At 43.6% G+C, this 144,179-nt stretch overlaps 1 protein-coding gene across 1 annotated transcript; it reads right to left on the bottom strand.

Moving 5' to 3' along the window:
* Positions 1–51,124: 51,124 nt before the first annotated feature.
* Positions 51,125–115,204, bottom strand: nmbr (neuromedin B receptor). The gene is made up of 5 exons (XM_048536922.2): positions 114,801–115,204; positions 82,885–83,233; positions 63,290–63,663; positions 54,183–54,284; positions 51,125–51,308 (listed from the first exon to the last, which is right to left on the bottom strand). Exons 1-5 carry the CDS (start codon positions 115,202–115,204, stop codon positions 51,125–51,127), a joined length of 1,413 nt encoding a protein of 470 aa, XP_048392879.2.
* Positions 115,205–144,179: the final 28,975 nt, after the last annotated feature.

The following is a 144,179-nucleotide window of genomic DNA, read 5'->3' on the forward strand; positions in this document are numbered from 1 at the left end:
AAATAGTCGACGCTCATGTCCTTTTTAAACTTTGTCTTCTCACGTTAAAAATAGGGTGAATGGCCTCCTTCTGTGCTGGAACAATTATGTGATTCTGAGCTTCAACACTACACCAATTGTACACAAGATAATAAAATGTGAGGCTGGATGAACACAGCAGACCAAGCAGCATCTCAGGAGCACAAAAGCTGACGTTTCGGGCCTAGACGCTTCATCAGAGAGGGGGATGGGGTGAGGGTTCTGGAATAAATAGGGAGAGAGGGAGAGGCGGCCCAAAGATGGGGAGAGGAGAGTATGGGTGGAGAGGTAGGGAGGGGATAGGTCAGTCCGGGGAGGACGGACAGGTCAAGGAGGTGGGATGAGGTCAGTAGGTAGATGGGGGTGCGGCTTGGGGTGGGAGGAAGGGATGGGTGAGAGGAAGAACAGGTTAGGGAGGCAGAGACAGGTTGGACTGGTTTTGGGATGCAATGGGTGGAGGGGAAGAGCTGGGCTGGTTGTGTGGTGCAGTGGGGGGAGGGGACGAACTGGGCTGGTTTTGGGATGCGGTGGGGGAAGGGGAGATTTTGAAACTGGTGAAGTCCACATTGATACCATTGGGCTGCAGGGTTCCCAAGTGGAATATGAGTTGCTGTTCCTGCAACCTTCAGGTGGCATCATTGTGGCACTGCAGGAGGCCCAGGATGGACATGTCATCTAAAGAATGGGAGGGGGAGTGGAAATGGTTTGCGACTGGGAGGTGCAGTTGTTTGTTGCGAACTGAGCGGAGGTGTTCTGCAAAACAGTCTCCAAGCCTCTGCTTGTTTTTCCGAATGTAGAGGAAGCCACACCGGGTACAGTGGATGCAGTATACCACATTGGCAGATGTGCAGGTGAACCTCTGCTTAATGTGGAATGTCATCTTGGGGCCTGGGATAGGGGTGAGGGAGGAGGTGTGGGGGCAAGTGTAACAACACCTCCGCTCAGTTCGCAACAAACAACTGCACCTCCCAGTCGCAAACCATTTCCACTCTCCCTCCCATTCTTTAGATGACATGTCCATCATGGGCCTCCTGCAGTGCCACAATGATGCCACCCCTAGGTTGCAGGAACAGCAACTCATATTCCGCCTGGGAACCCTGCAGCCCAATGGTATCAATGTGGACTTCACCAGCTTCAAAATCTCCCCCTCCCCCTACTGCATCCCAAAACCAGCCCAGTTCATCCCCTCCCCCCACTGCATCACACAATCAGCCCAGCTCTTCCCCTCCACCCACTGCATCCCAAAACCAGTCCAGTTTGTCTCTGCCTCCCTAACCTGTTCTTCCTCTCACCCATCCCTTCCTCCCACCCCAAGCCACACCCCCATCTACCTACTAACCTCATCCCACCTCCTTGACCTGTCCGTCTTCCCTGGACTGACCTATCCCCTCCCTACCTCCCCACCTATACTCTCTCCATCTATCTTCTTTACTCTCCATCTTCGGTCCGCCTCCCCCTCTCTCCCTATTTATTCCAGTTCCCTCCCCCCATCCCCCTCTCTGGTGAAGGGTCTAGGCCCGAAACATCAGCTTTTGTGCTCCTGAGATGCTGCTTGGCCTGCTGTGTTCATCCAGCCTCACATTTTATTATCTTGGATTCTCCAGCATCTGCAGTTCCCATTATCTCTGATACCAATCGTACACAATGCTGCTTCTTACAGAAAGCATGGTTCACAACAGAGGTCTCTGCAAGTCAACAGAAGTAACAATGTGCAAAGCAGTTGCGGTCACCATATTCCTGTACTGCAGTGATACCTGGACTCTGTATCGGTGACACATGACACACACTAGAGAAATTCCACCAGCCTTGATCACATCTTCTGGCTTCAATAGGTGATCCACTGAACACCAGAAACATTAAGCAAAACCCCATCAAAATCAAACTCAGTGGACTGTACACTGAGCCATAGAGTCATAGAGATGTACAGCACGACAACACGCTCTTCAGTCCGTGCCGACCAGATATCCTAAATTAATCTAGTTCCATTTGCTAGCATTTGGCTCCTACCATTTTAAATCCTTCCTATTCATATATCTATCCAGATACCTTCTAAATAGTGTAATTGTCCCAGCTTCCACCACTTCCTCTGGCAGCTTGTTCCAGACATGCACCACCCTCTGCATGAAAAAGTTAAACTTTAGATCCTTTTTAAATCTTTCTCCTCTCATCATAAACCTATGCCCTTTAGGTTTGGACTCCCCTACCCTGGGGAAAGGACCTTAGCTATTCACCGTATTCATGCTCCTCATGATTTTGTAAGTCTCTACAAGTTCACACCTCGGCCACCAGCACAGAGAGAATAGCGTCAGCCTATTCAACCACTTCCTACAGCTCAAACCGTCCAATCCTGGCAACATCACTTTCAATCTTTTCTGAACTCTTGCAAGTTTCCCAGCATCCTTTCTACAGCAGGGCTATAGCACTGTTTCTGTCTTTCCCAACGGGGCCTTGTTTTCTCAATCATAATTGACAAGCGTTCCAACAGTGCGGGACAATGTTATCGCGAGCCTCTGAAATTTTCTTTGAAACTTTTTGACTGCATTGACATTGATGATTGGGAAGATTTTGTTTCGAAGCGTCCAAACCGTGACACCTTGTTCAACAAACTGCATCATGCTTTAAGGACAAACATTTTCAAAATGAAGAAGAGTGGCAACAGAGAAGGAGAGAAAAGGAAGCCAATCCTGTTGTCCAGTTATACAACAGAGATGGCCCTGTACCAACCGGACCTGGTAATTCAGAGTGACAGCATCAGGCTCAATAAATCTATTAACACCACACTCTCCAATGCCACTCCCCTGTGTGGCATCCTGCTCTCGGTCTCCAAAAATCTGCTGTTCGAGAATTGGCCTGTTCAGTCTCATGAAGGCCCATGGTGGAAAGGCATGACCTGAGTGAACATCCCCAAATCAAAGACCGGACAACGACATACATCCTCACTAGCCAGAGAAGATCATGTTGACCTACTTTGGAGAGGAGCAGAGAAGTTCTCTCATTATATTTACCCCTCAACTGCAGTAGATTATAATTGCTGTTAGTGGGATCTTGATGTGCGCATATTTGACTGGCATGTTTCTGGCATTACTACAGCGACATCATTGGCACAGAATACCTTGAAGATAAATTATGAAATGTGTGACATAAATGAAATTTTTTGGCACTTGGTACATCTCATTCAAATTGCGGACAATGGGAATTGATTTTAGTGTACTCACTATTCAGATGATAATACATAAAATGCAGTTTCCTCTCCACAGTTTTATTAATACCTTTCCATTGCTGTCACTTTAAATAGTTCACTCTGTGCTGCTCTATGGAGACGGTGGTTACTGATGTTTCTGGCAGAGATTGAGGGTCAGAGCCACTGGTGCTGGCTGTGAAGGAGTAGAACAATGATGTGTTGTGACACAGTTATAGAGCAGAGATGACCCTGTATCAACAGGACCTGGTAATTCAGAGTGACAGCTTCAGGCACAATAAGTCGATTAACACCAGACTCTCCAATGTCACTTCTGATCTCCCTGCAAATAAAACATTCCCCAGCCTCAGCAAAATGAATCAATCAGAATTCTCCATAACAGCGTCGATGAGAGAAAAGATGTCCCCTGCATAGTAAAAACTTCAAATGACTCTTTACTTCAAAAGATTTCTTGATGATGTAAAGGATTTTATTTTGTGAATCTCTCCTTTGAAACCGGGGATGTTTTGGCCGACAGGAGAGCACCTTTCACCAGGTTGATAGTTCTCCAGGAGAAGCTGATGTTTGTCTCAATTGGCTGTCCATGGCAAGGGCTCTTTCACATGACTCCTTGGGATGAACCTCATCGAAAGCTGTTGTATCTCTCTCTAGATATTCTTTGCAATGTTATTCACAGTGTGCTCTACAGCACAGAAAGGGCACTTCCGCCCATGGTGTTATTGTACTATTGTAGTGCCATTTTCTAACACTTGGCTCAGAGCCTTGTAGTACTTGGCATACATTTTACAAGAAGGTGGATCATAGCCCCTTTCCCATCACAGTCACCTCGAGGTGAAAAGAACAAAGACTCTGGGGGTGCAGGATGAAAGAGAAACCTTCATCACCGTCAGCCAAGCTCAATCTTGGTGCTTGTCTGTAAGTTCTCATCTTCCAGCGCAGGGCCTTGTCCTCGACTGGATGCTGGAGATTAGTAAATTCCAAGAGCCAGGACTGCACGCCAAGGGATGCACTAAAGCTTGGACAGCTATTGCAACCTCACTGCCCAAGGCCTTTTAGCCATAGTACACTGAGTGGTTGGAAACTGTTAATACCCCTCAGAGTGTGTGCCTTAAATGGACGTACGTTATAAACCAGAGAATTGAAAACATATTGAGGCACATCAGAACGAAACACGCAAGGAGCATGATACAGATTGATATTTACTGCACTTCTTGTAACTTTCAACTCGAAATAATTTGCCCTCAGGCTGTATACCTAACAAGGAATGTCCTTAGTAATAATTAAAACTGTTACAATTAAACCGAGTGAACATGTTAACTCTTCTTGCAATTCCTAACGTATTCAGTGAGGTGGTGGTGGCCATGTGGTATTATTGCAGGACTGTTAACCCAGAAATCCAGGTAACTTTCTGGGGACCCAAGATGAATCCTGTCATGGCAGATGGTGGAATTTGAATTCAATAAAAAAAATCTGGAATTAAGAATCTAATTTGACCATGAATCCATCATCAATTGTCAGGAAAAACTCATCTGTTTCACTCATGTCCGTTAGGGAAGGAAAGTGCCATCCTTACCCGGTCTGGCCTACTTGTGACACCCACAGCAATGTGGTTGACTCTGGGCAATTAGGGATGGGTAATAAATGCTGCCTAGCCAGTGGCACCCTCATCCTGTCAATGGATAAAAAAATGAGTATTTTTGTATTGAGATAGTAGGAACTGCAGATGCTGGAGAATCTGAGATAACAAGGTGTGGAGCTGGATGAACACAAGAAGGCCAAGCAGCATCAGAGGAGCAGGAAAGCTGATGTTTCGGGTCAAGACCTTTCTTCAGAAAAAAGGTCTCAGAAGAAAGGTATTGACCTAAAATGTCAGCTTCTCTGCTCCCCTGATGCTGATTGGCCTGCTGTGTTCATCCAGCTCTATACCTTGTGTCTCAGTATGTTTGTATTGCTTTTGTTTACAAATTTTATAAGCGCCATAGTTGGAGAAATAAACAGGGTAAAGTTGGTTTTGGGCAATACAGTAAAAAGACCAATTCCAAATCGATGGCACGTTATACATTTTCCAACTTGCTCGGCACGCCTATTGGCTTCATTCAAAGTTAATATCGGGAGTGATCTTTTTAAAAAGCCGCATACATTTAAACAGGACCTTTCACAACCTTTAACATCGCTAATTGCTTTATAGCCAAGGAAGTGATTTAGAGGTTTAGCTACTGTTGTAGCCTTGGGGATGAGGCCACACTGGTCCCAGGGAGCAATGTCATATTTTTCAGAAATCTATTTCATCTATTTCTATTGCAGAAGTCAGAATCATGAAGTGAGTCCTACATCTTGCACTGAAATACTTATGAGACAATGTCCTTCAAATTATCCTCAGTCCAAAGACAGATGCACACAAACCTCACCAACCAATCTCCGCAATAGCATATAATCATGATATTTTATTATGTATTTGTCCAGTTGAGGATGTGAAAAAATGATCAATGTTTGGAACACATCTTTCCATCATTCCAACTTTCCACCTCTTTTAACCTAAACTCTGTTATGAAATTAGACCATAATCCTGGAATACTTACGGACATATTCAACATTGAATTTTTTTATTTAAAAAATATACTTTATTCGTAGACAATACGAAAATATAAATATATTTACACACCTACCCGGTCATGATGGCCGCTCTGGGTTACCCTGGAGGTACGTACACCAACTAAAAGATAAAAGCAAAAGCAAAAGAAAAACCCCGGCAGTCGTCTCCCCGCACAGTCCCCGTTGGCCCCCTGGCCAGTTGGCGAAGGCGGCAGCTGGTTCCAGTTACCGAATAGGGCCCCTGTTACGTTCCAGCCGAGGGGTTTCATACCGTGGTCTTTCCCCACTGCTGTGGCTGCCCCAAGCTTTAGCGCATCCCTCAGAACGTAGTCCTGGACCTTGGAGTGCGCCAGTCTGCAACACTCGGTCAGGGTTAGTTCTTTCAGCTGGAAGACCAGCAAGTTGCTGGCGGACCAAAGAGCGTCTTTCACCGCATTGATGGTCCTCCAGGTGCAGTTGATGTTGGTCTCGGTGTGCGTCCCGGGAAACAGCCCTAGATCAGACATATTCAACATTTAATTATAACGTGTTTCATAAAATAGGACGATAAAGTGAGACAAAGTTGCCAAAATCCAAGAGCACGGTAGGGCTGCTCCCTCATTAGAGGGAAGTGAATAGTAATGGTTTAACCTAAGGGTCACCACCTCTGATGAGGGGAGAGCTTCAGAAGGAAACTCCTGTATCATAACCTCAGCTAGTGCATGAATTGAACCTACGCTGTTGGCCTCACTGTAACAGAACTATCGCTGTTATATTTTGACTCCAATCAGCCATACCTTGATTTTAAAACATTCTGTTTTAAATTTACATTCTTCCATTCCTTCACCTCATGCCTCCCGACTGTTGCAAGTGCCAATGACCCTACAATCATACCAGATCTCTGAACTCTTCCAATTCTGACTTCTTTCATATCTGTGATTGATATCACTTCACTATTGATAGAGAAATGATTGGTGGCATTGTGAGCTGAATTATATCCATGATGACCTTTACAAAGTTACCCAGCATTAGTCACCTCTTTCAAAAGGGAATGGAATAAGATGCAGGAGCATAATTAGGCCATTCAACCCATCAGTCTACTCTGCCTTCAATATGTTCAAGACTGATCTGACAACAGAATAGAATAGAAACAATCCTTCCAGAGCTGGCAGAGATTCACCTGCACCTCATCCAATGTGATTTATTGCATCCATTGTGGTGTCCTCAGTATTAGGGATGCAAATTGCAGACTAAGGGGTCGGTTCACGGAGCATCTGTACTGTTCACAAACCAAACAACCTGACCTTCCAGTTGCCATCAATTTTAATTCTCCTCCCCTCTGGCCTGGTGGTATTATTGCTGGACTGTTAATTCTGAGACCCAGCTAATGTTCTGGGAACCTGGGTTCCAATCCCGCCACGGCAGATGGTAGAATTAAGAGTCAAATGATGACCATGAATCCGTTGCCAATTTTTGGAAAAAACCATCAGGTTCACTAATGTCCTTTAGGGAAGGAAACTGCCATTCTTACCTGGTTAGGCCTACATGTGACTCCAGACCCACAGCAATGTGGTTGACTCTTAAATGCCCTCTGGGTAATTAGGGATCGGTGATATATGCTGGCCTAGCTAGCGACACCCTCATCCCATGAATGAATTAAAAAGGACTCCTCTGGTGACATGTCCAACCTTGGCCCTGTCCACTGTCTGAGTGAGGCCATAAGTAAACTGTAGGTACCTCATTTGATATTTCACCTCAGACGCTTACAGACCAAAGACCTGAATGTTGATTTCACCAGCTTCAAAATCCCTCCATCCCTAGCCTTATCCCAACTCCTTGACCTATCCTAACCTGCCCATCTTTCGACTCACCCCTACCCGTTCCACCCTTCCCACTATCCAATCACTATTACCCTGACCTGCATTCATTTATCACTAAATACAAATGAAAAGAACTGCAGATGCTATAAATCAGGAACAAAAACAAAGTTTCAGGAAAAGCTCAGCAGGTCTGGCATCTTCTAAGGAGGAGAAAACAGAGTTAACGTTTCGGGTCCAGTGACCCTTCCACAGAACTGACGGTGGCTGGGAAAACGTCAGTTTCTCTGCAGAAAATGGAGAGGTGGGTGGGGTAGAGAGTAAGTGATAGGATAGAGCCCAAAGAGAGAGAAAGACAGTTGGACAGACAAAGGAGTTGCTAATGATCAGGCTGGGAGGGCGAGTAGTTATTAAAGGGGACTGTTAGTGACTAACAACAGGGGGTGTGTAGTGGCCAGCTATGTGGTAACAAGGCCTGGTGTGTGGGGTGGGGGGTGCTGGGACATGGGGAAGTTTAGGCCCTAAAATTATTGAATTCAACATTGAGTCCGGAGGGCAGTAGGGTCCGCAAGTGGAAAATGAGGTGTTGTTCCTCCAGCTTGCGTTGGTCTTCACTGAAACACTGTAGCAAACATGAGACAGATAGGGTGACCTGGGAGCAGTGTGGTGCATTGAAGTGGCAGGTAACAGGTAGTTCAGAGTCTTTTTTGCAGGTAGAACGTAGATGTTCTGTGAAGCGGTCGCCAAGTCTACACTTTGTTTCCCCACTGTAGAGGAGACCACATTGTGAGCAGCGAATGCAGTAGACTAGATTCTTGGAAGTGCAGGTGAAGTGTTGCCTCACCTGAAAGGTATGTTTGGGTACTTGGGTACTGAGGAAGTTTGGACCAAGGTGTTCTGGAGGGAACATTTTCCCCTCCCCTCCCTTGTCCGCCTTTCACAAGGATCATTCCCTCGGGAACACCCTGGTCCAAAGTTCCTCAGTATCCAAGGGCTCAAACATACCTCCGACACTTCCGCCATTTACAATCCGACCCCACCACCCAAGACATTTTTCCATCCCCTCCCCTGTCTGCTTTCCGGAGAGACCACTCTCTCCGTGACTCCCTTGTTCGCTCCACACTGCCCTCCAACCCCACCACACCCGGCACCTTCCCCTGCAACCGCAGGAAATGCTACACTTGTCCCCACACCTCCTCCCTCACCCCTATCCCAGGCCCCAAGATGACATTCCACATTAAGCAGAGGTTCACCTGCACATCTGCCAATGTGGTATACTGCATCCACTGTACCCGGTGCGGCTTCCTCTACATTGGGGAAACCAAGCGGAGGCTTGGGGACCGCTTTGCAGAACACCTCCGCTCAGTTCGCAACAAACAACTGCACCTCCCAGTCGCAAACCATTTCCACTCCCCCTCCCATTCTCTTGATGACATGTCCATCATGGGCCTCCTGCACTGCCACAATGATGCCACCCGAAGGTTGCAGGAACAGCAACTCATATTCCGCCTGGGAACTCTGCAGCCTAATGGTATCAATGTGGACTTCACCAGTTTCAAAATCTCCCCTTCCCCCACTGCATCCCTAAACCAGCCCAGTTCATCCCCTCCCCACACTGCACCACACAACCAGCCCAGCTCTTCCCCCCCACCCACTGCATCCCAAAACCAGTCCAACCTGTCTCTGCCTCCCTAACCGGTTCTTCCTCTCACCCATCCCTTCCTCCCACCCCAAGCCGCACCCCCAGCTACCTACTAACCTCATCCCACCTCCTTGACCTGTCCGTCTTCCCTGGACTGACCTATCCCCTCCCTACCTCCCCACCTACACCCTCTCCACCTATCTTCTTTACTCTCCATCTTCGGTCCGCCTCCCCCTCTCTCCCTATTTATTCCAGTTCCCTCCCCCCATCCCCCTCTCTGATGAAGGGTCTAGGCCCGAAACGTCAGCTTTTGTGCTCCTGAGATGCTGCTTGGCCTGCTGTGTTCATCCAGCCTCACATTTTATTAGCTCAAACATACCTTCCAGGTGAAGCAACACTTCACCTCCACTTCCCAGAATCTAGTCTACTGCATTTGCTGCTCACAATGTGGTCTCCTCTACATTGGGGAAACGAAGCGTAGACTTGGCAACCGCTTCGCAGAACCTCTACGTTCTGCTCGCAAAAAAGACCCTGAACTACCTGTTGCCTGCCACTTCAATGCACCACCTTGCCCCCAGGCCAACATCTCAGTCTCCAGTTTGCTACAGCATTCCAGTGAAGCCCAATGCAAGCTGGAGGAGTTACACTTCATTTTCCTCTTGGGGACCCTACTGCCGTCCGGACTCAATATTGAGTTCAATAATTTTAGGGCCTAAACTTTCCCATGTCCCAGCCCCCCAACCCCACACTCCAGGCCTTATTACCACATAGCCTGCCACTACACACCCCTTGTTGTTAGTCACTAACAGTCCCCATTAACAAATATTACCCTCCCAACCTGATCGTTAGCAACTCCTTTGTCTGTCCAATGGTCTTTCTCTCTCTTTGGGGTCTATCCTATCATTTACTCCCTACCCCACCCACCTCCCTATTTTCTGCATAGAAACTGACGTTTTCCCATCCACCATCAGTTCTGAGGAAGGGCCACCGGCCCGAAACGTTAACTCTGTTTTCTCCTCCACAGATGCTGCCAGACCTGCTGAGCTTTTCCAGCAACTTTGTTTTTGTTCCACTTCTCACCATCGCACTTACCTTTCCCTAGTCCTACCTCCTCCATCTATTTATTTCAGGTTTCCCTTCCCCTCCCTAGTCCTGACGAAGGGTTTCAGCCTGACATGTTGACTTCCCTGCTCCTCTGATGCTGTCTGATCTGCAGTATTTGTCCAGCTCCACATTTATTGACTCTGGCTCCCAGCATCTGCAGTCCTTCCTGTTTCCTAGGATAGAAGCCATACAGTGCAGAAGGGGCCATTCGGCCCATCGAGTCCACAATGATCCTCCATAGAGCATCGCACTCAGGCCCAGCTCCACACCGCCCCCCCGGCAATCCCTATAACCCTGCATTCCCCATGGCTAAAACACCTAGCCTGCACATTCCTGGATGCTATGGGCAATTTATCACGGCCAGCCCATCTAATCTACACATCTTCAGACTGTGAGAGGAAACTGGAGCATCTAGGAAACTCTCACAGACACTGGAAGCATGTACAAATTCTACACAGGCTGGAATCAAACCTGGGTCGCTTGGCACTATGAACCACTGGGCCACCCCCTCAACTTCACATTTTTTTTGCCTTTTCCCAATGATCCTTGATCGACTGATTAAATGATCTCAGCCTGGAGAGCCCCCTGCAGTAAATAATTCCACAGATTCATTACCGTCCGAGAGAAGAAATTTCTAATCATCTGTTTTAAATAACATGACACCTTATTCTGAGATTATACCTTTTTGTCCGAGACTAAGGCATAATTTAAACAAAAGCAAATGAAAGACTATTAGACACCAGAAACAGATATAGACTGAAAATCATCTTACTGATGTTTGGTAATGATGACATGACAATTGATAGGATACAGACAAAGCTTAATAATAAGTGAGCTGAATCTCAACTGATTGTCTCAAAGTATCAGCCAACTGAATGAAGTATATTACCACTTTAAAAGTGTTGAAATTGCCTTTGTTGGTGGAGTTTAGTGTCACGTAGCAATAAGAACAGTTCATTGAGGTACACAATGCTTTCCTGTTACTGGATGTAATGCAATTAAATCTTTCGCTTGAAAGCTGCCGAGACTGAATACACACAGACTTCCCAAGAGATTGCAACAGCATACTTAATAGGACTTTATGTCAACTCCAAGTGGTTAGGGATCAACGTTATGCTCCACTACCGCACCTTACATGTGGAACAATTTAGATAGAGACCAAAAAATAAATTACATGGCTCTTACGAGCTGGAGTGTACTGGACAAGGTAATGAACTAAATTTGACGTAGAAAATTAAAAAAAAGTCATTGATCAAAGGAGATTGATTGTGTGGATGATATTATCATGGTAATTATGAGCAAGCTACTACAAAATCAATTTATTTTCTTTACCACATTATATGCCTTCCGGCAAGAGAGCTTTGCAATTTTCAAGGTTTCATACATTGACAAATGCTGATCACTAGATCAAGCCATGCAAAGAAGAACGATTTCATGTTGGGAGGGACAATGGTTTAACGTGTGCACTTGTCAAGCTGAGGGATGTCAGCAACCGTTTACACGTGGGTGTGGGGATGCCTTTGGACACGAGCTGCCGGAGGATAAAATCTTATTGGGAATTAGGCAATGGAAGACCTTGAGGGAGAATTGGTGTGAGGAGTGAAGGGTGCCCTGTGCTAACACTCAGTCTCTGAAGGCTGGATACATCTTAACCATATGAACCGGGTCAAACACATGTTCCAAAAGTTCACCATTTTAACCCACATGTACCGTTCTCAAACTGAAGTAAATTTACCAACAGGCCCAAGATGCTATGCTAGGGCTTGCTAAAGTGACCTGATAGTGGACCACCAAAGATTGATGCCTCTGACTTTGTGCAGCAGATCACAATGTTGGTGACAACAATTTAGTTTGACAACTTTTTTGTCGAACAACTCTGTGAAATTTAATCTCAGTTGAGTCGATGGCATGAGCACAAGGTTCTGTGTTCAAATCCTAGGCTTAAGCATAAAAATCAAGGTTGATACTCCAGTGCAGTGCTGATGAAGTGCTGCACTGTCAAAGGTGCCGCCTTTCAGATGCAAGTTTCCCGCAAGGCCTCATCTGCTCGATCAAATGGTTGTAAAGTTCATACACTTGCATTTCCTACCATGGCATCCAATGGAAACTGAAGTCAATGAACTAATATGGAAACACAACATGCTCATAGTAATGCTGGGCATTGAACCATGTTTCAATTGTTGTAAAAAAATGTATGTATCATTATGCTAATGACCCAGCTGATCATAAATGCAGGACATGTGTATTTCAGAGTGAAACCTGGCTTGTTAGGCCTTTAGTTTTATTTCTGTGATGTTGCCTTTCTGTGGCGTTCAGTCACTGAACATATTCACGAAAGGCTGCCAATGTTCTTTTAACAAATAAAATAAATAAATTTTATTGCACATAAAGGAGAAGAAGAGCACATTGGTTTTAACAATGCAATCGCTATTCAATGTGGTTATATTCAAAATAACAGAAATAAGGATTCAACACCTTCACACTCTGTAACATTCTTGCAGATGCTCATACTTCGGTGATGGGTCACTGTCCCTCCAATGCAAACTTTATTTTGTTCAGATAGCACAGCTGTAATCCGTTTCAAGAGATTTCTTTTTACTGACTTCTAAATACATTCAGAGCAAATGTGGGTTTTTCATGCCTTCAGCTTCCAGCAGCTTTCCATTTTTGTAGTTTCCATCCACGTCACTCAGCGCATTTTCTCCAACCCCAACTCTCTAGAGACTGCTAAACATGTAAACAAATCCTCAGAAAACCCAGCACCACTCACTGAACTCAAAAATGAAACCAAAACTCTGTCTGTTCCTTCTTAACACACTTAACATGGAAAGACAATCAAACTGAAAGTGACACACAATTTCTCTACTTTAGAATCAAAATTCCCAATGGATAATGATATATTATGATTCTTCATCACAAAGGAAAATCTGCCTTCCTTACCCAGTCTGACCTACAGGTGATTCCAAACTCACAGTAATGTATGGAACTCTTAACTTCCCTGTGAAATGGACTGGAAAGCCATTCAGTTTAAGGACAGTTAGGGATAGGTAACAAGTGCTCGTCTCAGGTAGCATTGTCTGTGTCACATGAAAGGTATTTTGCAGAATTTATCCCTCAACCAATATCATTACACACTATATCAGGTCATTATCACATTTTAGCTTTTAGGAGTCTATTTAGTGCAAATTCACAACTACATTTCCTACATTACAGCAGTGGCTGCACTTCAAAACATGTCTGTAAAGAACATTAAGGTGCCAGTAGTTGTAAATGCAAATATTTTATAAATGCAAATCTTTCGATTTTCAGTATTCTATTTTCAAACATTTGTGCTGTCCTTCCAATCCCCATACAGCAGCTGCAAAGTCATTGGCTTTGGAAGTCCTATATATTTATATGAAATAGTTTATTTATTCTTCAATTGCATTCAGTCACTATATTACCTACTGTGATAATGGGAACTGCAGATGCTGGAGAACCCAAGATAATAAAATGTGAGGCTGGATGAACACAGCAGGCCCAGCAGCATCTCAGGAGCACAAAAGCTGACGTTTCGGGCCTAGACCCTTCATCAGAGGCAGAGGCTCCGATGAAGGGTCTAGGCCCAAAACGTCAGCTTTTGTGCTCCCGAGATGCTGCTGGGCCTGCTGTGTTCATCCAGCCTCACATTTCATTATCTTACTATATTACCTCCTCTTGTTTCTACTTTGGACATTTTTTTCAAAAAAATAAAATCCCTACAGTCCAGAGGCCAGCCAATAAGCCCACATGAACCCTCCAGACAGCATCTCACCCAGCTCCATCCCTGCACCGTCCATGGTTAATCCATGGAACCAGAACATCTTTGGATTGTGGGAGAAAATCCATGCAGACACAAGGTGAATGTATAAACTCCATACAGACTGTCACCTGAGGTTGGAATCAAACCCAAGATCCTGGTGTTGTAATGCAGCCGTGCTAACTATTGAGCCACCAGTCCTTGCCTTGAGCAGAGCTACAAAGACATCTGATCGTACACCGCCTGGCATTCATATCTGCATGGCACCACATACAAGGATTATCTGCCTGTGTACATGCATTATCTCGCAATACCACTGAAATAAACATGAATAATGAAATTAGGTTAAAAGAATAATGGACCCTTCTGTAATTAGCAAGATGGGTTGATATTATTTCAAACAAGTTCGTTTAATCATTGTCTCTGGTATGATTGAGTCACAACAATAAAAACAATTTAATATTCCTTATGAGACAGCAAAAACTGCAAATGCTGGAGTCAGATACAACACAGTGTGGAGGTGGAGGAACACAGCAGGCCAGGCAGCATCAGAGGAACAGGAAAGCTGATGTTTTGGGTCGGGACGCCTCTTCAAAAATATTCCTCATCTTTTTTATGGTTATGAGAAATGCGTAGAATATCCATTCTAGTCTGACGCCAACCATTCCATCATCGCCACTGAGCCAAAATGTTGGTGCTCTCTTCCTAACAGCATATTGTGGTGCAAAAACATCAAATGGATTGCAGCAGCTTAAAGAAAATTATCAGCAGGCACTGTAATTCCGTAGATGCAGCGGGTGCTTCATGTTGCAATTTCCCTCAGTCCCATCAGAAATTAAACTCGGCTTGATGTGATCATCCGCATTTGGAATTGTGCCAAAATCAAGAGTGGTTAGAACAACGGGAGCACCCAAGTGGCATCACTGAGGTCGCCCTGCACCTTTTGTAATATGATCTGCTCAGCAGAGCCGACATGATGGGCCAAATGGCCTCCATCTGCATTGTAAAAATTCTGAGTTGAAGCTTTGAGTTACCAGTGATGTCATGCCTGAAGGTTGGTGAGGACAGAACTCATTTCAACATGCATACGTACATATGCAACAAACTGGGACCACCATGAACCAAAGACTGAAGCCTTCAGCTCAGAACTGTATAGGAGTTAGATGTCCTGCAGCCACAGAGATTAGATATGATCATCTTGCATCTCTGCAAACTAGCTTCCTATTGACACCTAACAGCTCGCCATTAGATGACCTGGCCTAGGCCACAAATTGGGTATAGCGCCTTTGCCAATGTTAAACACATACCAAGAATAATGAAGAGAGGATTTCTTTTGTCACAAGGACATGAGTAACAGTGAAATAATTTTTTTTATTGCCAACATTTGTGTTCCCCTCTTAACATCTCACAAACTTTCAGGCTGGTCAAATCGAATTTCTTGCCTTCACAGTCCCGTTTATGTGAATTCAAGAGAAATATTTCCTATTATTCTATAGATGTAATTTCAAGGATTGTGAAATATAAGAAGCAAGGTGAAAGACAGTTTGTAGCAGACAAAATTGAATAGAGAAATAGGAAGCATGCAGTGAGTCAACATAAAGACTGCAATTGTAAAGGAAGATGAACAGAGGGACCTGTGGGTATATGTGCATATCTTGTTGAAGATGACATAATAGATTGGGAGTGCAGTTAATAGCGCATTTGGCATTCTGATCTTTAACATAGAACATAGAACATAGAACATAGAACAGTACAGCACAGAACAGGCCCTTCAGCCCACAATGTTGTGCCGACCATTGATCCTCATGTATGCACCCTCAAATTTCTGTGACCATATACATGTCCAGCAGTCTCTTAAATGACCCCAATGACCTTGCTTCCACAACTGCTGCTGGCAACGCATTCCATGCTCTCACAACTCTCTGCGTAAAGAACCTGCCTCTGACATCCCCTCTATACTTTCCACCAACCAGCTTAAAACTATGACCCCTCGTGCTAGCCATTTCTGCCCTGGGAAATAGTCTCTGGCTATCAACTCTATCTATGCCTCTCATTATCTTGTATACCTCAATTAGGTCCCCTCTCCTCCTCCTTTTCTCCAATGAAAAGAGACCGAGCTCAGTCAACCTCTCTTCATAAGATAAGCCCTCCAGTCCAGGCAGCATCCTGGTAAACCTCCTCTGAACCCTCTCCAAAGCATCCACATCTTTCCTATAATAGGGCGCCCAGAACTGGACGCAGTATTCCAAGTGCGGTCTAACCAAAGTTTTATAGAGCTGCAACAAGATCTCATGACTCTTAAACTCAATCCCCCTGTTAATGAAAGCCAAAACACCATATGCTTTCTTAACAACCCTGTCCACTTGGGTGGCCATTTTAAGGGATCTATGTATCTGCACACCAAGATCCCTCTGTTCCTCCACGCTGCCAAGAATCCTATCCTTAATCCTGTACTCAGCTTTCAAATTCGACCTTCCAAAATGCATCAGGGGCACAGACCATAAAAGCAAGTAAGTTATGTTGAACCCAAATAAGTACTGGCTCAATCTCAACTGAAATACTACACCCAGTTCAGGGCATCATGCTTCGGGAAGTAAGTTAAACCTTTAAGTAGGATGCAGGAGAGTTTCACAAGAGTGGCTTCAGGAATGAGGAACTTCCAAAATGGTTGAGAAGCCGGGACTGTTCTCTTTAGAGCAGAGGAAATTTGGTCAAGGTGTTCAAAATCATGAGCAGACTGGACAGACTTGATAGGGACAATCTCTTCCCATTAGTGGATGGATCAAAAACCAGAAGACGCGCATTCAAGATGATTAGAGCCATGATCAAACACTTTTCTCACAGTGAGTGGTTAGGATGTGGAATGCACTACCTGAAAGTGTGGTGGAGGCAGGTTCAGTCATGGTTTGCAACACGGCCAAATGGCCTACTTCTCTGCTAATGCCCATTCTGAGTCTCTACAACAGTGAAAACCAGGAGAGCACTGGAGTGTTAAAGAAACAATGAAAGAAGAATTGGAACAATGCTCCCCATCTAATCCGATAGGACACAACATGGAGTCATTGAATCATGTAGCATGGAAACAGAACCTTTGATCCAACCAGTTCATAGTGACCATAATCTCAGACTAAACTAGCTCCACCTGCCTGCCTTGGCCCTTATGCCTCCAAACATTTCTTATTCATATAATTAGCAATTTCAGTCAAAGAAACTCATCTGTTTTCACCAAAGAACATTGCAGTTAAGCACTTGAGAGAGAAATTCCTTTCAATCAGTTCACTCAGTTTCCTTGACAACTAATACCAGCTTACTGTTCTTTATGGTACATTTTTGTGAATGATTATAGAACTACATTTGTCTGAATGTGCGGTTCTTTCATGAAGTTGACACTGAATCTGCTTTCCATGCAGCTTTTCAGGAGATGAAAGGTTTTAATGCTTTAACTCACGAACCTACATCAATGCATGTGCTTATAAATTCATAGCTTGACGTAAGCAGTTCAGTCCTTTTTTTTTGAGCATTAAGTTCTGGCAAACAAGCTGCAAATCTTTCCGCCTCTCTTTTTCACTTTCAAGAAGGTCCTTAAAATGTATCTTTTCCACCAACCTGTTTGTCTGCTATCCTTGACATCTCCGTAGGTAGCTGGGTGTCAAATATTATTTGATGTTGCTCCTTTGAAGTCTCACAGACATTTTGCTCCCTTAAAGATACTACATCAATGCATGCTCTTGTGGTAATGTTCCTTCCAACACATGATAGTGGATTTCCATCACAGCACTGTGGTATCTGGAAGTCTTTCCACACCAATTACACTGGATGTCAAGTGGAAATTTCCTACGTACTGTTAGACAGATTTGATTTTAAAGGTGATGGAACCAATTGTAGGGTATTTATACGTCAAACATGATACAATTAAATACAATTAATAGGCACTATAGATTGAATGATCTCCTGATTTTAGAGAGCAGTGATCCTCCTTATAGATCCGCACAATGGCCCTTCACTGCGCTGTAAAATTTAGTAGCCAGAAAAAGAGTTAAAAGATCAGCTCATCACTTTCTGATTGGTAGTGATTCAATTTTTTATTAGTCTGGCAAAGAACTGGCACAGACATAAATTCTGAAAACCTCTGTGGCTTTCTTTGCCTTCACGCAGACACACATATACAGGCTGAATGAAGCAGTACTCAACATATATTAATCCTTATAACATACTGTGCCTTTCACCGAATACTGGAATATCTTAACCTTTGATTTCATATGAATGTCAGCAACATCTCACTGGGAGACCTGCAATCTTTCTGCGAGAGAAAAAAAACTCCTATCCCACACTTCCGTAATGTGAAGAGAGGAACTAATCTCAAAACAGAGATTAATTATTTGAGAACGTTTTTTGCTGTCCATTGTAAGATTCAAACTTTTACCCTCTGTGATAAATTGTAATTTAAAAGAAGCTCAGATCTAACTCTTAAATTGCAGGCAGGTCCGGAAAGCTTCTAATCTCCATGACTTTATTTTGCCCTTGTTTGATCTTATCCACTGACACTGGCTGAGATATTAATGCCATTGAAGTGCAGGCTTTGGAACATCAGAAACAACTGTGTTTCTAAACAAAACAAGAACAACTGCAGATGCTGGAGATCGAAAACAGAAACAGAAATTGCTGGGAAAACTCAGCGGGTTTGGCAACATCTGTGGAGGGAAAGCCGAGTTTCGGGTCCAGTGACTCTTCTTCATAACTCTGTGTCCGTAATTTTAGACCAACATTGATACATTCACATCTATCTAATATTTATAGAGCTTTGTTTTGCTTCTTTCATTAGTCATAACTTTTTCTCTATGTCTACTACCTTTGTTATTTTAAAAACCTTCCATTAAGTCACCTCTCATCTTTTCCAACGAAAAAAAGACCCTGGCTGTTTCAGTTCCCAAATAACTACACCCTCGTCATAAATTTCGTTTTGCAACTGCTTCAAATGTTTTGACTTTTGACTTGCGTCAATAAAACCCAAAGACTGGTACTTCTTTAGCACTGAAAAATTAAGATAGATTATTTTTAATGTCATTGTTTTGTAATGCTTTGCCCGCAGTTACTTTAGATTTTGGTATATTTAGCTGCTGTCAGGACTACGTTTAGTTTTGTGGCTGATGGTGTCGTAGAAACATATAGCACAGAAACATACACTTCAGTCTAACTAGCACAGACCAACTAGTTCCCAAACTGAACTAGTTCCACCTGCGTATTTTTTTCTCTTTCTCTTAGAGTCATAAAGTTTTTACAGCACCCTTTGGTCCATCGTGTCTGTACTGGCCATCAAACAGTGAACTTTCTAAGATAATAAAATGTGAGGCTGGAAGAACAAAACAACAGGCCAAGCAGCATCTCAGGAGCACAAAAGCTGACGTTTCAGGCCTAGACCCTTCATCAGAGAGGGGGATGGGGAGTGGGAACTGGAATAAATAGGGAGAGAGGGGGAGGCGGACTGAAGATGGAGAAAAGAAGATAGGTGGAGAGGAGAGTATAGGTGGGGAGGTAGGGAGGGGATAGGTCAGTCCAGGGAAGACGGACAGGTCAAGGAGGTGGGATGAGGTTAGTAGGTAGCTGGGGGTGCGGCTTGGGGTGGGAGGAAGGGATGGGTGAGAGGAATAAGTTTGGAGATGACACCAAAATTGGAGGTAGAGTGCACAGTATCTCCAAACTTATTCCTCTCACCCATCCCTTCCTCCCACTCCAAGCCGCACCCCCAGCTACCTACTAACCTCATCCCACCTCCTTGACCTGTCCATCTTCCCTGGACTGACCTATCCCCTCCCTACCTCCCCACCTACACTCTCTCCACCTATCTTCTTTACTCTCCATCTTCGGTCCACCTCCCCCTCTCTCCCTATTTATTCCAGTTCCCTCCCCCCATCCCCCTCTCTGATGAAGGGTCTAGGCCCGAAACGTCAGCTTTTGTGCTCCTGAGATGCTGCTTGGCCTGCTGTGTTCATCCAGCCTCACATTTTATTATCTTGGAATCTCCAGCATCTGCAGTTCCCATTATCAGTGAACTTTCTAATCCCGTTTTCCAGCAGTTAGCCCATGACATTATATGCTATGGCGTTTCAAGTTCTCATCTAAATCCTGTCTAAAAGAAATTCTGGAATAAATGCCAAAAGTCTTATGTCATTGCTTTTGCTTACTTAAAAAAAATCCAAATTAAACAGGATTCTACAAGGGCATTAAGGACAAAGGGGTAACCATGGAGAGAATTGGGCCGCTTAAAGATCAGCAAGACTGTCTATGTGTGGAACCGCAGGAGATGGGGAGAAAACTAGATCAGTATTTTGTATTTTCTGAAGAAGGGTCTGGGCCCGAAATGTCAGCTTTCCTGCTCCTCTCATGCTGCTTGGCCTGCTGTGTTCATCCAGCCCTACACCTTGTTATCTCAGATTCTCCAGCATCTGCAGTTGCTACTATCTCTGAGTATTTTGTATGATGGTTTAGTGTGGAAAAGGATATGGAAGATAGAGAACTTAAATGTCCACATTATGGAGAAGGAGTAGCTGGACGTCTTAAAATGCATAAAGGTGGATAAATCCCAGGGACCTGATCAGGTGTACCGAGAACTCTGTGGGAACCTCGGGAAGTGATTGCTGGGCCCCTTGCTGAGATAGTTGTACCATCAAAAGCAACAGGTGAGGTGCTGGAAAACTGAAGGTTGGCTAAAATGGTGCCACTATTTAAGATACATGTTAAAGAAAACCTAGGGAACTACAGACCATTGACCTTATATCGGTGGTGGGCAGATTGTTGGAGGAAATCCAGAGGGACAAGATTTACATGTATTTGGAAAGGAAAGGACTGATTGGGGATAATCAACATGGCTTTGTGCGATGGACATGTTGCATTAAAGGGCCTGTTTCCGTGCTGTACATCTCTATGACTCTAAGTGGAAATGGGTTTCTTGAAATGAGTTTAGAAAGTGAGAGTCTGTTTAGGGCCAGGGACGAAGTCTCAGCCATTTAAAACTGAGAGGAGGAGGAATTTCTTCAGCCAGATGGCAATGAAGCTGTGGAATTCGTTGTCACAGAAAGCTTTGGAGGTCACTTTATTGAGTGTGTTTAAGACAGAGATAGATATGTTCTTGATTTGAAAGAGGATCAAGGATTACAGGCAGAAGGCAAGAGAATGGGAGCATGAAATGTTTCAACCATTAACAATTGGAGGTATAGTTTTGATGGGCTGAATGTCTAATTGTGCTCCTCTATCTTATTGTCTTGAGGTTGGATCACCTACCTCAAGACCACTTTCCTGTGCTATCCCTTAAAGTCAGTAGTCCTGACCATTTCACTGATGGAGGAACCCACAGCTCTCTGGGGTAAAAAATTCCAAAGCTTCACCAGCCACTGAAAAGTGAAGAAATTCCCCTTCATCTCACTCTGAAATAGTTTGCTCCTTACCCTGAGACTACGTCTCTAGTCCGAAGCAGAAATTCATCCTCAATTATTTTCAAGCAACCCTTCTCTCTCAGGCTATGCCCTTGGGTTCTAGCCTCTCCTACTCATGGAAACATCTTCTCCATGTCCAATCTATCCAGTCATCTCCGTGTTCTTTAAGTTTCAATAAGATCTCCCCTCATCCTTCCAAACTTCATTGAGTACAGACCCCCAGTCCTCAACCCCACTCCTATGACAAACTATTCAACTCTGGGATCATTCTTGTAAACTTCCTCTGGACCCTGTACAATGCCAGCCCATCCTTTCTTAGACACAGCGTCCAGAACTGCTTACAATATTCCTAAGCCAGTCTAACCAAGCCTTATACAGCCTCAGCTGTACATCTCTGTTCTTGTTTTCTAGCCCTTTTGAAATGAATGCTACTATTCAAATGCATGCAATTCTGGTCTCCCTGCTATGGGAAAAATATTATTCAACATGTTTGGGTGCAGAAAAGATTCACAAGGGTGTTGCTGGTTGGAGGTTTTGAGATGTAGGGAAAGTCGGAATAGGCTGGGGATATTTTCCCTGGAGTGTTGGAGGCTGAGGGGGTGACCTTATAGAAAGGTTTATAAATCATGATGGGCATGGATAGGGTGAATAGCCAAGGTCTTTTTCCCAGGGTAGGTGAGTCCAAAACTTGAGGGCACAAGTTTAAAGTGAGAGGGGAAAGATTAAAAGGGACCTAAGGATTACCTTTTTTACACAGAGGATGGTGCGTGTATGGAATGAATAGAAAAGGTTTAGAGGGGCATGAGCCAAATGCTGGCAAATGGGACCAGATCACTATAAGATATCTGGTCAGCATGGCCATGTTGGATTAAAGCATCTGTTTCCATGCTGTACAATTCTATGACTCTATGGTTCCATGACTCTGTGTAACTCACAACACTGATTTACAGCTAATAATGACTTACATGCGTTAAAAAAAAACAGATATTGGCTGCGATCCTACGTAGCTCTGAAATCAGTGAAGCTCCTTTCTAATCTTTAGATGTTTTAACAATGCTCATACATGGTCCTAAGACTCACCTCACCTTGAACATCAGCACCAAATGTCACTTCAGAATCCAGTCCCAAGCATCAGCCTATCACTGATTCCATGTCACCACAATCCGATTTCAAGCTCCAGTTGGATTCAAGCTGCTTAATGAGTAGCCTAAAACTGAAAGCCTTACGTTTGTATTAAGTGAGCTTTGTAACTAACTAATGACTAATTAGAACAGTAATTAATCGGCGAAAGTATGTCAAGCGACATACAGATGAGTATTATATTGGATATGATTTGTAGGATTGTCAAAAGCATTCTAAGGGATAATTATTTGATTGATTGATTGATTTATTGGCTTATTTATTGTCACATGTACAAAAGTACAGCCAAAAGCTTTGTCTACAAGCAGTGCAGGCAGATCATAGTAAGCAAGGACGTACAGATAAAAAAGACTTAGGCAGAGACACACAGGTTACATTGCAGAGGGCATACGCTAGGCGAGATCAAGGTTAGCAAGATCAACATTAATTAGGCTCGAGTCCATTCATCAGTCTAATAATGGCCAGGAAGAAACTGTTCCTGGACCTGCTGGTGTGTGTGTGTGTTCTGCCTGCCAGAAGAGGTTACACGCTTGAATGAGTTAAACAGGATAAAATATAAGTTTTAAAAAGCTATCAATTAAAATTTGAGATAACAAAGTGTGGAGCTGGATGAACACAGCAGGCCAAGCAGCGTCTCAGGAGCACAAAAGCTGACATTTCGGGCCTAGACCCTCTCTGATGAAGGGTCTAGGCCCGAAACGTCAGCTTTTGTGCTCCTGAGATGCTGCTTGGCCTGCTGTGTTCATCCAGCTTCACACTTTGTTATCTTGGATTCTCCAGCATCTGCAATTCCCATTATCACTGATACAATTAAAGTTTGAGGTTGCCATGTAACAGAAATATGCTGTTATTTTCTTCTCTACTTTTCAATTTTGGTTCTTGCCTCAATGATTTTCTGAGGTGAGTATGAGGCCCAAGTACAATAAAACAAATTTCATTCTGACTGAAATGAGTATTCAACATGCAGTAATGAATTGCCAGGTGAATGAGCTTTCAACTATGTCGAAATGCTTATAAATTAAGAAGCAAAATGTGACATAGATTTTGTAATACATTGTTATTCCTTGGGAGCTTAGATGTGAAAGTAAAGGAAAAATAGATTTTAGTTTCAGCTCTGAGAAGATTACTTGTTCTTTATAACAGGTCAAAGAGTCATTATTGAACAGTTAGTTCAGGCAGCCTTTGGAAGTCGTCATGTGGATCAAGTTAAATGACTACCTGGAGAATTAATTGGTTGAAGTATTTACTAAGTTGAACTGTTTTGGCATACAGAAAGATGGACCAGGGGCTTCAATCAGACTTGTTCAGAGGAGACGTCATACTAGCAGATGGGCAGTATTTGTTTCAGTTTTTTAATAAGTCTCCAGACTATGTCAGTTTAGATTGTAGAAGTCTCCAGGCCATGAGAGCTGGTAAAAATCTCTAAGCTGTCAGAAATGGAAATGTGTCCACACAGCCAGCACTAAACAGAAGTGTTAAGCGCTTTCAGCAGTCCGAGCAGGAGAGCAAGAGGTAAAATAAATATAACATTTTACTGGAATTGAATTCTTACAGAACATTGCTGGGGAAAGGATTAAATTTTTCTTGCTGTTTACGTTAAGATCCTTCAAAATTCTCTCTTTTATGCAGATTTGATTTTTTTTTCTTGTTGTTTAATAAACTTGCGTCCTTCTGTTGAAAGTACATTGGCAGCCTCACATGAACATGCTCAGCGTCTGACCACCACGATTAACAAACTGTAAGAATAAAACTTACGATCTTTCAAGCCAGGTTTCACTTTGGGATCTAACTAGTCAGTATTACCATTAGCTGGAATCATTAAAAAGAAAGCACAAGGGGAAATAACAGTGAGGAACTGGATGAGTGAAGAACAAAACGCATAATGGATGAGAATAGTAATCATGGTAATGTGTTGACGAGTTGAAAAGTGGAGACAATGTGTACTGTATCTGATCTCAATTCAAACAGAAAATATCATAACATTAGGCCTTTTATTTTTGGGTGAGATGATTTATTTATATTCTAAATAAATTCACTGAAGCAACAAACAGAGGTGAAACTTTATAGACTGAGCATAGTGAACCGCTGAATTCATGTCAACTGAGCTGACAGTTTCAGAAGTCTTCCTAGGGCAACAATTTCTTTCAATTCCTCTTGCTGAGCCCTTGAAAAGGAACCTGATGATGTAAGTGTAATCTCTGACTATAGATTCCTTTACAGCTGAATAGCAAAGATGCAGGAAACAAATGAAGGAAGATCTCCAAGCTTCAGAGATAATGGGAACTGCAGATGCTGGAGAATTCCAAGATAATAAAATGTGAGGCTGGATGAACACAGCAGGCCAAGCAGCATCTCAGGAGCACAAAAGCTGACGTTTCGGGCCTAGACCCTTCATCAGAGAGCTACCACATTGGCAGATGTGCAGGTGAACCTCTGCTTAATGTGGAAAGTCATCTTGGGGCCTGGGATAGGGGTGAGGGAGGAGGTGTGGGGACAAGTGTAGCACTTCCTGCGGTTGCAGGGGAAGGTGCCGGGTGTGGTGGGGTTGGAGGGCAGTGTGGAGCGAACAAGGGAGTCACGGAGAGAGTGGTCTCTCCGGAAAACAGACGGGGGTGGGGATGGAAAAATGTCTTGGGTGGTGGGGTCAGATTGTAGATGGTGGAAGTGTCGGAGGATGATGCGTTGTATCCGGAGGTTGGTGGGGTGGTGTGTGAGAACGAGGGGGATCCTCTTTGGGCAGTTGTGGCAGGGGCGGGGTGTCAGGGATGTGTCGCGGGAAATGCGGGAGACGCGGATCTCCAAGCTTGATGTGTTATCTTCCTTTCAGTTCGTGTAACTAAAATGCCAGTTGTCTTCCCACTTGGCACACCATGAGATCATGATTTGCAATTCTACACCGAAACAGCCTGCATGTTTCAATGTCACACAGGGAGATCGGACAGCCCAATTCTCTCAGTAAGCTCCTGCAGGCCAGAGATGGTCTTACAATCGCAGAATCATCACATCTCTATAGTGTGGAAGGAAGCCGTTTCGGCCGATCCTCCAAAGAGCACCCCATCCAGACACGTACTTACCCTGCACATTCCTGGAACCTATGAGCAATTTAGCATGGCCAATCCACCTAACCTGCACATCTTTGGACGTGGTTTTGTGATGCCACCTGAGGTAAAAACATCAGTCAGATCACCAGGCGAAGGTAATTCATAAGGTATCTGGGATGCTTGTCTTTATAAACCATTGCATACAAGAACAGGGAGGTTAGCTGGAGCTGAATAAAAAACTGGTTAGGCCACAAATGTAGTGCTGTGTGCAGTTCTAGCCACCACATTATAGAAAAAATGTGATTTCACTAGAGGCAGTGCAGAGGAAATTTACCAGGATGCTGTCTCAGTTGGAGAGTCTGAGCTGTGAGGGTAGACTGGTGTTATTTACTTTGAAGCAGCAAAAATTGAGGAGGTAGTAGGAATTGCAGATGCTGGAGAATCTGAGATAACAAGATGTAGAGCTGGGTGAACACAGCAGCCCAAGCAACATCAGAGGAGCAGGAAAGCTGACATTTCGGGCCTTGACCCTTCTTCAGAAAAACATTTTTTTTCTGAAGAAGGCTCTAGGCCCAAAATGTCAGCCTTCCTGCTCCTCTGATGCTGCTTGGCCTGCTGTGTTCATCCAGCTCTACACCTTGTTATCAAAGATTGAGGGGGACCCTGATAGACGTGTACAAGATTAAGATGTGCTTAAATTAGGTGGGTAAGAGGTAACTAATCCATGGGTAAAATGATCAATAATTAAAGATACATAGATTTAGGCAAGGAGGTAGAAAACTAAGAGAAGAGTTGAGGAGAAATTAAATCAGAAATTAGGCATTTTAGCTTATCAGTGCTTAGGAAGTGACAGTCATTGGATTTTCTTGATTTAGGATGGAAGTCAGACATGATCTGATGGACCCAAAAATTTCTGTGCAAGGAATGGTGGCTCAGTGGTCAACACTGCTACCCCACAGCATCAGGGATGTGGGTTTGATTCCAGCCTTGGTTAACTATCTGTGTGGAGTTTGTACATTCTCCCCGTGAATGTGTGGGTTTCCTCCCGATGCTCTGGTTTCCTCCCACAGTCCAAAGATGTGTGAGTTAGGTGGGTTGACCTTGCTAAATCGCCCATAGCGACCAGGGGTTTATAGGCTAGGTGGATTAACCATGGGAAATGTGGCAATAGAGTACTGGGATTGGGGGGACTGCTTTTCGGAAAGTTGGTGCAGGCTTCTGAGACTGAATGACCTCTCCCCGTGCTGTGGGCATTCTATGATTTATATTCGGGCAAGACGCCCAAAACCTTTTCCTATTTTGAGATTTGAGACTCATGTAGTGGTGCACGGGAGTCGGGGTGTCCGGGAAAGTTAATGGACAGTGTTGGTGGGATGGGTGGTAGTGGCTGAATGAGTGGGTTGTGGGGGGAGAGGTAGAAAGTGCATGAGAGTGGAAACTCAGAGCTCAATGGCAACCATTGTTGCTTCAGAGTTCCAGCACTGAAATTTCAAGTTTCAAACCTGCCCATGTCTCAACCCTCATTTTCGGAAGATCCTTCCTAGTGCTGAATTTCCCTGAAAAGTCTACTGTTCTGGTAGGACATCTCTGGTGGGAGTCTTATAGAGCAGAAGAGACCTCCTACTGTAACGAGGATGCGGCCCAGTCCAAGGTGAGTGTGGTGAGGGCCAGGCCTTGCTTTTCCCTGGATTGTATGGAATCTTACTTGGGAACTAGAGGACGATGACTTCCAGGACAGTTAACAAAGAAGCCTGACCTCACTACAGAAAGATAGCCTTTTATTGTTATGTTTTCATGGACTGCTTTTTTTCATATATTGATGCAAAGCCTTCAATGAATATAGTCCCTTTCTTGAGAGACGAGATCCCTGTGCCTCTATGTCTTCCACAGGGGGCAGGTGGCTTTGTGGTTCAACAACTAATCTGGAAGATCTGGCTCTGACAGGGGAACATTCCCTTACCCCTGCACCCATACGTCAACCTGGGTCAGGTGCCAAGATCCCCAGGAATATGACCTGAAAACAAACCTGCCTGATCCAGAGACGAGAGTTCTATCTACTGACCCACAATTGACACCAGAAGATGGTGAGGTCTCAGTCTGCACCCTGGTTTTGTTTCTCGCGTGCCCATTCAAAATGTGATATGTGTGATTTACAAGGTCTTTGTGGCATGGGGACTATAGTTTACCATTATTTTTGTTGTTCTGTGAGTGCACGTCAGGGTCAAAGTTGATAGCTAACAGCTCCAATTAGTCTGTGACTGATGATGCCACCACAGAACATTGTTGTCTGTGATAGAAGATTACTGAAATCCAATCTGTTACAGACCTCAGGGCTTTAGCACAGATATCTGCTTTGTATATAAATAGATGGTAAAAACATTAGTAAGGTGCATTATCACAGAATCGTTTAAATTGCCAACTTTAAACTGCCTTGGGGGACCAGTGAAGGTGAGGATTTACAACAACCTGGCAGACATGTCAAAATATATAGTTATTGATGGAATTTATTGCTATTCTAAGGAGTATATTGCAGATTGTAATCCACAGCATGATAAAATTGGATGCATCGGCTCAACATTGCTAAGCTAGAAGGCCAAAGAGACTTTACAAGAGAGCCAATCACGTGTCAATATCAATGGCCCGGTAGGATGTTTCGATCCAGTGTTACCCTAAAAGATCTGTTAACCATCAGATTGGGAGTCTGAAACACACTTGACTGAGATCCAATGTTTAAATGTTTACTGCTCCTTATCTGAAAGATTTGGAAGATGTATTAACTCTGCTTCTGAGAAGGGAAAGGATGACGGATGCCGAAATATAAAATTGTAAAATGATAGTATTATCAGGAATGTAGCCTTGAAAGCAGATTTTTTAAAAAATATTCATTTGCACAATGTGGGTTTCACTAGTTGGCCAACAATTGTTGCCCTTCCCTAGTTGCCCTTGAGAAGGTGGTGGAGAGCTGCCACAAGTTAGGGGCGGATATGATCCAGTGAATGAGGAGGATATTGACAGCTAGATAGCAACATAAGTAGATAGGAGTGATCTGTAGGTGAATGTAAATAGATATAAGGATAGAGAGTGCAAAGTACAGATAGGTAATTATGGACAGTGGTAAAAATGTAGATAAGTTGATAGACAGATGGATGGTTAACTGGTTGGATGAATGGATAGATGGACAGACAGACAGACAGAGATAGCCATCCAGAACTTTAGATTGGAACATAGAGGTAAAAAGTAGTTAGAGGGAAATAGAGACAGAGACTTAACTTGATAGATTGACAGACAAGCAGTAATATTATTCTTTCATATGTACTCAGCCTGAAGGCTCATGGTGTGTTAATGCTTCATCGTGAGCTATTTCCTTTGCAGCTTGTCATTGCATTCTACTCCCAAAGACATGAGGGCAAAGAACAGGTCCCAAGTCTACCTCAATTAGATTGGGAATTGAGCCAGTGTTGTTGATGTTGTCCTAAGCCACACGTGAGCCAACCGAGCAAAGTGGCTCTTCACCGGTCACCTTCACCCACCACCCATCCCCACAAGCCCCACCTACCAAGCTCTAAGAAGGTCACATTACCAGAGAAACTGTCACGATATTATTATGGAGTCAGAATGATCTGTGCGAAGGGGAAGCTGGACATGTGCCAGAGTACGTCAAGGTCCAGAAAGAGGTTTCCACTCCAAGCACAAGGGGGACACGATAGGTTGCATTTTCCCAGCGACTGAACACCTCGGGCATTACTGAGAAGGGACATTACTGAGAAAGGGCATTTCTGAGAAGGGACATTACTGAGAAAGGGCATTTCTAAGAAAGGGCATTTCTGAGAAGAGAGAATGACTAAGAAGGGGTCATTACTGAGAAGAGGGCCTGAGTGAGAAAGCGCATTGGTGAAAAGGGGCATTGCTGAAAAGAAGGATTAACTGAGAACGGGGCATAACTGAGAAGGGACATTACTGAGAAAAGACATTACTTAGAAGGGACATTAATGAGAAGGGGCATTACTGAGAAGGGGGCAATAGTGAGAAGGTTTGGGGTATCACAGGAGGCCAGCAATGAGGACATTCTCGATGTCAAGATAAAGTGTCCCATTTTCCAACAAGTGCTGAATGACGAGAGGTTTCCTGGTTATAAGCAGTGGGAGACCTATTTGTATGCAGTAGCGTGCATTAATATCACATTATTATATAATCCTGCCTCACTGGGACGCATTTCCGAAACACACAGACACCAGAGAGGAACGAGATGGCTACAGTTCTTGGCATGGAAGTCAGAACAGGCACCTGGCAACTCCAAGATAATAAAATGTGAGGCTGGATGAACACAGCAGGCCAAGCAGCATCTCAGGAGCACAAATGCTGACGTTTCGGGCCTAGGCCGTTCATCAGAGAGGGGGATGGGGAGAGGGAACTGGAATAAATAGGGAGAGAGGGGGAGGCGGACCGAAGATGGAGAGTAAAGAAGATAGGTGGAGAGAGTATTGGTGGGGAGGTAGGGAGGGGATAGGTCAGTCCAGGGAAGACGGACAGGTCAAGGAGGTGGGATGAGGTTAGTAGGTAGATGGGGGTGCGGCTTGGGGTGGGAGGAAGGGATGGGTGAGAGGAAGAACCGGTTAGGGAGGCAGAGACAGGTTGGACTGGTTTTGGGATGCAGTGGGTGGAGGGGAAGAGCTGGGCTGGTTGTGTGGTGCAGTGGGGGGAGGGGACGAACTGGGCTGGTTTAGGGATGCAGTAGGGGGAGGGGAGATGTTGAAACTGGTGAAGTCCACATTGATACCATTAGGCTGCAGGGTTCCCAGGCGGAATATGAGTTGCTGTTCCTGCAACCTTCAGGTGGCATCATTGTGGCAGTGCAGGAGGCCCATGATGGACATGTCATCTAGAGAATGGGAGGGGGAGTGGAAATGGTTTGCGACTGGGAGGTGCAGTTGTTTGTTGCGAACTGAGCGGAGGTGTTCTGCAAAGTGGTCCCCAAGCCTCCGCTTGGTTTCCCCAATATAGAGGAAGCCACACCGGGTACAGTGGATGCAGTATACCACATTGGCAGATGTGCAGGTGAACCTCTGCTTAATGTGGAAAGTCATCTTGGGGCCTGGGATAGGGGTGAGGGAGGAGGTGTGGGGGCAAGTGTAGCATTTCCTGCGGTTGCAGGGGAAGGTGCCGGGTGTGGTGGGGTTGGAGGGCAGTGTGGAGCGAACAAGGGAGTCACGGAGAGAGTGGTCTCTCCGGAAAGCAGACAAGGGTGGGGATGGAAAAATGTCTTGAGTGGTGGGGTCGGATTGTAAATGGCGAAAGTGTCGGAGGATGATGCGTTGTATCCGGAGGTTGGTAGGGTGGTGTGTGAGAACGAGGGGGATCCTCTTAGGGCGGTTGTGGCGGGGGCGGGGTGTGAGGGATGTGTTGCGGGAAATACGGGAGACGCGGTCAAGGGCGTTCTCGATCACTGTGGGGGGAAAGTTGCGGTCCTTGAAGAACTTGGACATCTGGGATGTGCGGGAGTGGAATGCCTTGTCGTGGGAGCAGATGCGGCGGAGGCGGAGGAATTGGGAATAGGGGATGGAATTTTTGCAGGAGGGTGGGTGGGAGGAGGTGTATTCTAGGTAGCTGTGGGAGTCGGTGGGCTTGAAATGGACATCAGTTACAAGCTGGTTGCCTGAGATGGAGACTGAGAGGTCCAGGAAGGTGAGGGATGTGCTGGAGATGGCCCAGGTGAACTGACGGTTGGGGTGGAAGGTGTTGGTGAAGTGGATGAACTGTTCGAGCTCCTCTGGGGAGCAAGAGGCGGCGCCGATATAGTCATCAATGTACCTGGCAACTCCAGCTCACTCCACGCTCCTCCAGACCACCACCCTGAAAGCCAGGTGTGAACATCTCAGGACATGCTCCATGGGCAGTGACCACACACACACCTACCATTCACAAAGACCTCCAGGTCCCTGTTGAGCAAGTGAGTAATGCTTATTGGTCTCAATACATGAATTGAACAATTGACAGGAACTGCGCTGGGCAGCAGTGGGCAGCCTGTGCTGGACCTAGAGAACCATTGGGATTCAATGATGGTGCTGTGGACAGGAATCCTGGGAGATCATGGCAGTGCCCAGTACAAACTCTGGGGAAAATGGGAGAATATGACAAGTGGCATGCCATAGGTATATGGTGCCTTGTCAATGAGTCGAGTTTGGGATGGTGCGGGGAAGAGCATGCAAGAGAAACCTTCCACGAAACTCACCAGAAATCACACATAGCCAATTTCTGGTAACGTCCAGCCTAAACTGTAGAATCAGTAGCTACACTTTCACTTCAATTGGCCCATGAGGAAATCTCAATCAGAAACAAATTAAGACTTAATTGCTTGGCTGTCATCCTGTTCATGTAAATCCTGGCAAGTATGGCCTCAAATCATTGAAGCTCTATCTTCAGTCTTAAATGGGATCCTATTAGCTTGGACCCAGCTCCCATGACATATGCAGAGGTAAGCTGCCCAGACAGACTACTATGGGTAGGGGAGATTTAAAATTGAGGCCATGTATTGACAGTCAATGGGCCGGTAGAAACAGTGACAGGAAGCAATGCTCATGGGGGAGCCATGTGTTCAAATCCCACCAGGGGGACGAGATGACAGCATGGTGGTATTATTATTAGAAACCAAACAAACGTTCTGAGGACCTGGGTTCAAATCCCGCCATGGCAAATGGTGGAATTTGGATTCAATAAAATAATCTAGAATTTTGAATCTATTGATGACCATTGTTGATTATGGGAAAACAGCAATCTGGTTTACTAATGCCCTTCAGGAAAGGAAATCAGCTCTCCTCACCTGGTTTGGCCTATATGTGACTCCAGACCTACAACAATATGATTGGCCTTTGACTGCCTTCTGGGCAATTAAGGATGGGCAATAAATGTTGGCTGAACCAGCGCTGCCCTTGCCTAATGAATTACTACAGAAAAAAGGTGTGATTTGAATTCAATAAAGGTCTGGAATTGAGAGTCAAATGATGGCCACAAAGCTACTGTTTGTTGTCCAAATCCTGTCTGGTTCACTATTTCCTTTACTGAAGAAAACTGCGGCCCTTACCTATTCTGGTCTTTCTGTGACTCCAGATTCGTAGCATTGTGTCTGGCTCTAACTCTTAATTAGAGATGGACAATAAATACTGGGCTGGCCACGTTCTGTGAACTTCTTTTATTCACTTGTGGGATGTTGGCATCGCTGGCTGGGCCCAGATTTTATTGCCTGTCCCTAGCTGCCCTTGAGAAGGTGGTGGGTGAGCTGCCTTCTTGAACTCTGCAGTCCACAGGAATTCTGGGATTTTGACCAGTGACGCTGAAGGAACGGTGACATATTTCTCAGTCAACGTGATGAGTGCTAGGCGGGGAACTTGCAGGGTGGTGGTGTTTCCATGTATCTGATGCCCCTGTCCTTCCAGATAGAAGTGGTTGTGGGTTTGGAAGGTGCTGTCTGAGGAGTTTTTGTGAATTTCTGCAGTGCATCTTGTAGATAGTACACACTGCTGTTACTGAGTGCCCAGGGTAGAGGAAGTGGATGCTTGTCAATGTGGTGTCAATCAAGCAGGCGACATTGCCCTAAATGGTATTAAGCTTCTTGACTGTTGTTGGATCTCCACCCATCTATGCAACTAGGGAGTATTCCATTACACTCTTGAATTGTGCCTTGTAAATGGTAGACAGCATTTGAGGATTCAGCAATAGATGCTTGCTGCAGTATTCCTAGCCTCTGATCAGCCCTTGTAACTATTGTGTGTATGTGGTAAATCCAGTTGAGTTTCTGGTCAATAGATAATAGACAATAGACAATAGGTGCTGGAGTAGGCCATTCGACCCTTCGAGCCAGCACCATCATTCATTATGATCATGGCTGATCATCCACAATCAGTATCCTGTTCCTGCCTTATCCCCATAACCCTTGATTCCACTATCTTTAACAGCTCTGTCTATCTCTTTCTTGAAAGTATCCAGAGACTTGGCCTCCACTGCCTTCTGGGGCAGAGCATTCCATACATCCACCACTCTCTGGGCGAAGAAGTTTTTCCTCAACTCTGTTCTAAATGGCCTACCCCTTATTTTTAAATGGTGTCCTCTGGTTCTGGACTCACCCATCAGCGGAAACATGCTTCCTGTCTTCACAGTGTCTAATCTCTTAATAATCTTACATGTCTCAATCAGATCCCCTCTCATCCTTCTAAACTCAAGAGTATATAAGCCCAGTTGCTCCAACCTTTCAACATATGATAGTCCCGTCATTCTGGGAATTGACCTTGTGAACCTACGCTGCACTCCCTCAATAGCAAGAATGTCCTTCCTAAAATTGGGAGACCAAAACTGCACATAATACTCCAGGTGCGGTCTCACCAGGGTCCTGTACAGCTGCAGAAGGACCTCTTTGCTCCTATACTCAATTCCTCTTGTTATGAAGGCCAGCATGCTATTAGCTTTCTTCACTACCTGCTGTACCTGCATGCTTGCTTTCATTGATTGATGTACACGAACACCTAGATCTCATTGTGCTTCCCCGTTACAAAACTTGACTCCACTGAGATAGTAATCAGCCTTCCTGTTCTTGCCACCAAAGTGTATAACCACACATTTATCCACATTAAACTGCATCTGCCATGCATCTGTCCACTCACCTAGCCTGTCCAAGTCACCCTGTATTCTAATAACATCCTCCTCACATTTCACACTGCCACCCAACTTTGTGTCATCAGCAAATTTGCTAATATTACTTATAACGCCTTCGTCTATATCATTCATATATATCATAAACAGCTGCGGACCCAGCACCGAACCTTGTGGTACACCACTGGTCACTGCCTGCCATTCCAAAAGGGACCCGTTTATCACTACTCTTTGCTTCCTGTCAGCCAGCCAATTTTCAATCCAACTCAGTTTTTTGCCCCCAATACCATGTGCCCTAATTTTGTTCACCAATCTCCTATGCGGGACTTTATCAAAGGCTTTCTGAAAGTCCAGGTACACTACATCCACTGGCTCTCCCTTATCCATCTTCATAGATACATCCTCAAAAAATTCCAGAAGATTAGTCAAGCACGATTTCCCCTTCGTAAATCCATGCTGACTCTGACCTATTCTGTTGCTGCTATCCAAATAAGTCGTAATTTCATCTTTTATAATTGACTCCAGCATCTTTCCCACCACTGATATCAGGCTAACCGGTCTGTAATTTCCTGTTTTCTCTCTCCCTCCTTTCTTGAAAAGTGGGACAACATTTGCCACCCTCCAATCCGCAGGAACTGATCCTGAATCTATAGAACCTTGGAAAATAATTACCAACGCGTCCACAATTTCTAGAGCCACCTCCTTAAGTACCCTGGGATGCAGACCATCAGATCCTGGGGACTTATCAGCCTTCAGACCTAACAGTCTATCCAACACCATTTCCTGCCTAATATAAATACCCTTCAGTTTGTCCATTACCCTCGGTCCTTCAGCCACTACTGCATCTGGGAGATTGCTTGTGTCTTCCCTCGTGAAGACAGATCCAAAGTACCTATTCAACTCATCTGCCATTTCCTTGTTCCCCATAATAAATTCACCCGTTTCTGACTTCAAGGGCCCGATTATAGTCATAACCATTTTTTTTCTTTTCACATACCTAAAAAAGCTTTTACTATCCTCCTTTATATTTTTGGCCGGTTTTCCTTCATAGCTCATTTTTTCTCTGTGTATTGCCTTTTCAGTTATCCGCTGTTGCTCTTTAAAAGCTTCCCAGTCCTCTGGCTTCCCACTTATCTTTGCGATGTTATACTGCTTCTGTTTTATTTTTATACAGTCCTTAACTTCCCTCATCAGCCACGGCCGTCCCTGCCTCCCCTTAGGATCTTTCTTCCTCTTTGGTTATGAACTGATCCTGCACCTTCTGCATTATATCCAGAAATACCTGCCATTGTTGTTCCACTGCCATCCCTTCTAGGGTCCTGTACCACTGAACTTTGGCTAGCTCCTCCCTCATAGCTCCGTAGTTCCCTTTATTCAACTGACACTTCCGATTCTCCCTTCTCCTTCTCAAACTGCAGATTAAAACTTATCATATTATGGTCACTACCTCCTAATGGCTCCTTTACTTTGAGGTCCCTGATCAAATCCGGTTCATTGCACAACACCAGATCCAGAACTGCCTCCTTCCTGGTAGGCTCCAGTACAAGCTGTTCTAAGAATCCATCTCGGAGGCACTCTACAAACTCCCTTTCTTGGGGTCCAGTACCATCCTGATTCTTCCAGTCTACTTGCATGTTGAAATCTCCCATAACTGTAGTGATACCTTTGTGACAAGCCAATTTCAACTCTTGATTCAACTTGCACCCTACCTCCTGACTACTGTTTGGGGGCCTGTAGATAACTCCCATTAGGGTCTTTCTACCCTTAGAATTTCTCAGCTCTATCCATGCTGACTCTACATCTCCTGATTCTATGTTCCCTCTCGCAAGGGACCGAATATCATTCCTCACCAACAGGGCTACCCCACCCCCTCTGCCCACCAGTCTGTCCTTTCGATAGCACGTATAGCATTGAATATTCATTTCCCAGGCCCTGTCCACTTGTCAATGGCAACTTATAGCATGTTGATAGTGAGGGATTCATGGATGGTGACACCATTAAATGTTAGGGTTTGTTGGGGAGTGTTGGTGTTGCAGGAGCTGGTGGTGGTGAGAGTTAACTTAAAAATGGGAAGATACACTGGGTAGTTTGTTGGGGTGAGGACTGGGTGTGCAGTGGTAATGTCTTTGCCTCCGAACCAGGAGACTTGAGTTCAAGTCCCACTTACTCCAACAATGTGTCATAACATCTCTGACAGGGATGACTGAAATGTCTGGTTGCACAGATGGACCCAAAACCCTGAAATGCAGTCGACATCAGTGCAGTCAGGGTAAAGGAATGGTCGACAATACTTGGTTTTAGAGCAAGATATTTCTCATGTTAATATTTCTTATAGAAGCCACACACCTAGAGTGTCATATCTCAGGTCTGCATCTGTTAGGGGAATCAGCAGCAATGGGGGTCCCAGAAAGATGGATTGATAGACACTCACAATCATAGACCTACAGGAATGTAGTTAGCATTGCTATACAGGCAACAATGACAGAAAGCATGGCCACCCATCATTAGGCGATTAAAACCAGGAAGTCTCAAAAACACAGACTTGAAGGAGAACAGGTTTCTGACAAGGCTGGAGAAAGGAGGAACAAGAGGAGGCCCTTCGGTCCTTTGAGAACCTGGTCTGCCACTCAATAAGACCATGACTGATCTGAATTTAAGCTTGACTCTGCATTCCTGAATAGATGGAAGAACTGGAGGAGATTGCAGAAATGGATGGCTATGGTGGGTGAGAGGGAGGTTGCAGAGATGGGGGTGCTGTGGGGATTGGGATTAGGGAGTGAGGCAGCTTGGAGCAATGAGCACTTTAGCCTCATGGAGGCATTTGAAAATAAGGATGAGAATTTTGCAATGGCAATGTTGCAGGCCATCGCAGGACTCAGGCACAGAAGGTGGAGGGTGACTGGAACTTTGTACAACTGAGGCCACAGGCAAAGAATTGTGAGTGGGCTCAAGCTCACAGCAAGTGAATGTGGAAGGCCAATCAGGAGAACATGGTGGTATTGCCTGAGGGATACACATCGATGAAGAAATGTCTTCACATTTTCCAAAAATATGCAATGGGATATCATCCATCCTCCTGAAATGGAGGACAGGGGCTTATGCTCAGTCAGGCCTCTTGGCCTGGAGTATGTGCTCCATGTTCATGATGGGAAACTCATTAACAGCATCAAGGCACAAAACCTCGAGTTAAGAAAGCAGCTGATTCTGAAGTGCCATATTCAACATGTTTAATGTTATCAAGGATTATGTTGAAGTCAATTTGGGCAAGTTCCTCATAAAGACAATGGGCTGATGTGTAAAAGGGAGCACATTGTATAATAGGCAGCAGAATTATTAGGCTGAAGGTGTTAAAGCTGTGGAGACAACAATTGAACTGATCTGCATATCGGACTTGAACTGTAAAGCAGGTGTGTTTTGGGGCAGGGTGGGCAGGATTTTTTTTAAAAATATATCTTTGTTCTTGCTTGTAAACATCTTTGCAAAGGCGTGCTTTGATCACTCATTCCTGATTTGGTTTGAGAATATGGTAGTGAGCCACTACAATCATTGTGCTATAGGAGCACCCCACAGTCTTTGTTACTGCTCTAGTTTCACACGACTCTTCACACTCATTTCAGAGAGAAGGCAGAGACAAACATATTGCTGTGGATCCAGGATGTCATGCAGAACTGGATAAGGACTGCACAAGTCCACTTCTGAAGACCATTAGAAAGACAGACAGGGCTAACAACAATTTCACAAACATATATTTCATGTGTGGTCAAGCGGACATTCTAAATTGATCCTCCGCCAAATTATTCATTGCTTTTTCAAAAGCCTAGTCAGATTGTTTATTTTTATCTAATATTTGTAAGTTCTTTTGGGCTACTATTATTAGAGCAAGAACACTTTAGCCCAATGGCGCTCTTACCTCTAAACCAGGAGGCTTGATTTGGCAAGCCTCAATCTAGTTTCTAGCCCAAAATCGAAGTGGATAATTCAATGCACTACTCAAGCCATGCTACACTGATGGATCATCATCTTTTGGATAAAGTGTTGAACCTTCTCTGTGCTTCTGGGTAGATGCAAGAAATCCTAGGGAATTATTCCCAAGAAGAACAGGAAAGTTATTTCTGGTATCTTTGTCAACATTTACCCAAGATTGACATCACAAAAAGATTGTTCATTGGGGTACATGGTACATGGGAGTTTGCTGTGCACAATTGTGCACCCATATCTCCTATTTTACAACACTTGACAAACATGTCACTGGCTGTATCATATCTCCAACTTAGTTGCATTGAGCTTTTAAGTGCAATTTTTTTAAAGAAAGGATGTTCCAGACAAAGGATGGCTGAAAATGTAGAGGTAATGGCTGTTTATGGAAATTTTTGATCGTATTACATTGAGTCCAGACAGGAACATCACACATGAAGAGTGTTAAGGGAACACCAAGGGATTTCAAAATGCTGGACATTGAATTCTTATCTCCTTGGTTACAGATAATTGCCACCAATCAGGAGTAATCCAACTCCTGTGGGTGTGGTCTCAAACTTCAGATATGCCATAAATTGAAAGAGGGGCAGTTCTGGGATGTTGTTCATGTTTTGGTCATTTCAATAGGTTTATGTCAGTGAGGGTCTGGTCAGTGAGGCAGACAAAGGGATGCAGAATTCAGGTTGCTGTTCAACTCAATTTAATTAACAAGGCATTGCTTATTAAAAACACCATGTGAGCACTTGCCAAATTCCCACAATATTTGCTCTCTAGCTAGTTCTGTTTCAGAAAGGGTATATACCACTATGATCTACATGTTTGATCTGGGCTGTTGGATTTTTCTGTCTCTCCGATGTAGGGATTGCTCTCTTCCATGAAGGTGGGTCTCACAGGTCAGGGCAGATCTTTATCTCACTGTCTCTCCAATCTTCACTGAGTCTTCACTGAGGGGCTATCTACCGGGTATCACTCTCACACTGGGCTTTGCAAAAGGTTCTGTGTTCTTTAAGCAGGAGGGTCATTAGTGTGGTTCAAATCATCCAATTGATCATGCCAACACCCTTCACTGTTGCATGCTGGGAGGTGTAAAGTGCACATCCTCAGGCAATCAAGATGTCAGAATGTCTGGTTGATACAAATCCCTCAGGCTGGTTGTAACTGGCTTCTTTTGAACCTTTGGAATGGTTTTGGACTTGGTTTCCACTATTCTCTACAGCTGATAGCTGGTGGCTGCCATTTAATTTAGTTTCACCAATTATCTATCAGATCTGATCTCTTTGGTGTGGATCAATTTTGAATGTCTGCTTGACCACATGCACAAAATACATGTTTGTGTTTCATCCTTCTAAGAGCACACATGGAAGAATTTGAAAACTCACAGAATTAACCATGAATAATTAACATTTCTGTTTTGGAAGACAGAGTGTATTTATCCCAACATGCCCGCATTGTGATTCCAGCAGAATTTTGTGGGGACAATCTAAAATAAATAACTTCCCTCAAAGAGTAAGTAGAACAAAAGGCACACCAATGCCCATTAGATTCTGTTTGTATATTTCTGAGAACAGACAGCTAAGAACAAAATGTTAAGAAGACTGAGAAAGAAAATTGAGTGAAAAATTAGATCAGTATTTTTGATGGATCAGGAAAGGGCACACAAGATAGAACTCAGTTATGTTCCAAGTATTTTATCTGATTTGATTTATTATTGTTACATGCACGAAGATGAAGTGAAAGTTACTGTTTTGCATGCTAACCAGACATGGTTTCTTTGCCTTTAAACTTATTTGCTAATGTGATAGCATGGGGCTCAAGTTTCACTTGTGGTAAATAATGTTGTGTAAAATGATGCATCTGAGAACTTGCACTGGACACCTCTATGTATGCAGGCAGCAAGAGATAAAACCACTCTCTCCTTCTCTCTGATTGCTGGAAAAAAATCATTAGCAAAGCAACTGTTGATGGATACTGGGAAAACTCCTTTTGACTACTCCGAATCTCCAAACAACTACTCAACTGCTTAAGTCCATGATCTCAGGATCACCCTCATTGACAACTGTAGCATTTCATAATCTGCTCATTACAGACGCGTCAAAGACTTATTCATATACCTTGTTTTACCTTGAAGATCTATCTCTCATTCCTAACCAATGTGTTTTATTATCTTTTCCTGGGTTTTAGTGACTAACGTGTTCGGTCTTGCCTTCACAAGGAAGCCTGGTTGAATCAGATCCTTTTAAAGAATAAATACATTTGGAATGGGTAAAGATACTCACAGGGGAAGGGATCTTTTCTAAATGGATCTTGTTGCAATAGATCAAGAGATGGATTTTGGGAAAGTAGGGCAGACAGATCACCCCTCCTCACCGAGTATAATCATTTGAGTGTGATCCCATCCAGAATTGTAATGAATTGGAGACCCCAACCAGGGAGCTGTTGTAACGTCATGTGACATCATGTGCTTTGTGACATCATGGGGTTGTGAAAGGCAGCACATAAATGCACCCATAAATGCACCAATGCAAGGAATCAAGGGCTACGGGGAGAGTACAGGGAAGTGGAGTTGAAATGCCCATCAGCCATGATTAAATGGTGGAGTGGACTCGATGGGCCGAATGGCCTTACGTCCACTCCTATGTCTTATGGTCTTATTTCACCTCTCTTCTCATTTTGACATCATTGGAAAATATCCTGAGATTGAAAATAAAAGCAGTGAGGCATTCAAAAATTATCCTCTGGTGTTTGATTTTTAACTTGACAGTTCCCATAATAACCGATACTGATCTTTATATAATGCAATCGAGGTATTTATAAAGATCTTTATATCAGCTGAGTTGCTCTTCTTGAGAAGGCTTAGAGATTACAAATCCAGAATAACAGAGGGTCATTAAGAGGCTTGAATAAATATAACGGCTTTGATAATACAGGGAAAGCTGCTGATACAATCCTACGGCCTTGAGCCCCCATCTTCTGAATTTTGCAATACTGCAGACTAATTAGCATAGTGGCTCCGTGGTTAGCACTGCAGCCTCACAGCACCAGGGACCTGGGTTTGATTCCAGCCTCGGACGACTGTCTGTGTGGAGTTTACACATTCTCCCCGTGTCTGTGTGGGTTTCCTCCGGGTGCTCCAGTTTCCTCCTACAATCCAAAGATGTGTAGGTTAGGTGGGTTAGCCAGGGGAAATACAGAGTTGCTGGGATGGGTTGTGGAGGGATGCTCTTTGGATGGTCAGACTGGATTTGGTAGATTGAATGGCTTTTCCCCAATTCCACCTTTCCCCTGGCACACACTTCAATTTTGTGGCTCCTGTGCTGACATCATTCTGATTGTGATGCCATTGACCATAGAGCAAAAAGATGTGACCAATTGACTATGGAAATTCTAATTGAGTTGTCTACAACATGGGCTGATAGAGTGTGGGGACAAGAGGACGAGAATGAGACCGATTGGAAACTTTATTTCAAGGATCCTGTACAGATATAATAATCTGAATGGCTTCTTTTTTTCTACATTGAGTGCTGTGATTCAAGCTGTGAAAATACGTTTGTTTAAGTAGCACCAACAAAAATGGTACAAACATGTTAACAGGGTTGTGAAAACACAGACAACAATAAACTGTGTTGAGCTAAAGATAGTGTGTGAGGCGAATGAAAAGGTGTTAACTCACTTCCTCAAATAAAGCTGAGTCCAGTCTCTGTGTGCTTACAGACTGATTCCACTCAATGCTGCATTGTGAAACACTATGGCTAAAAACTCGTTCAATGATTTTAGGGCCCAGGTATCTTTCCCCATGTCCTGATCCCATTCCCACACACCAGGCCTTGTCATCGAAAACTGGAGCACCTCATATTCCGTCTTGGAACCCTGCAACCCAGTGGTCTCAATGCAGACTTTACGAGAGTCAAAATCTCCCCATCCCCGACCTCATACCACGACCAACTCCCCTCTCGTCGCCACCTCCTTGACCTGTCTGTCTTCTCTCCCACCTCTCCACTCCTCCACCTCACTGGCCAACCCCCACTTCCTACTTACACTCACCTACTAGCTTCAACCCCGCCTCCTCGACTTGTCCATCTTCCCTCCCACCTACCTGCCCCTCCCTCCTCACTGACCAACCCCCATCCAATGCCCCACCTACACCAACCTTTAATGGCTCCATCTCTGCCTCCTTGGCCTGTCCTTCTTCTCTCCACCTATCTGCCCCACTATCCACCTTCTATCACTGCCTCCCCTTTTCTCTACTTCAGAGTTCCCTTGCCCTCTCCCATTTCTGAAGAAGGGCCCAGTCCCAGCATGTTAGCTTTCCTGCTCCTCTGATGCTGCTTGGCCTGCTGTGTTCATCCAGCTCCACACCTTGTTATCTCATCACATGGGCTGCTTTCATAGCCAACCTTGAATTGTCCTTTTTAGAACCTCCTTTTTCTCCCTGGCTCATGATTATCGATTGCTTCGTCTGAACAATTGTTATTTTCTCCCTCTCTGTGGGCTCCGCTTCCCCTTCCCCTTATCTTCAGCATATATACCAACCTTTTTCTAGCTACAACCCTGAAGAAAGTTCACTGGGTCTGAAACATTAACTCTACTTTCTCTCCACTGATGCTGCCAGACCTGCTCAGTTTCTCTAGCTAGTTCGGTTTTGGATTCAGAAAGTTAATGTCTTTTTACTCAGCATGTATACGGAAAGCTAAACATACTGCAGGTGTAGAAGGGAGGTTTGTTCTCCCCTCTGGTCTCTGTTCACTATCTGCTGGTTCCCCTCCGAGCCACTCAAAATCCTGGAACTCCCTCCCTCACAGCATGACAGGTGTCAGTGAGGCAGTTGACCATCACCTTCGCACGGCAGCTTGGAATAAGTACAGCCAACAATGGCCATGACACACAAACAGGTAAAAAAGTAACACAAATTAAATTAAGCGATTAGTTCCCTTGCCTTTCCAAAAGGCTAAGTTGTTCCATGTGATTCTTAATGAAGTCCTGTCTCACCTGAGTCAGATCCTTGGATGTTTTGTATTGCTCTTTATGCATCGGGGTTTACTGGCCATGCCAGCAGTAATTGCCCGCCCTGAAATACCCTTGAGATGGTGGTGATGAGCGTTCTTCTTGGACCATTGCAGTTCATGTGACTAAGAGACACCAACAGCTGCTTCCCCCTTTTTTGGTACAACTCAGTGATTTTCCAGGCCATTTCAGTGAATCTGGAGTCACTTGTCGACCAAGTGAAAGCAGGTTTCCTCCCTGGGAGACATTAATGAACCAGAAAAACCTTTATGGCAACTCGAGAGTTTTGTGAAAATTATCAAAGCGCACATTTCTTCATTAGATTTAAAGACTCATGCCATGGTGGGATTTGAATTTGCTGTTGGAGAATTAGTCTGCACCTCTGGATTCCTAGCCCCATTCCTTTTAATTTTCTCTCTGACTGCACGAGCCTCCAAAGTCTGTGAATGACAGGGCCTCATGGAACATGAAATCAATGCCATGATGAGTGTGCCAATATTGATCACTGTGTACCAAACCTTACAGTGGCTGGTTTTGTTGGTTTCTCATCCAATATCATAGCCTACGGCACTGGGGGAGGCCAGTCAGTCCATCAAACTCGTGCTGGGTCTCTGTATGAGGCATTGATTTATCACATTACTTTCATCAGGACCCTACAACTTTTCCCCTTTAGCTGATATCTGCTAGGATAGGGCCTCTGAGAGTTGCCACTGGCTTAACATATGATGGTTACCCTGAGAGAGGAATATCAAGTTGCTTTCCCTTCAAGGAAGATCGCCACAATCAAGCCTCAGGACAGCATCAGGTTACAATGAAAATGCCTCATGGTTCAATAGCCTGTCAAACCTCAACAGTGAAATATGCCCATGGAGGTTGAAGGTCTCAGTTCAGATATTACAGGCACCTGTAACCCAGCCAGCATCAGGCAGAGACATGCATCAGGGCACAGGCATGTTGGGCTTTTGTGGTGAAATCACTCTACAGAAGCTGATACCCCATTACCAAGTCATATATGCACAGTACTCTGGCTTTGGCCAACCAGCTGAGGGACAGGTGAAGTGAGAAAACTCTGAATCTCCAGTTTGTTTATTTGTATATTTTCTTCTTTCTACTTCGCCCACCAAACTACAGTTGTAATGCTTATTATTTTTTCACCCGTGTTGTGTGTATATAAGGCCAGGGACTCAGTAAAGATACCATTCTGCAAATAATTTTATTCAATATTTCTGCCACCAGGAAGAACACCCATGTGACCAATAAACCAGTATCAAGCAAGACACTCCTGGTTATCTATCTGACAGCCAAGGCTCCCTGACTGGACCAGATTAGCAGTCCCATTCAGGGAACTCATGTACTATGAGGTCCATCTGGCTGACCTTGTTACAATCACTACATGTGGCACTGCATGTTTGGGGGAATCAGAAAATGAGGTATGCACGCACAAATACAGAGATAAGCACAAGTACAGGTAAACACCCGAACACACATCCACAGACACGAATGGAATTATACATATGTGCAGAAACAAACACACCACCACAGAAGTGCAATCCATTTAAATTATAATCAGGTGAGCTTTCCTGGCCTAGTCACTTGGCTTGATCGAAGCACTGCCCTGGGAATATTTTGCTTTGGCAAGATTTCACTTCCACTTTTCAATGGGATGTGTGTAGCGCTAGCAGGGCCAACATTTCTCACATATCCCTCATTGACAGCTTGTGAGTTCATTTCAGAAGGCAGTTAATTGTCAATTACATTGCTGTGAATCTGGAGGATGAATTAAGTGAGATTGCCTTCCAATTAGTGAAACCAGCCTGTTTCTGCAACAGCCAATAACAGTCCCATTGTCATCATTCTTAATGATGGACTTTCAATTGCAGGTTTTTGGCTAGTTGCTGTGGTGGAATTTTAACCCATGTTCTTAAAGCATTAGCTTAGAACTCTGGTCTAGTGAAATTACCATTAAGAACAAAGAACAAAGGAAATTACAGCACAGGAACGGGCCCTTTGGCCCTCCAAGCCTGCAACAATCCAGATTCTCTATCTAAACCCTTCACCTATTTTCCAACAATCTTTATCCCTCTGCTCTCTGCCCATTCATTTATCTGTAGAGATACATCTTAAATGATGCTATCATGTCCGCCTCTACCACTTCCGCTGGCAACACGTTCCAGGCACCCACCCCCTGCTGTGCAAAGAACTTTCCGCGCATATCTCCCTTAAACTTTTCCCCTAGCACCTTGAAATTGTGACCCCTAGTAATTGAGACCCCTGCTCTGGGAAAAAAGCTTCTTGCTATCCACCCTGTCTATACCACTCATGATTTTGTAGACCTCAATCAGGTCCCCCTCAACCTCTGTCTTTCTAATTAAATAATCTTAATCTACTTAACCTCTCATCATAGGTAATGCTCTCCATACCAGGCAACATCCTGGTGAACCTCCTCTGCACCCTCTCCAAAGCATCCACATCCTTTTAGTAATGTGGTGAACAAAGCTGTGCGCAGTATTCCAAATGTGATCGAACCTAAGTCCTATACAACTGCAACGTGACTTGCCAACTCTTGCACTCAACATCCCATCTGATGAATGAAAGCATGCCGTATGCCTTCTTGGCCACTCTGCATTGATCTGCATTGCCACCTTCAGGGTACATTGGGCCTGAACACCCAGATCTCTCTGTGCATCAATTTTCCCCAGGGCTTTTCCATTTACCACATAGTTCCCTCTTGAATTGGATCTTCTAAAATGCATCACCTCACATTTGCCTGGATTGAACTCCATCTGCCATTTCTCCCAAGCTAAAATCATTCTAATATTGTTCTAAGCTAAAATTTCCCCTCATATGTAGCATAGAAATTCATCTGTGTTCCCATGAAATAATTTTTTTGTTGGCTGGTTTAACTGAAGTGTTAGCTGATTAAGAATTTGAGCTGAGCATCTTTCACTTGCTTTGCACAGTTGCAGCTGTGTGTGCCATTTGCAAAGACATACTGCAGCAACTCATCAAGACTTCTTTCAAAGCACCTTCCCAGCTCTAGCTTTTAGGCACACAAGAGCAGCAGATACATGAGAACATGACTATCTGCAAGCTCCCCTCCAATCCACTCACCATCCTGACTTGGGAATATATTGCCCTTCCTTTACCACCACTGAGCCTAAGGATATACCTCCTGACTCAAGGGCATTGTGGAAACACTTGTACAACTCACACTACAGCAGTTCAAGAATGCAGCTCAAGCCCATCTTTTCAGGATTAACATGTGATGATTAAATGGTGCTTTACTTTCTGATAAATAGATTAACCCAATGCTAACAGATTGTATATAAGTGCATCGTTCATTCAAACTTTGTTTCAACGTGCATTATAAAAAAGATTTCTCAATCATACAACAATTCTGAGGACATAGACACAGTTCATGGTTAATAGGAAGTGTGTGTTAAGGAGAAATTGGAAAATCTTATCATACCTTGCTGAATAAGCAGTTAACAGACACACCAAGAAATAATTGAATAATTCATCTTTTTATTCAAATTAGTATTGTTTTATACAGTCAAGCAATTTTTGCAGAATTCAAATGCATTTCCGCATGGCATCACAGCTAGAAATTGAACCCAAGCTCAAAATGATACACTGGTTTTGGCCACAGTGACAGGAAACCCATGGTATACAACACACGCTGTTCACATCATAGAAAAAGCACAGGATGCAGGAATGAAGGGAAATGTGGTCCGCTGAAGTTCTCACTGCAAAGAGCATTAGCAATATGGCCGTCGGCCCAGTCAGAAGTACATTCATTAATTTGTGACAGCAAGATTTTACTACCAAGAAGTGAAATGTACAAGAAGATTATTAGTTTTAATTGGCATCAGTTGGATGATGAATACTGACTCGGAGAACAGGGAGAAACATCCTGCCCCACCCCACTCTGTTCTACTTTAAAATAGCAGTACACATCCACCTGAGAAAATCAAATGGAGTCCTGTCTTTGTGCCACATACAGGGTTTGGCACCTTTGACAATGTAACACTTACTCATCACTGCCATGGAATGTCAACTTAGAAGACATAACTCACCAATGCTGATGAGCATACAACATAGTTCAAGTCAACATATTTATATACAGTGTTAACAACTGAGAGAATCGACATATCTTGAAAATTATAAACTTCACATTTCATCAGATCATAAGCAATATACACATTTTATTTATTCCCTAATGCTTGTGGAATAGAGTGACCAGACACGTCAACTCAGATAGTTTCACTCTTGTGATCAGAGATAATGGGAATGCAGATGCTGGAGAATCCAAGATAACAAAGTGTGAAGCTGGATGAACACAGCAGGCCAAGCAGCATCTCAGGAGCACAATGATGAAGGGTCTAGGCCTGAATCGTCAGCTTTTGTGCTCCTGAGATGCTGCTTGGCCTGCTGTGTTCTTCCAGCTTCACACTTTGTTATCTTAGTTTCACTCTTGTGTTGCATCCTTTAAGAATAAGTACTGAGTCACATCACTTCAATAGTCTGTGGTATGGTTCCTGAACCATGTTCTCAATTCTTTGCTTCAAGAAGATGTGTAGACTTGGACCAAATTAACTACTCAGAATCGAACCATTCAGCCCCATACAAGTCTCATCACATCCACTCTTCGTCTAACTCTATTCAGATAGCTTGGGGGTTGATTAGCTCAGTTGGCTGGAGTGTGATGAAGAATAAAGCCAACCATACAGCCTTAATTGCCTTAGAAGTTGTGGTTGCTCTTGGAGGTCCTATCTCATCGCTTTACCTCATGATTCGTGAATGGCTACCTTCAAACTACCCACAATCCATTGTCTCACTCTCTAATGGAGAGAGATGCCTCGGGATCTTTATGGGCTATGTCTCCTTTGTGTGCATTTCCAGCTTTCCCTTAATTCTATCAATTCTATTCAGCAGAAGCCCCCGCCCCCCAACCTTTGCTAATGGGCTCAATATTCTCAGTACTCTCTTGGGAAATGATTGCTCTTGAATTCCAATATTCCAATATTACATTAAAAATTTGTGTTATGACTCATTGGCATTGGCTCAGCCACTGAAAAGCAATCAAATTAGGCTTTCATCACATTGGATTGAATTTCATTCTATTTACAGAACCATTGGCAACCATTGCCCCAAGGTTATATCTATTCTGTTCACAATTACACAATCCAGTGCCCTTAGCTGTAGCAATAAACAAATGTTTTGTTGACTTGTGTGTTCTCACTCTGATGACAGGAATGGGGTAAGATTGCTCATATTGGGCAATGGAGTCTTATTTACTGCTCCCCCAACATTGAGCTACGTTTACACATTCAGATTAACTTCCTGACCAGTGTGGATCATTAGTCAGACTAATTCCCTACGTATTGATTTATGCAAACTGTGTGAACCAGTTTTAAAACTGGGTCATTCTTCGATACAAACAGGTATTTTTAATCAACCTGCTTAGAGATGTTAACATTGCTGACATGTTCACTGCAGTTTCTCCAACTCTGGAGAGGTGGGACATGAACCTAGATCTGCTGGCTTGAAGCAAGGGACACTACCACTGTGCCACAAGAGATCTAGCCTTTGACACAGATAAGTATTTTTTAATCAACTGGTTCAGATAATTTGTGACACTTCTCTGCAACAGTTGGGCTTGGACTTCCAGCGCAGAAGTGGAAGAAACAACACTCTGCCTATGCCACAGAGAGATATTTTCCAATCAGCATGTTCAGAGATGTTATTACACGTATCCGGAACAAGTTGGACTTAAAACTGGGCCTCCTGGCTCAGAGGTTGGGGCTCTACCATAACATTACTAGAGCTCCCATTTGAGACAAACATTACCATAGACCAAATGTAGAATACCTGAAACCTTGTGAGATGGACCAACCTTTATTCAATGTTGTTAATGAGCAGAGACCATAGCTTTCCTGCTCCTCTGATGCTGCCTAGCCTGCAGTGTTCATCCAGCTCCACACTGTGTTATCTCTGCCTACTCTCATCCCACTTTGCAGCTCGCGGCCCATAACCGCTGGAAATGCAACTGCATATCTCAGTCTTGTTTAAATGTTATGACAGTTTCTGACCTAACCACCCTTTCAAACAGTCAGTTGCAAATTCCCACCACCCTCTGGGTGATAAAGTTTCTCTTCAATTGCCGTTTTATCTTAAACCGATGCCTCTTTGGTTATTAATTTTTATTTATACATTCACAGGATATGGGCATCACTGGCTAGGCTAACATTTATTCCCTAACCCAGACAGCAGTTAAGAATCAGCCACGTTGCTGTGGGTCTGGAGTCACATGTAGACCAGACCAGGAAAGGATGGCAGTTTCCTTCCCTGAAGGACATCGGTGAACCAGATGGGTTTCCCCCAATGATTAGTATGGCCCTTATTAGACTCTTAGTTCCAGATTTTTTTTATTGAATTCAAAACCCACCCCCTGCCATGTTAGGATTTGAACCCAGATTCCCAGAACATTTCCTGGGTTTCCAGCTTAAAAGTCCAGTGATAATACCTCCAGTGATAAGACCATCACCTGTTCTCCACTGTTTGATGCTCCAAGGAAAGTAACCCCATATTTTCCAATCTTACTTCATTGATCAGACCATCCGGCCCAGGCAATATCCTGGTGAATCTCCTGAGTACCCTCTCTCGTGCATCATATCCTTCCTACAGTGTGGTGACCAGAAATACTCATTATACTCCAGCTGTGGCCTTAGCCACATGTTATGCAGAGAAAAGTGGAACAGTATCAGAGCATAGAACTTTCTTAGAAGCTGGATTTTGAAACTTTTGTGGGACATTCCTGATGCCAAATTTCTTTAAAATAGAAAACTAGCTGCCCAACAACAGGTTTGTGTTGGCTGTAAGTTACATTCCATCAGAGCCCTGTTGGAGAAACCGTAGTGAACATGTCAGCAATGTTATCAGCACATCAGTTAGTGTGTATGTGCACACTCAGAGTGACTGCACAACAGTGCTTGTGGGTAGACATTTATCACTAAACGGCAGGAGAGACATCAATTAGGACTCAGCTTCAAGCCTGCCTGCAGGAAAAATCATCCTCTCTTTTAAATAGCAGATGAAATAACACTCAAACACTTCGTAAAATAAAATTCCAAATCAAGCCAAGACCTAGGTCTAACTGAACAGCTACTGAATTGAAGATCACTGCGTTCCACAATATGACAGTGTTGTCAAAAGAACAAAGTAAAACTGAGAAAGTAACCTGAGTTTCCTTTTAGGATTGACTTGGATCTACAGATTTTCGGCTTTATCGCTTATATTTTCCATCCATGATATTCCTGAAAAAACCTCTGTCTTTTCTGTCTTATCCATCATCCGTGTGAATAAATGTGTGAATGTTCAGATTTAAATGAGATATAATTTAAGTCTGAAAATTAGTAATTAATAATCCAGTTCTGTCATATGTTGCAGGATAGTGTTGTGGTAATAAATATTTGTGTTCATATTCATTGATGAAAGCTAGTGTGAGGTTCTTTTTATCTTAGATTGTGGTTAGTGTCAGGGATTGATTCACCTAGTCATATTTCACATTTATGATGCCCCATGAAATAGTGAGGCTCAATTTCCAAAATGTTATTCCTGCCAGGGTTATGGCAAGACAACAAGGAACACCAAGATAGGTAACTGCCCGTTCATGGTCGTTTGCTTCTGGCTTCAGCCAACTAGTCTTATTTCTTTAGATGGTTGTTTCAGTGGATGTGATAAATGTTGTTGTTAAAGTGCTTCACCCTTAGTGCCATTTGTGTGGTTGGCGTTCTTGGATGAAGTTTGCCATTGCACAAGGCTTCAGATGTTCTGCAGCAGTGGTTGTGTCAAAGAATGATATTTCTTTGAAACCGATGCCAAACCTGTCATATAAATTCAGGTGTGGTGAGTTGGTTTGGCCCTGGAACCACACTGGTTGTGATGTCATCCTGCATGCGTAAATATAATCACAGGCGACAAAATAAGGCCCCATTTACATCAACAGAAGTTGCTGGAAAAGCTCAGCAGGTCTGGCAGCATCTGTGGAGAGAAAAATCAGAGTTAAAGCTTTGGGTCCACAGAGCGTTCCTGTTCTGAGGAAGGGTCACCAGACCCGGAACATTAACTCTGACATTCTCTTCACAGATGCTTTCAGACTCACTGAATTTTTTTTTTTCTAGCGACTTCTGTTTTTGTTCCTAATTTACAGCATCTGCAGTTTGTTCAGTTTCCATCTACATCAAGCCTGTTTTTTACATCATCAGGCCATAGACTTAAAAGCTAAAGTAGCTTAATCAGCCCAGCAAGCCTGCCCTGACATTCAATGAGATCATGGTTAATCTGCTAATCCTTTTTCAGGTCAAAGAGTGGCCATGGGTACCCACACTGTCCCCTGTTAGTCCTGTCTCTTTGTGGGGTACATTGAATATTCCTTGTTACAGTCCTATTCTGGCTCGCAACCACAACTCTTTTTCCAGTTTCTCATTCAGAATTGAAAAAGTTTATCAATTTCACTTTCAATTTCCACCTTGTTCTCACCTTCAGTTAGTCCATCTCTGACACCTCCTTTCCCTTCCTCGACATCTCTTTTTCAATCTCTAGAGATAGACTGGCCACCAATATCCACTGTAACACTACTGACTCCCACTTGAATCACCCCTTGACAATACATCCTCACGTGTTAGTTCCTGCAAAAGGCTCTACTCCATTCTCCCAGTTCCTCCACCTGTACTAATTATGTCAACTTCGAAAGGGTGCCTCTAAAATATCCACCTTCTCCCTCAACTGATTATTCCCCAGTACCATGGTCAACAGGGACCTCAGCCAGCTCCGACCCACCTCCCACTTCAGCACCCCTCTCCGTCCTTCCCTCCCACAACAGCGATATGGCTCCCCCTTGTCCTTATCAACCGTCCCACCAGTATCCACATCTGGAGGATTATTAGCCACGTCTTGTCCACCTTCTGCAGGACAGTTCCCTCTGGACCATGGTCCTTCACTCCCACCACCTCACAAGCTTCACAGCACCTTCCCCTGCAACAAAAAAGGTGTAACACCTGTCCTTTTACATCCTTCTTCCTAGGTGCCCAAGGACACAAACACACTTTCCAGGAGACCTGCACTTCACTCAAAGTAGTCCACTTCATTCACTGCTCACAATGTGGCCTCCTCTACATTGGGGAAAGCGAAGCATCAACTGGGTGACCACTTCACACAGCACTTACATTCTATCCAGACTTTAAGACCCTGACCTTCCAGTTGCCTGCCACTGCAACACACCACCTTGTTCCCTAGCCAACACCCCCGGCCAATATCTCTGCCTCATGCTTGCTGTAGTGCTCCAGTGAAGCTCAGCGCAAGCTGGAAGAACGGGATCCCATTTTCGGCTTGAGAACTCTATAGCCTTCTGGACTCAATATTGAGTTCAATAATTTTAGGGTTTGAGGCAACTTCTCTCATGTCCTTACGCCAATCCTTACATGCCAGACCTTGTTATCACACAGTCTGCTATTACAGACACCCATGGTTAACCACGAATTTTCTCCATTAGCAGCTATTCATTTTCTTAGCCTGATCATTATCTATTAATTTTTCTGTCCAACTGTTCTTCTCTCTTAGTTCTGAAGAAGCATCACTGGGCCTAAAACGTTAACTCTGATTTCCCTTCATAGATGCTGCCAGACCTGCTAAGATTTTCCAGCATATCCTGTTATTGTTTTTGATAACCCTAAATTCCACTTTCCTGTTTGTTTTTGTTCCATAAACCTTGATTCCCTTACTGATTTGAAAAAAAAGGCCACCTCAGCTTTGAATATATTTAATAACAATGCCTGTGCAATGCTATGCTGAAAAAGTTCCACAACAAAAATACTGTGCAAAAAGATTCCTTCTCATCTCTGTCTTAAACTAAATGAACATTCTTTATCCTGAGATCATGTCCTTTGGTCCTAGGCTCCTCACAAGAGGCACCAATCTCTGCACATCTACATGGGGAATCTCAGAAATAGCAAGAACTGCCAATGCTGGAGTTGGGTGTCTAACATAGTGTGGAGCTGGAGGAACACAGCAGATCAGACAGCGTCAGAGGAGTAGGAAAGTTGACATTTCAAGTCTAGACCCACCTTCAGAACTGGAGTTCTGAAGAAAGGTCCTGACCTGAAACATCAACTTTCCTACTCCTCTGATGCTGCCTGACATGCTGTGTTTACTCAAGGAATCTTACATATTTTCTCTCCACAGACACTGAGTTTCTCTAGAAATTTCTGCTTTTGTTTGTTCTCGCTCTTCATTTGATTAACGACAAGTGATTTCAATGGACATGTCACCAATGTTTCTATCTGAACATTGTTGTGATATTCCTCAAAGAATGGACCCAAGATGAAGCCAATAACTTGAATTTATATAGCACGATCTATCAGGACATCCCAATGCACTTTCTTAACAATGATGGACATTCTAAGGTCTGGCCATGAGTGAACTTTAGGTAACATAGAACACATGCACACAGCAAATAGCAATGCGATACTGGCTGAGGGATAAATTATTCTGCTTTGAATAGAGCTGTGGGACCGAGCCAAGGTCAGAGACAGAGTTTCAGTTAAAAGGAAGCATCCCAACAAAAGAGCTCCCATCATTTGTACGGCAACTGGGATTTGTGCTTAGGCCTCTGGAGGGGAGTGCATACATTTTCAATTTTCTGACTCTAAGCCAAAATAGGTACTCACACTCTTCAAAAGAAGAGTGACTGGGCTCAAAACATTAACACTGCTTTCTTTCCACAGCTGCTACCAGACCTCCTGAATTTTTGTTTATATGCTACATACTCAAGTGTGGGTTTCCCAGATGAGCCATGATGACAGCAGTTTGACATTTTCTGCTTCTCTACCCAGGGGAAACGATGGTCGCGTGATTGATTAAGTGCAACTCTAAATCAAGAATAAATGCTTGTGACAGAAGGCATCGTGACATAATGGTGAGTTCACAATCATTGTTTGCACAGCGCAACAAGTGAGTTAAGTGTTGTTAGTCTTTTTTTTATCATCAACTTGGCCCTTTTCCCTTGATTGTTTGCCCATGTCCCTTTTGGGATCAAAGGTTTATGGGGGAAAGGCAGGAAAGTGCAGTTGAGGATTATCAGATTATCCATGATCTCATTGAATGGCAAACTAGACTCAATAGGCTGAATGGCCTATTTCTGATCCTACGTCTTATGGTCCTTGCATACAAGTCAACCGCCTACTCTGAGGAAGGGTCACTGGTCTCAAACACGTTAACCTGCTGAGCTTTTCCAGCAACTTTGTTTTTGTCCCATGTGTGGAGTCAGCACAATGAGAGGGTTAGCTTGTTGCCTTTGATGACTTGTATCTGTGAAAGAGTGAGCACATTATTCAATGGCATAATGCGGCATTGGGAACCGGAACAGGCCATTTAGCCCCTCAGACCTGTCCTGCCATGCACAATCCATTCGATCACGATTGATTTTCACCTCGACTAAATTGCCCAAAACGCAAATTGATCTGAATTGTAATTCTAATGACAGCTTGGAAATATAGAGCAGCAAATTTCACTCTATAATTTAAATATGTTACAGTTCATTTAGAAGGGTGAACAGACTCAGATGATCGAATATGCATTACATTAATCTTTTGAAATCAAATTGGAATTGTAAGTGCCTATTCTCCAGAATTAAAATGGTGCGTCAGCAGAGCTGAAATATGTTTCTTACATAGTTTGAACAGTCAGATCATTACTGATGAGAACTAATTAAGACAAATTGCTACTAAAATGGAAGATCTATCAACTTTGCTTTCAGACTGTAATAGCATGAATATGTTATACATGTTCATTTTTTCATTTATCAGAGGCTCACATAAAATGACTATTATGTTATTGCTGTTTCAAAGATTTTAGGCTTTGATTTTTACAGATCCCCTGGCACTCTCCAAAGAAGAGTTGGAGTTTTGTCCTCTGGAACATATTTACACCTCAACTAACAACTCTGACATAAAAAGAAAGAGATTACAGGTAATGTTTTGGTAATGGCTTATGGGATCTTGCTGTATGCACATTGGCTACCATGTTTCCGACATTGCAGTACTGATTAGCTTGGAGGTGCTTGGAGCATGATGAGGTTGGGAAATGTGTAACATGCATGCGAGCGATCCCTTTGTGATTTCAAGGCATTCTTGCTGGGGGACCACACTTAGCAAACTGCCAGCTGTTTGATCAGTGTTGTGGGATGTCGAAATCACTGCTGGTACAGCAAGAACACGAAGGCAAATGGAATATTTTCCATTTTTGCAACTCAAGTCGGATGTCTAGCTACAGCTGAATAGGAGAGCTGTTGACCTCTGTGCCATGTGCCTGTTCAAAAGGGATGCACATTGAGATAAACAGAACTGCACTGAAGGGTCATCAAGTCTTCTTTGGTCTTCCAGTGCAAGGCATTGTCCTTGACCTAGTGTCGAAGATTGGCAAGGTTCAAGGCTATGTGCTGAGGGAAGTCATCTTTTTAAGATATCTGAAGGAACATCTGAGAGCCAATGGAATGAGGGAAGATGTGAAGGATTTATCAATTAAGAGGTGATTGGGTGAAAACTACTTGCATAAACATGGACAGTTATCCTCATCTGATCAATCTCAACTGATCTCAACTTAGTAGGCTCGGGCCTGGTTAGTACTTGAATGGAAGATCGCCTGCGAATACCAGGTGCAGTAGGAAGAATTATACAGGGCAGAAAAAGGGCTTTTATGGTGCAATGGTAGTGTTACCACCTCTGGGCCTGGAGGCCCAGGTTCAAGTCCTATCTGCTCCACAGGTCTGCCATAACATCTCTGAATAGGTTGGTTCCATGAATGATTTTTTTAAAAAAATTCCAATAACTTGTCATGACAGATGGGGTGACAGCATTGCAGGCAAGGCCAACATTTATTGCCCACCCTAATTGCCCAGAGGGCAGTTGAGTCAATGACATTGCTGTGGATCTGGAGCCACATGTAGGCCAGACAGGTAAGGGTGGCCATTTCCTTGCCTAAAGGGCATTTGTGAACCCAATGGGTTTTTCCAACAACAGACAATCATTACACTTTTAATTCCAGATTGTTTCAAAATTGAACACAAGTTATACCATTTCCTGTGGTGATAATCAAAACCAAGCTCCCAGAATAATGCCCGGCTCTCTGGATTAACAATCTCCTACTAGACCATCGCCCTTCTGATGACAGAAAAGCAGTTAGTGACATGTGAGTTTAACGAAGTGTGCTTAACTGAAATGAACCTGTCACATCAAATCATGGACTTGAATTCTGTTTGAAAACAATGATTGAAGTCTACCAATGGACGCACTAACATTTTGGGCAACTGGTATGGTAAGAAGTGGAAGCTACCTATAGCCTGTCAACCATAGCACAATGAGGGACTGTGATAATGGGAACTGCAGATGCTAGAGAATCCAAGATAATGAAATGTGAGGCTGGATGAACACAGCAGGCCCAGCAGCATCTCAGGAGCACAAAAGCTGACGTTTCGGGCCTAGACCCTTCATCAGATGAAGGGTCTAGGCCCGAAACGTCAGCTTTTGTGCTCCTGAGATGCTGCTGGGCCTGCTGTGTTCATCCAGCCTCACATTCCACAATGAGGGACTGTGAGCTGTAGAGCACTTTTACTTATGTGTCTGATATGGAATATATAAAGTGCATTGAAAATGCCTTGAAGGCACTCAAGAGGGAACATAAATAGAGAAAAAATTATATCTATTGCATTTTCGGTCATTTCCGATTTAAAATGGTTTTCCCTTCAGCTGTACTGGAACATACTGAATGGAGCACGCTAAATTTTGCCACATTTTTTCAAAACATTTAGGTTGAAACTTCTTCCAATGTACTCTTACAGATGTGTTTAACAACATACAGAAGAATGAGAGGTGACCTTATTGAAACATACACCATTCTTAAGGAGTTCACTGGGTATAGGCTAAGAGGTTGTTGAGGAAGACTCCAGGGCCAGTCGACAAAATCTCAGAATAAAGGGTCCACATCTAAGACAGAGATGAGGAGGAATTTCTTCTCTTGGAGGATTATGAATCTGTGGAGTTCTTTACTACAGAAGGCTATTGAGGCTGAGTCATTGTGTATATTCAAGGCTGAGAAAAAGAGATTTTTAAACTGTAAAGGGATCATGTGTAATTGAAAAAGGGGGAGTTGAAGACTATCAGGTCAGATCAGAATTGCACAGCAGACTCAATGGGCTAATGGCCTACTTCCGCTTCTCTACCTTATGGTATATATTTGGAAAAAAAAATGGATAAGTCTGCACCTAAAGTGCTGCAAACAGTTTTGTTTCTCTTATTTAGGGATGAATTTACTCAAATTGGCAACAGCTCAGAGATCGTTCACTTGGCTATTTCCTGCGATGGGGGATCTGTCCCTATGAGGAAAGGTTGAGCAGGTTTGCTGTGACTCATTGCTGTCAAGGAGAATGAGAGGTGATCTTTTGATATATAAATGTACAACTGAGGGTCTTGGGCAGGGTAGACACTGAGACACTTCATGAGAAGCCTGTAATCAGGAGGCTTAGTTGCTAATTAAAGGGTGTCCCATTAAAGTTGAAGACGAGAAAGTTCTTTTTCTCCCAGAGATGTTCGGAATTAGTGTTTGTAATTCTCCCCTCTGGGACTGTAGAGCCAGGGTCATTCAACGTATTCAAGCCTGAGTCAAGGATTTTTAGAGGAGGGGAGTGTGGAGCAAACAGGAAAGTGGAGTCACTGTCACAATCAGATAAAACATGATTTTGTTCAATGATGAAGCAGGCTTGAGTTGTCCCTGTTTCTGGTGGTCTTTCATATAAGCAAAATATTGGAGACGCTGGGTATCCAAAGCAAACATAAACAATGGGGAGAAACTCAGTGGAGAGAGAAACAGGATTAATATTTTGAATATTGAAACGTTTTTCCACTGTTTTCTGTAGTTGTTTCTGATGTTCAATTTCACCGATGTGAGTTTTTAGAAGCTTCCTGGTTGTAAATAACCATTGAAATAATAAGAGAACAATAATATCTTTTGAGGAAGAGTAAAAAGAAATTGAAATCCTGACAAGTCCTTAATCTAGGTAGAAAGTTTCAGTGAGTTTGTAGGGGCCTTGTCTGATGTTGTCCTGTGAACTACATTTTTAGCCAAAGCTCAATTAATTCCAGAACTGCAGATTTTGGGAGCTCTCTCCAACTCAATTCCTGCTGGATCCCAAAAGTTTGATCTCCTGGCTTTGTTTATCCATGCTTAAGCCCTGCCTACTATGTTTACAATAGTCTCATTAGCACATAGATGGCACCTAATCAGCCTTAATTGACTCCACGGCATGTAGAGGCACATTTGACAACTTTAAAAAGGGCTACGAGTGTCATTGCAAGAAAGGAAAGAAGGAAGCTTTCACATTTTCTTAAGTCCCAAAGCACTTTACAGCCACTGAAGTAGTTTTCCAAGTGTAGTTACTGTTGCAAAGCAGAAAGTGCAACCGTCAATATGCCAACAGCATGTTCACACGTATAGCAGTGTCCTGGGTCAGTGAGACAAAACAGACAAAACTGAACCCGCTCATTAGCACCTGTGGCAAGAAACAGAGGCAGGTTGATGATTCTTCATCAAGAACCGAAGAAAGATGTAAATATCAGGGTTATGAGCAAATAAGATGGGAAACTGAGGAAGATATGGTGATCCAGTGGGAATGCCACTGGGCTAATACTCTAGAGGCAAAAAAAAAGGTCTGAGGAAGGTCTGGAGGGCTTGGATTTTCTCGGTCTTTTAATAATCCGTAGAGATGGGGAATTTCAAGACTAGGGGACATATCCTTGACATGAGAGGAGACAGATGGCAAATTAAAGAAGACATAATTTTTTTACACAGAGTGGCTCACGTATGGAATGAACTTCCTGGTGAAGTGGTGAATGCAGATACTGTTACAACGCTTACAAGACGTCTGGATGGATATATGAACAGGAAAGGTTTGGAGCAGGAGCAGCAGGTGGGGCTAGTTTAGTTTGGGATTATGTTCAGCATGGACTGGTCGGACTGAAGGGTCTATTTCTGTGCTGTATGATTCTATGACCCAAAACATTAACTCTGTTTTTACCGTCACAGATGCTGCCAGACCTGCTGAGCTTTCCCAGCAACTTCTGTTTTTGTTCCTGATTTACAACATCTACAGTTCTTTTTCGGCTTTTAGTAATCCAGAGGCCTAGCCTGATGCTTTGGATACAGGAACAGAAACTACTGGTGAAAATTGAAATAACTACAGACCCTGTAAATCAGAAAGTGAGGAGGGCTATTCTAGGTTACAAAGGGACATTGATAGAACACAAGGCTGGACTGAGAAGTTGCAGATGGCATTTAACACTGAAAAGTGTGAGGTGGTTCATTTTGGAAGGACAAACTTGAAAGCAGAATACAGGGTTAACGGAAAGATTCTTGGCAGTGTGGAGGAGCAGAGGGGTCTTGGGGTTCATGTCCACAGTTCCCTGAAAGCTGCCACCCAGGTGAATAGAGCTGTTAAGAAGGCATATGGTGTGTTAGCTTTCATTAATAGAGGGATTGCGTTCAAGAGCAGTGAAGTTATGCTCCAGCTGTAAGGAAGTCTGGTTCGGCCACATCTGGAGTATTGTGTCCAGTTCTGGTCACCTCATTACGGGAAAGATGTGGAAGCATTGGAAAAGGTGCAGGGGAGATTTACCAGGATGTTGCCTGGAATGGAGGGAAGGTCTTACGAGGAAAGGTTGAGAGAGCTAGGGCTTTTCTCTTTAGAATGACGAAGGATGAGAGGTGACTTGATTTGGTGTACAAAATGATCAGAGGTATAGATAGAGTAGACAGCCAGAGACCTTTTCCTCGGGTGGAGGTAGCTATTATGAGGGGGCATAGTTTTAAAGCAAGTGGAGGCAGATATAGGGGAGACATCAGAGGTAGGTTCTTTACTCAGCGAGTGTTAGGGGCGTGGAATGCATTGCCAGAGAGGGTAGTGGGATCGGCCTCATTAGGGGCATTTAAGTGGCTATTAGATAAGCATATGGGTGATACTATAAGGTAAGGGTGGAGATTAGACTTTAGGTTTCGGGTAAGCGTTCGGCACAGCATCGTGGGCTGAAGGGCCTGTACTGTACGGTACTGTTCTATGTTCTACGTTCTATGTTCTGTGTTTGGATAGGATGAATAGTCAAGGTCTATTCCCCAGGGTAGGGGAGTCAAAAAGTAGAGGGAATAAGTTTAAATTGAGAGGGGAAAGATTTAAAAGAGATCTAAAGGGCAACTTTCTCACTCAGTGGGTGGTGCTTGCAAAGAACGAGCTGCCAGATGAAGTGGTGGAGGCTGGTACAGTTGTAACATTGGTTGTGAAGTTGGATAGAGTACTTGTGGTTTGGGAGGCAGGAAGTTAAAATTTGGAGTTTGCAAAGTGCTGGGTGGAAGCTTTGTGTGGTCCCATTAAAAGATTGCATGTTTTTTTCTGTGTTTAGAGATTCATAAAAAAAATCCTGTGAGCATCAGCTTGAAAGTTTGCAAATACACAGACAGCACCCAAATTGAAACGTTTGTATCAAAAGGCCGTTCAGTTAGCAGGCCAAGCAGCAGTTTACCAAGACAACACATTTTTGAATTTAGCCAATCGATTTGAATTTGAGATACTAAAGCCCAATTAAATTTAAATCTGATGGTTTGACAACTTAGGACCAATCCTATTGTAAGAAATTGACATGCCAATAAATGGAGCAGTTCGTCAAACAGGAGAGCCAACTGCCATGTACCAGAGTTAACATCCCTCAACTTTCGAGAGAGAATTGCTGGCTCTCAAAGTCCCCTCTAAGTTTTAGAGAAAGCACAGTCTAAAGAACAAAAATAGCCACGGCACAACTCGTGAATATTCCTGATAGAAGAATTAATTGAGACAACATTCTGAAAGACTCATAACCTGGCTGTAATTTTGAGACACTAAATTCTATTCTTCTTTTATACAAGTGGGACTTAAATTTATTAGAACAGCACACCGTTAGAATCTTGTTTTATTCAGGAATATTTAATAGTTAGAAGCGATTTATTTGATTTGTTAATACTTTTGCTTATTTGTTCACTGTTAGAGTTAGATAAACAAAATGTTACTTGTTGAATATAAAGAGAGTGTCAGGGATTTATTTTTAAAATATTATTTATCTTAGCTTTAAAAACATTCAATGACGAAGCCTCAATTACTTCACTGGGCAGGGAATTCCACAGATTCGTAACCCTTTATATGAAGAAGGCCTTCCTCAATTCAGTCCTACTAGTTCTAGTTTCACCGTCCAGTGAAAACATCCTCTCTGCTTCTAGCTTATCCATTTATGTCATAATTTTACAAGTTTTTATAAGATCCCCCCATCATTCTTCTTTTTTGCAGAGAATATAATCTCAGTCTATTTATTCTGTCCTCGTAAGCCAACCCTCTCAACTCTGGAATCAACCAAGTGAATCTCCTCTGCACCCCCTCCAGTGCCAGTACATCCTCTCTCAAGTGAAGAGACCAAAACTGCACACAGGACTCCAGGTCTGGCCTCACCAGGACCCTATACAGCTGCAGCACAACCTCCCTGTTTTTACTCTCAGTGAAAGGCAAAACTATATTTTCCTTCTTAATTAGTTGTTGCTCCAGCAAACCGTCCTCAGCAATTCTTGCACAAGGACACCAAAACATACTAAACTGAAGGAAATACAAGCAAATTCCAGTCTCATTTGGAAGGACTGGTTGGGACCTTGAATGGTGAGAATAGAAGAGTAACTGGCCAGTTATTGGATCTCTTGCTGTAGCAATGAAAGGTGTTGCAGAGAAGGGAGAATAGCTGTGTGACAAAGCAGGATGTCATTGAGAGAGGCATCTCTTCAAAATGCTGAAGGGAAAGGAGGGGAAGCTGCGTTTAATAGTGGAATCACACCTGAAATGGCATTAATGAACAAGATGAGCTTTTACAACAATAAATAAAACCCTTTCACGGTCACTGGTGAGATAGTTTTTAATTCCAGATTTAATAATTTAATTTCAAATCTATCCACAGCCATGGTGGAATTTGAACCCATATCCTCAGGAAATTAGCTGAGACTCCTCGACTCCTCATCACCATCTCCTCTCATTATTGCTCATCTTCAAATGGATATTCATGGGGCCTTGCTGTGTATAACTTGGAAACTATATTTCTTTCATTCCAATAGAGTCTATGCCTCAACACAACACACGGCTGGCTGTACAGTGTTATGATGAGATTGCAAAAGGTGCTATTTGAGACTTTGTTCTCAGTGATGGAACAGACGTTCACCCCTAGGAGGCGGTACTGGCAGAATCTAATGACTGCCCCCTAGATTTCTGAGGATTCAGAAATTGGTCATTGCCAATCAACAAATGCCAATCAACAGAGACCAAAATGCAATAATGAACATATCAAAGGGAAAATGCAAAGCTGGAGCATTAATTCCAACCAAGCTATTTCAACACCACATGTTTAAACTTCTGCAGGTCGAACACAAGGTTAGGAGCGGGGATTTCTTCTCAAATGAAGCATGTACCACTCACAGGGTAGTCTTGAAGCAAGGCCTGATTACTCTGACACTAATAGAATTGAATTCTGAGTCCTCCTGTGACATTGAGCCAAACCCATGGAGATTAGGGGGTGAGACATGCAAATTCATCTCCCAGGCATCTCCAATCACCAGAGAGTGAGGGGAAACTTCCAAGTGTCACAGTTTGAAGAGATGAAAAGGCAACGTGTATTAATCCAAAGTATCACTGTTCTTTTATCCTTCCATAAAAGTCAAATGGCTTTCAGTTTGATGGGTGGATGGGTGATGGGTCGGGAGATGCAGTTTATCTCATGAGTGAACTTACATGGAGATGTAGTACAATCGAAGATCATTTTATGCCACTGACTCCTGTTTGAGGCTGTGCCCATTGCTGATGGTGTTCCTGTTGCTGCTTCGCACAGATGTCATCCTCATGGCTGACGTGCTCTGGAAGTAGCTGTTGGAGATGGAATGCGATCGTTGCCTCTGGCATCGGAGGTGACTGTTGAAGTGCCTCCGGAAACTCTCGCTCAGAAGGTACAGGGCGAAGGGGTTCACGCAGGAGTTGGAGAAGCTCAGCACGCGGCCCAGCACGGTGATCATGAGGTGTCCGAGTGATGGGTCGATCTCGCCGTAGTGGAAGGAGCGGTACATGTATAGCACGTGGTTGGGGAACCAGCAGAGGGCAAACAAGCCCACGAACACCAGCACAATCTTCGCCAGGCGCTTTCGGGTTTCCATCTGGGGAGGGAAGGAGAGAACACAGGGAAAGATTAACTCAATGACAAGAACATGGGATGCCTGGCAATGCCAACAATAATGCCTCTTCGTGCACAGTCAACTCAATAGGCCTCTCCAGTTCCAACCATGCCAACTTCAGCAGGGAGCGGGGATAACAACGATCCCCAGTTGGCGAGAGGTTAAGTCCAGCGTTGTATTCCTTTACAACCATGCACAGCCCAGTAAAAATCATCCCCAGAACCCTGAACTTTCCCTTTGCAAGTAGTCACCCCATCTCCTGTGCACTGAAACATCTCTTCTTGTCAGTCGAATATTGAAGACATCCCGATAACTGAAATGTCCCATCCCAATCATGAGAAAGCAGAATTATCATTGCAAAAAGAAAACCTAAACCCAAGAATGTTCAATGCCAGTTACAGTCAATGGAGTTTTCCATAGATGTTTCAATTCACTGTCAATGATAAAATTTTCAAACGCAATTGAGCAGATTTAAGCAGAAAATTGCAAAGCCTAAATGATCACTGTGAATGTGTATATAAATCATTTCACTTATATCCAATGTTGCATCAGTTAGTCAAATTCTGGACGAAGTTGTTTTATGGTTCATGGCTGAGTAGGCGCGTTTATCTATCAGTCGCTTTTTGTCATGTTCTTATAGTAATTTCTTCTGTCCTCAATTATCAAAATTACCAAAAGGTCTATTCTTCCCTTTGGGTTCATTTCCTTAATTACCGCTCCTCCCATGACCTACACTATTTATTTTCCTACCACTGGTTGATTCTATTTGTTGGCCAATCTTTACAAGTCTCAAACTCCTTTCTTTGTCCTAAGCTACAATTCGATGTGGTAAAATTGCAGTTAGGGTATCAGTGAGGAAGATCATTGAGTCTATTCCAGCTAATCCAAAGTATCTTGACAGGCCAATTGTCACTTCATCCTCCCACCCCATCACACTAGCTTACTGTCCCAGCGTTTTGTTGCCACAATGTGTGGTTGTTAAGCAGAGTTCCAATGAACTCTTCGATCTGCATACTAATGCACAGAATGCTAATCTTTTAATTATAGCTCCCTAGGTACAGATCTTCAATCCTCTTTTCCCAATATTTCAATACAATGTGACTGCTGATGTCCACGTTGAGCCAACTTCTACATTTAATACGTACATGCTCATTCTACTAAAATTGGGATTATAAAGATCTCTAGGACAGTTATCATTCCAGTAATATGTTGGTATCATCTGTCACCCTTATGTCCAGAAGTACCAGATTGTAAAACCAAATTCAGCTTCTAAATTCACTGCATTAATGCATTGCTGTCAAATATTAAGCCAAGAAATAGCTCACAGGGGAATTCACTGCAAGCAGGTGTTTATATTATGAGTGGGGAACTATCTGTTCACTAAAAATCCTCATCATCAAGGATAAAACATATTCATTCTGTATTATTCTTCACAAATGATTCAGCCAGAGTAAAATTCACATCCAATTTTGTGACCTTCAATCCACAAGAGGCCAATCGTCTTCAATGAAGGAGAGGATTATAGCTGAGTGTGTGTGTGTGTGTGTGTGTGTGTGTGTGTGTCTCTATGTCTATGTATGTGTGTTATATGTGTGTGTTTGTGTCTGTGCATGTGTGATGTCTGTGTGTGGGTCTGTAATATGTGTATGGCTGTGTTGACGTGTGTGTGTGTGTTTGTGTCTGTAACTGTCTATGTGTGTTGCTATGTGTGTCTTTGTGTGTGTTTTGTCTATGTGCGTTTTGTCTGTGTGTGTGTCTGTTTCATTGTGTGTGTTTCTATGTGTCTATGTGTGCTTTCAATATCAGGCTGTTTTTCATCTTCACTTTCCTGTGCACCTCATGAACCATGATCCTATTTAAATGAGGGAACAGCACAAGGGACCAAACAGCTGCCTTCTGTTCCTGTTTCCTGTGGTCTTATGGATTGCATATTTAGTTCGCAGAGCTGAACGTTGCAGAAAATGCAGGACAATGTCTTCCAGAAAGCTGGCAAAACACCCACATGGCCTCTTTGCAGAAGAGTGAGCATATCTTATGCCAAACAGACATTTAACAGCTTATGGTGGGCTTTCAACTGGGACCAAAAACCCTAGGGGAAGTGGAGATTCTGCCCCCTGAAAGCTGCTGGTCAATCAGAGCTCACTTCATGGCAGAGCCTTAGAGGAGCCAGTACTACACTCACCTGAAACATCAGATCAATGAGAGGCACAGTCACAGGTGAATGATGGCAGGAAGAGGGTGCAGAATGTTATGGACCAAACCAGACCCCCACAAAATATTTTAACAAGGTAGCCTAGACCCTAACCTCTTCTTATTTGAAAGGTAGATGTGAAGTGTTTTATTCCAGATGCAATACGGTGGTCAAACTACTCGACACTAAGCAAAACACAATTTATTTAAACTCTGTAGTTAAAATACAAACAAAAGAAAGAGGAACTTAGAATAACTTAACTATTGGAAACCTTAACTGAATAATAGATACAGTAACCATTAATAATTAACCATTCCAATTTTGTAACATCCCATAAAACACCTCTTGCCAAAATTGCAATTTCATACATAGATGCTCACATGCAGTTCTCCAATCCAGGAGGAAAACCATCAGATGAAGATTCAGAGAGTGTAACATTCAGGAGATATTCACTGAAGCTTCCAACTCTGTTGAGACCACACTGGTTTCTGGTTAAAACTAAAAATATCTAGAAAACCCTGGTCTGTGACAATTGGCCAAACCCAGGCTGTTTCCATTGTTCCAACCAACAAACAATGTCAAGGCCTCACAAATTGTTTACTTTCTTAGGGACAGCTCTGCACCTCTGCCTTTCAACTTCTCTTCAAGAAAAAAAAATAGGATAAAATAACCTCCGGAAGTGACAGGATCATCACAAAACAGAGGAGGCAGAGTTTTCCCATTGCTATAGATGCTGAGTTCTTTTAAATGAAGGATTTTTGTTATGTTGTACACTCAACATGACACGAGGTAGCATGGGGGTTCAGTGGTTAGCACTGCTGCCTCACAACATCAGAGGCCCAAGTTTGGTTCCAGCCTTGGGTGACTGTCTGTATGGAGTTTGCACGTTCTCACAATGTCTGCGTGGGTTTCCTCTGGGAGCTCCGGTTTCCTCCCACAGTCCAAAGATATGCAGGTTAGAGTGGATTGGCCGTGCTAATTTGTCCCATCGTGTCTGGGGTGTGTAGGTTAGCTGGATTATCCATGGGAAATGCAGGGTTACTGGATAAGGGATGAGTGTAGGTGGGATGCACTTTGGAGGGCCAATGTGAATGTGATGGACTGAATGGCCTGCTTTCATACTGAATTGATTCTATGACAAATATCCCACCCCTGCGAGCCATTAGGTCAAGGACTAATGGTGGCAGGTGGAAGTCCTTAGGTAGTCATTAAATGACCAATTGAGGATCTCAGTGTTGGCAGCAAATGAAGCCACTCATGGCCCTTACCCAGGGTAGAGGTGAGAAAGTTGTGGGGTCACTACACAACTCACTCTCATCTGATTAAATACTCTACAGGAAAGATCACAAGCTCCCTCATTAACCAGCACCTCGAGGGCATCCACGCAAACAAACACATGGACATTCCCAACAAACATATCCAGCATTCAATATAATTGAGGATTTGGAATCAGAATCTGTGACTCACGAAAAGGTTCATTAAGTCCAGAACTCAGGAGTTTATCTTTAGATTACTACAAAATTGACTGTTGAAGAGATTATTACAGCTCCTTCACCAGCTAATTAAAATTCCATGCTTAAACCTGTATTAGACAAAAAAAATCTTTCACTCAATAGACTCAGGACATCTCAATCACAATCTTCAGCCAACGGGTCCCTTCTCGACTGTAGATACCGTTGTACTGTGGCATGCATGTCAAGCTATATCTGCATAGCTAGACTCAACAAATAGTACTGCAGTAAATGACTAGACACAGTAACCTGTTCCAGATCACCTTTGAAATCTCAAAGAGCTGCTATATCTTTAAGCATGTTCGGGTTAGATGAATGGCCATAGACCTGAAATGTAAACTGTGTTTTGTTGCATATGGGTCTTAAAGGGTTAACAGGGAGGAATTCCCCAAGATAACAAAGTGTGGAGGTGGATGAACACAGCAGGCCAAGCAGCATCTCAGGAGCACAAAAGCTGACGTTTCGGGCCTAGATCCTTCATCAGAGAGGGGGATGTGGAGAGGGATGCTGGAATAAATAGGGAGAGAGGGAGAGGTGGACCGAAGATGGAGAGAAAAGAAGATAGATGGAGAGGAGAGTATAGGTGGGGAGGTAGGGAGGGGATAGATCAGTCCAGGGAAGACGGACAGGTCAAGGAGGTGGGATGAGGTTAGTAGGTAGGAAATGGAGGTGCGGCTTGAGGTGGAAGGAGGGGATAGGCGAGAGAAAGAACACCTTAGGGAGGCAGAGACAGGATGGGCTGGTTTTGGGATGCAGTGGGTGGAGGGGATGAGCTGGGCTGTCTGTGTGATGCAGTGGGGGGAGGGGACGAACTGGGCTGGTTGTGGGATGCGGTGGGGGAAGGGGAGATTTTCAAGCTGGTGAAGTCCACATTGAAACCATTGGGCTGCAGGATTCCCAAACGGAATATGAGTTGCTGTTCCTGCAACCTTCGGGTGGCATCATTGTGGCACTGCAGGAGACCCATGATGGACATGTCATCTGAAGAATGGGAGGGGGAGTGGAAATGGTACGCGACTGGGAGGTGCAGTTGTTTATTGCGAACCGAGCAGAGGTGTTCTGCAAAGCGGTCCCCAAGCTTCCGCTTGGTTTCCCCAATGTAGAGGAAGCCACACCGGGTACAATGGATACAGTATACCACATTGGCAGATGTGCAGGTGAACCTCTGCTTAATGTGGAATGTCATCTTGGGGCCTGGGATGGGGGTGAGGGAGGAGGTTTGGGGGCAAGTGTAGCACTTCCTGCGGTTGCAGGGGAAGGTGCCGGGTGTGGTGGGGTTGGAGGGCAGTGTGGAGCGAACAAGGGAGTCACAGAGAGAGTGGTCTCTCCGGAAGGCAGACAAGGGGGGGGATGGAAAAATGTCTTAGGTGGTGGGGTCGGATTGTAGATGGCGGAAGTGTCGGAGGATGATGCGTTGTATCCGGAGGCTGGTGGGGTGGTGTGTGAGAACGAGGGGGATCCTCTTTGGGCGGTTGTGGCGGGGGCAGGGTGTGAGGGATGTATTGCGGGAAATGCGGGAGACGCGGTCAAGGGCATTCTCGACCACTGTGGGGGGAAAGTTGCGGTCCTTGAAGAACTTGGACATCTGGGATGTGCGGGAGTGGAATGCCTCATCGTGGGAGCAGATGTGGCGGAGGCGGAAGAATTGGGAATAGGGGATGGAATTTTTGCAGGAGGGTGGGTGGGAGGAGGTGTATTCTAGGTAGCTGTGGGAGATTCCCCAAGCATCGCCCATCATGACTGTATCATGCAGGCTTGCGAGCAGCGTAGAATCACAAAGGAGTGAAAACCAACGTCTAGCCTAGAGCAAAGTCTCCGTAATAATATCCACCATGTCAATGCAGCCTGTAACTAGCCACTAATAAGCATTAAAATAGATCTGGTTCACCACAAGGGGCCCTTCTACTTAGACCAGGGAAGGGCTTTCCTCTCCCACACTAAACCACATAGATCTCATAGTCTCCCAAACTTCAAGAGGACGCTGGCCACAATCGTTATTTTGATTGACAAGTCGCCAGGCCCGGATCAGATTTGTCCTCGGCTGCTTTGGGAAGCGAGAAATGCAATTGCTTCGCCACTTGCGAAGATCTTTGCATCCTCGCTCTCCACTGGAGTCGTACCTGAGGACTGGAGAGAGGCAAATGTAATTCCTCTCTTCAAGAAAGGAAATAGGGAAATCCCCGGCAATTATAGACCGGTAAGTCTCACGTCTGTCGTCTGCAAGGTGTTAGAAAGGATTCTGAGGGATAAGATTTATGACCATCTGGAAGAGCATGGCTTGATCAAATACAGTCAACACGGCTTTGTGAGGGGTAGGTCATGCCTTACAAACCTTATCGAGTTTTTTGAGGATGTGACTAGAAAAGTTGATGAGGGTCGAGCTGTGGATGTGGTGTATATGGACTTCAGTAAGGCATTTGATAAGGTTCCCCATGGTAGGCTCATTCAGAAGGTCAGGAGGAATGGGATACAGGGGAACTTAGCTGCTTGGATACAGAATTGGCTGGCCAACAGAAGACAGCGAGTGGTAGTAGAAGGAAAATATTCTGCCTGGAAGTCAGTGGTGAGTGGAGTTCCACAGGGCTCTGTCCTTGGGCCTCTACTGTTTGTAATTTTTATTAATGACTTGGACGAGGGAATTGAAGGATGGGTCAGCAAGTTTGCAGACGACACAAAGGTCGGAGGTGTCGTTGACAGTGTAGAGGGCTGTTGTAGGCTGCAGCGGGACATTGACAGGATGCAGAGATGGGCTGAGAGGTGGCAGATGGAGTTCAACCTGGATAAATGCGAGGTGATGCATTTTGGAAGGTTGAATTTGAAAGCTGAGTACAGGATTAAGGATAGGATTCTTGGCAGCGTGGAGGAACAGTGGGATCTTGGTGTGCACATACATAGATCCCTTAAAATGGCCACCCAAGTGGACAGGGTTGTTAATGAAAGCATATGGTGTTTTGGCTTTCATTAACAGGGGGATTGAGTTTAAGAGTCGTGAGATCTTGTTGCAGCTCTATAAAACTTTGGTTAGACCGCACTTGGAATACTGCGTCCAGTTCTGGGCGCCCTATTATAGGAAAGATGTGGATGCTTTGGAGAGGGTTCAGAGGAGGTTTACCAGGATGCTGCCTGGACTGGAGGGCTTATCTTATGAAGAGAGGTTGACTGAGCTCGGTCTCTTTTCATTGGAGAAAAGGAGGAGGAGAGGGGACCTAATTGAGGTATACACGATAATGAGAGGCATAGATAGAGTTGATAGCCAGAGACTATTTCCCAGGGCAGAAATGGCTAGCACGAGGGGTCATAGTTTTAAGCTGGTTGGTGGAAAGTATAGAGGGGATGTCAGAGGCAGGTTCTTTACGCAGAGAGTTGTGAGAGCATGGAATGCGTTGCCAGCAGCAGTTGTGGAAGCAAGGTCATCGGGGTCATTTAAGAGACTGCTGGACATGTATATGGTCACAGAAATTTGAGGGTGCATACATGAGGATCAATGGTCGGCACAACATTGTGGGCTGAAGGGCCTGTTCTGTGCTGTACTGTTCTATGTTCTATGTTCTCTATGTTATCTTGATCAGCAGCTTGTAATGACATCATTACCCAGAGGACAGCAGATGCTGCTAGAATGCTGCCAATTATTGCCAGTACTTCTTCCATTTTTATTTCTGCCATGGATATTGGCCAAGGGATAAATATTGGACCAGGAGATTGGAGGAAAACTCTCCCCTCAATAAAAAAAGCACCTGAGACTTTAGTCTCGCCTTTAAAGACAACGCAGTCCATTTTGTCCCTACTGAGCGTTGGTTCTGAACTCAAGTCTCTGAAGAGGGTGTTGAATGTTCTGATGCACGAAGGTGACCCACTGGGTCCCAGTCAACATTTATGCCAATACAATAATATTGTTGATCATGGAAACATAAAAATAAAAGCCACATCAACGGGACTAGGAAAACTGCCTGAGTACTGTTCTGGCATTAAAGGAGGAAATCTCACATTCTAAATGCAGACAGCTTCACATTTTCCTTCCACCTGTCAGAGTTTTATCCACTTACTTACTTAATCCTTCTCTATCCATCTGAGAACTCCATATTCTGACTTCACAACATATTTTCCCCCTGATCTTGGTGTTTATAAATTTAGGATTATAGAACTCCTACAATGTGAAAGCATGCCATTCAGCCCATGAAGTCCAGACCAACCCTCTGATTCACTCCCCTCCCCTAACCCTGTAACCCTACATTTCCCAGGGCTAGCCTGCACGTTCCTGGAAATAAGTGGCAATTTAGCAAAGCCAATCCAACTAACCTACGCATCTTTGGACTGTTGAAGGAAACCAGAGCGCCATAAAGAAAGACACAGGCAGAATGTGCAAACTCCAAACAGACAGTCTCCCAAGGCTAGAATCAAACCCAGGTTCTGTGAGGCTGCAGTGTAACCTACTGAGCCATTGTGCCACCATCCCCTCACTCTCCTTGTCTAAGTCACAGATGTAAAGTTTAAAAAAGCTGACACCATTTGTCACGTGCTGCCAATCAGACAAAAACCCTTTTTTGCATACAGGGGGCCCCCAATTGACAAACATCTAACTTAGGCACACTTATTCTTACATGTGATCCCATAAAGGGGTATAATTTTAAGGATCCTACTTATGAGCATTTCCTGTACATTATGAATAGCTACTTTATATTGTCCTGCATTGCGTTCCAACTTGGGTACAAATCAACCGAAAAATACATTCAAGAATGGAACACATTCATAACCGATGAACTTCCTGGACTAAGTCTTCTGCTAGCCAGCCAATCTTCTCTCAACCTGCACCCAACCCACTGTCAGCTTTTATTTTCTACAATACTATTTAACATGGTACCCTATTAACTGCCTTCTGGAAATCTAAGTGAAGTGCATTTGCAAGATCCCCTTTATCCACAACTGATGTTGTTCCTTCAAAGAAGTCTAATAAATTGATTAGATGTGACTTCCCTTTCACAAAACCATACTGACTCTTACCGGCCACCTTCAGTTTTTCAAAGTGCTCAGTCACAATGTCTTTAACGATCAATTCAAACACCCTCCCCACAACTGACGTCAAATTAACTGACCTACAATTTCCTGTTTTCTGTCTCCCTTCCTGATGAGAAAAATTCTATTTCTTACTCTCCAAGCTGATGGAACCTGTCCTGAATGTAACAACTTTTCCGAAAGGTAGCACCAATGTATAAGTAGCACCTCTTCTAAGACCCAAGAATGATGCCTATCTGGACCTAGAGACTTATTTGTCCACAGCTCCATCTGTTTCCTTGGCATCACAACTCTCATGATTGTAATTTAACTAAATTCTTTTCTCCCTTCCACCTCCGAATTTATAGCTATTCCTTGAATGTTTATGTATCCTCTACAGTGAAGACAGAAGCAAAATAATTGTTCATTCCATACATTATTTCCAACCATTAACAATGACACAACTTATCATGTCACCATAGCTGGCCTGCTGCTATCCCATATTGTCAGTGACCTCTGCCTCGTTAAACATCAGAAACTCCATTGATCTCTGGTATGAAAATCCAAGTTAATGCATACCATTCCTGCTCTGCTGGAACAAGGAGGTTTGTTCTTAATGATTCATTTACTAGAATGCAGCCTTCTCTCCATTCCCTAGGTGTTTTGTCTCAAATCAATTGGTTCACAATCTTTAAACAGGGCTGCAGTTCTAGAAATAGCTGGCAAACACCATCCATCAGGCACTGCTTAACCTGAACTTAACCTGTATCAATCATTCTCTCAGCCACAGTTATAATGCAACAGCCAATTGAGTGTTCAGGATTTTCCTCTTGGCTGATCTTAGCCTTACAAAGATTGCACTAACTCATGCAGAATCAGAAGAGAAGCAGGTGACCAAGTTGTCTCATATTGCAGAACAGTCCAACCTCCAGATTCAACACCAAGTTACACCATTTCAGACTGAAACCTCACTCTCTATTTTGTGCTCCTGAGATGCTGCTTGGCCTGATGTGTTCATCCAGCTCCACACTTTGTTATCTTGGATTCTACAGCATCTGCAGTTCCCATTATCTCTATGTTGTCTCTCTTTTTATTAATCTGTTTTGGTTTTAAGTCTTGTTGTTCCTGTTATACTGCAATTATTCCCCATTCAGCTAGTCACACCTCCTCCATTCCATAGCAACAGGTGTAGGCTATTCAGATCATTGAACATGCCTTTCTAGATCGTGGTTGAATCACTTGAACACCACTTTCCTGCAATATCTCCATGTTGCCTTGATATCATTCATCCATGGATATCTATGGACTGAGCCTCCACCGCTTTCTGGGAGTTGAGAATTCCAAAAGGTTCACCAGCCTCTGAGTGAAGAAATTGCTCCTCATCTCACTCAAATGCAACTGAGACTGTGTTTCCTGATGCTAGACTACAACCAATGGTCCTTCAAATGTTATTTTCCATTGTGCTGACCTCCAAGTTCTGTGTGCAGCAATGCACAAGTAAGAGATGCCTTGTGTTTGTTTATTGGGTAGATTCAATTGCCAATGTTTGTTTGTTTCTGTTTCCTTAATTTCCATTCCCTTTGGCCCTGCACCATCACCATTTTCTTGTCTTCCCCACTGTCACTGACTCACTATCCCACTACATAAAGCTCTTGACGTCTTTACCCTTTGATGAAAGGTCATTAACTTGGAATTTTAATGTTGCTTCTCCCTATGTGGATGCTCCCAAGATGTATATTTCCAGCATCCTCTCTGTTTTATTCAGATGTTCAGCATCTGCAATACATTACTTTTGTAACTACATCCTTGACCACAGGTTGTTTTATCCTTCACCCCAATCACAGGATGACTTGAGGCTTTGTCCACAGCCTCCCATGCTTTTCCAGTAAAGCTCAATACAATCTCCAGAAATAGACTTCATCTTTCAACGTGACAAGTTAAAACCTTCCGAACTCTCCATTTAAATTTAATGAACTAAGAATCTTAGCAGTTTCAGCAAAGTCACCACTTTTCCATCTCAATGGTCAATCTCCACAACCTGAGCTCAAGGCGCCAGATCATTAGACCAGTTCTCTGAACTGCTATGTCAGCAATGTAACCACTATGCTCCCATCCCCTTGATGTTATAGCGGCCCTACAGAAAGGTCGACTCATACAAAATCACCATCCCTAAGCTAAAAGTGTAATGATAAGGATTCTTAAATCTCCAAATACAGAACATTTTTTATTGCATTAGAAACAGCCCAGTCATGTTTTACACTGAGCGATGCTCCCTTAACACACAGCTGGCTTTCGAAAATCCCATCAAGCTTTCCTTCTTGACTAATTCATTCTCCAGTTCAATATCTTCACCGAATAACTCCTCTGAGCCCCCAGAGCTTTGAAACAGGCTGCACTGGAGCTATCACCTGCTGGGATTCAGTTTAATCAGATGCAGCCAGTTCAGAAGCGTGTACTTGGCAAATTCTTACATAAGCACAAATACATGAATGAAGACCATCTGAAGAAACCAGGTAAAGTGAGGATCCATTCCATCCAGACCCATCCAGCCCCACCCTATCCCTGTAACCCTGCATTTCCCATGGCTAATCCATCTAGACTACACATCCCTGGACACTATGGATAAAAGCATGGCCAATACACCTAACCACATCTTTGGATTGTGGGAGGAAACCAGAGCATCTGGAAGAAACTCACAGACACAGGGAGAACGTGAACCATCTTCAAGTTTGACGGTAGTAACTCACTAAAGCTCTTCAAACAGCACCTTCCAAAATCATGATCTTTATTATCTTGAGGGTCAAGGGCAGCAGATTCATGGGAATACCACCACCTGCAAGCCCCCTTCCAAAGCATTCACCATCCTGACTTGGAAATATATCATCAAAATCTTGGAACTCCCTTCCTCACAGCATGGAGTGTGTACCTCCACCTCAAGGAATACAATGGTTTAAGGCAGCTCACCACCACCTTCTCCAAGGCAACTAGGGTTGGCCATTAAATGCTGGCCCAAGCAGTGACAGCTGCACCACATAAGCAAACAAAAAATATTAATTTTGATCTGTTTTAGAGCAGATTTGGCAATAGGCTGGAGTCTAAGTTTGGATATTTCCTCAACACCAAGCTGATATTTTAGTACATGGAGTGTATATCTGTGTCCAAGATGTCAATGCCAATATTCTGGAGTATGGTATAATGAGGGGGTCGGGGGGAGTCTCATAAAAATGTATACAGTTCTAACAGGACTAGACACGGTTAACATAAGAAGTGTGGTCAGAGGGTCAGAGTCTAAGGAGATAGGGTGGGACATTGATGACTGAGGAAAAAAAAACTTCCGATAGTAATCAGTCTGTGGAATTCTTTGCCACAGGAAGCAGTTGATGCCAAAAAATTGAATATTTTCAAGAAGGAGTCAGAAATAGTTCTGAGGGCTAAAGGGACTTAAGGGTATGGGGAGAAAGCAGGGGCAAGGTACAGAGTTGGATGATAAATCATGATCATATTGATGGGGGAGCAGGCTCAAGGGGCCAAATGGCCTACTCCTGCTCTTGTATTCTGTATTCTTATGTTTCTATGTCTATTTCCGTCTCTCATCATCTCACCCTAACAGAATAAACCGCTATTCTTTCAGAGACAGTAGGGACTGCAGATGCTGGAGAATCTGAGATAACAAGGTGCAGAGCTGGATGAACACAGCAGGCCAAGCAGCATCATAGGAGCAGGAAAGCTGGCTTTTCGGGCCTAGACCCTTCTTCAGAAATGGGGGAGGGAAAGGGGGTTCTGAAATAAATAGGGAGAGAGGGGGAGGTGGATAGAAGATGGATAGCGGCGAAGATAGATGGAGAGGAGACAGACCGGTCAAAGAGGCAGGGATGCAGCCAGTAAAAGTGAGTGTAGGTGGGGAGGTAGCGAGGAGATAGGTCAGTCCAGGGAGGACGGACAGGTCATGGGGGTGGAATGAGGTTAGTAGGTAGGAGGTGGGGGTGGGGCTTGAGATGGGAAGAGGGGATAGGTGGGAGGAAGGACAGGTTAGGGAGGCAGGGACGAGCTGGGCTGGCTTCGGGATGCAGTAGGGGGACGGAAGATTTTGAAGCTTGTGAAGTCCACTCATATTCATATTCCACTTGGGAACCATGCAGCCTAATGGTATCAATGTGGACTTCACACTTTCCCAGTGAGAAATAGACATTCAGGATGAACGTCAGCCTTCCTGCTTCTCTGATGCTGTTTGGCTTGCTGTGTTCATCCAGCTCTACACCTTGTTATCTCTCAACCTCTATTCTTTTGGCTCTCCTGTGCTTATCTAACTTCTCCATAAATGTATCTATGCAATTTGCCTTGATTTGCCCTTTCAATAACAAGAACCATAAGCAGCTTTGTGAACTAGACATTTCCTCAAACTCATAACCAAATGCTATTCCAGTTTATCTCTATAAAACCCTTTCAATGTTCCCTTCTCAGGGATTCCAGGGAGTGGATAATGGATGATTCTGATAGAACAGGTAAACTGTAGAGAGAGCAGGGTCATTCACAGAGTCACTTCTAATCAAAAAGTCTATAATGAGAGGAAGGAAATTAGAGGACAGAAATGTTCAAATCCATCAGGAAATGTTTGGACATCAAGAGTAACTGAATTGCCCAAGCAACTCAGCATTTGGGTCCTCAAAATTTCTGTGCACTGGGGCATTTGCTGCCAATAGACTTCACATTTCCATCTCTCTTCTGGCCAGTCTCCTGCCTTCGACCTGTTGTAAACTTAAACTTGCACAAAACTCTGCTACCTGAAACTCATGACAAAATAGGTCCAGATATCACCCGCTGTTCACCTATGTCGGCTCCCAGTCCAGCATTTACTCAGTTTTAACACTCTTATCTTGGTTTTCACATCATCTAGTGGCCACACCTTCCACACCAACATCTGCACCTCTCTCAACATTCTCTGCACACCCTGCCATGCTGCAATGTTTGCCCTATGCTTTCCATTGTAGCCTCACCACCCCACACTCCTCATCTAAAGTACCTGCAACATTCTGGATCTTAACACTAGAATTCCCTTGCTAAACCTCTTTATGTCTTCACATATCTCACTTCCAATACATTGTTGCTCACCTATCCCATTAGTTCATTGTAGAGAACAGGGTATGATCCCGCCACTTTTGGGGTTAACAGTCTGGAGAAAGTTCCATTTCAAGTTACGTCCACCACATCATCTGCCTCATTAAATGACACAGGAACCACATTGCACACAATTGGTTCCCCTTACTGAGACTTGCTACCTACCTTTCAATGTAAAATGGTGTTTTCCTCATATTTTGCGGTGTTTCCTCAGAGAGATAGGGATCAGCTAGAAGGAGTCCCCAGTGAGAGATAGCCATTCAGGATGGATTCCCAACTCTGGAATGTCTCCAGTAATGCATGAAGGGAAATTGTTTTATAATTCACCGTTCTATTTTCTGAGGATGAATGTTCAATTCAAAAAAAAAGACAGTTTTTTTTAAGAATGATTCACTGCCCAGTTGAGTGACTAAATTTTATTTTGCAATGAGCTCCATTTTGCGTTTTACAATCACATAATTAGCAAGTGTTTTGGATTTGATCTATCCCTGTAAAATCCCATGTACTGGTCAAGAGCAAATAAACCAAATTTTATTAGCAAGGTGGTATTAAAGAATTCATTTGGATATCTTATTCTAGCATGGATGGAGGAATGGACCCAGTATAGCAGTTTATTTAGCCACCTTTTTATTTTAGTTCAGACCTGGCTGAGGATGGAATTAGTTGAAGATCATATTGCTTAAGAGCTGTTTGGCCTTTGGATTGAGTGACAATTTCACCGCATCATTTTAGGCACACTTTTAAGTTTTTATGAAAGCTTTTACAATCTCAGCCTGTGCCTAACAACTGTACAGTCAATGAAATACTTAGAATCATAGAATCACGGTATCCTCTTGTGAAATGTCGTCACTGCTGTAAGGCAGGAAACTCTGCAACTATTTTTCACATAGCAAGACACCACAAATAGCAACGAGATAAAAAGACCAGGCACTCCACAGCCATACAAATTAGGAATAGGATTAGGTCATTCAGGCCCTCAAGCTGGCTCTGCAATTCAATAATATCCAGCCTGATCTGATTGTGAACTCAAATGCACATTCCCTCTTCGTCCTGATAATCTCTCAACCTCTTGCTTAACAAGAATTCATCTACCTCTGCCTTAAATATATTCAAGGACTCTGGCTCCCTCAGTTTTTCACGACAACAGTTCCAAAGTCTTACCAACCTCTGAGAGAAAACAATGGCTCATCTCTGTGTAAACTTGGTGACTCATATTTTTTAAACAGACTACTGGTTCTAGCTTCTCATCTAATAGAACTGTCCCCAAATCAATGTTTTAGTTATGTTCGGCTGAGGTGTGAAAATTAGGCAGGACTTGGGACTTCTCACTGTACCCTAAGCACTGCAAGGAATATTCTATGTCCAACTGAGGCCAGACAGGAGGTCAGGTTTAGCAGTTCACTGGAAGTATGGCACCTCCAACAATGCAGTTTTCCCTCAGTACCGCACTGGGAGTGCAAGCCTGGATTGCATGTGCAGATTTCTGGGATGGGATTTTACCCTTTCTGACACAAAGGAAGGAATGACGGTCCCTGAGGTATGGCAGTAACTTGTATTCATCTTTCAGACAGCTTCCAGTGTTGCTCATTTACAAAAACAGTGCAGAGCCCTAAGCCAGACATTCTCCTTCCTGGTTGCATCTCGATAGAATTTGCAGTCTGCAGTGTGAATTACACTTTCAACTGTTTAATAGGTATTTTGACAAAGCAGTACAAATAAGAGGTAACAAGGTGTAGAGCTGGGTGAACACAGCAGGCCAAGCAGCATTTTAGGAGCAGGAAAGCTATCCCCTCCTTCGACCTCAAGCCCCACTCTCATTTCCTACCTACTAACCTCATCCTGCCCCTTGACCTGTCCGTCCTCCCTGGACTGACCTATCCCCTTCCTAACTCCCCACCTACACTCACCTTTACTGGCTCCATCCCTGCCTCTTTGACTTGTCTGTCTCCTCTCCACCAATCTTCTCCTCTATCCATCTTCGATCCACCTCCCCTCTCTCCCTATTTATTTCAGAACCCCCTTCCCCTCCCCCATTTCTGATGAAGGGTCTAGGCCTGAAATGAAGCTTTTGTGCTCCTAAGATGCTGCTTGGCCTGTTGTGTTCATCCAGCCTCACACTTTGTTATCTCAGATTCTCCAGCATCTGCGGTTCCTATTCTCTCCAGTACAGAAGCTCAGTGCAAACAGCGTGACAGGCATGTTCACCCCATCTTGTGAGGTAAACCTAAAAATATTGCATAGTCCCAGCACTGAATATTCATGAGCTTTATGTACTACTAATTCCAATCAAGCCCCTTGCATCTGAATCTACTGTCATCTAAGAGTTTTTTTTAAATGCATTTTGGAACCTAGTTTTTGTTACTGTTTTTACAAAGTTGGCTCAATTCCCAGTTAACCTCAAACATGACACTGACCAAATGCAACCCCCTGGTCTTTGAAAAGGCAATGGTGGAACAGTGGTCATATCAGCAGACTGGTCATTCAGAATTGAACCTAATTCTCATGGGACAGGCTTTCAACTCCGACCACAACAGCTTGTAGAGTTTAAATAAGTTGACGAGAAAGGTCTAGAATTGGATGCTGGTCTCAAGAATGGTGACTACAGAAGCCATCATCAGTTCATAGAATGGAATCCCTACTCTGTGGAAACAGTGTACCCCGACTCTCTGAAGAGCATTCCACCCAGACTCAACACCCTACCCTGTAACCCCGCATATCCCAAGGCTAATCCACCTAACCTACACATCCCTGGACACTATGGGCAATTTAGCATGGCCAGTCCACCTAACCCGCATGTTTGGACTGTAAGAGAAAACCAGAACACTTGGACTAAACCCACAGAGACATGGGGAAAATGGGCAAACTCCACAGAGGCTGTTGCCCAAGGCTGGCATTGAAACCAGGATCCTGGCACTGTGCAGGAACAGTGTTAACCACTAAGCCACAAAGCCAGCTCACGGCTATTAAAAAGCCATCTGGTTCCCTTAAGGCTGTTCTAGGAAAAAGATCCACCTTCTTTCGTAATCTGGCCTACATGGAACACCACACCCATAGCAATGTGACTGATCCTTATCTGGCCTCTGAACAGCCAAGCAAGCGCACTTTGCTCAAGGTGAATTAGGGATGGGCTTGCCAATGATGCCCACATTACATGAAAGAACTAGGAAAATGAATTAATGAAAACTGAATTGTCTGCCCTTATGATTTTTTTTCTCTCTAACTTGATGTGAGACTCACCAGCCTATAATTCCCTAGATTATTCCTATTTCCCTTCTTGAACAGAGAATCAGCATTAGCAACTCGTCAGTCCTCAGGGATCTCTCGAGTGGCTGTCTGGAGCGGACACAAAGATCTTGATCAAGGCCTCAGCAATCTCCACTCTTGCTTCTGCCAATAACCTGTGGCAGATCCCATCGGGCCCTGGGGACTTATCCACCTTAATGCTCTTCAAAAGACCTAATACCACTTCTTTCTTGAACTCAAAATTTCCTCGCATATTAACAGGCCTCACATTAATCTTACTGTCCTCAATGTCCCTTTCTTGGGAGAATACCATCACAAAGTACACATTTAGGATATTGTCCAGAGATAATAGGAGCTGCAGATGCTGGAGAATATGAGATAACAAGGTGTGGAGCTGGATGAACACAGCAGGCCAAGCAGCATCTCTTCCTAGTTATCCTCTTGCTTTTAATGTATGATAAAATGACTTGTGATTCTCTTTAATCCTACTTGCCAGGGGCATTTCATGGCCCCTCATTGCTCTCCTACTTTCCTGATGGAGTTCTTTTGCACTTAATATTAGTCACGGACATATAACAAAGGCATTTTTAATAATCATGAGGACTTAAATATGCAGGTGGATCAGGAAAATCAGGTAGGTAGGAGATCTCAAGTAAAGGGATGTTTACAAGATGGCATTTTTGGAGCAACTTGTGGTGAAGTCCATTGGGGAACAGGCAATTCTGGATTTGCTGATATAGAATGAGATGGACTTAATTAGGGAGCTTAAGGTGAAGGAGGCCTAGGGGCATTGACCATAATTTAATGAAATTCACCTCGCAGATTGAGAGGGAGAAACTGGAATCAGATGTAACAGTGTTATAATTGAGTAACGGAAGATATAAAGACACGAGGGAGGAGCTGGCCAGAGTTGACTGGAAGGGGTGCCTGGTGGGGAAGATGGTAGAGCAGCAATGGCAAGAATTTCTGAGAGTAACTTAGGAGGCAGTGCAGAAATTCATCCCAAGAAAAAAAAGATTAGTAAGGGGAGGGTGAAACAACCATGGCTGACGAGGGAAGTCGGGGGCAGCATAAAAGCAAAAGGGAACGCATACAATGTGGTGAAGATCAATGGGAAGCCAGAGGATTGGGAAGCCTTCAGAAACCAGCAGAGGAAAAATAAAAACAAAATAAAGGGAAAGAAAATTAAATATGATGGATTCTCTGACGGTTTTTTTTTGGTTCAATTGGCAGTTATGAAGGAAAATATAAACCTGGCATTAATTTTGAGATGGCTAGAATACCAGAGCAGAAATGTGCTGTTGAGGATATATGCGGCTTTGGTCAGACTGCATTTGAAATATTGTGAGCAGTTTTGGGCCCTGTGCCTAAGGGAGGATATGTTGGTGTTGGAGAAGGTCGAGAGGAAGTTGGCAAGAATGATCCTAAGGATGAAGGGTTTGTCATATGAAGAAAAGTTGATGATTCTGGCTCTGTGCTTGATGGAGTTTAGAAGGATAGGGGATGGGTTCTGATCGAAACTTACAGAACACTGAGAGGCCTGGATAGAGTGGATGCAGAGGAGATTTTTGCTCAAGTAGGAAAGACTGGGACCTAAGGACATAGCCTCAGAATGAAGGGTCGACCGTTCAGAACCGAGAGGAGGAGCAATTTCTTCAGCCAGAGGGTGGGGAATCTGTGGAACTCATTACCACAGGGGGCTGTGGAGTCCAAGTTAATGAGTGTATTTAAGACAGAGACACGTAGATTCTTAATTGGTAAGGGGATCAGAGGTTATGGGGAGAAGGCTATAAAATGTGGTTGAGAAATTTATCAGCCATGATCGAATGGTGGAGCAGACTGGACAGGCTGCATGTCCTAATTCTGCTCCTGTATCTCATTGTGTTATAAATCTGGGTTGCTGTGTGTATTAATCCAGTGATCTTATTCCAATCATTGCAAAGCACTGCGGTGGATGATCAGCCAATGATCATATTGAATGATGGAACAGGCTCAAAGGGTTGAATGGCATACTGTGGTTCAAATTTTCTATGTTGCTAGTGTCGCTAATGCCCAAATAGGTCTTGGTGTACCCATGTAATGTTTACATAAAGATCAGTGACAGGCCAAGTGACCACTCTATTGAGACAGGCAGGGTGGCCTCCGATAACCTACCTGTCGTCTGACATGCTCGCTGCTTTCTCCTGGCATGTCATGGGCACTCTTGATTAAGCTCTGAGCGATGTGAAAGTAGTAGATGCTGATGATGCCAAGGGGAATGAGGTAGTACACCAGGAATATCATCACCGAGTGGATTTTTGCGTGCAGCTTGTCGGAGAGTGGGTATGGGACACAGGCACTGAAGCTTTCATTCTCCCCATTGTGATGCTGCACCACCTGCGAGTACACCGCTTCTGGAATGGCCAGGACCATGGAGATCACCCAGATGGTGACCGCCTTGAGGCATGTGTGAAAGATTGCACTGGACACTTGAATGTCCATAGGGTTTACGATCGCCTTGTACCTGCAACAGCAATAAGTGCACAAATGTTGGCTTTAGTCAAAGTAATTTACAGTACTGGAACAGACCATTCAGCCCAACAGATCCATGCCATTCAGATGAGTTTCTCCAACATTATTTTGCTTTATTTGCCAAAATATTTTTCCATTCCTTTCACTTTCCTGTTTATCTGATTTCTCCAAGTCTATGCAATTCACCTCAACTTGAACCTTGCGATAGCAAGTTCCACACTCTTACCATTTTCTGAATAGATAGATTTCCCCAAAAGTCCCGTCATTTATTCTTTCACGGGATACGGCTGTGACTGTTCGGACCAGCATTTGTAGTCCATCCCTAAGTTCCATAGGACTAAGAGTCTTTCTTGACAATTTCAAAGGGCAGTTAAGATATAATCATATTGCTGTGGGTCTGTTGTTACTAAAGGCCAGATTGGAAAAGGATGGCAAATTTCCTAAAGAATATTAGTTTGGACTTGTTGATGATAAACTAAAGTTGATTCCCTAAAATGGAAATAACTTCTCCATGACTATCTTCACAGAGACTATGATCATTTGAAATGACATAATCTAGGTTTTACAATGCAAAAGCTGGTCACTGCTCACAATTGGTCTATGCCGCTTTCATTGCTCTACACTCATCTCTCCCACATGACCTCATTTTAACTAATCTACTGTTTCTTTATGCCTCTTGTAATAATATTGCCCTTGTCCTGGAGTTTCCAAGAATTAAAGATTCATCTCCCAGTCATTGTTGTAAGAAAGCTCTGATGCTAAAATATGCAATGGTTTCTTAATTTCTCTGATTTTTCTTTTGTTTATCAGCTTCAAAAATATGAATGATGGGTTAAAATCTCAGTTTGATTGGGCAGACCAGACAGAAGTAGAGTTCATGTGATGTAACTTCCAGAAATATGTTCAACCAGAGCTGGCAACCATTGCTAACTTCATGTATACATAAAGGCCTTGAATGTTGCATAAGGTCATGGTTCTGAAGAAGCTCATGTTACATTTACTCCACCTATTCATACATATAGTCTGTGGGTGGAGACAAGGAGCTCTACTCAAATTTGCAGAGGGAGTAGACGTATCAGGACAAGCTCCTTAAAGTCCTAGTCATTATACGTGACCACATGTAGTTGTATTCATTGCTTTCATCATGCAACAAATATTCTTGTTATCTAAGAATAGAGTCTCTTCTGTCAATGGTAGATAAACAGGATGCTGGAAGAACACAGCAAGCCAGGCCACATTTGGAGGAAATGAGCAGTCAACATTATCCTTCTTCAGGATGACCCTTCTGTCAATGCTGTATGGTGGTATATCCACATCCTATTATCATTTGGTAGGCCTAAGTCAAAGCAAAGACAAAGGAAAATTGGTGACAGCAGACTGTGTCAAACAGCCCTTACCCAGTACCAAAGACTGGCAGCAATGGCAAGGAGGTTTGCTTAGCTCAATCGGCTGGGCACTGGTTTGGGTTGGAGACTGATTCCAACCAAGTGGGTTCAATTCCTACACTAGCTGAAGTTACCACAAAGTACTCTCCTTCTCAATCTCGCAACCCCCCCGACCCCCCACCCCCTTGTATGTGATGTGATTACTCTCGGGTTCAGCCACTGACAGTCATCTCTGTCCAATGAGACAGCAGCCCACAGTCTTCAAAGACTTTTTAAAAAATATTCTCGCATGGGATGCTGGCTTCGCTGACTGGGTGAGTATTTATTATGAGGTCAGGTTTGGCAGGTCATGCCTCACAAACCTTATCGAGTTCTTTGAGGATGTGACTAGAAAAGTTGATGAGGGTCGAGCTGTGGATATGGTGTGTATGGACTTCAGCAAGGCATTTGATAAGGTTCCCCATGGTAGGCTCATTCAGAAGGTCGGGAGGAATGGGATACAGGGGAACTTAGCTGTCTGGATACAGAATTGGCTGGCCAACAGAAGACAGCGAGTGGTAGTAGAAGGAAAATATTCTGCCTGGAAGTCAGTGGTGAGTGGTGTTCCACAGGGCTCTGTCCTTGGGCCTCTACTGTTTGTAATTTTTATTAATGACTTGGATTAGGGGATTGAAGGATGGGTCAGCAAGTTTGCAGATAACACGAAGGTTGGAGGTGTTGTTGACAGTATAGAGGGCTGTTGTAGGCTGCAGTGGGACATTGACAGGATGCAGAGATGGGCTGAGAGGTGGCAGATGGAGTTCAACCTGGATAAATGCGAGGTGATGCATTTTGGAAGGTCGAATTTGAAAGCTGAGTACAGGATTAAGGATAGGATTCTTGGCAGTGTGGAGGAACAGAGGGATCTTGGTGTGCACATACATAGATCCCTTAAAATGGCCACCCAAGTGGATAGGGTTGTTAAGAAAGCATATGGTGTTTTGGCTTTCATTAACAGGGGGATTGAGTTTAAGAGTCGTGAGATCTTGTTGCAGCTCTATAAAACTTTGGTTAGACCGCACTTGGAATACTGCGCCCAGTTCTGGTCGCCCCATTATAGGAAAGATGTGGATGCTTTGGAGAGGGTTCAGAGGACGTTTACCAGGATGCTGCCTGGACTGGAGGGCTTATCTTATGAAGAGAGGTTGACTGAGCTCGGACTTTTTTCATTGGAGAAAAGGAGGAGGAGAGGGGACCTAATTGAGGTATACAAGATAATGAGAGGCATAGATAGAGTTGAAAGCCAGAGACTATTTCCCAGGGCAGAAAAAGCTAACACGAGGGGTCATAGTTTTAAGCTGGTTGGAGGAAAGTATAGAGGGGATGTCAGAGGCGGGTTCTTTACACAGAGAGTTGTGAGAGCATGGAATGCGTTGCCAGCAGCAGTTGTGGAAGCAAGGTCATTGGGGTCATTTAAGAGACTGCTGGGCATGCATATGGTCACAGAAATTTGAGGGTGCATACATGAGGATCAATGGTCGGCACAACATTGTTGGCTGAAGGGCCTGTTCTGTGCTGTACTGTTCTATGTTCTATTGTCCATCCCTAACTGCCCCTTGGAAAAGTGGTGATGAGCTGCCTTGTTGAACCACTGTAGTCCATGAGCTGTGTATAACTTTGGCAACTTTACCTTCACATGAGGCGACAAATGCCATAAAGCGTCAATGGTCATCATCTAGCAAAGTATTACACTGAATGTGTACGGTCCATGTCTCAAGTAAATTCAGCAAATTTCAATTCATATTTTTAAGTACTTTGAATGTGACGTTGAATCAAGTAACCAGGTCAAGGCCATTGATTTCAATGCCTATCCATTTTCATGCATCTTGACGACTGGGCTTTCAGCATTCTCTCCTTGTTATCTGAATATAAAATAGATCTTAATGGAAACGAAGTCACCTTCTTTTGTCAGATCATTTCAATTTCTTATTCCTCAGACTGAATCTTTGATGGATAAAGGACATGCTTTTTATAGAATTCCCACAGTGTGGAAGCAGGACATTCAGCTCATTGAGCCCATACTAACTCTCCTAAGAGCATCCCACCCAGGCACACTACCCGCTCTATCCCTATAATTCTGCATTCCCTATGGCTAATGCACTTAGCATGCACCTCCCTGGAAACTATGAGCAATTCAACATGGCCAATCCACCTGTACACAGTGTCATAGAGTCATAGAGATGTACAGCATGGAAACAGACCCTTCATTCCAACTTGTCCATGCTGACCAGATATCAAATTAATCCAGTCCCATTTGCCAGCATTTGGCCAATACCCTTCTAAACCCTTCCTATTCACTTACCCATCCAGATGTTTATTAAATGTTGTAATTGTACCCACCTCCTCCACTTTCTCTGGCAGCTTGTTCCATATACTCACCACCCTCTGTGTGAAAAGGTTGTCCCTTAGTTCCCATTTAAATCTTCCCCCCTCACATCATAAACCCATGCCCCCTAGATTTGGATTCCCCCAGCCTGGGGAAAAGACTTGTTTATTCACCCTATCCATGTCCCTCATGATTTTATAAACCCCTATAAGGTCACCCCTCAGCCTCCGAAGTTCCAGGGAAAATAACCCCAGCCTATTCAGCTTCTCCCAATAGATCAAACTCTCAAACCCTAGCAACATCCTTGTAAATCTTTTCTGAACCCTTTCAAGTTTCACAACATCTTTCCTATAGCAGGGAGACCAGAATTGCATGCAGTATTCCAAAACTGGCCTAATTAATGTCCTGTACAGGCGCAAAATGACCTCCCAACTCCTATACTCAATGCACCGGCCAATAAAGGTAAGCATACTAGATGCTGTCTTCACTATGAAATAGTAAGAACTGCTGACGCTGGAGCCTGAGATAAAACAGTGTGGAGCTGGAGGAACACAGCAGGCCAGGCAGCATCACAGGAGCAGGAAAGCTGGCATTTTGGATTGGGACCCTATATAAATGACAAAAGCAGTGGGCCCAGCACAGATCCTTGTGGCACACTGTTGGTCACAAGCCTCCAATCTGAAAAGCAAACTTCGACAACCACCAGAGATAGTAGGAGAAGAAGCTGGACAATCTGAGATAACAAGGTGTAGAGCTGGATGAACACAGCAGGCCAAGCAGCATCAGAGGAGCATGAAAGCTGATGTTTCGGGTCTGGAATCTTCTTCAGAAATGGGGAAAGGAAGGGATTCTGAAATAAATAGAGAGTCGGCGGAGAGAGACAATGATGAAAGGTGGGTAAAAGAGCAGATAGGTGGAGAAAGGACGGGCAGGTCAAGGAGGCAGGGATGGAGCCAGCAAAGATGAGTGTGGGTGGGGAGTTGGGATGGGAGTTGGTCAGTTGAGGGAAGACAGACAGGTCAAGAAGGTGGGGATGAGGCTGGTAGGTAGGAGGCAAGGGTGAAGGTTGGTCAGTGAGGTGGGAGGAGCGGATAGGTGGGAGAAAAGTCAGACAGGTCAAGGAGGTGGGGATGAGCTGAGCTGGTTTTGGGAAGGGTTTGCTTACTTTTATTTGCCAGTGCATTGAGTAGCGGAGTTGGGAGGTCATTTTGCAGCTGTACAGGACATTAATTAGGCTACTTTTGGAATACTGCATGCAATTCTGGTCTCCCTGTTCCTGAAAGGATGCATTGAAACCTGAAAATGTTCAGGGTTTACCATCCCACCAACATCTGGATTCAACGCATCATTCTCTGCCACTTCCACCACCTGCAAACTGACCCCACTATCAAGGATATATTTCCCTCCCCACCCTTATCTGCCTTGCGGAGGGACTGCTCTCTCCATGACTCCCTCATCCGCTCCACACTCCTTTCCAGCCCCACCTCCCCTGGCATTTTTCCCTGCAAACACAGGAAATACTACACCTGACCCTAAACCTCCTCCCTCACCCCCATTCCAGGCCCCAAGAAAACCTTCCACATTTAACAGACGTTCACCTGCGCATCTGTTAATGTTCTATACTGTTTCCACTGTTCCCGATGTGGCGTCCTCTATATTAGGGAAACCAAACAGAGGCTTGAAGACTGCTTTGTGGAACACCTACACTCGGTCTGCGACAAACGACTGCACTTCCCAGTTGCGAACCACTTCAATTTCCCCTCCCACTCCTTGGACAACATGTCCATCCTGGGCCTCCTCCAGTGCCATAATGATGCTACCCAGAAGGCTGCAAGAACAGCACCTCATATTTTGCTTGGGAACTCTGCAGCCCAATGGTCTCACTGTGGAGTTTGCAAGCTTTAAAACCTCCCCACCCCCGACCTCATCCCAAAACCAGCCCAGCTCGTCCCTGCCTCCTTGACCTGTCCGTCTTTTCTCCCACTTATCTGGTCGTCCCACCTCACTGACCAACCCCCACCCCCACCTCCTACCTACTAGTCTCATCCCCACCTCCTTGACCTGTCTGTCTTCCCTCAGCTGATCAACGCCCATCCCAACTCCCCACCTACACTCATCTTTACTGGCTCCATCCCCGCCTCCTTGACCTCTCCGTCTTCTCTCCACCTATCTTCTCCTTTACTCACCTTCCATCATTGCCTCCCCACCTCTCTCTATTTATTTCAGAGTCTCCTACCCCTCCCCCATTTCTGAAAAAGGGTCCACACCTGAAACATCAGCTTTCCTGCTCCTCTGATGCTGTCTGTCCTGCTATGTTCATCCAGCTCCACACTTTGTTATCTTTACCACCATCACCTGTCTTCTACCTTCAAGCCAATTCCGTATCCAAATGGCTAGTTCTCCCAGTATTCCATGTGAACTGACCTTGCTATCCAGTATACAATGAGCATCCTTGTGGGTGGCTTACTGGAGCCCATATAGATGACATTCACTGCTCTGCCTTCATCAATCCTGTTTGCTACTTCTTCAAAAAACTTAGTCGAGCTTGTGAGACACATTTTCCCTTGCACAAAGCCATGTTGACTATCCTGAATCAGCCCTTACCTTTCCAAATACATGTAAATCCTGTCTCTCAGAATTTCCTCCAACAGTTTGCGCACCACCAGTGTCAGGCTCGTCGGTCTATAGTTCTCTGGCTTTTCCTTATCACCTTTCGTAATTGGTGGCACCATGTTAGCCAACCTCTGGTGTTCCAGCACCTCACCTGTGCCTATTGATGATACAAATACCTCAACAAGGGGCCTAGCAATCACTTTCCCAGTTTTCCACAGAGTTCTCGGGTACACCTGAACAGGTCTTGGGGATTTATCCACTTTTATGCATTTTAAGCCATCCAGCATCTCCTCCCCTGTAAATGGACATTTTTCAAGATGTTGCTAACTATTTCCCCATGTTCTACATCTTCCATGTCCTTCTGATGCATAATACACACTTAGTATCTTCCCCATCTCAGTGGTTCCACACATAGACAGCCTAACTGATCTTTAAGGGCTCCTATTCTTTAGACTGTGGCAGGAAACCCATGCAGACCCAAAGAGAATGTGCAAACTCCACACAAACAGTTGTTCAAGGGTAGATGGACCCAGCGTGCCTGGTGTGGGAGTCAGCAGTGTTAGCCACTGAGCCACCATGCCACCCTTTGTATTCAAGGTCATGGGGGGTCTTGACAGGTCAGACTGAGAGGTACCACTCCAATGAGCAGCAAGCTCAAGACCCAGAGGTGCCAAATGAGTTGTGCTCCTGAGATGCTGCTCGGCCTGCTGTGCTCATCCAGCCTCACATTTTATTATCTTGGATTGTCCAGCATCTGCAGTTCCCATTATCACTGCTAAATGAGTTTTGATTGGCAATAGAGACAATGTGATCTCAAATCTTTCGTTGCGGCAAGTGACTAAGCTGTGGGTTGCGCTGCCTGAGAGTGTGGCAGCAGCAGATTCAATTGTTACTTTCTAAAGAGAATTGTAATCGACTCTGAAAGAGCAAAAAAAAAATGCAGGGGTTACAGGGGAAGCTCTGCATTGTGGTCTGAGACCAACTACGTTGCCCATGGACAGAGCGAGCAGGCCGTTGACAAGCTAAATGTCTCCCCTCTGTACGGAGGTCTTTCAGATTCTATGAAACGTCTTGGAAATGCAGCCAACATGTCAATGTAGGAAGCTCAGAATGAAAAGATAAACAAGTCTAGCAACAGAACTGTGGCCAGTTATCTGATTGTAGGTGCTTGGCATGCTATCTCTCACTGCCTGTGTGATAGGAGTTAATTCTGCCTTGCCCCATAGTTTGAGGTTCACTGGTGCCTCATTCCTGACAAGCAGAACACTTCAAAACCAGTCTGGTAGCTCTCCACCGACAGTGCAATCTCTCTCTCATACCCATTCTGCTCCCTATTCTTGCAAATTCTATTCAGGATTCCACTGAACTCACTCTCTCATTCCTCGTAAGTAGAAAATATATCATGCTCTGTGCTCTCTTCAGGCTTAGTATGCTTCCGACATTGCCTCCAAACAGAAAACACAACAGCTCAGTAATAGTGAAGACTGTATTTTGATCTAATCTTGGAAACAATTACACTGCATAAATGTTGCTGAAAGAAATGACAGAACAATCTGTCAAACGAGAGGGAAAGACCCAGACTCTTACAAAACAAAACTGGGTATTAGATTGGAGAAGTCAAAACCCTAGGAGGACAAATCAAAAGCAGAAGCTATGGGAAGAGGCTGAATAGGCTGGGGCTATTTTCCCTGGTGCGTCAGGTGTCAAAGGGTGACCTTATAGGGGTTTATAAAATCATGAGGGGCATGGATAGAGTGAATAGCCAAGGTCTTTGCCCCATGGTAGGGGAGTCCAAATCTAGAGAGCATTGGTTTAAAGTGATAGGGGCAAAGATTTAAAAGGGGCCTATGGGGCAACTTTATCACTTAGAAGTTGGTGCATGTATGGAATGAGCTGTCAGGGGGGGTGGTGGAAGCTGGTACAAGTACAACATTTTGAAAGACATTTGGATGGATACGTGAATAGGAAAGGTTGAGAGGGAAATGGACCAAATGCTGGCAAATAGTACTAGATTAATTTAGGGCATCTGGTTGGTATGGATGAGTTGGACTGAAAGGGCTTTTCTGTGCTGGACATCTCTAAAACTGTACGAGTGTAAGAAGTGCAGGAATCGGTCAGCAGCTCAGGCAGCATCGGTAGAGTTAACTTCAAATTAATGACCAGAACTTCCTGGTGACAGTTCATTGACTCATCTCTTCACTCTACAAAGGAAGCCAGAACACCTCAATGTTTCAAGCATTTTGGGTTTTATTTCCAATTCCCAGAATCTGCAGTGTTTTGCTTTTGTTCCTGGATGACAAGGTTTGGTGGGATCGTCAAATTTTTCAACATCCCCAATTTCCCTTGATATTTTCAGATCAACCTATCCAGAGACATGTCTGGAACAGGTGGGATATTAACTCAGGTCTCCTGGTTTAGAGGTAGGGATACTATCACTGCGCCACAAGAAAACCCCCATGTTGATTTCTCTTCAATTTCTGGCTTATTTATTTCACCTGAAATTCTAATCTATTTCTGATCTCCCTGAACCTCCCCTTCTACAATCTTTTATTTTGTTCTGCCTATAGTTCAGTATTTATAGTCCAGACCTAGTTGCCCTTTGAGGGGGTACCTGTGAATTATCTGCTTATTCATTACAGCCCTTCAATATCCCAGGTTGAACCTACCTATCTGTTTCTCAATTTACTTAATTCTCACCTCCTCATTCCAAGCTTGGGAGCCTCTAGATTTATTGAGATTTCCCAAGGGATTCTCATTCTCTGTACAAATTTTCAATTGTTAATTAAGTCCAAACAATCAAGTATTTGAGTATTTTTATAAGTATGCATTTAATAAGCTGAGCTTTTCTGGGGCAAAGTTAATGTGTTGCACCCAACAGGCCGAATAGGTGGTCGATGCAGGATAATTAAAATTATCTCCTGCCCAAACACCAGGGCACAATTTGCCAATAATTCATATTTCAATTTACTGCCTGCAGTTCGTTAAATTGGTTGTTGGAACATCAGAGGTAATCGGGGAAATAGAACCACTGAAAGAGAGTGAGCCACATGACTTTTTATATTGAGCCAAGAGTTATCTTACATAAAACCTCGCTGAGGTGGACACTGCTTGTTCTCTGATGTGCTGTGTACACAGTGGCTCGGGGAATCTGCCTCAATAGGAGTTGCTATGCTACGGAAGATTAAAATGATAATTTTGTCTCTTTGGAAAACTGCCAAGTTCGAGGCTTTACATGTGAGGAAGGCTCTTGCAGAAGGAATATACTGGAACAATCTATCAATAATGAAGTGTTTCAGTAGGGTGGAGAGACAAGAGGAGCTGGGGAGGTCTGCCTCAGAGCAGGGAGAAGATTTAATTGAGATGTTCAAATTGCTGAAGGGCTTTGATGGATTGAATAATCATGGAGTGTTTTCATGGGCAGGAAGTTAAGGCACCAGATCCCACAATTTGAAAATATTTGGCAAAAGGGCAATATCTTACGGTCTTATGGAATGCTTAATTTATGGTGTGACAAGTTATTGTGGCTGAGGATCACCTTAAGGGGAGTGGAAGTAGAGTCAATGACAACGCTCTGACTTGCAAAGGAGAAAAGAAGAAAAATCAATGCAGAGCTTCAACAGCCAGCATTTGCTCAATGGGGCGACTAGCCTCTTCCTTGCTTTGCCGATCCTAAAATTCAAAAAGCTGATCCAAGTTCCAAAATCTGAGCACTACAGGAACCAGCTTGCATGTTTTTCCTCTGTATTAATTAGATTTATGCTGATATTACATGAAAGAAAACTTTAATTCTGTTTAAGGATCGTGCCAGAGATAAAAACAAATGCATGGTGTGATTTGTAAACAGTCTGTTCATTATCAGAGATAATGGGAACTGCAGATGCTGGAGAATCCAAGATAACAAAGTGTGAGGCTGGATGAACACAGCAGGCCAGGCAGCATCTTAGGAGCTTTTCTGATGAAGGGTCTAGGCCCGAAACGTCAGCTTTTGTGCTCCTGAGATGCTACTTGGCCAGCTGTGTTCATCCAGCCCCACACTACGTTCATTATCAGGGAGTTCTTATTTACACAGCCAATCTTTTCTTATAACATGCAGGATGCCCTTACGGTTTTGTTTGAGCCTCAAACAGCTGTGTTATCAATAACTATTCTGTCCATTATAAGGTCAGAAGTGGGGATATTTGCTGATGATTGCACAATGTTTTCCACCATTCACAACTCCTCACATACTGAAGCAACCCAAGCCCAGATGCAGCAAGACATGGACAATATACAGGATCAGGTTGAAAAATGGCAAATAATATTTTTGCCAAAAAAGTTCCAGGAACCATCATCCCAAGACATTCAAGGCATCACTGTGGCTGAATCCCCTACTATCAATATCTTGGGGTTACCATTAACCAGAAACTGAACTGGACTCTCCACATAAATACTGTAGCTGCAAGAACAAACACAGATTCTTTCCATGAGGAAATCACCTCCTGACTCCCCATAGCCTGTCCCCATTTACAATGCACATATCAGGAATGTGATGGAATACACCCAACCTGTCTGGGTGAACACAGCTACAACTCGAGAAGCTCAACACCATTCAGAACAAACCAATCTGTATGAATTGCACGATATTTACAAATACACACTCCCTCCACCATAGACTCAGTCACAGCAATGTGTAAAACTGACAGGATGCACTGCAGGAATTTACCAAGGCTCCTTAGACAGCACCTTCCAAACCATGACCACTTCCACCTAGAAGAACAGGGGCAAACCAATACATGAAATATACCATCTGCAAGTTACTCTCGAAACCAGTCGCTACCCTGACTTGGAAATATATCACAGTCCCTTCAGTGTCGCTGGGCCAAGTTCCTAGAACTCTCTCGTTGACAGAATTGTGAGTGTACTTACATCAAATAGACTGTAGCAGTTCAAGAAGGCAGCTCACTATCACCTTCTCAAGGGCAACCAGGAATGGGCAACAAGAGCTGGCCAGACCAGTGATACATTTGTCCTATAAATAAATAACTTGTATAATCAAATAAATGAATGCTTATTCTTATTTTTCATTTAATGGCAAATAATTCTTTTACAATAAACCAAATATTTCTGACTCCAACACAAAATTGAACAATGATTTATTAAGTTGTGGGTACATTAAATTTACAAACAATTAGCAGATTTAAGTATGGAGAGGATCCCACAGAAATTGAAATGGCAAAGTTTATAATGATCATTGCTGTATCATGCAAATCAGTATTAATTGGTGCTTAAATTACAACTGAGGCTAATAACCGAGGTTTTTTTATCATTGTAAGATTAATTAAAGATTGGAAACTCATTTAATACATTAAAATCGATGTGCAGCTGCCTAGAAATGTTCCAGAGCTGATTTCTTACAATCTTATGGTTACTTTAGCAGTTTGGTTGCTTTGGGTAATGATGATATTGTGAAGAGCTTTGAGCGATAGACTTGTCTTCATTGAGGATTTTCTGTGTCCCTTGGATTCTCTGAAGCCTTTGTACGCACTAATTACTGTATCTACAGTAGCCACTTTAAATCACACTCACTGCAGTCCAAGCAAAATGCTTAGTCAATACCTATCTGTGCCTCTTTGAAAAATTCAATCAAATTGGTAACCTCCCCTTAACAAAACCACGCTGACTGTTCTTGATTATTCTCTGCTTTCCAAATAGTTTCCCCACCACTGAGCCTGTACTGACTGGCCAGTGATTTCCTGGTTTACCTTCCTGCTCCCTTCTTAAATAACAGTACCACATTGACTATCCTCCAGTTCTCCAGCACCACTCCTGTGCCCATGGAGGAATTGGGAATTGTTGCCAGCACCCCTGCTATTTCCTCTCTTGCCTAACTCAACAACCGTTGATACATTCACCCCTGCACTTTTTTTTTTCCTTTCAAATCTACCAGACAACACTGAGCCTCCCTCTGTCTATGGTTATTTCTTCAATTGTATTGTAGACCAGCTCCCTGAATTCCATACCCATATTTCCCTCACTAATAAACACCAACAGAGAGAACCTTACCTACATCCACATACTGTCACTGTGGTCCTTAATGGGACCTAATATTTCCTTTGTTATTCTTTTCCCTTTAATGTAAAACAACTTGGGATTTTCCTTTATTTTACCTGCTCATATCCTTTCATGTTAGGCATTGTTATCTCCAACATCATCATATCTCATAAATTCCACATCAGTGGGCAATAATATATTTACGCATGCAAGTTCTCATATTTTTAGATAGTTACAGTCTGTTAGGTTTTTGTTAAAGTACTGACTAAATTTGGAAGAAGCTTTATATATCAAGTTATTTCCCTACAAAAGGTTACAAGCTGTTAAAATCATTTTAATTCAAGACATAATCTACGAATTTAAACATGAAGCAAAAATGAGACAGGAATAGAGGGTTTGCTGATATTAAGGAGATGAAAATGTCTGGTAAGAAACTCATGCCAAGCATTAAAAACAACTTGAGCAAAATCTGAATCAAAATACTGATGATCTAAATCCCAACTGAAAACAAAAAAAAAATGCTGGGAATACTCAGCAGGTAAGACAGTCTCAGTGGAGAGAGAAAAAGAGATGTAAATTGGGGTGGTGGCGGGCATGTTTTTTTTACTTACAATAGATATTTCTCAGCCAGGCATCTGGATTTGTAGGCATGAGGGGATTTACAAACTAAAGGCCACCAAGTTTTCACCCTAATGCAGCTGGGGGTGGAAGCAGTTCCTTGATGTTCATCCAGAGTTATAATTGGAAACTTGAACAATAAGAGAAAAAAAACCAAACCCTATAATTCTCTATTAGCACACCAGAGATTCTGGGTTGGGTTGAGTCTGGGAATGGGGTTGATAAAAGTTGCAACAGTTTTGGTTGTCAGCAAATACTGGCTTTTTTTGAAACATGGTTATGATGAACTATGTGCAAGACAAACCTTTCCCACACTTCGGAGAGAGAATCATCTTCTGGTGGCTGTTTGATCTGGCACCATCTCCCATGGTAATGTAGGCTATCTTTTTTTTATATATTCACAGTAAATTTTTACACAACACATCTTAAGCCAAGGATCATCCATTGCAGCTTTGGCCATGCTTCTGAGAGCTTACATTGTTCTGAAATGTGACAAAGGAGCAGGAGTAGGCCATTCAGCCCCTCAAAACTGTTCCACCATTCATGGCCTAACTTCATATACCTGCCTTTAACCCAATAACCCCTGAAATTTTCACTTAACAAATGTTTATCTATCATCTAACAACTCTTACAGCATTCACTGCTATTTGTGAAAGAGAGTTCCTAAACTCTCCCATCCTTTGTGTGTAGAATTGCTTTCAAACATCTCTCCTGAATGGTTTGGCTCCAGTTCGCAGACTATGCCCTTAGTTTTAGAATCCTCAATCAGTAAAAATATTTTATCTTTATTTAGCTTGTTCTTTCTGTTAATGTCGTGAAGCCTTTGATCGGATCATCCCTTAATATAAATTCCTGAGTAAACAGGCCTAATTTTTATAATCCAATGGCGCGCCCCACAACCTAACCCATGAAGTCTAGGTAACATTATTGTAAACCTGTGTTATACTCCTTCCAAGGGCAATAAATCCTTCCTACATTGCAGTTTCCAAATCTTCTCACAGCACTCCAAGTACCCAAAGGCTTCGTAAAACTGCAGCATAACTTCCTCATCCTTGTAGTCTGATCCTCTCGGTATAAAGGCCAACATTCCATAAACTTTCTTGACCTGTTCATGACATTTTGGACTTCTAGAATCATAGCATCCCTACAATGTGGAAGCAGGGCCATTCAGCCTGTCAAGTCCACACCAGTCCTCTGAAGAACATCCCACTCAGACCCAGCAGCCTACGCTATCCCTGTAACTCCACATCTACTGCGGTCAATCCACCCAAACTTGCACATCTGTAGGCTGCGAGTGGAAACCCATACAGACACAGGGAGAGTGTGCAAACTCTGCACAGTCCCCCAAGGCTGAAATTGAACCCAGGTCCCTGGTCCTGTGAGGCAGCAGTGCTAACCACTGAGTTACCATGCCACTCCATGACCAGAAACCCCAAGTCCCTTTGGGCTTCCCCATATTTAACTTCACATCATTTGGAAAGTACACTGATTGATCCCTTTATTGGTTCAAAACAGATAACCTCACACTCACTTACACTGAACTCCATCTATCAATGTGTCGTTCATTCACTTAGTCTATCAATATCCCTTTGTAATTGCGTACTATCATTTACACTGTCTGCAAAGCCCCTATCTTGTATCATCACAAAATTTCTATGCCATTATTCAAGTTGTTAATAAATAAAGTGAACAGCTGAGGCCCTTATACAGATCAAAAACAAAGTTGCTGGGAAAGCTCAGCAGGTCCGGCAGCATCTGTGAAGGAGAAAACAAAGTTAACATTTCTGGTCCAGTGACCCTTCCTCAGAAATCAAGAACCACTGGTCATATCCTGCCAACTGATATACGTACCCATTACCCCAAACCCTGCCTTTCTCACTGTAGATTCTTCTTAACCCACTGAGCACTTGCAGGTTGTGCCCATATGCATCAAGATGTGGACATTGTCCAGACTTGAGCTCTTCCGTGGCAATAACATTGGCAGCACACAAGTGCCAGACAATGAGTATTGCCATCAAAAGAGAATATATCCATGTCCCCTTGAGATTCAGTGGAATTACCATAACTGAATCCATCACTACCAACAACTTGGAATTACCAAGTATCAGAACCTTAGTTAGACCAGTCATATAAATACCATGACGACACAGACGGCAACTCTGCACTGAAAAATTAGCTCCTGGCTCACAAATGCCTTTCTACCATCTAGGGGTATGAGTCATTTGCAGCACCATCAATAAAATGCACTACCGTGACTCATCAAGCCTTACTTTAGCAGTAGCTTTCAAACCTGTCACCTCTATCTCCTGGAAAGTTGGGGGCAGCTGATACTCAAGAGCATCACCAGCTACAATTTCCCCTCCAAGTCACACAGCATCCTTACTTGGAACTGTATTATCATTCCTTTACTGTCACTGGGTGAAATAGCACTGTAAGTATCATTATCTGCCATGGATTGCAAATGTTCAAAAAGGAAGGTCACCATCACCTTCTCAAGAGTAGTTGGAATCATTGAATGCCTACAGAGTCGCAGGAGGCCATGTGGCCCATCAAATTCACTTCAACCCTCTGGAGAGTATCCCCACCATACCCAGCCCATTCTACCCTATCCCTTTAACTCTGCTATTCCCATGACTAATCTACCCAGCCTGCATATCCCTGGACACTATAGTCAATTTCCCTTGGCCAATCTACGTAACCTGCACATCCTTGTACTGTGGGAGGAAACCGAAGCACCTGGTGGAAACCCACACAGACACGGGGAGAAACTCCGCACAGACAGTCACCCGAGGGTGGAATCGAACGCAGCTCCCTGGTGTGGTGAGGCAGCAGTGCGAATCACTGATCCACCGTGCCGCTCATAATTAGGGTTGGGCTCCACAAATAGTGAATGAATAGAAGTAAATCCCATTTTTATTACTGACCAGAGCAAAATGCACCAAGATCTTGTTTTCTGTCTGGAACCTTTGTAAAAATTGTTAGTGTGATACAATTTAATAATGAAGAAAAAGAGGATAAATTAATCATATTCTATTCAACTAAATTGCAAATGAGAGTGACTTAATTTTACTAAACCATATTCTCGGTACCTGAAATCCTGGGAGAAAATGCTGAATCTGTTCAATATATAAGTCCCTCATCAGAATTGGTTCTGCACCTAACTGAGAACTAATCGACTTACTGTGCAATTCCAGTGCTTTTTGGTTTTATTTAAAGCAGTTTATACTTTGTACAAGACAGATATTAAAATGAGCATTAAATAAATCAGAGGCCCCAATGAACTCTTTCTTTCCAATAACCTGTGTGACTTGAAAAAGCAGTCACAGAGGATCATACAGAAATTTATAGAATATAAAGTCATGGAGTCTTTCAGCACAGAAACAGATAGTTCAGGCCAATCAGGTCATGCTGAACATATTCCCAAACTAAACACATGCCTGCTCCTTGTCCATATCCCTCCAAATCTTTCCACTTCATAGACCCATCCAAATGTCTTTAGAATGTTGTCATTGTATCAACACTCGCCACTTCAACGAAGTTCATTTCACGCGTGAACCACCCTTTGTGTAAAAAAATTGCCTCTCATGTCTTTTTTAAGTTTCTCTCGTCTCACCTTAAAAATGTACTCTCTAGTCCTGAAATTCCCCATCTAGGGAAAAGACAGCTGCCATCAACTCTATCTATACCTCTCACTAATTTATAAAATTCCATCAGGTCACCTCACAACCTCCTATGCTCCAGTGAAAGAAGTCCCAACTTATTCAGACTTTCTTCATAACTTAGGCTTTCCATACCTGGCAACATCCTGGTAAATCTCTTCAGCTTGATCATATCTTTCCTATAACTGGGTGACCAGAACTGGACACAGTATTCCGGAAGACGCCTCACCAATGTCCTGTACAACCTCAACATAATGTCCCAACTCCTATACTCAAAGGACTGAGCAACGAAGGCAAGCATGCAAAATGCCTTTTTAACCACTCTGTCTCCATGTGACACACCCCAGGTCTCTCTGTTCTACAGCACTATCCAATGCCATACCATTAATTGTATAAGCCCTACCCTTGTTTGTTGTACCAAAATGCAATACTTCATATTCATCCAGATTGAACTCCATCTGCCATTTTTCAATTCTTTAAGACATTTGATCAAGATCCCTTTGTAATCTTAGAACGACTTCTTCACTGCCTACAACACCACCAATTTTGTTGTCATCCACAAAATTACAAATCATGCCTTCTATATTCTCATCCAAGTCATTTATATAAATGGCAAACAAAAGAGGAGTCAGAACTGATCCCTGTAGAACACCACTGGTCACAGGCCTCCAGATCAAAAAGCAACCCTCCGCCATTACTCTCTGTCTCCTGCTGTTAAGCCAATTATGTATCAAATTGGTAAGCTCGCCCTCCCATGTGACTAACTTTACTGATTAGCCTATCATGCGGAACATTTCCAAAGGCTTTACTAAAATCTAATTAAATGGTGTCTGCTGCTCTGCTATCAACCTTTTTGGTAATTTCCTCAAAAAGCTCAATCAAGTTTGTGAGTCACGATTTTCCTAGCACAAAACTATGCTGACTATCCTTAATCAATTTTCAACTCTGTAAATATCCACAAATCCTATATCTTTTAAGCACGTCCAACAATTTGCCCCCAACTAAAATCAGACTCACTGGTCTTAGGTTCCTGATTTTCCCTTACATCCTTGCTTAAACAAAGGTGCAACATAAGCCACCCTCCAGTCACCAGGCACCTCAACCACAGTTTTAGATGATGCAAATATTTCTGCAAGTGGTCTCATAATTTCTTCCCTTACTTCCCACAACATTCTGGGATCCATTCGTTCAGGTCCTGGAGATTTATTCACCTTTATATTCTCTAAGACCTCCTGAACTTCCTCTTCAATAATATGAACGGTTTTTAACGCATCATAGTTTATTTCTCTGCATTCTCTCAGCCCCATTCCGTACTCCACAGTGAAAAAAAGCAGAGGGGAAATATTCATTTAGTATCTCTCCCATCTCATGTGGTTCAACACAAAGATGACCTCCTTGATCTTTAGGAGAATCTTACCCTTTCTTTAGTTACCCTTTTGCTCTTAATGTATTCATGGAATCTCTTAGGATTACCTTAACCCTGTTTGCCAGTGCTATCTCATATCCCCTCATTGCCTTCCTGATTTCTCTCCTAAGGATGCCCCTATGTTCTTTATCTTGATTAAGATATTCAATTGAATTAAGTTGTCTTTATATTTTTTAAAAAACTCTTTTATTCTTGACTAGAATCTCAATATCTTTATTTATCCATTGTTCCTTAATCTTACCAGCCTTATCCTTCACTCTAACAAGAACACGATGCCTCTGAATGCTTGTCATCACACTCTTGAACACCTCCCACTTGTCAGATCCTCTCACCTGTGGACAGTCTACTCCAATCAACTTTTGAAAGTCCTTGTCTCATAACATTAAAATTTGCCTTACTCAAATTAAAAACTTTCAAATTATGGAAGGTTTATCCTTTCCTATAACCATTTCAAAACTAATAAAATTATGATCGCTGGACACAATGCCTTCCCCCACTTACACTTCAGTGACCTACCCTTCCTTATTGCTCAAAAGAAGGTCTAGTTTAGCTCCTTTTCTAGTAGGAACATTCACATATTGATAAAGAAAATTTTCTTGAGCACATTCGATAAATTCTTCACCATCCACACCTTTAACACTATAGCAGTCCCAGTCAATGTTTGGAAAATTAAAGTCCTCCATTATTACAAACCTATGGTGCTCACATATATCTGAGATCTCCCTATGTATTTGTTTATCAATTTCTCTTACTATCTTACTCATCCTATCAATGTGATCTTCCCTTGCCTATTTGTAATTTCTACCTATATATTTTCACTGGACAACTTTTCAGAAATGTCTTCCCTAGTTATAGCAGTAATGTATTTATTAATTAAGAACACCCCCCCATCCCACACCTTTCCTGCTTTCTTTTCTATCCTTCCTATAACATCTAAAAATTGGGAACATTGAGCTGCCAGTCTTGTAATTGGGATATAATTCACTTGTTTGATGTGGAATTAGAGCCGTGCTGAGGATGTGTTGGAGGAAAAGGAGATGGAGTGCAGTTCACAACCTGAAATGATCCTCTGGGAGAAATGTTGGATACGAATTCCATCTGGGATTCCAAGAGTGTTCTCAGATTTCCTAGTAATTTCAACTAGAAATGGAAGATTGTTCTTATTTTGCTTTGGTTATCTCTAGTGAGGAAATATTTATGTGCGTGTGTGTGTGGGTGGGTGGGTGTATGTGGGTGCATACCTGTGTATGTTTCCATGTTCTCAAGTTGTGTCTATTGCTAAAATGGACCGGGTTATATACGCATTGCTTTTTGTATTCCATCCACATCTTTGACAGTTCTTACGATGGAATCTGTGTCTCTGCCAGTCCACATTTTGTTTGAAAATGCCCCCAGTGATAAAATTGCTACAGGCTGTAATTGATATAATCAGTGTCTGAATCTGCCCACAAATTACTGTCATTTGTAGATGACCTGTTGTGTTGATAGGTATTTGGAGAGAGAATTTCACAAAGAAGGAAGACAAGGTAATTATAAACAGAAAACAGCATTAATTAGATTTTCAAAATTCAAGCTTAAAATGTAGATATCACTGGAAGGGCCAGCTAATGCCCATCCCTAGTCAGCTTTGACACATTCCTTGGGAAGATGGTTCATTGCCTTTTTGAGACAATGCAATCCATAGGGTGTAGTTATGCCCATAGTGGTCACACAACTGCAGCTATTGTCCTCCTAGATGGTGGAGGTTTGATAGGTGCTGTTGAAGGAGCCTTGTTGAGTTCCTGCAGACCACACTGCATTTAGTAAAAAGTGCTGCCACTGTGCATCAGTTGTAGAGGTGGTGAATGTTTAGGTTGGTGGATGGCGTGGCAAGAAAATGGGCTATTTTTTGTCCTGGATGGTGCCTAGCTTCACGAGTGTTGCTGCAGCTGCACTCATCTCTTTCTTTTAATTTATTCATTCACAGGATGAGAGCATCACTGGTTAGCCCAGCATTTATTGCCCATCCCTAATTGCCCAGAGGGCAGTTAAGAGTCAACCACATTGCTGTGGGTCTGGAGTCACATATAAGCCAGACCAGATAAGGATGATAGATTTCCTTCACTAAAGGACATTAATGAGCCAGATGGGCTTTTCTAGACAATCGGCAATGGTTTCACGGTCGTCATTAGACTCTTTAATTCAGATTTTTAAATTGAATTCAAATTCAACCATGTGCCATGGCGGGATTTGAACTTAGGGTCCCCAGAATACTAGCTGAGTTTCTGGGTTAATAGCATAGCTCTTGGCCATTGCCTACACAAGTGGGGAGTATTCCATCACAATCCTGACTTGTGCCTTGGAGATGCTGGGTAAGGTTTAGAGAGCCAGGAGGTGAGCTAATCTCTACAGGATTCCTAGCTTCTGACCTTCTTTTGTAGCTGCTGTAGTTATATTGTGCTTGCAGTTCAGATTCCGTTCAATGGAAACCCTGGGATGTTGACAGCTGTGAATTCAGTGGTGCTTATATCATTGAATGTCAAGGGATGATAGTTAGACTCACTCTTGTTGGAGGTGGCCATTGCCTGGCACTCGTATCGTGCAAATGTTATGAACCAATTATAAGGCCAAGCCTCAATATTTTCCAGGTATTTCTGTGTTTGGACCTGGATTTCTTCAGGATCTGAGGAGTTACAAATTCTGATCACCATGCAAACATTAACAACATCTGCATTTCTGACCGTCTTAGGGTAAAATCTTCTTGGTGAATAAACTTAGGACACAAATTTGATGAACTCCTACAGAGATGTCCTGGGGCTGAGATGATTAGCCTCCAGCAACCACAACATCTGTGCTAAATGTGACTCTAATCAATAAATCTGAAGAGCGAGTGTAGATAAAAGAAAGTAAACAGCCCCCTGCATTGCTTCACACGTCTCTGTCTATATGAACTGTATAATGAATATTAATGATGGAAACATTATGTGAAATTGTCAGACCGATATGGTCCACTTGCCAGAATACAGACGGCAGTTGATGAGAAGATAGTGGAGGTACTACCCTGAAACTTGTTAAAAATTAAAATTGTGCCAAGGGACAGATTACATAATGTCTGAGTCCTGTTGAAAGCGTAGGCCAATTGGTTGAGGATAGAAAAGTATTGAGGTATTAATCATATCTGGGATCTTGATCCACCTCCGCAGACAAATGTCATCCTCAGGTCCCCGCCTCTGGTTAACTCAACTCCACAATAATGAGAAATGCGTGTCTTGGTTTTGTTCTTCCCTCCCTCTCATGGAGCACTCAAACACACCTTGATTATTTCACACACACACAGACACACACACACACACACACACACACACAGACACACACACACACACACACACACGCTCGCACGCACACACACACACACACACACACACACACACACACACACGCGCGCACATACACACACAAACACACACATGCAAACACACACAGACACAAACACACACGCACATGCGCACTCACATATACGCGCGCACACAGACATGCTCTCACGGATCAGAAAACAATTTGTATAAACAACATGAAAGACTGACAACTCTGGCATCTGGCAAAATAACATCAGAGTCTAGGTAACCAGCAGGTGCACACAATGGCAGTCCATATTCCACATTCCAGAAAAATCAAAGATTTATCAATTAGACAGGAAGATCTCTGAACTCAGCAGTTAATGAATCTTTTGCACAATGAATTTACTTCCAATAAAAATAACTGAGAGAATGGGAAAGAACAAAATTGCAGTCTATTTACTGTTACAGGACTTCTCTAAACACCTCACTTGATTAAGTAACAATACATCAGCTTGAAACCAAGAAAAAACATGCTCAATGGAAATGGGCCTGAAGTGAAAATCTTTCTCTATTTGGTATCTTGTCTGGGCAAACACCAGACACTGAGATAAACAAGGAACTGCAGATGCTGTAAATCTGAAGCAGGAATAGAAATTGCTAGAGAAACTCAGCAGGCCTGGCAGCATCTTTGGAGAAAAAGCAGAGTTAACAGTTCGAGATAATAAAATGTGAGGCTGGATGAACACAGCAGGCCAAGCAGCATCTCAGGAGCACAAAAGCTGTTGTTTCGGGCCAAGACCCTTCATCAGAGAGGGGGATGGGGTGAGGGTTCTGGAATAAATAGAGAGAGAGGGGGAGGCGGACCGAAGATGGAGGGAAAAGAAGATAGGTGGAGAGGAGAGTATAGGAGGGGAGGTAGGGAGGGGACAGGTCAGTCCAGGGAAGACGGACAGGTCAAGGAGGTGGGATGAGGTGAGCAGGTCGGAGATGGAGGTGCGGCTTGGGATGGGAGGAAAGGATGGGTGAGAGGAAGAACAGGTTAGGGAGGCAGAGACAGGTTGGGCTGGTTTTGGGATGCAGTGGGTGGAGGGGAAGAACTGGGCTGGTTGTGTGGTGCAGTGGGGGGAGGGGACAAACTGGGCTGGTTTTGGGATGCGGTGGGGGAAGGGGAGATTTTGAAGTTGGTGAAGTCCACATTGATACCATTGGGCTGCAGGGTTCCCAAGCGGAATATGATTTGCTGTTCCTGCAACCTTCGGGTGGCATCATTGTGGCACTGCAGGAGACCCATGATGGACATGTCATCTAAAGAGGGGGAGTGGAAATGGTTTGCGACTGGGAGGTGCAGTTGTTTATTGCGAACTGAGTGGAGGTGTTCTGCAAAGCGGTCCCCAAGCCTCCGCTTGGTTTCCCCAATGTAGAGGAAGCCACACCGGGTACAGTGGATGCAGTATACCACATTGGCAGAGGTGCAGGTGAGCCTCTGCTTAATGCGGAATGTCATCTTGGGGCCTGGGATAGGGGTGAGGGAGGAGGTGTGGGGGCAAGTGTAGCATTTCCTGCGGTTGCAGGGGAAGGTGCCGGGTGTGGTGGGGTTGGAGGGCAGTGTGGAGCGAACAAGGGAGTCACGGAGAGAGTGGTCTCTCCGGAAAGCAGACAGGGGTGGGGATGGAAAAATGTCTTGGGTGGTGGGGTCGGATTGCAGATGGCGGAAGTGTCGGAGGATGATGCGTTGTATCCGGAGGTTGGTGGGGTGGTGTGTGAGAACGAGGGGGATCCACTTTGGGCAGTTGTGGCAGGGGCGGGGCGTGAGGGATGTGTTGCGGGAAATGCGGGAGACATGGTCAAGGGCGTTCTCGACCACTGTGGGGGGAAAGTTGCGTTCCTTGAAGAACTTGGACATCTGGGATGTGCGGGAGTGGAGTGCCTCATCGTGGGAGCAGATGCGGCGGAGGCAGAGGAATTGGGAATAGGGGATGGAATTTTTGCAGGAGGGTGGGTGGGAGGAGGTGTATTCTAGGTAGCTGTGGGAGTCGGTGGGCTTGAAAAGGACATCAGTTACAAGCTGGTTGCCTGAGATGGAGCCTGAGAGGTCAAGGAAGGTGAGGGATGTGCTGGAGATGGCCCAGGTGAACTGAAGGTTGGGGTGGAAGGTGTTGGTGAAGTGGATGAACTGTTCGTGCTCCTCTGGGGAGCAAGAGGTGGCGCCGATACAGTCATCAATGTAACGGAGGAAGTGGTGGGGTTTGGGACCTGTGTAGGTGTGGAAGAGGGACTGTTCCACGTAACCTACAAAGAGGCAGGCATAGCTGGGGCCCATGCTGGTGCCCATGGCCACCCCCTTAGTCTGTAGGAAGTGGGAGGAATCGAAAGAGAAGTTGTTGAGGGTGAGGATGAGTTCGGCTAGGCAGACGAGGGTGTCGGTGGAGGGGGACTGGTCGGGCCTGCGGGACAGGAAGAAGTGGAGGGCCTTGAGGCCATCTGCATGTGAAATACAGGTGTGTAGGGACTGGACATCCATGGTGAAAATGAGGTGTTGGGGGCCAGGGAATTGGAAGTCCTGGAGGAGGTGGAGGGCGTGGGTGGTGTCACGGATGTAGGTAGGGAGTTCCTGGGCCAAAGGGGAGAAAATGGAGTCCAGATAGGTGGAGATGAGTTCGGTGGGGCAGGAGCAGGCTGAGACAATGGGTCAACCAGGGCAGGCAGGTTTGTGGATTTTGGGAAGGAGATAGAAACGGGCCGTGCGGGGTTGGGGAACAATGAGGTTGGAGGCTGTGGGTGGGAGGTCCCCCGAGGTGATGAGGTCATGAATGGTGTTGGAGATGATGGTTTGGTGCTCGGGTGTGGGGTCATGATCGAGGGGGCGGTAGGAGGTGGTGTCGGAGTGTTGGCGCCTGGCCTCAGCGATGTAGAGGTCAGTGTGCCATACTACCACTGCGCCACCGTTGTCTGCGGGTTTGATGGTGAGGTTGGGGTTGGAGTGGAGTGAGCGGAGGGCTGCCCGTTCTGCAGGGGAGAGGTTGGACTGGGTGAGGGGGTAGAGAGGTTGAGGCTAATGTCTCGACGGCAGTTAGAGATGAAGAGGTCGAGGGAAGGTAGGAGGCCTAGGGGTGATGTCCAGGAGGAGGACTTGTGTTGGAAGCGGGTGAAGGGGTCAGTGGAGGGAGGGTTAGGTTCCTGGTTGAAAAAGTAGGTGTGGAGGCGAAGGCGGCGGAAAAACTGTTCTATGTCCAACCGTGACTGGTATTCGTTGATGTGTGGTTGTATGGAGACAAAGTTGAGCCCCTTACTAAGGACTGACCGTTTGTCCTCAGTTAGTGGAAGGTCTGGGGGAATGGTGAAGATGCGGCAGGGTTCAGTATGGCTGTGTTCTCTGGGGTTGCTGGCTGTGGAGGTTGTGGGTGGAGCGATGAAGTCGTCGGCCGTGGGTGGGGCTCCGTTAGCGTCGGCCATGGGCGGGGTTCCGTCGCCAGTCGGACACCTCCGCTCAGTTCGCAATAAACAACTGCACCTCCCAGTCGCAAACCATTTCCACTCCCCTTCCCATTCTATAGATGACATGTCCATCATGAGCCTCCTGCAGTGCCACAATGATGCCACCCGAAGGTTGCAGGAACAGCAACTTATATTCTGCTTGGGAACCCTGCAGTCCAATGTATCAATGTGGACTTCACCAACTTCAAAATCTCCCCTTGCCCCACCACATCCCAAAACCAGCCCAGTTTGTCCCCTCCCCCCACTGCACCACACAACCAGCCCAGCTCTTCCCCTCCACCCACTGCATCCCAAAACCAGTCCAACCTGTCTCTGCCTCCCTAACCTGTTCTTCCTTTCACCCATCCTTTCCTCCCACCCCAAGCCGCACCTCCATTTCCTACCTACTAACCTCATCCCACCTCCTTGACCTGTCCGTCTTCCCTGGACTGACCTATCCCCTCCCTACCTCCCCACCTATACTCTCCTCTCCACCTATCTTCTTTTCTCTCCATCTTCGGTCCGCCTCCCCCTCTCTCCCTATTTATTCCAGAACCCTCACCCCATCCCCCTCTCTGATGAAGGGTCTAGGCCCGAAACCTCAGCTTTTGTGCTCCTGAGATGCTGCTTGGCCTGCTGTGTTCATCCAGCCTCACATTTTATTATCTTGGATTCTCCAGCATCTGCAGTTCCCATTATCACTTAACAGTTCGAGTCCAGATTCCAGTTCTGCAGAAGGGTCACTGGACTCAAAATGTTAACTCCGCTTTTTCTCCACAGATGCTGCCAGAAACTGAGGTGTAGAGTGAGCTAGCACACCAAGCACACACACAGTGTTGAGATAATCACAAATGAGTTGGCTGGCCACGTAGGCAGAATGCTTGGTAATCAGTGACTGAAGCGAATCTTCAATGGGAAGTTTGAGGCCAGGGGTGCGCTGTCTTGGCAGTCAAAGGAAAACTTACAGGGCTGTTTCGGAGTCCTGTTAGCGACCTCAAATCCTGGGAGAAACTCATGCACTCTTGTTGCATTTGGTGTGACCCAAATAAAAAAAGTGTGACCTTCTTCAAAAGCAAATGCATATCACAGACAGAGAGAGAACACTAGAGGAGGAAATCCACAACCAGCAACTTCTCTGAAACTCTGAGACAGCCTGTCCTATTTGCTGCAGATGCTTCTGGCATGGACCTGTCTTAACAGTCCACTGTGCATCCATGAGAACCTTACCAGCACCCCTGAATATGAGTGCGGCCATTTTCATCCTGAAGAATGAACAAGGTGGCATATCTAGATGCAGTGACATGTGCCACAACTAAAGCAATGTACAGCACAAGCACAACTAAACAGGTGCCTGGCTTCCACCTATATTCAACAACTCCATCCAATAATCTACCTTTTAAAACACAAATATTAATTCATACAGTGAACTCTACACAGAGGCTTTTGCAACATTTTATACTGATGTTATAGTTGTTGCAGTTGTATAGGACTTTGGTTCGGCCACATTTGGAATACTGTGTACAGTTCTGGTCGCCACATTACCAAAAGGATGTGGATGCTTTGGAGAGGGTGCAGAGGAGGTTCACCAGGATGTTGCCTGGTATGGAGGGCGCTAGCTATGAAGAGAGGTTGAGTAGATTAGGATTATTTTCATGAGAAAGACAGAGGTTGAGGGGGACTTGATTGAGGTCTACAAAATCATGAGAGGTATAGACAGGGTGGATAGCAAGAAGCTTTTTCCCTCGAGTGGGGGACTCAATTACTAGGGATCACGATTTCAAGGTGAGAGGAGGAAAGTTTAAGGGAGATATGTGTGGAAAATTCTTTACGTAGAGGGTGGTGGGTGCCTGGAACGCGTTGCCAGTGGAGGTGGTAAAGGGGGGCACGATAGCATCATTTAAGATGTATCTTGACAGACACATGACTGGGCAGGGACCAGAGGGATACAGATCCTTGGAAAACAGGCGACAGGTTTAGATAGGGGATCTGGATTGATGTAGGCTTGGAGGGCCGAAGGGCCTGTTCCTGTGCTGTAATTTTCCTTGTCATTTGTTCTTGATAAATGTAGTTTGCACTGGTGTTGTAGCGGCAGCTTGTCAGACAGGCAAGGGAAGGCTGTTCCAGATCCCTGCCACTACAAGTTATCAGTATTTGTGGGAGCATCTTTTTAATCCTGAACAGTGGCAGCAAAGTACAACTGAGTGTTATCACAATCTGTGCACAAACCAATCGTGTGTCTATGTCAGTTGTCACTGCATATCAACTAACAACGAATTCACAAAGTGCTATAACACTAGGATTCACTGCAAAACATGAGCCATTAGGACTAAAACATAAACAATGGATCACATTTAGAACACTACCTAACAGTGGGAATGTGTGAACACTAATGATCATAGTTACTTCAACAACAAAAACTGAAAGAACTGCAGATGCTGTAAATCATTGGCCCAGACATTTTTTCCCCCAGAAATTAATAATGGTTTCGTAGTCATAATTAAACTCTTAATTCCTGATTTTTTTTACTATTGACTTCAAATTCCATCATCTGCTGTGGTGGGATTTAAACCCAGGTCCTGTGGAATCTTCTGACGAAAGGTAATCGGACCCAAACTTTAATTTTGATTTCTCTTCACTGATGCTGCCAGACGTACTGAGCTTTTCCAGCAACTTATGTTGTTATTACTTCAACAATATCTTGCTTTGGAAAGGCTTTACTTTCATGAAATATCACGGGTATGTTGCAGTCGGAAATTTGATGTCAAATCACACATAAGATGTTGGGAGACAATGGTTAAAGAGATAGGCTTTAAAACTTGGCGTTTCTGAAGTAAGAAGAGTGAAATAAGGGAGGTGAAGTAGTTTGGGCATTTTTGGGGTGTGGCTTGGGGAAATCCCAGATATTAAGACCTTGGCAACTGAGGCATGGTTGCAAGTGGTGCGATCATTAGAATTAGGGATGGGCAAAATGTAGGCTTAGATCTCTGAAGGTTGCGTGGCTGGGGAAATTTATTGAGATAAGGGTGGGTCTGGGTCATGGACAAATCTGGAAATAAAAGATGAGCATTTTCATTCATTTGTGGGACCTGGGCATCACTGGCTGTGCCAGTATTTATTGTCCAGAGGGCAGTTAAGAATCAATAATCAAAATATTTCTGGAATCACATGTAGGCCAGATGAGGTAAGAGTGGCAGTTTCCCTCCCTAAAGAGCAATAGCAAACTGGAAGCTCTTTTTCCTACCCTCCTCAACGCATAGTCATCATTAAATTCTTAATTCCAGATTTTTTAAAAATGAATTCAAATGCCACCATTTATTATGGTGAGATTCAAACCCAGGACCCCAGAATACTACCTGGGTCTCACGATAAACAGCCCAAGTGATAATCCCACTAGGCCATTACCTCCCCACTGAGGTGTCACTAGTGAACAAACAGCCAATATAAATCAGCAAGAGTGAGGATGTCGGTGAATGAGGGTTGGTGAGAGTTGGGATGTGGGAAGGTTTCTAAATATAACAAATGAGAAATGTACAACAGGAAGCAACAGGATGAATACATTGTCATTTGTGTATTAAGGGCAGAAGGAATGTAATGAAAAAATCAAGCTGCAAGTAAATAAATGAACATACACTTACATCACAGATTCATTCATACCTCAAAGCAGGAAAGTACTGGAAGCATGAAAGGTCGAAAATTGTAACAATGAAATTGCACAACAGCTTCGCTGTGTAAGCCTGATGTTTCTGTCTACTTGACCACCAACAAATTGTCCTGGTTCACCCATGTCGACATGACTGTCAAGAAAGCGCAACAATGTCCCTACTTTCTCTGGGGGCTAACGAAATTCAGCAGGTCCACAAAGACACTTACCAATTTTTATAGATGCACCAGAGAAAGTATCCTATCTGGGTGCATCACAGCTTGGTATGTTAACTGCTCTTCCCAAGATCATAAGAAACTGCACAGAGTCATGAACATAGCCCAGTCCATCACACAAACCAGTCTTCCCTACATTCACTCCATTTATATGTCCTGCTACCTCAGCAAAACAACCAGTGTAATCAAAGGCACCTCCCAACCCAGTTACACTCTATTCCACCCACTTCCTTCAGGCAGAAGATATAAAAGTTTAACTACACATCCGAACAGATTCAAGAACAGCTTATTCCCTACTGTTATCAGACTTTTAAACAGACCTCTCAAATGTTAATGTTAATCTCTCTCTCTGCACCTTCTTTGCAGCTGTGACATTGTACGCTGCACTCTGTTCTGCTACCCCGATGCAATTTTTATGGTATGAGCTGCCCGTATAGCACACAAAATGACTCTTTCCACTTTACTAAAACACAGTTGCTGGAAAAGCTCAGCAGGTCCGGCAGCATCTTTGAAGGAAAAAACAGAGTAAATGTTTCAAGTCCAGTGACCCTTCTTCAGAACAGGAGCTCTGAGGAAGGGTCACTGGATCCAAAGCGTTAACTCTGTTTTTTACCCTCACAGATGCTGCCATACCTGCTGAGCTTTTCCGGAAAACTTGTTTTTGTTCATGATTTACAGCATCCGCAGTTCTTTTGGTTTTTACTATCCACTGTATCTTGATACATGCGACAAAAACAAATCAAATCAAATCACAGCAAAGTTAAGATCTCATTTGACACTATATAAAATCAATGAACTGAGCACAAAAAAAAGCCATTCGGTCCTGTGTTTCGGTCACACATCTTACTCCCAATCTTTCTCCAATTAACACTATCAGCATTTCCATGTTTCCCTGGTTCCCCCATGTGCTTACTTAGCTTAAGTAAATCCCATAAATGCAGTGGAGGAATGTCACACAAATGCACAAAGGATTTGTACACTGATATTGATAATAAGGATAGCTAATCCACAAAGGCACTGTCTAAGCTTTAAATAGGATATTGTTACACGTATAAAGGTGTTGTCCTCTGGATCTGGCTGCCAATTGTGCTGCATGGTACAGTGGTGTCAGAAAGCCATCACAATGCACACAGTACCCCTTCCCCTCCCCCCATCCAGCCCAATAGATAAATTCGCTTTTAAAGTTCAAAATCAGATGTGGGCATCACAGAAGAGTCAGCATTTATTGTCCCATTCCTAATTTCCCTTGAGAGTAATGGTGAAACAGTATTTTTTATTCTATAGAGCTGAATGAGTTCCAGACAATTTCCCAAGTCAGTTAAGATTCTGCCACATTGCTAGAAGCCTGGAGTCAATTAATTCCATGCTGTGTAAGGATGGAAGATCCCCTTCCAGTGCATGATGGTTTGCATTAGATTTGTTTGTAAAGAGCTGCCTATTTTCAAATAGCATAAGGCATTTGGAAGTGATGCTCATCAGAATAATCACACAAGAGTAGCTGGCAGATGAATCAACATCTCAAAGAATGGAGGGAGAATGCAACAATGGGAAATGTATCTTAACTAGTGATAAAAATATTACAAAGTGCTATTAGAGTTATGGTAGAATAGCATACTGGCACAATTTCACCTGTGGTGTCCCAGTGTGACATATACTGAATATTTATTGCACGTGTGAAGATGAGCAAATTGCATTTATATCATGCTACAATTGTAATAAAATGTTCCCAAATCTTCAACAGGGGTTAGAACAGGTTTTTACTGGAAAAAAAGAGGTGACCAAAAGCATAGTCACAGGAGTGGGATTTGAAAAGGCTTTGGAACAGAAAATTGACAATAAAAATGGAAAATGCAGGAAATACTCATCAGGTCAGAAAGATCTGCAGGGACACAGGGTTAACATTTCATGTTGCAATGATGCTCCTAAAACAATCTCACAGAGGATACATAATGAAACTGCCTTCTTTTTCTGAAACTAAAATAGGAAGTGTGCAGGAGAAACTCAACAGGTCTGGCAGCGTCTGTTGAGAGAGAACAGAGATTCGCTCTCAAATGATTCAAGACTAGTGGCCCTTCTTCAGAGCTTCTTTCTGAGTTCATTTAGAGGTTATACCAACTGAATTAAGCAATTGAAATGCCACAGTATTTTTTAACAATTATAATTACATTCATAATTGGAAATTCTAAACATTTTTTTCCAACCAATGAATGCACATGCTACAAAAATTTTCAGTTATTCATAATCTGCATTGCTGCACTGTATGGGATTTTAGAATGCACTGCCAATTCAAGTCTGCAAGCTTTGTTCTAATTGTATCGTACAGATAACGTGAGAGGATTCTAAAGGAGGATGTGATATCATGGAGTATGACAACATTGTTTTTTCATCATTGAAGCTCCCGTTGTGATGAATACGAAGATGGTTCCATACATTTGAGGGCTGTCAATGAGAAAAGAAAGTCCTTTCCCCTTGGTAAAGATGTTGAAGTGCCATAATCCCTCTGAAATAATGTAATTTCCTGCTTTCTTGTAAGTCCCATTTTCTTTCAAATTTTAAGAGCTCAGAGCTACTATTTGTGAATAATTGTCTATTGCATTCAACTACCTTCATTTTATTATCACTGGGATGAATGCCTGGAGGAATACACTAACAGATAGAAGGGGACTTTGTTCAGTTGATGGATCGATAGACCAAAAGACTGGTAGATACATACATATGAAAAAAAAACACAGCAAAATGTCTGATAAAGTCAATTCTAGACAATTTCAGACGGGACTGACTAGATGTCCCACTTACCTGTCTGCACTGAGAGCTGTCAGGGTGAACACTGACACTCCCACTGAGGTGAGTTGGATCAGGGGGATAAGTTTACAAGCCAGTGTGCCGAAGATCCAGTCCTCAAAGAAATACCTGGCAGCGTCCACAGGGACACAAGTGACTAGGAGCAGCAGGTCGCCAGCTGCTAAGCTGGAAATGAAAATGTTAGGCACACTTCTCATGGCACTGTTGGCTACAAAGACCTTGACCAAAGTGATGTTCCCCAGCAAGCCCACTGTGATGAGGAGGAGGTAGATTGGGGGGACAATGCACCGGATCACGAAGAACGCAGTGTCAAGGTAAACAATCTCCTCTGTAAAGTTGTTCCAAGTTGCTCCATCGGGTGAGAGGAAGGTACTGTTGTTGAACAGTTCGTCATCCATCTTCCAAAAGCCCTGGCTCCTGTCCCAAAGGGAAAATAAACGTTGGGCTGGGCTGTCTTATGCTCTTGCTACAATGGTCTCAGCTCCAAGCCCTCCTTCTCCACATCCACCACGCCCCCCTCCAACAACCAGCCCCCGTGAGGTCCACTCCTTTCCAACTAGTCAATGGTGCGATAATCGGCAAATGGGATCACTGCCCTTTGGTTCACTTGACAGCAAGTTCCCTGAAAGAAAGAAGAGGAAGACAAATTGACCAAAATTCTGGCAACACTTTCACAAGAATAACAATCACTCAGGACTTCGTGTTTCATTCTCTCGATATCCTCAAAATATCTATGAACAAAAGTTAAAAATAAGTGCCGGAGGGCTTGGAGATTACCTCGGACTGTCGCCCATTTAGCGACAGGGGTAGGAGCTGTCCCGAGGCTGCGGTGCTGAAACTGTCGGGAGAGCCGACCGCCCCCAACGTCCAGTCTCAGCGGCAATGAAAGGAGCTGTCCCCAGGCTGCAGTGCTGAAACTGTTGGGAGAGCCGGCCGCCTGCTACTGCCCAGTCGCGGAGGCTGTGGAAGGAGCTGTCCGCGCTTTGCGGTGCTGGAATAGTAAACATTCACTCCTGCTTTCAGCTCTGAGATTTTCCCTTTCCCTGTCTGATAGGTTTCTCTGTTCAGTGAGGATTTTCGGACTCCCTTCGTCTCAACTTGTTATTTCCCCGTTTCTGAATTTCCACTGTTCTTCTTACTCTCTGTTCCTGTATGCCTTCTCTTCCACTTTAAATCTCCTCTTTCCACTAACCTCTATGTTGAATGCTTTCACACCCCTCCTATCCTTTCTCTGTCATTTCACACTTACTCAGATTCTTCCTTCCTACTCAATTTTCTCTCTCTATACCTTTGTATCCATGTCTCAGACACTCTTTTTATTTCTCTTCGCCCACTCTTAATTTCTATATTTAAGATTCAGCCATAGGTTCTGTTCTTTTTTATCCCTTCTATCTGTCTTTACGCAATTGTCATTGATCAGTGCTCAGAGCTGGCAGTTATACCTGTTTCTCCCATAACAGAGTAATCATGTTATCAAAAAAGGAAATTATATTTTATTAGAAAAAGTCACAGGGCTCATGTGAAATGTAATGAAAGTTATTGCTGAATCTAGTGAGAAGATCATTCAGGGAACACCTCCCCTGAGCGATAAAAGCTATGCCTTGGCATAGCAAATAACTCAAATCCATTGTTACAATCCCACTGTTGTTATTCTTTTCACTCCCAGGAATGTTTGAGTATCCAGTACCTTCAGCAGCTCCAATCCTATACAATTCTTGGACAAGGAAGGTTTCTCATTTGATTGCCTAAGATGACATTTTCTGAAATTAAAGTCCCAATATCCTCTTCCAAAGGTTCCTGGGAGGATGACATTTCATCGGGAAATAGGTGTGATGCCAACTATGCTAAGCACACATTGCCCTGGTAACTGACATGTGGAACAATGTGGAACTAATACGTATAGTTCTCAAAATGAGCTAGTTTGTTCCAGACAACTTCCCAGAGAGCAAAAACATGTAATATTTTATTTGCGTAGATATAGTAAGGACAGCCAATGCTGTAGTCAGAGATAACACAGTGTGGAACTGAAAGAACACAGCAGGTCAGGAAGCATCAGAGAAGCAGGAAAGCTGATGTTTTGGGAGTGTTTCTGAAGAAGGGTCCCAATCAGAAATATCAGCTTTCCTGCTCCTCTGATGCTGCCTGGCCTGCTGTGTTCCTCCAGCTCCACACTGTATTATCTTTATTAATATTTTATTTGCTGCTGGTTCTGTGCACCAGCAATCACTAATCTTGAACCCCTTGAAGAAACGACAATTACACAGGGATCCACATTAAATGTAAGAATGTGGAATCTTTTTGACCATTCTTTATTTAGCATTAGGATAATATAGGTGGTATTATTGTGTGCAGAGTTAAGTCAAGGATCAGAGACTCTACGCCAATGCCAAGATCTTGAAAATGAAAGCATGCTAAATTGCACAGGCACTGAGATTTTTTAATCCTGCAATGTTTCACATCCCTCTTAAAGGAAATAGGTGGCAACAACATGTGAAAACCCACTGGTCAAATTTTTGATAGCTCCTCAGGATTTTATACCTTTACAGCCACAACATTGAGACCACCAGCCAGTGACCTCAAACTGGAAAGTTGCTCTTTGCTCATGAAAGTATTATTTTAAACCACTTTTCTTCAAAGCTAATTGTGAATTCATCCAATTGTGAATTCAGAGCTCCTTCTGAATTTGTTTATTGTGATCAATTAGGACAAGGTACAGTTGCTAGGATGTCGAAGGCAGACCCAAATGCAGAGATAGGTTTTAGAACATAGAACATTACAGCACAGTACAGGCCCTTCGGCCCTCGATGTTGTGCCAACCTGTCATACCGATCTGGTTTTCCTGGAGGATTATCTAGAATATGAGACTGTCATACCTGGCAATGAAGCTAACCTCCTTGACACTTTCCTACTGCAAGTAGTAAACAAAAATAAAATAGAAGAATGTGAATTAATGGAGCTAAGGGTGGGAACAGCAGGGGAGGTGATTGCTTAATGGCATTATTTCTAGAGTTAATCAAGAGACCCAGATAATGCTCAGGGAATCCAACTTCAAATCCCGCTATGGCAGATAGTGGAATTTGAATTCAGTGCAATGTCTGAAGTCAAGAATCTAATAAGAACCATTAATCAATTGTCTGAAAAAATCCATCTGGCTCACTGATGTCCTTAAGGGAGGGCAACTACCATCCTTACCTGGTCTGTCTCCATGTGACTCCAGACTCACAGCAATGCAGTTGATTCTAAACTGCCCTCAAAGCAATTAGGAATGGGAAATAAATGCTGCCTAACAAGCAACACCCTCACCCTGTTAGTGATTTTTGTTTTTGAAAAAAGGCTTCTTTACGCTTCCAATTCTGAAAGAACAGATTGGACACTGCAGCCAATTTATTGACATTACAGTTAGTGCCAATCCTATGTCACCATCCTCAACAAGCTGGTGGCAGTTCTAGATATTTTCTAATCAACCAGTTCTTACACACCTCTAGAGCAAACGGAATGTCAACCCAGGCCTCCTGGTCCAGAGGTATGGACATTGGCATTGCGTCACAAGGGCCCTCTGGGAAGCCAATATCTATGTTCAATGTCACAACATTTCTGTCTGAGTTCTACAGTTTGACTGTCTATGCACTTTTATTTGCAGAAGCTTTTTTCTATATGAGGATCCTGTGGTACTTTCTTTTTAAAAGTTTGTGAAGTGTGTTAAACCCTGCATGGAACTTCTTAACCTGCTTCTTTGTTGTCTATAACATTCGAGAATGTTCATTCTTTGGAAGTTTTGCCAAGACTCTTGCTTCCTTCGAGTTTTACTGTCGATTAATCTGCTCCTGGCTCAAAGATGCAAAGGATTGAGTATAGCTAGAATGCAGAATATTGCACAGAGTTCTATTCCCCAGCTCAGCTGATGATTATTTCTTGTTCTTTACTTTCTGATTGTAAACCTACTTGCTCTAACTTGCATTTTTTTACATTTTATGCTTTGAAAGGTTTTGACATCTTTGACAAGGCCATTATTTGTTGCCCATCCTGAATTGATCTTCTCATGAGAGATTTGCTCCGTCATTTCAGAGAGAGGTTACCTGTCAACCACATTGCTTTGGGTTAGGAGTCACATGTAAGCCAGATCAGATAAAGGTGGCAGATTTTCTTTCCTTTAAGACAATTGAGGGATAGATTTTTTTTCAAAATAGCACATCTGTTTTCAGAGATAATGGGAACTGCAGATGCTGGAGAATCCAAGATAATAAAATGTGAGGCTGGATGAGCACAGCAGGCCAAGCAGCATCTCAGGAGCACAAAAGCTGACGTTTCGGGCCTAGACCCTTCATCAGAGAGGGGGATGGGGTGAGGGTTCTGGAATAAATAGGGAGAGAGGGGGAGGCGGACCGAAGATGGAGAGAAAAGAAGATAGGTGGAGAGAGTATAGGTGGGGAGGTAGGGAGGGGATAGGTCAGTCCAGGGAAGACGGACAGGTCAAGGAGGTGGGATGAGGTTAGTAGGTAGATGGGGGTGCGGCTTGGGGTGGGGGGAAGGGATGGGTGAGAGGAAGAACAGGTTAGGGAGGCAGAGACAGGTTGGACTGGTTTTGGGATGCAGTGGGTGGAGGGGAAGAGCTGGGCTGGTTGTGTGGTGCAGTGGGGGGAGGGGACGAACTGGCCTAGTTTAGGGATGCAGTTGGGGAAGGGGAGATTTTGAAGATGGTGAAGTCCACATTGATACCATTAGGCTGCAGGGTTCCCAAGCGGAATATGAGTTGCTGTTCCTGCAACCTTCGGGTGGCATCATTGTGGCACTGCAGGAGGCCCATGATGGGCATGTCATCTAAAGAATGGGAGGGGGAGTGGAAATGGTTTGCGACTGGGAGGTGCAGTTGTTTGTTGCGAACTGAGCAGAGGTGTTCTGCAACGGTCTCCAAGCCTCTGCTTGGTTTCCCCAATGTAGAGGATGCCACACCGGGTACAGTGGATGCAGTATACTACGTTGGCAGATGTGCAGGTGAACCTCTGCTTAATGTGGAATGTCATCTTGGGGCCTGGGATAGGGGTGAGGGAGGAGGTGTGGGGGCAAGCGTAGCATTTCCTGCGGTTGCAGGGGAAGGTGCCGGGTGTGGTGGGGTTGGAGGGCAGTGTGGAGCGAACAAGGGAGTCACGGAGAGAGTGGTCTCTCCGGAAAGCAGACAGGGGTGGGGATGGAAAAATGTCTTGGGTGGTGGGGTCGGATTGTAGATGGCGGAAGTGTCGGAGGATGATGCGTTGTATCCGGAGGTGGTGGGGTGGTGTGTGAGAACGAGGGGATCCTCTTTGTGCGGTTGTGGCGGGGGCGGGGTGTGAGGGATGTGTTACGGGAAATGCGGGAAACGCCCTTGACCGCGTCTCCCGCATTTCCTGCAACACATCCCTGACACCCCGCCCCCGCCACAACCGCCCAAAGACGATCCCCCTCGTTCTCACACACCACCCCACCAACCTCCAGATACAACGCATCATCCTCCGACACTTCCGCCATCTACAATCCGACCCCACCACACAAGACATTTTTCCATCACCACCCCTGTCTGCTTTCTGGAGAGACCACTCTCTCCGTGACTCCCTTGGTCGCTCCACACTGCCCTCCAACCCCACCACACCCGGCACCTTCCCCTGCAACCGCAGGAAATGCTACGCTTGCCCCCACACCTCCTCCCTCACCCCTATCCCAGGCCCCAAGATGACATTCCACATTAAGCAGAGGTTCACCTGCACATCTGCCAATGTGGTATACTGCATCCACTGTACCCGGTGTGGCTTCCTCTACATTGGGGAAACCAAGCGGAGGCTTGGAGACCGCTTTGCAGAACACCTCTGCTCAATTCGCAACAAACAACTGCACCTCCCAGTCGCAAACCATTTCCACTCCCCCTCCCATTCTCTAGATGACATGTCCATCATGGGCCTCCTGCAGTGCCACAATGATACCACCCGAAGGTTGCAGGAACAGCAACTCATATTCCGCCTGGGAACCCTGCAGCCTAATGGTATCAATGTGGACTTCACCAGTTTCAAAATCTCCCCTTCCCCAACTGCATCCCTAAACCAGGCCAGTTCGTCCCCTCCCCCCACTGTACCACACAACCAGCCCAGCTCTTCCCCTCCACCCACTGCATCCCAAAACCAGTCCAACCTGCTTCTGCCTCCCTAACCTGTTCTTCCTCTCACCCATCCCTTCCCCCCACCCCAAGCCGCACCCCCATCTACCTACTAACCTCATCCCACCTCCTTGACCTGTCCGTCTTCCCTGGGCTGACCTATCCCCTCCCTACCTCCCCACCTATACTCTCTCCACCTATCTTCTTTTCTCTCCAACTTCGGTCCGCCTCCCCCTCTCTCCCTATTTATTCCAGAACCCTCACCCCATCCCCCTCTCTGATGAAGGGTCTAGGCCCGAAACGTCAGCTTTTGTGCTCCTGAGATGCTGCTTGGCCTGCTGTGCTCATCCAGCCTCACAAATCTGTTTTCAGTCCATTTAGAAAATGGCCCTTCCTGATTATCATTGAATAAGATATCTCTTCAAAGTTCCAGATTGAGTTTAATGAATTCATATTTCACTCTCTGCCATGCTTCAGATTTGAACCTATATCTCTAGAACATTAGAGATAACAAGGTGTAGAGTGGATGCACACAGCAGGCCAAACATCATCAGAGGAGCAGGAAGGCTGGCGTTTTGGGCCTAGACCCTTCTTCAGAAATGGGGGAGGGGTCGGAGATTCTTAAATAAATAGGGAGATGGGGGAGGCATAGAAGATGGATAGAGGTGAAGATATGTGGAGAGGAGGCAGACAGGTCAAAGAGTTGGGAATGGAGCCAGTAAAGGTGAGTGTAGGTGGGGAGTTTAGGAGGAGATAGGTCAGTCCACGGAGGACGGACAGGTCAAGAGGTTGGGATGAGGTTTGCAGCTAGGAGATGGGGTGGGGCTTGAGATGGGAGGAGGGGATAGGTGGGAGGAAGGACAGGTTAGGGAGGTGGGGACAAGCTGGGTTTGTTTTGGGATCTTGTTGGGGGAGGGAAGATTTTGAAGCCTGTGAAGTCCACATTGATATCATCGGGCTGCAGGGTTTTAAGCGGAATATGAGGTGCTGTTCCTGCAACCTTCGGTGGCATTGTTGTGGCACTGCAGGAGGCCCAGGGTGGACATGTCGTCTGAGGAATGGGAGGGGGGAGTTGAAATAGTTCACGACTGGGAGGTGCAGTTGTTTAGTGTGAACCAAAAGTAGGTGTTCTGCAAAGCGGTCCTCAAGCCTCCGGAGGTTTGAATATTGCACTGTCAACATCACTGAAGTATTTTATCTGGACATTATCATGTTTCTGTTGTGGTGCATTGCTGTTTTAAAACTGACTGCAGCATTTCCTAAATTACATTAGTGACTACACCTAAAAAAGTACTTTGTTGTGCATAAACCGTTGAAGTATGTCCTGGCATCATTAAATGTGCTATATAAATACTCGACTTTAATTCCTGTTGATCTTGAATGCAAGCCTCGCCTTCTCAATCCATGTTCCAAGGATTGTGCCTCCTATAAAAACTCATGAATGCACATTTAACTAGTTAGTGACTTACTAAGAACTTGCAAAAGTACAGTTTGCAACCAAGAAACCCATCAGTGTCTTCTGGATTATACACAGAACAAATGCAATATTACCTTGACAGATATTATCTGCATTCAATAAAGATTATACTCCAACGAAAAACAGTTTATCAAGTGATTTCAGAACTGAACTTGATGTGTTCAAATGAATAGTAGGGCAATAATATATAAAAACAGGTATTCAGTTTTGCTGCTTAAATAGTGCTGAAAATCTAATGTATTATATGACAAAAAATGGAGTTTGAGATGCATGTGACAGATGCTGAATTGATAATACAAGCATGAAACAGACTGAGTTTATTAGGATTAGAGGCGAAGTGATAGTGGGATGAGAAGCAAACAGAAAGTATAAGAAGAGACTGGCAGCTATTATACAAGGGAATGCAAAAGTCTTCTATAGGCATTTAAATAGTAAAACATCCCTAAAAGGAGTTGGAAGATTAGAGATAAAAGAAATAGGGATTTATGCATGGAGGAAGGTGGCTGAATTACTATATGATTATCATGTATATCTAGAAAGAGATGCTGCTGAAGTGATGGCGAATGAATGGAAAGTTGGATACTCATGGGCTAAAAAGAGGGCGTATTAGACTAATTTATTTGAAGTTAATAAATCCTCAGGACCTGTTGGGATACATTCGAACATACAGGGGGAGTAAAAGTAAAGTCACTATATTACAAATGACTTGTGGCAAGTTTATCCTGAGGGTCACCACACCTCAGGTCAGGGGAGAGGTAGAACATGCAGAACCTGAATGGTAACCTCAGCTGGCATAGGAAATAAACCCATGCTATTGATATTTTTTTGTATCACAAGCCAGCTGCTCAGTTAATTGAGCTAAATAAAAACAGGAATTTTAGAGGCAATGGCCACAATTCTCCAATTGCCCTTCGATGCAGGGGTGGTGCAAAAACATTAAAGGCTTAAAAATGTTATACCATTGTTCAATAAAAATGACTTTGAGAATAAACCAAGCAAATATAAGCCAGTGAGTTTGACACTGGTGGTGAAAAATCTTTTAAAAACAATAATTTGGGATATTGTGCAGCTCTGGTCAGCACATTACCAGAAGAATGTGAATGTTTTTGAGAGGTGCAGAGGAGGTTTACAAGGATGTTGCCTTTTATGGGGGATTTTAGTTTTGAAGAAAGGTTGGATAGATTGTGTTTGTTTTCGCTGGAAGACAGGAGATTGAGGGGTGACCTGATAGAAGTTTATGAGATTGTGAATAGTATGGATAGAGTCAAAAGTATAAGCTTTTTTGCCCCATGGTGGAGGAGTCAATTGCTAAGGGACACAGGTTCAAGGTATGTGGAAGGATATTTAAAAGAGATGTGCGAGTTTTTCACACAAAGGGTGGTGAGTGCCTGGAACATGCTGCCAGAGGAGGTAGTGGAAAGAGACACAATAGCAGTATTCAGGAAACACCTGGATGAATACATGAACAGGAAAGCAATAAAGGGATACAGATTCTGTAAGTGAAGCCAGTTTCAGTGTGGAAGTGCTAAATGTGTCAGTGCAGGCTTGCAGGACCGAATGGCCTGTTCCTGTGCTATTTGCTCTTTGTTCTTTGTTTTGTTTTAAAAAGAAACAGACCCTCAGACAAACTTGGACTCGATAAGAAAAGCCATCAGGAATCTATTGAAAACAGAAATGAGGTTTGATTAGAAACAAAAGGTCTTTGATAATTGCCCCTTGCTAATTGACAATTGAATAAGTGATTGAGATGAGATAACCATCAAGCCCTAGAAATAAGATATATAAATGGGTACTTGAGAAGAAATAGTTTTGGACAGAAAATAACTTCTTGTGGTGGACTCATGCTGGTTTCAGTCTTACAGTTTTGCTCAAGCCAAAAGAGAAATTATCAGCCACAAAAACTACATATTTTCTGACCTGAAGCCACCAGATAGTCGTAGTCTGCTGAGACCACCAACCCCAGAGATCACAAAGTGTGGAGCTGGATGAACGCAGCAGGCCAAGCAGCATCTTAGGAGCACAAAAGCTGATATTTCGGGCCTGGACCCCCCCCCACCATTGTCTCTGATACAATTTTAACCCCAGAGATCAGCAAATTTTCTGATCTGGTAAATCTGTTACAGTTTTTGAGGTTTGTTTCTGAATATTTACTTCACATGCCACATCTGAACTGTTGCTTCTTAATCAACTACTTTAAAATGACTTGTGGTTTCAAACAATTCAAATCTTACGAAAACACTTTTGAAGGCACTTTGATGTGTTACAGCAGTGAATTTTCCGACACTGGACGCAGGTGGTGAAGAGGATAAATGTTTAAGCTAATGGAAATGGGTGCCAATCAAGGTAGTTGTACTGTCTTGTTGGCATCAATATACTTGAGTGTTGGTGGAGCTGACTCATCAAGGCAAGTGGCAAGTACTCATGCTCCTGACTTATACCTCTACTTAAAACAAATAACTGCAGAAGCTGGCGATCTGAAACAAAAGCAAAAATTCCTTGTGGAGTTCAGTGTGTCTGCCAACCTCTGAGGGGAGAAAGCAGATTTAATCTTTTGAGTCGGTTCTGAGAATAAGTCATCTGATTTGAGACATTAGCTCTACTTTCTCATCGCAGGTGCTGCCAGAACTGCCGAGACCCAGCTGCAATTTCTGTTCTTATACGTTGTAGATGTTTGACTCTGAAGTGTCAGAGGGTGAACTACATGCATCAGGACTCATAGTTTCTGAACAGTTTGTGTCATCACAGATGAAATGGTGAATTTACATTTTGAGATAATAACATATTTCTCAGCACATGCAAGGAGTCTATGTTTTAAAGTTGACATTTAGAATGAAAATGATGCACTTTCATTTTATTGCTTTGAAAGTATTATGTTCCAATAAATTCATGGAATCATACAGGATGGAAACCAACCCTTTGGTACAAACAGTCCATGCCAATCATAATCCCAAACTAAACTAGTCCTACTGCCTGCACTTAGCCCATATCCGTTCAAATATTTCTTACTCATTTACCCACATCTACCACTTCCTCTGAAAGTTCATTCCATACACGAATCAATCTCTGTCAAACAGTTGCCCATCATGTCTTTTTTTAATTCCTACTCCTCTCACCTTAAAAATATGTCCCCTAGTTTTGAAATCCCCCACCCTAGAGAAAAGACACCTGGCATCCACCTTATCTATACTCCTCATGGTTTTATAAAATGCTATAAGCTCACCTCTCAACCTTCAATGCTCCAGTGAAGAAAAAACCCAGCCTATCCAGACTTTCCTTATAACTCAACACCTCCATTCCTGGCAACATCCTGGTAAATCTTTTCTGAACTCCCTCTAGCTTGATAATATCCTTCCTATAACAAGACAATCAGAACTGGATGCAATGCTCCAGATGGGACCTCACCAATGTCCTATGCAACCTCAACATGACGTCCCAACTCCTACACTTAAAAGATCTGAATATTTCAGTTTAGCGTGTCAAAAGCCTTCTTAAGCACCCTGTCTACATGTGACAGAAATTTCAGAGAATTATGTACTTGTACCCCTAGGTCATTCTGTTCTACAACACTACCTAAGGCCCTACTTTTAATAGAATAATATTTGGTATGCAAAATAAATGGCCAGCGTTACAATGACCTCATATTGCTTAACTGTTTACTGGGAAACTAAAATTCATTCCGCATCATCAATGCTATAAGGTCCGCTTACGATTGAAGTTGAATTGAAGAAAATATATGCCATAAAATCCCAAAACTAGCAACAAGACAGTCATGAAAAAAAAGCGTGTGTGTGTGTGTGTGCGCGCCCAAGTGCATATGCATGTGTGTGTCTGTGCATATATGTGTGTGTGTGAGAGAAAAACAAGATTTCATTTATAACTTTAAGTGCATGTATTTTATAACGATGTAACAGAGATTAGGCAAATCATTAGTTTCTGCTGGAGCAGACTGAAGTTAAGAGATACATGATAGATTCTGATTTTTATAAAATGGTGTGTGGTTCTCGAAAAAAAAACTTGATTATTAATCATTCCAAGGTCATGAAAAGTTAAGAGTATAAGAAGTAGAAGCAAGAGTTTCTCCAGCATGTTCCAATGTTCAATAAGATTATGGCTGATCTGTAGCCTCAACATTAGTTTCTAAGTTGTACCTCATATTCCTGGATTCCCTGCTTTTCTCAGTCTTGAACCAAACTCAGCAATTCACAATCCTCTCAGGCAAAGAATCCCAATTGTTCATAAGTTTCTTACTGCAGTTATTTTGCTCCATGTCTGTCTTAAATGAGCAACCCTTTTTCCTAAAACTGTGTTCCATGTTCTGTATTCTCCAGTCAATGAGGACCCAATGTTTCAGAATCCATTGTGCCAGATCCCTTCAGAGACTTAATAAATCCGAAAGAACTGCCGATGCTGTAGATCAGAAACAAAAACAGAAGTTTCTGGAAAAGCAAGGCAGATCTGGCAACATCTGTAGAGAGAAATCAGGTTTAACATTTCTGATCCAGTGATCCTTCTGAAGACTGAACTCGAACCGAAACATTAACTCTGATTTCTCTCCACTGATGTTGCCAGATCTACTGAGCTTTTCCAGCAATTGCTGTTTTTGTTCCCCTCAGAAATGTGTGTGTCTCCATGAAACCACATCCCTTTCTTATAAACTTTCGAGAGGGTGGACCCAATTTACTTATAGGGCAATGGTCTCATCCCAGGTTCCAATCTAGTAAACATTTAACATATTGCCTTAAGGCAAGTATTATCTTCCTTAGATACAGATAGCAGTATTTCACATGTGGCATCAAGCGTCCTAAATAAGTTGGATTTCATTATTCATGTGCTTCAGTTCTTTTGCACTAAAGACAAACATACCACTCAGAGATAGTAGGAACTGCCGGTTCTGGAGAATCTGAGATAACAGAGTGTAGAGCTGGATGAACACAGCAGGTCAGGCAGCTTCAGAGGAGCAGAAAAGCTAACGTTTAGGGTTTGGATCCTTCTTCAAAAAATGAACCTTCTGAAGCGTGGTCCAGACCCATAATGTCAGCTTTCCTGCTCCGCTGATGCTGCCAGACTTACTGGGTTCATCCAGCTCCAGACCTTGTTATCTCATACCATTTGACTTCCTGATTGCTTGTGATATCTGATTGCTAACTTTCTGTGTTCCCTATACAAATGCATCAAAGTCTTTCTGACATCAGTATTTCAAAGTTTTATAACTTTAAAAAATATATTCTGCTTTCCAATTCATGAATAACCGTACAGTTTCCCACATTATTCTCCATCTACTGCCACCTCTTAATATTTCACTTAGCCAGCCTGAGCACTTTGCAGGCTCCTTGTATCCTCCGAGTGGCTTACATTCTCATTTAGTCTAATCAACTCTGAGGAGTGGTAACTACATATCTTTGGAGCAAGTAGGATTTGAGCTCAGGTTTACCAGGGCAGGAATCCTACCATTGCACCATAAAAGTCCACATATTGTTAGTAGAGTCAGATACATTGCGCTCAGCCTCATAGAACGTAGAATAGTCATCGTAGGAACAGAACCTTCAGACCATGATGTTGTGCCAAACATGACACCAAGTTAAACCAATCCCTTCTGCCTGCCCATGATCTATATCCCTCCATTCCTTGCTTGTTCATGTGCTTATCTAAAAGACCCTTAAATACCCCTATCATATCTACCTTAACCACTGCTCCTAGAAGCAGGTTCTAGCCACCTACCACACTCTGTGTAAAAAACCTGCCCCTTAAATCACTTTTGAAAACTCCCCCTCTCACCTTAAGTGGGTGCCCTTGAGTATTAGCTATTTCAACTCTGGGAAGAAGATTCTGGCTGTCAATCCTATCTGTGCCTCTTATAATTGTATGAATTTCTATCAGGTCTCCTATCAGCCTCAGCCACTCCAGGGAAAACCATCCTGGTCTATTTAGTCTTTCCTTATAGCTCATCCCCTCTAATCCAGACAGCATCCTGGTAAGCCTCTCCAAAGTTTCCATATCATCCCATAGTGTGACAACCAAAATTGAATATAATCATTTTCAAAATCATTTAGATTTTACATAGCACTGATAATTGTGGGACTGCATTGATCATAGCCTGTCAACTTGAAAATGGTTCAATTATCATTATTACCTGCTTTTTGTCAATTAACAATTCCTCCACTAATGGTAATAAACTATCTCTGCTCCCTGAGCTCTTAATTATCTTGCATTCTAACCATTTTGGTGAGACCTGTCCATTTGCCCACCTACAGTGGCTACGAATTTGAATATTTCTAGAATCTGTCAAGATGCTCAACCTACCACTGATATAATAAAAAATGTTTATTGCCATTATGTTTGTCACAGTTTTAGATTCTTCCATTGTAAAAGTCTACTAAAGCAAATTGTCATACAGCAACCCAGCTATTGAATAGAAGCATTGAGTCCCCACACTGCGGGAACAGGCCATTCAACCCATCATGTCCACACTGACGTGCTGAAGAGCATCCACCCAAACCCATCCCCCTACCCCATATTTTCCATGGCTAACACACCTAAGATCCACATCCCCGGATGAGGCGATTTAGCATGGCCAATCCAACTAACCTGGACGTCTTTGGATTGTGGGAGGAAATCGGAGCACCCAAAGGAAACCTACGCAGACACAGGGAGAATGTACAAACTTTAAAGAGACAGACAGCCACCCTGGGGTGGAAATGAACCTTGGCCTATGGCACTGTGAGGCATCACTGCTGACCATTGAACCATTCTGCTGCTCCAAATTGGATTTGCGCAATTCTCTCAACGCTAACCATAAATAATAGTTTTCTTAACCGAAATTTCTAATGTGCAAAAAAGCACGCCAAAATTTAAAACATGAAATACTTCACAATAAAATAATCCCTTATATTTGTTGAGTTCTTTCTTATGTGTTTCATTTAATGCCTCATTTATTGTCTCTATTTAAAGTCTCAGTCACTTCTGAAAGCTTGAGTTTGAAGTTGAAATATTTTCCTGAAACTGTGAGGTGAGTTACATTTGTGCAGTCTGACACTAGGACATTTCAGTACTGCTCAGTTAGCAGTACCGAGCAATATTTTACTTTAGATTCTTATCATTTCTGTCAATGGCCTACCTTATGTTAATGTTGTGTAGTTTACATTAATATTTTCTTTTGCAGAGGGACTGTGTGCCTTTGCTTCCGCATATGGCAAGAGTACGAGAAAATGAGATTTTTCTGATTACACAATTTTATATGCTCTATGAACCTTTCAGGAAATAAACGAAAAGGAAATATGGAGGGTTAATTGTTAGGGAAAGTGAAAGAAGGACTGAGTTCAGAGGAGGCAGAGGGAGAAGGAGACTTCAATCAACAAAATAGAAATGAAACTGGTAGCGAAGAAATCAAGAGGAACAAAAGTCAAGATGGGGCCAGAGAAAGAAGGAGAAATAAATTTTATCTCTGCAGATAACTGAAACTGCAAGGAATATAACAAGACCAGCAGCATTGCTATAAATGATACTAGTATTAAAGCATAGGACAGCTATGGGAAATGATTCAATGTCTATCTCAATTTGGATCCTAACCTTTCAAAAATACATTCAGAACGGAATGAATTCATACCGTCAAAAGTTGAAACAGATACCCTTGCATTTTAAAATTTCCAACATCCTCTGTTCTTAAGCATATTCAGATCTAAATCAAAAATCTTTCTCTTTATTTCGCATATGCTCGACTTGTTTCAACATTAATGGGCACCATTTGTGAAATCAGTGATGACTGGAGCAGCTAACTTGTGACAAGGAAGCCATTTCTGGAACAATTATCTAAAAGATAGAACATTTTGTAACTATGGGTGATCTGTCTGATGGCTAGGCATATTTTTTATTTTTCAATCAATTCTATATTGGTGTATGTTGAGGAGATGGTGAAGGTTAATGTGTTTCTCTATCTTGAAATTTGGACTCTATGCACTAAACACTTAACTAAACTGAGAACATTGTTGCCAGGGGCTAACCTTATTTGCAAAAAGGACTGTCATTAATTTAGAATGTGAGTTTACAAGATTCATTGGGCAACAATAGTTCAAACTTAACACTCCATTAATCAAGGCATACTTATACAAGATGCTGATGTGCAATTTCAGTGTGGGTTTGCCTTCCCATGGATCCTAGAATTTCTGGGCTCTTCTTACTTTTGTGAGCAGTTTAAGGACCATCATCTAAGGAAAGGTGTACTGACATTGGAGGCAGTCCAGAGAAGATTTACTCAGCTAATGCTGAGTCAGTATTCTACAGAAAGGTTGGAGTTTAGAAGAACGAGAGGTGACCTCATTGAAGTATGTAAGGTTCTTAGGGGACTGAACAGGGCCAGAATGGAGAGATTGTTTCCCTTTGTGGGAGAGTCTAGGAACAGAGGGTGTAAACCCAGAATAAGGCGTTGAACATTTAAGACAGAGATGAGGGAGAATTGCATCTCTCAGAAGGTTGTGAACCTGCCAATTCTTTAGCACAGAGGGATGTTGAGGCTGGATCATTAAATACATTCAACGCTGAGGCTGACAGATTTTAATTAGTAAGGAAATCAAGGATTTTGTGAGAAAGGCAGAAATGTGGAGATAAGGATTATCAGATCAACCATGATTTAACTGAATAGTAGAACAGTCTGGCCGGGGTTGAATGGCCTAATTCTGCTCTTACATTTTATGTTTCCTTGAACCTGGTATCTTGACACACACTATTTTAGGATGTATTAACTTAGTCAACTTAACTGTAACATATATTAAAAATTCCATTGCAGCTCCAAGGCTTGAACTTGAATTTCCCAGTAAACTTTAACTGGTGTAACTGTACTGTCATGGTCGGGAGGAAAACCAGACCATGCTCCTTTATAGTTCTTGCCTCCAGTGAGTAAACAGAGTAGTTTAATTTTGGCAAGGCCAGGGTTCATTTTTCCAAAACCCTGACTGTGAATCAATTTTGAAGTCACACAATCAAACCCAAAATATTCTTCATGACTTTATACAGTGATACAAGCGTGCACACGCACGCATCATAGATGTTGGAAAAGAATTAGGCCATTTGGCCCATTGAGTCTGTTCCTCCATTCAAATGGGGCTGATATGTTTCACAACACCCTTCTCCTGCCTTCTTACTGTAACCATTAATCCCCTTACTAATCAACAACCTTCTGTCTTTGTCTTAAATATACTCAATGATTTGGTCTTCACAGTCCTCTGCAGAACTGTAGCTGAAGAAATTTCTTCTCATCTAAAGATATTGATGGGAAAATAAGGAAGAAAAGGGAGGTATATGATGTATACCAGATTAACAATAGCAACTGAAATTCAGAAGAGTACCTCAAACGGATGAGAGAGGCTAAGGCTGGAATAAGGAAGGCTAAGAGGAGACATAAGGAAAGGATGGTAGGCTGTGCTAAAACTGATAGTAAATGTTCTTCAAGCATGTTATGTCTAAAAGATTAGCAAACGTTAGAGTGGGTTCCGTAAGGAACAAGTTGCTCAGTGAAGCAAATGGTGTGACAGAGATACTTAATGAATATTTTGCATATGTCTTTACCAAATCAGAAGATGGTGACAATAGCCCAGTTGAAAGTGTGGGTGTTGTGTAACTGAACAGAATAGTGGTAAATAAAGAAGAGGTGCTAAAGAGGCTGCCTGCACTCCTGGTAGAGAAGTTGCCTCACCAGGATGGGAGGGGCTCTAGACTGCTGAGAGACATAAGGGAGCAAATTGCAGAGCGATTGCCAGAAATTTCCAGGTCCCTCTGAACGCAAGATAGTTCCAGGGGACTGGAGGATTGCAAATGTGACGCCATTGTTTAAGAAAGGGGCAAAGGGCAACCCAGGAAACTACAGGCCTGTCAGCTTGACATCAATAGTGGGAAAGCTAATGGAGAACATAATACAGAATCAGGTAAATGAATGCATCTTTGGAGAGAAATCAGAGATAACATTTCGCGTCCAGAGGAAAGGACTCCAGCTGAGCTTTTCCAGCAACTTCTGTCAATGATCGGATAGCCTATTTGAGTGATGTCAGTTGAGGGATAAATGTTGACCAGGACAGAAAAAGTAATTCAAACTCAAGGGTAATTTTTAAAAAAACTGTGGATTCTGGAAATCTAGAATAACATTTTTAAAAATGGGAAAAATCAGCAGGTCTGACTGCATCAATGGAGAAAGAAACTGAATTAACATTTCATTTGATGGCCTTTCATCAGAACATCAAACACCAAGGGTGATGAAAGAATTGAAACACCAAAGCTGCATCACTAAACAGATGCTTTGCTGACCGTTTCCAACATTCCAAGTTCTGTACACCAGGGGCAACTGACTTGTCTTCGTTGAAAGAGCATCATATGATCTTACACATACACAAGAGAAAGCAAGCCTGATGTGACTTCAAGTATTGTGACTGCTGTGTGAAAGAGCTAAAACAGGCACGAGGGTCTGCATGATCTCATTCTGTTCTATATCATTTCATACTTCCACAGCATGAGTCAACAAAGCTCAGGTCAGTCCCTTAGGCCTGCGCATTACCCCCTGCATTGCTGAATCAGCTGGAGAAAAGTAAAATTAATGGTTCAGTCCTCACTTGACAACTTTTGTGAATCAAAGTTTTTTTTTAATTATTGAAGAGAATGCAATGTTGGCGAACAGGAATACAAGTTTGGAATTAGGAATGTAGGAACTTGGAGGTCATTCATCCCCTTGAGCCTGCTCCATTGTTCAGTTCGATCACAGCAAATATGTACATCAATTCTGAGATAACAAGGTGTAGAGCTGGATGAACGTAGCAGGCCAAGCAGCATCTTAGGAGCAGGAAAGCTGACATTTCAGGCCTCGACCCTTCTTGGGTCTAGGCCTGAAACATCAGCCTTCCTGCTCCTCTGATGCTGCTTGGCCTGCTGCGCTCATCCACCTCTACACCTTGTTATCTCATGTACCTCAATTCTATTGACTTACCCTAGGTCCTTATCTCTTGACGCCATTACCTGCAAAGCATGTTTATATCACTTCACATGTGAGGGGACAGAATTAGGTGCTGCATTTCAGACACAGCCATAGAACACAGAACATAGAACATCACAGCACAGTACAGGCCCTTTGGCCCTCAATGTTGTGCCGACCTGTCATACCGATCTCAAGCCCATCTAACCTACACTATTCCATGTACGTCCATATGCTTATCCAATGACGACTTAAATGTACCTAAGCCATGGTCATATAGAAAAGGTAGTTTCTTAATCTTGAAGGGTCCTCACTCAACATTCAAATTTTTGGCACAGCTGTGCCGTCTTCAATGCTGTTTCCTTCATGTCTCTTTCCTAATCCACAGAACAAGCTTTCTCTCCACAGATGCTGCCAGACCTGCTGAGTTTTCCCAGCAATTTCTGTTTTTGTTTCTGATTTCCAACATCCACAGTTCTTTGCTTTTTTTTGGCATTTAGTTTGAATCCTACCTAGTAGACTTGCTCAGAAATAGTCCCATCCCACATATACTTCCTTGAATTTATCGAGCTTGATATTATCAAACATTGACATCATCTACGAGACAAGTGTTCTTTTTCTCCATTGTGTTAGAGCTAACTATGTCAGCTTTTCTTGCCCAAGCTCCTAAGTTGCGCAAACATTAGTCTGATGCACAAAAATGATTATAGAGGAATGCAGCAGAAAATCTGCCATTTATTTCAAGTCATCATGCTGGCCAACATAATCCATTCAAGCTTCTTCAATCTTTCTTCATTTAAAGCATTATAAGTCTGTAATCCTTTTGCCCTCACGTATCTGACTACCTTCCCAATAAATGTAACCATACTACTTGATTCATGCATTTCCTGTGATAATCAGCTTCACACTTTCAGCCTTCTTTGAGGAACAAAGATTCTTCTGAATTTACCTATTGAATTTTTCAGTGAAAATCCAAATCAATAGACTGTAGTTTTAATCTTTTGGACAAGAATGAAGTGGTTTGTTCAACCACCCGTGCAAAACCTCTCATAATGTTAAAGTCCCCTATAACCCCTCAGCCTTCTTTCTTCAGGAGCAAAGGTCCCCAACATATTCATTCTTTCAATCTACAAATTGTACATTTGTAAACCAGGGATTGACTGTTGTAAGAGCATAATGGACACGTGCCCAGATGCCAATTAAAACTAACACACCCACTCACAGCTGGGATTACACCTGTATCCAATTCAATGCGAAATAAAAACTGAAAAAATTGTGGATGCTGTAAATCAGAAACAAAAATAGAAATTGCAGGAAAACTCAGCAGGTCTGGCAGCATCTGTGGAGAGAAATCAGAGTTAATGTTTCGGGTCGAGTGACGGTCCCTCATGAAAGCCGCAAGAAAGGCCCCGAGATTCTGGTTGCCTGCCACTTCAAAAAGGCAACCCTGTTCCCTGGCCCACATCTCTGACTCAGGCTTGCCGCAGTGCTTCAGCGAAGCTCAGCGCTAGCTGGAAGAACAGCACCTCGTTTTCTAATTGGTGAGTCTGCAGCCTTCTGGACTCAATATCAAGTTTAATAACTTTAGGCCTTGAGCTCTCCCATCTCCTAACACCAACCTCTGCACACCAGGCCTTGTTATCACAGAGTCTGCTGTTACACACAACGCATTGTTAGCCATTAACAATCCTCATTAGTAGCTATTTGCCCTCCTAACCAGATCGTTATCCACTGCATTGTTGGTCTAACTGTTCTTCTCCCACTTTCAGCCCTATCCCGACCTGTCATTTACTCCCTACCCCCTCCCCTCACCCTGCCTTCTACATATAAACTAACATTTTCCTAGCTACAGTCAGTTCTGTGGAAGGGTCACTCCACCTGAAATATTAACTCTGGTATCTCTCCACAGATGCTGCCAGATTTTCTGGAATCTTCCAGCCATCTGCTTTTGTTTCCAATTTGAAGCTGTTCAACCTGCTGAGCAAATATGGGATCCCACTGTAGCACTCCTTCGGATTTCTTACTGTTTGAGTGTGATCAAGCTGTGAATGATATCATTGTCCTCCGTGAGTCCTCTTGAGAATGAAGAGTCTGATAGGGGAATCAGCAAGACATGCTGTTCTCGCTGGTTGGGGTTCAGTTGATGGGGGGGGGGGTGGAGCATTTCAGCAGCTGGACCACCTCTGAACTTCCCTGAGATACATGAGATGTTAGGGTTTGGGGTGGAGGTGATCCATGAACCAAGTTTCAAGGCTTGCCTCAGTCAGACAGTCAACTGTCGGGTTCTTGCAGGACAGAGGTGGTCTGTGATGCAGACTATTGGAAGGTTCTGTTTTAGAGTATCCTCATATTATTTGCACTGACCACCCTGATGTTGTTTGTCCTGAGATGATTTCACAAATAAGATCTGCTTGGCGATTCTATAGACATCTTCCAGGCACATTCGCAAACTCCCTTTGGCTGTGTGCCTCATAAAAAATGTACATTACATGTCAACAAAATTGGAAATGTATCAAGGCATCTCAGAGTGGAACACTTTTTGTTACTTCCAACTTGAGACAGCATACCTGACAAACATGACATTAAATAAATATTAAATCTATTACAATTGTATCAGCTGGAACTTTCTGTTAAGTTGAATTTGCTTACAAATATGTGTAATGAACAAGTTGAAATGTTTTGAATAGAACAGACAATCCTTTATTGTCAAGATAATAAAATGTGAGGCTGGAGGAACACAGCAGGCCAAGCAGCATCTCAGGAGCACAAAAGCTGATGTTTTGGGCCTAGACCCTTCATCAGAGAGGGGGATGGGGTGAGGGTTCTGGAATAAATACGGAGAGGGGGGAGGCGGACCGAAGATGGAGAGAAAAGAAGATAGGTGGAGAGGAGACTATAGGTGGGGAGGTAGGGAGGGGATAGGTCAGTCCAGGGAAGACGGACAGGTCAAGGAGGTGGGATGAGGTTAGTAGGTAGGAGATGGAGGTGCGGCTTGGGGTGAGAGGAAGAACAGGTTAGGGAGGCAGGGACAGGTTGGACTGGTTTTGGGATGCAGTGGGTGGAGGGGAAGAGCTGGGCTGGTTGTGTGGTGCAGTGGGGAGAGGGGACGAACTGGGCTGGTTTTGGGATGCGGTGGGGGAAGGGGAGATTTTGAAGCTGGTGAAGTCCACATTGATACCATTGGGCTGCAGGGTTCCCAAGCGGAATATGAAACCTTCGGGTGGCATCATTGTGGCATTGCAGCCCAATGGTATCAATGTGGACTTGACCAGCTTCAAAATCTCCTCTTCCCCCACCACATCCCAAAACCAGCCCAGTTCGTCCCCTCCCCCCACTGCACCACACAACCAGCCAAGCTCTTCCCCTCCACCCACTGCATCCCAAAACCAGTCCAACCTGTCCCTGCCTCCCTTACCTGTTCTTCCTCCCACCCCAAGCCGCACCTCCATCTCCTACCTACTAACCTCATCCCACCTCCTGGATTGTCCGTCTTCCCTGGACTGACCTATCCCCTCCCTACCGCCCCACCTATACTCTCCTCTCCACCTATCTTCTTTTCTCTCCATCTTTGGTCCGCCTCCCCCTCTCTCCCTATTTATTGCAGAACCCTCACCCCATCCCCCTCTCTGATGAAGGGTCTAGGCCCGAAACGTCAGCTTTTGTGCTCCTGAGATGCTGCTTGGCCTGCTGTGTTCATCCAGCCTCACATTTTATTATCTTGGATTCTCCAGCATCTGCAGTTCCCATTATCTCTGATACATCCTTTACTGTCACGTGTATTCAAGTATAGAAGTACAGGAATACTGTGAAAAGTTTATAATTCTACCCCACATGGCGCCATCCTTAGGGACAAATCTTAGATACAAAATAGAGGAATAAAGGGAAAAAAAATTACCTTACTTCACAGTTATTTGGCATATAAGTTAGAAAAACAAAAAAAAAGTTAAAAAGATAAACATTAAAGTCTTTCCATGATGGGCCTGCAGTGGATCACCACAGGGAGCTTCCACATGGGGTCTGGCCGGGCTCTCAAACTGCTGACCACCTGCACCAGTACCCAGCCCAACAATTGTCCTGCTCTGCTCTGAGTCTCCAGCCCACTGCCTGTCCTTGCTCCGCTACAGGCCTCCAGCCCACTGCCTGTCCCTGCTCTGCTCCAGGCCTCCAGTCCACTGCCTGTCCCTACTCTGCTCCAGCCTCCAGCCCACTGTCTGTCCCCACTCCGCTCCGAGCTTCCAGCCCAATGCCCTTTCCTGCTCCACTCCGAGCCTCCAGCCCACTTCCTATCCTTTCTCCACTCTGAGCCTCCAGTCCATTGACCATCCCCGCTCCATTTGAGCCCCCAGGCTGCTCTGCATCCACACCCCTAGTCCTCTCTACATCCATGCCCCCAGCCCATTCTGCATCCATCCCCCAAGTCCGCTCTGTATCCGTACCCCCAGCCTGCTCTTTCTCCATGTCCCCAGGTAATTGTGCATCCATGACCGCAGCCCATTCTGCATTCAGAGATAATGGGATCTGCAGACGTTGGAGAATCCAAGATAACAAAGTGTGGAGCTGGATGAACACAGCAGGCCAAACAGCATCTTAGGAGCACAAAAGCTGTTTCAGGTCTAGATCCTTCATCAGAGACCATTCTGCATTCACACCCCCAGCCCGCTCTGCATCCATGCACCCAGCCCGCTCTGCGTCCAGACCCCCAGCCCACTGTACATCCATGTCCCCAGCCTGCTTTGCATCCATGCCCCCAGCTCATTCTACATCCATGCACTCAGCCTGCTCCCTCCAGCCCACTGTACATCCATGCCCCCAACCCGTTCTGCATCCATGCCCCCAGCCCATTCTGCATCCATGCACTCAGCCTGCTCCCTCCAGCCCACTGTACATCCATGCCCCCAACCCATTCTGCATCCATGCCCCCAGCCTGCTCTGCATCCATGCACTCAGCCTGCTCTATATGCATGCCCCCAGTCCATTCTGTATCCATGCCCCCAGCCTGCTCTATATGCATGCCCCCAGCCCATTCTGCATCCATGCCCCCAGCCTGCTCTATACGCATGCCCCCAGCCCATTCTGCATCCATGCCCCTTGCCCACTCTACAGCCTTTGCAATGTATTTTACCAGATTTTATGAAAACAGCATGCTTTTGGAACAAAAGCCCAAGGGCAGGGTGACCTCTATGCTGTTGAGACAAGGGTGAACAGGTTACCTCAGTGTGATCACTAGATGGACTTGAAAAGGATGTTTCCTCTCATAGGTCAGTCCAAAACTAGACGGCAATGTTTGAAAATTAGGGGTCACCCTTTCAGGACAAAACTGAGGAGAACTACTGTTTTCTTGTTTGATTTTGGAACTCTACTGAGCCTCCGATGTTCGAGTGAAAACAAACCAAAATTGTCTAATCTCTCCTCCTAAATAATAACCTCCAAACCAGGCAACAACCTGGAAAGCCATTTCTGAACCCTCACCAAAGCATCCACATCTTTCTGGTAGTGTGGCGAGCAGAACTGTGCACAATATTCCAAATCTGGCCTAACTAAAGTTCTGTACAGCTACAACATGACTTGCCAATTTTTATACTTTGTGCCCCAACAGATGAAGACAACCATGCCATTTACCTTCATGACCACCTTATCTACTTGTGTTGCCACTTTCAGTGAACAGTGGACCCATACGCCTAGATCCCTCTGCATGCTGATGCTGCTAAGGGTTCTGCTATTTACTGCACTTCCAAATTGCATCACCTCACATCCGTCTGGATTAAACTCCATCTGCCATTTCTCCACTCAAGTCTCTAGACTGTCTATATCCCGCTATATCCTATGGCAATCCTCATCACTATCTACAGCTCCCCCAATCTTCGTGTTGTATTGTGAACTTACTAATCTGACTACCTACATTCTCCACTAAATCATTTATACGTATGTATATTGCAAACACCAGGGATCCCAACACTGATCCTTGCAGAATACCACTGGTCATGGGTTTCTATGTCCAAGCCAGTTCTCATCCATCTTACCAGTTCACTGCAAGTCCCATGTGACAGCACCTTTGTAGCAGCCTGCTATGACGGACCTTACCAAAGGCCTAGTTAAAGTCCATGTAGCCATCTACTGCCCTGCCCTCATCAATCATCCTTGTCACTTCGTCAAAAAATGCAATCAAGTTTGTGAGACACAAACTTCCCTGCAGAAAGCCATGACGCCTGTCACCAATAGGTCCACACTTTTCTAAATGTGAGTAAATCCTGTCCCTAAGAATTTTCTCCAATAATTTCCTTACCACTTATGTAGTTTCATCGGCCTGGAATTTCCCAGATCCATCCCTGTTGCTCTTCTTAAACAAAGGAACAAGGTTGGCTATCCTCCTGTCCTCTTGAGCCTTCCCTGTGGCGAAAGAGAATACAAACATTTTATATAAGGTTCCGTGCATAAATTCCCTCCTTTATTCTTGAATGGACCTCATCTTTCCGTAGCTACCTTCTCATGTTCAAAATTTGTGGTTACGAACCTGTGAATTGCTTACAGTTATTGTGAATGTACAACAAGGTTCTTTGTTTAGGACATCTGGCTGTGTTTGCCAAGTGACTCAAAGGAATAGGATCTTTCTGTGCTGAGAGGGCAGTTGTTCACAGGGAAGGTAGGTACACTTATATTGCATCAATATTCACAAGGGTAGCACAACAGAAGGAAGATTGTTAGCTTAATTTCAGTTGATGGTAAGTTGCTAGTTATGTGACAATCTGGATACACAAGACACTGCCAGCATAGTCTCCAGGAAATAAGCTGTAGTCTTGCTAGAAATAACTTGGGTGGTAGATGATTTATGAACCAATAAAATATATGGAAGAGGAACAGCAGTAGACCATTTGGCCCCTCAAGCGTTCTTTGTTATTCAGTAGGATGGTGGTGATTTTTTTGTGTTCCAAATTCTAAATTTCCATCTACCCTGATAACTCTTAATTCCCACACCTTCCAAGAATGTACTCAATTCTGTCTCAAAAATATTCCAGGGTCATGATGGGCAATCTGATCGAAGTTTACCAAATTATGATAGAATGGATAGTCAGAGTCTTTTTTTCCAGGGTAGAAATGTCATTTACTAGGGGCCTTGGCTTAAGATAAAAGGGGTCAAGCTTAAAGGAGATGTGAGAGACAGATGTTTTTGCACAGAGGGTGGTAAGTACCTGTAATGCACTTTCAGAAGAGGTGATGGAGACAGATGCAATAGCAATGTTTAAGAGGAATATCGGCAGATACATGAACAGGCAGGGAATAGAGGGATACAGAGTGCATAGAGGCAGAAGGCTTTGAGTTTAGGAGGCCATCATGAGTCGGTACAGTCTCGGTGGGTCGAAGGGCCTGTTCCCGTTCTGTGCTGTTCGTTGTTGTCTTATACAGGCTGGAGCTTTTTTGGTGTGTGAAATTGATTGAATGATAAGAACTCCAGGGCATTTGGAGTTCGTCCCCTGCTCTTCTCTGAGTGGGATATTTTACAGACACCTGAGAGAGCCAACAAGAATGTCATAACATTTCCTCTAAACAGTGGCACCTCCAACAGTGTCTGGGCATCCGGCTTGATTTTCATGTCTAAGTGTCATATTGGAGTTAATTTTCTCCATTGAAGATTACTTCCACCTTAAATTAGCAATTTGTCATCACACATTAGTCCAACAGAGAAAGACATCCTCATCAGAGAGAGGATGAAAATGTTTTTCATAAAATTGTGGGCTGAGTTTTCTACCTGTGATATGAACAATATGGTGAGAGGTTTTAAAGGATGCTTTACATCATTTTAATGTCTGATCATGTGTGGTAGTTATTTCAGTAATGATCTAATTAAGTGATGAAACCTTGGTTGGGTGTTAGTCCAGGACAATAGTTTGTGCAATATTAAATTTGATGTCACTTTAATGTCAGGAATATTGCTACCAGAAAATTAAACCACAGATGATGAAAACCTATTAGTCTTTCTGTTGAAGGTGCAGTTTGTGTGCTTAACTCAAACTGCCTGAGAAAAGGCCAGTTTCTACATGGTAAGTTGTTCCAGAATGTAACGATATTAGTTTACGATTGCCAACCAAACAATCATGTTTTGTCTTATGAGGATTCCCAGATATTAGAATGTGCAAATGGGGGTGACTTGTCAGCAAACTTGGAAGAAAGGTCTGCCAGAAGTCTGGCGTGTTCCCATTTTGGGCTAATCTTCCTGGAAATAAACTATCATCAGCCCCCAGAGCCCACACTCAACACTGGAAGTAACAGGAAACCAAATTGCATAATTTATTGCCCTGATTGTAGGTTGATTAATGGGCACACTGGCATCTCCCTTGTGACAAAATACTTTCCAGAAGGCCATAAAATGTAGGTGCAGAAGTAGGCCATTCGGTCCACTGGCTCTATTCCGCCTTTCATTGAGATCACGGCCGATCTGATAATCCTCAACCGCCTTGTCCCCATAACACTTGGTTCCCTTCCTGATTAAGTACTTCAGTTTTGAATATACTTAACGGTCAAGTCTTGGCAGCAAAGAACTCCACAGTACACTATTCTCTGGGAGGAGAAATTCCTTTGTTCATTACAGAGAGACAACTGGTGCTGGTTTGACTGAAGTATAGGTGGTCCTTCATGGTAATGACAGCTGGTACAGGAAATGAACCCACACTGCTGATGTCACTGTGCATCACAAACTAGCCATTCAACCAACTGAGCTAACTGGCAATGCTCAGAGTGAAAGATAGCATGTTAGGGGAAGTTTTCTCCTCAGCTAAGAATCAACTACACACTCAGTTAATGTGACATCTGCTCTGAATGGTCACAGATCCAGCAATACAATGTCCTCAGAATGGAATGAACTATCATTACATTTAATACCAGGGTCTGATAATGACTCCTCAATGGGTAGCAATTACTTTATCCATAAATGAAAGGGCAAAATGGTAGCTCAGTGGTTAGCACTGCTGCTTCACAGCACCAGTGGCCTGGTTCTAATTCTAGCCTCAAATGACTGTCTGTGTGGGGTTTTCAAATTCTCCGGATGCCTGTGTGGGTTTCCTCCCACAGCCCAGAGATGCACAGATTAGGTCGAATGGCCATCCTAAGTTGCCCATAGTGTCCAGGGAGGTATAGGTTCAGTGGATTAGTCATGGGAAATGTGTGTGTGAGTGGGATGGTCTTTGGAGGGTTGGTGTGGACTTGTTGGGCTGAATGGCCTGTTTCCACACTGTTGGGAGGGCTCCTGAAGCCAAATGCTAGACTTTTATAGAAATGCCTTGATGCTATAACAAAATCTATTGAATGGTACTGTCCTATGCAACATCCTAGCCACTGTTCTTTTACTAGCTTGTAACTCTTGCTCTCTCTGCCCCAATACATGTCCCTTAATAAATGTCCTGTAATAAATGGCAGCCCTTGGATAGTATTAAGATCGCAGTGGTGCACTCCTTTTGCAGATAGTTTTGCAACACTTAGCCCAAACCAATGAATCAACACAATTAGCAACTCCTAACCCAATAGTTGCAACATCTGACAAGTGTGAAGAGTGATTCTAGCTTCCTCACAATAATCTAAGTTTAATTTGTACTCTTAATCAAAGGCCTTCAGAATATTTAGTGGAAAGGCAATTCTTGTAGCTAATCAACATTTGCAGTTTTGATTTCTGTTTACTGCTGAACTACACTTGATGGAGCTCCCATGTGTCGTTGTTAGATCTCCATGTGTTTTATTTTAAAGCCACATTACAGTATTTGGCACTTAAAGAAAGTCAAATTTAAGATTTTCTTTAAATTTCATAGATTACAAATGAATGCAATAATGCAGAAATTAAATCTTTTTACCACAAAGTTTATGTACAGTCTAATTTGATAATTTAACTTTAATTAATTATGAAAATGTGCCAAGGTGGAAGGGGAGATTATTATCAGTATTGAGTTGTTCAGACTCCAACCTCCTAGCACAGTCCTAGTATAAAGCTACTGAGATCGAAATTCAGGAGACATAGGGCAATTAACAAACTTCCCCAATCCGCAATCTGATACTGACTAGATAACCTGGTTATGGGACAAGTGTTGCCCAGGAAGCAAGGCAAAAGCGCTCTAGGGTAGGGTCTTTGGATTTTCATACATGCTCAGGTCAGACATTTGAGTTGATTTGAGGCAATTTTTGTTAACTGTATATGATCGTAAGGCTGCAGAGCAGCATGCACTGAGCTGTACAGGATCCAGCCTCTAAGCAGAATCCTAGTATATTATTACTGATGTCATCATTACATTGCAGCTTACTTTGGTGGCTCATTTCCATATTCAGTAAAACTCCTTTCCCCACACCTTTTGAAATAGTATCAGAAGATCTTTACTTTCACCTGAGTGGTCAGAAGAGGCCTGAATTTATACCTACATAAGAACATAGGGCTTAGGTTCCAAATGCCCCCATGTTTGATTTACACTTCATCCAAAAGGCAGCTCCTCCAATATTACCCCAGGCCTACACTCCTTTATCAAGCTGGATTAGATGCTGAAATCTTTGCAATGGGATTGAGATCTGCAACCTTCAGATTCAGAAGAAAGAGTCTTACTGACTGAGCCATGACGGACAACTCATAACAGAATGAAGAGTAAGAGATATAATCACAAACCTTTAGCTTACTAAAATAATAAGCATACTTGCTTTCCACTTTGCAAATGTGTACAATTTGTAGAAGTTTGCACAGAGTTTGTAGAATATATGCAGGGTGAAAAGGTGTGAAGACTTTTTTTTGTTCTGGTAGGCTTGTTCGTCTTCTACTGCAGGTCAGAGTTGTGCCCAGGAATACGTTAAGAGATATGAGAG

Source organism: Stegostoma tigrinum, chromosome 9 (genome assembly GCF_030684315.1).
Source record: "Stegostoma tigrinum isolate sSteTig4 chromosome 9, sSteTig4.hap1, whole genome shotgun sequence".
NCBI lineage: Eukaryota > Metazoa > Chordata > Chondrichthyes > Orectolobiformes > Stegostomatidae > Stegostoma > Stegostoma tigrinum.

Coding starts and splice junctions, on each gene's coding strand:
- nmbr (XM_048536922.2), bottom strand. CDS start 115,204: ATGGATGACGAACTGTTCAACAACAGTACCTTCCTCTCACCCGATGGA. Junction 83,234..114,800: donor ACAGCTCTCAGTGCAGACAG/GTAAGTGGGACA, acceptor TTGCTGTTGCAG/GTACAAGGCGATCGTAAACC. Junction 51,309..54,182: donor TCTGGGAAACCCACACTTGA/GTATGTAGCATA, acceptor TTACGCATGCAG/GATGACATCACAACCAGTGT.